This window comes from Capricornis sumatraensis, chromosome 9 (assembly GCF_032405125.1).
Source record: "Capricornis sumatraensis isolate serow.1 chromosome 9, serow.2, whole genome shotgun sequence".
Lineage (NCBI taxonomy): Eukaryota > Metazoa > Chordata > Mammalia > Artiodactyla > Bovidae > Capricornis > Capricornis sumatraensis.
The window spans coordinates 19560001-19681896 of record NC_091077.1 but is presented as its reverse complement, the minus strand read 5'-3'; the positions used below and the strand labels follow the sequence as shown (position 1 = coordinate 19681896).

Here is a 121896-nt window from a genome sequence, read left to right as displayed (position 1 = left end):
TGAATCCCATTTTATAGGTGGGGAGACGGAGACAACTGAGATTAGGTAACTCGTCCAGGCAGTGCTCAATACAATTTTCTCGACTGAATTAATATGTATTTTGGGTGTATTGTGGCTGCAACATGGTGCTCAACAAAGTTGTCGCGAGTGAAGAAATAATGCTTTCTGCAGTTTTTGGCTGGTTATCCTCAAATCTCCACATGGCCCGCCCCTACACCTAAGCCCCGCCCCCCAGAAGGCAACGGCGCATCCCTGTTTTGAGTTAAACCTTGTCTCTTACAACATCCAATGGCAGACAACCGCTTAAGCCGTTCCTCCTGTGATAGCCAATGCGCGCTCTTTACCTTGAGCCGCTTTTCTTGTGGTACCCAATGGCCTTTAACTCCATATTCTGCCCCTCCTCAGAGGCGCGGAGGCTAACAATGACGCGCCCCCTACAGTGATTGGGCCTTCTTTCTTTTACTATCCAATGGCATGCTTCCTACTTAAGGCTCCGCCTCCCATGGCGGTCTATGGCCCGCCTCTCTGCCCTGGCTGCCCGCCTCTTCACTCTTTGAGCGCCTGTGTTTCCCTCCACCCACCTTTCCTCTTTCACCTCCCATAACCTCCTTCCCCACCCATTAGGCTTCTTGGTCACGCCCACTTGGATCTACCCGTTATCCAATCCCGTTAACTTGCTCTGCTCCAACCCCTCTTCTCATTGGTCTCCTTGTGCCTCTATCCCCGCACGTGGTTCTGAGCGACGTCGTCGCCCGCCCGTGACGGCTGGAAGGCGGGACTTCCTGCGGGGTGCTGGCCAATAAACACGCTTCGACTCGCTACCCCGGCCACCGCCCCCGCCCCCTCGACGCCCTGCTCCCGCCCCCGGCTTTGCCTCCCGCTGCCGCCGCCTCAGCCGAAGCCGCTACCGCTGCCGCTGCTGCCGCTTTCCGCGGCCTGGGCCTCCCGCCGCCAGTATGCCGCACGCCTTCAAGCCCGGGGACTTGGTGTTCGCCAAGATGAAGGGCTACCCGCACTGGCCTGCCCGGGTGAGGCCGCGAGGGCTATGGGCCAGGCGACGGAGAGTCGGGGGTGGGGGGTGGGGCAGTAGGGGCCACTGCCTGAAAGACTTGGACACTGGAGGTCTGGGGGGCTCTGGGCCTGAGGAACCCGCGCTCCCGGAGTTTGGGGGGACCTGGGCCTGGGGGATCCGCTTGCCTCGAAGTGTGGGGGTCCCCAGCCTGTAGGACCCTCGCGCAGTGGTTGTGGGAGAACCTGAGCTCGGAGGTGTGAGCCTCCTAGACTTGAAGAATTCGCCCGCTTGGGCTGTGGGGGGAACTTGGGCCTGAGGAACCCTAGCTCCGGGGATGTGGGGTGTCCTGAGCCTGGGATCCCAGAGCCTAGGGACATGGTTGTTGAGGGACCTGGGGCTTGACGGCCCAGGGTTCAAGTTTGAAGGTTGGGAACGGAGTTGAGGAATTTGGGATTTGAGGAGAGAGCCCAAACTAAGGGAAGGAGGTGCCCCAGAGAGAAGGATATCTTTGAGGGGACAAGAGGAAGCCAAGTTCTGAGGGGGGTCCTGGAGAAACATGTGAAGGGGTCTAGGGATAAGGGTTCCAGTAAGGGAGAAGAGTTGAAGGTCAAGGTTGAGACATGCTCAGGAGGGCTGTTGCTTGGAAATAGGGCTGGGGGCTGTGTTTACAAGGTCGCTGAAGCTGTGGGGGACTTGATTTGAAAATATTAGGCATCAGAGACCAGAGATTGAAGTAAGACTTGTTTGGGGGACCCTTGGCACTTGTGCCCTGGAAGGACACCCCTGCCAGACCCTGGTGGAGGAGTCTGGTTGGGGCATGGAGTTGGGGGTAGGGGGTGGGAAGGAGGGCTTGGGATGGAGAGAGGCCTGAATCAGAGAGCAGCCACTGGTACTCAGGCTGGAAAGAGAGTGCTAGAGGAGGGGGTTGGGTCAAGAGGACTCTGGGGATCCCCTTTGGAGGAAGCTGGGATCCAGAGATGATGCGAAGGGTCCAGGTCTGACGGAGTCTTGAGCAGGAGTCCCAGATTTCCAGAGTGAAGTTTCAGGCACTGTTTGTGGGGCAGGCTGGTGTGGAGGAGGGGCCCCGAGGTTATTGTCATCCCTGAGTCAAAGTCACCCCAGGACCAGGGTTAGTGGAATATGCACTGTAGGACTGAAGGAGTTTGGAGGGGGAAGCAGGTGAAGGATGAAGGTGAAGGTTCATCAGGAACAAAAGTGGCCTGGGAGGTACTCTGGGATGCCTGCCCTGCCTGCCTCTGGGTGGAAGTAAGCAGAAAGGCATTGCCCAGGGCTGGGTGTTTGGTTGCAGAGAGGCCACCATAAGATGCCAAGAGTGGGCTCAAGGACCACTAACCAGGCAGTGCTGAGAGTGGTCCACAGCTGGTGGTGCTGCCGCCAAGATGTCTAGGCTTCAGGCTCAGAGGCAGGTCCTGGGTTAGGTCAGAGCAGAAGCAGGCCTGGAAGGCCTGGCCAGCTGGTCTTCAGGGTGATGCAGTTTGGTGATGCTTGCGATGGACATCTGGGCCCCAAGGACTTTGAAGAGTAGCCCAGAGAACTGAGGAAGGATGTTTGGGGTAGAGGACAGGGAAGGTTCCAACTGCCCCCAGGCTGTGAAGAGGACAGGAAGGAATTCATGGGGACCAGAGAACCCATTCTAACCTGATTTGCTCGGGCTTACTTTCTTGGGGGCACCGGAGTGATGAAACTTTACCGACACTTCCTTTCCTCCCAAAGTACCAGTTTCTTCCTCTCCTCCGCCCCCCGCCCCCCACCCCCCCCTCACCCCCCACTGCCTCAGTTGGCTCTCAAAGCCCAGAGAGCTTCCAAGCACCTGATTGGAAGGGAAGGGGCTGCTAGCCTTCTGTGGGGAGATGACTGACAACTGCTGGAGCCCATGGGCCTGCAGGGAGAGGGTGGGACTTCCTGGATGCTCGGGGCCTGTCTCCTGCAGCCCACCCCCTACCCTCTGCCTCCTTGGAGCTGCCAGCTGCAGCCTCTGGGAGCCGGATCACCGATCGCCTCTTTGGGGGAGGGCGTCCTGTGCGAGGGCCCTGAGAGTTCACAGAAGCTGGTCTTGGACCCACCCCCTGGCTGCTTAGAGCTTTTGGCTTTGCCCAGGTGAAACACCTACCTTGGGGGAAGAGAGAGCGGGGGAGGGTGGGGGGGGGTGGACGACGACACAGGTATGCAGTGTTTCTGGGGGGGAGCACTGCTCAGAAGAAGGCAGAGGCCTAATTAGAAGGTGATGCGTCTTCCTCCCTGAAAGGGCCCCTCCCCTCAGCATGCTTCTCTCCAAGTAACAGCCGATTTCTTACGGGTTTCCTGGGTCACTGGGTGAAGCTGCTCCCCACCCCCTAGCTGGCCCCTCACTGGCCTCTTCCTACAGATTGATGACATTGCCGACGGTGCCGTGAAGCCCCCGCCCAACAAGTACCCCATCTTCTTCTTTGGTACACACGAAACGTAAGTGTCCCCCACTGGGGGGTGGCTTCTTGCTACCTGGTGCCTCCAAGGTGGCCTGGCTCACAGGGCCTGGCCCTGCGTTTCCTTTCTCCAGAGCCTTCCTGGGACCCAAGGACCTGTTCCCCTACGACAAGTGTAAAGACAAGTACGGGAAGCCTAACAAGAGGAAAGGCTTCAATGAGGGCCTGTGGGAGATCCAGAACAACCCCCACGCCAGCTACAGCGCGCCTCTAGTGAGTCCTTGCCTGGGGAGGTGGCGGGCACGCAGGTGCACCCGGAACCAGAGGTGGTCTTAGCGTGCCTCTTGTGAGTCGGGGCGGGGGAGGCGGTGGGCACTCGTGCACCAGGGAGGAGAGGTGATCTTAGCATGCCTCTGGTAAGTCCGTGCAGGAGAGGGCAGCGGGCACTCATGCACCAGGGACCGGAGGTCGTCTTAGCTTATCCCATCAAAAAGGAGCAGCCTCTGGGCCAGGGCTCCTCCCACTGGGCACCGCTGATATTTAGGGGCCCAGTCGCTTTCTGTAGGGGGCTGTCCTGGGTACCATTGGGGAGGGGGAAGCATCCACAGCCCCTCATCCCCTTGATGCCATTAGCTTCTCCTTTACCCAGTTGTGCCAAGCAAACATATCTGCATGAATTGCCAACTGTCCCCTGAGTCAGGTGGAGGCCTGCAGGGTCCCACCCTGCTTCCCCCAGACCCACAGCTCTAGAATTAACCTGAATGTATAGCAGTGTTGTGAGAGCTCCTAAGAAACCTTTTGTTTTCTAAGGAAAAAAATATTTTTCTTTGAATAACACCGTTTCCTTCCCCCCTTACTGCCAGGTTTCCAGACACGGGAAAATGGTGTAATGAGAACTCTTGCTGAGGTGGGAAAGAAACCCTAAGAGTCACAGAGACAACATCTGAGTGCCAGATTACCATCTGAACATTCAGGGGAAAAAGGGAATTTAGAGAAGCTGAAGTTAAATTTGTTTTTAAAAAAAAAGTCATGGGAAGCTGAGGGCGAAATGGGGGATGGGTGCCTCGCTCAGGGTGTTTGGGGGAGTGATGCAGAGGGGGTGGCGGGGTGGCCTGGCCTCAGGAGTTGTGGGCTCTAGGTTGGCCGAGAGACTAAGCAAATTGACTGCAGGGCTCAGAGCTCAGCTGTTAGGGAAGAAATGGACATCCGGCGTGGTCTGTGGGCAGGGAAACGGGAGTCAGAGGATCTGTCTGGTTTCTGTGAATGAAGGTCTGTGTAGCTCTGCAGCATCTGGTCCTGCTTGAGAACACAGGGTCTCGAGATGGTCTTCATGTGCCTCTCCTGTAGCTCTGTCCACCCACCGACCTGGCCCACCCTCCTGTATAGACACACCCCTGGGGCGTGAGGGCCGCGAACCAGGCTGGGGATCAGGAATCCCAGGTGAAACCGACGCACCTCCTGTCTTCTGGGAGCTCACTGTCCAGAACTCAGGAGTCCATTCAGCGGATCTCTCCTGCTGAAGGTTTGGCAGGCCCACCCTTCCTGCATGTGTGTGCTGTTACTTGCACCTCCTGTGAAGAGTCTGGGAGATGGATGTTGCCCTTGTGTTGGTGCCAGCCTTTCTCCCGGCTTTGCATGTTCCCAACTTGGGTAAAGGGATTGGACATCCTTTAAGGTAGTTGACGAGATCCTTTTCTGGCCCCAACCCAAGTTCTAGTTAGTCTTGTCTTAAGCTTCTCACCTCCTGGTGAATCATCGCACCATTTAGTATTTATTACACACCCTCAGCCTGTAAAGTACAGAATAGATAGATGCCTGCCCTCGAGGAAATGAAACTTGAAAAGAGTGTGGCCCTGATACTCAGTCATCTCCGCACAGACTCCCCAAGTTGAGAAGTTGCTGTAACGTGTTACTGCTGTCTGGTTCTCGGACCTGTCAGTGCTTCCAAAGCGAACACTGGTTTCAAAACGTGGATCCCAGGGCCCCACCCTGGGAGGTTTAGGTGTGGTGGTTTAGGGCTGAGGCCTGGGCACCTCGAGGCTTTTCTCCCTCATTGTCACTTCTCCCAGGGCCCATCCACAGCAGTCGTCTGAAAGTGCTGCTTTTTGAGGGTGCCCCAGCAATCTGTCTTTTCATCCTATACGTTTTTAGTTTATTTTTACATTTCAGGTGGGAGTACAGACTCCTGTACAAGACTGAAAAGTACAAAAGAGCAGCCACTCTGTCTCCCTTTCTTCGTAAGGTAGCCCCAGCCTCCAGTTCCTTGTGTTTCCTTCCAAAATTGTGTGTTCACATAGCACTCTGCATAGCTGCCTTTTTGGAAATGCACTTGGCCTTATTCCGCACAACTGGTCCCCTTTGTCATGCAGAGAACAGCTTCATTTTTTTCGACAGCCTTCACTTGGTGTGCTCCCACTAGGAGCGTGCGGCCGGACCTGTTCCCACGTCCCCCCGCCAAGCCAGGAAGTAGGAAACAGTGTCTCAGAGTGGTTCTGTGTCCCAGCTGAGATGGGCTGTGGAGGTGGGAGGTTGGCAGCCTCTTCCCCACTTTACAGCTGAGCACACTGAAGCCCAGAGCATTCACTGGATTGCCCAGAGGGACCTAGCTAGAATGTGAGACCTGGACCAAGGGCTGTTACACTTTTGCAGCTGGTCACTCTGTGGGGCGTCATGGGCACTGTGGGCTATGGAGCAGCATCTCTGGTCCCACCCACTTGATGCCAGGACCCCTCTCCCCCACCATCTTGATAATCCGAATGTTTTTAGACATTGCTAGATACCCCCTGGGGGACACAATCACCCCTGGCTGAGAACCACTTACCTAGGATCCCAGTTGATACCTCTTTGTGACCTGGCAGAAGAGGAGATGAAGGGACCCGTCCCACTATCCGGTTTGTGCTGCGCTGGGACTCAAACCCAGGCCTCACATCTCCTAGGCTGAAATGGTTTTCTGGCCATTGCAAGGCAGGTGGGGTCCTGGCAAGGCAGGCAGGCCCGGAGACTGACCAGCCTCTGTCCAGCCCTGACCTGGGCCCTCCACCCTCCTCTGGCCACCCGGCTGCTCACCCTCACTGCTTCTGGCTCCCAATTCCTAGCTTCTATGGTGTTTCCCATCACCCTGGAGGCCCCGCCACGCACACACACCCTCATACTCTTTCATTCCTTGCTTTTTTCTCGACTAGCGTGACCCTTCACTGTAATCACAGCAAGGAAATGTGGCCTTTTTTAGTTTTTTCCCCCAATTTTTTTTTTTTTTTTTTTAATATTTATTTGGCTGCATTGGGTCTTAGTTGCCACACATGGGATCTTCAATCTGTATTTTGGCATGTGGGATCTTTAGTTGTTGGATATGGGGTCTAGTTCCCTGACCAGGGATTGAGCCTGGGCCCCCTGCATTGGGAGCTCGGAGTGTTAGCCACTGGACCACCAGGGAAGTGCCCTCTCCTGCCACTTTCTTCTCTTCCCTGCACCCCAGGCACACCCACCTCTTTGGTTCCTAAGGAGAGCTTCATTCATGCCTCTGCTATACAGTAGGACCTTATTGTTGTTGGTATGCTGTTTTGTTTGTTATTTGAGGCATGTGGGATCTTAGATCCCGGACCAGGGATTGAACCCATGACCCCTGCAGGGAGGGGAAGCATGGAGTCCTAACCACTGGATCACCAGGGAAGTCCAGTGAAAGTGAAGTCGCTCAGTCGTGTCCGACTATTTGCAACCCCATGGGCTGTAGCCTATCAGGCTCCTCCATCCATGGGATTTTCCAGGCAAGAGTGCTGGAGTGGAATGCCATTTGCTTCTCCAGGGGATCTTCCCAACCCAGGAATCGAACCCTGGTCTCCTGCATTGCAGGCAGACGCTGTACCGTCTGAGCCACCAGGGAAGCCATATATAGTAGTTTGCATCTGCTAATCCCAGCCTCCCAATCCTCTCTCATCCCCCACCCCTGGACAAACACAAGCCTGTTCTCTATGTCTGTGAGTCTGTTTCATTGGTATGTTCATTTGTGTCATACTTCATAATTTTAAAAAAGTTTTTATTGGAGTATATTTGACTCACGATGTTGTGTTAGCTTCAGGAGGAGTACAGAAAAGTGAATTGGTTATGCATATACATGTATCTACTCTTTCAGATTCTTTTCCCATTAAGTCATTATAGCGTGTTGTGTGGAGTCCCCTGTGCTGTGCAGTAGGTCTTCATTAGTTGCCTCTTTTCTATATAGCAGTGTGTACATGTCAGTCACAATCTTCCAATTTATCCCTCCTCTTCCCCTTCCCCCATGATTAGCATAAGTTCATTTTTAACATCTGTGATTATATTTCTCTTTTATAAATAAGTTCCTTCGCACCATTTTATAGATTTCACATATAAGCAATATCATATAGTACTTGTCTTTTCCTGACTTGCTTCACTTAGTATGGTCATCTCTAGGCTTATCCATGTTGCTGCAAATAGCATTATTTCATTCTTTTTTATGGCTAAGTAGTATTCCTTTGTGTGTATGTGTGTATATATATATATATACACACCACATCGTTATCCACTCACCCATCAGTGGACAGGTTGTTTTTCACATCTTGGTTATTATTGTAAACAGTGCTGCAGTGAACACTGGGGCACATGTATATTTTCGAATTATAATTTCCTCTTGATATGAATCCAGGAGTGGGATTGCTAGATCCTATGGCAACTCTGTTTTTAGTTTTTTTGAGGATCCTTCATACTGATTCCAATAGTGGGCTGCACCAGTTTACATTCCCACCAGCAGTGTTGAAAGGGTCTCTTGAAATGGCCGTGGCTGGTCCCCCACTAGATTGTAAGCTCCCCGAGGGCAGGGCCCACACCATGTTCTCCTCTGGGTGGTGCCATCCTCCCAGCACAGTGCCTGGCACCTGACCTCTGCTCACAGACGAGCCCAGCACTCGGTGAGCATGGGGTAGTGCTGTCTGTGTTTGCTGTCTCCTTGGCTGTTACTGCCTGAACTGATGCTTTGCGTAAAACAGAAGTGCCTTGAAGTTCACCTCAGAGGTCCTGTCCTAGGTCGGTCTCCTCCTCATCAGTACTTGGAATACTTTTTACAAAAGTCAAACCTCCACGGACCTCCTACCAGTCTGGGCACTGGCCTGAGTACGCCACTTTGTCTCACCCGACCACAGCCCTGTGAGACCAAAGCAGTCCTGTCCCAACGGCTCAGATGTGGGAACGGAGGCCCAGAGGCTTACGTCACTGGCCCAGGGTTTGCCCTCAGATCCCGCAGTGCCCAGCACTCACGGGTCCATTTCGCCCTCTGCCTCAGCCCTTGGAGCTCCCTGGGCCTCAGTTCCCCTGTTTGGAGAGCAAGCAGACGGGATCCTGACGCTCGAGACCTGGCCAGTGGATGCGGTCCGTGCGACAAGCTCTGTGGTGACCTGCTGTCTCTGTCCCCCATCCCCCAGCCGGTGAGCTCCTCTGACAGCGAGGCCGCTGAAGCGGACCGGGCAGGTGGCAGTGAGGATGATGAGGACCGGGGAGTCGTGGCCGTCACAGCCGTGACCGCTGCAGCCACCAGTGACAGGATGGAGAGCGACTCTGACTCTGACAAGAGCAGCGACAACAGCGGCCTCAAGCGGAAGGCTGTGGCCTTGAAGGTAGGGACAGGGCGGGCATGCCTGCCTGTGGGGGCTGGGGCCCTTCCTCTTCCTCAGAGGCCCCATCTGGCCGCCTTTTCTCCCTCCTCGGCCTTTCCTTGTGGTTTTTAGTACATTCACAAAGTTGTGCCAGCGTCACCTCTGTCAGTTCCAGAACTTCCCATCACCCCCAAAAGAAACCCCATCCTCTTTGGCAGTCCCCCGTGTCCCTACCCACAGCCCCTAGTAACCACGACCCCACTCTGTCTGTCTGTGGATCTGCCCGTTCTGGACGTTTCCAGCAGTGGAGTCCCACCCTGCGTGTCCTGCGTCTGCTGCTCTCCCTGAGTACCATGTTCTAAGAGTCCATCCACGTGATAACGAATGTCAGGGCTTCTCTCCTTTGCGTGGCTGAGAGACGCTCCCAGGTGTGGAGGGACCACATTTGTTTATCCATCATCTGTTTCTGGCCATTTGGGATTTTTCCACTGGGGGACCATCACAGATAACACAGCTGTGAACATTCATTGATGTACAAGAGTTTGCGTGGACGTGAGTTTTAAATTCTTTTGGATGTATTCTGTTTCCTGCTTCCTCCCATCCCCTTCCTCTGCCTTGTGACTGCTTCTGAATATTCGGGTGCAGAGTGAAAGGGTTAGGATCTAACAGCAAATTCTTTTGATGGAGGGAGGCATTCTTTTATTTATTGCCCTTGCCACACAGCATGCGGGATCTTAGTCCCCCAACCAGGGATTGAACCCGCGCCCCCTTCAGTGGAAGTGCAGAGTCTTAACCACTGGACCGCCAGGGAAGGCCCTTTTTAATGATTTTTTAAAATAATACTTGGTTCCAATTATAACAATAAGCCATCATCATTGTAGATTTAAAAGATACGAAAAGCATAAAGCAGTGAGTGAAAAACGCCCAAATTCTCTGAGGGGGCTTTTGTGCCAAAGGACTGGAAGCATTCTGCTGTTTCTGTGTGCTCTTGAGTGTGATCAAGTGTGTGTGTGTGTGTAAAGCACAGACTGGCAATCATGCACACAGTATGTGTCTTGCTGGTTTTCCACCTAATAGACAAGCATTTTCTATTACTTGAAGGTTCAATGTTCAGTGGTTGAGAAGTAATCTCTGATATGGATGAATTCTGACCAGCATTGTTAAGAGTATTGGACCTTTGGCTTCTCCACTTGGCATTGTTTCTTTGAAAGTCTCAGTTGTTTCTGTTTACAGTTGTTGGAGGAGTTAACAGAAATATGTCAAATGTCTTCCTCTCATCCTGCCCCTTAGAGAGAAACCAGAATTTGTAGGTTAATATGTATCCAGGTTTTACTTTTTGCTTTCATCGTTGCATTAAATGAATGTCATTATTACAGTTCCTTTTCCCCCATACTAGGGAGACACTTAGACAACCTCTTTCATTGTTCACCCAGCACCCCAGCTCATTTTTGGTGTTCTTTCCCCATGGTTGGCAGGGGCAGGGAAGGGGGATGGTCTGTGTCTTTTTGCCAGGTCTCTATGTGTTTGAGTCCTTTAGGAATTTCTCATGAGTGTATTTGGGTCGTATTTGTCCTCTGTGACTGGCTTCTCTCACTGAGCATCATGTCTAGGTTCAGTATACCTGGTTTTTATCAGATTCTCAAAGGGGTTCCTCCCCCTCCGAAAGCTTCCTAGGCTATGGGTGCTCCATCAAGCACAAGGCCTTTCTCAGTTGCTGATCCATTTGGGCTGCTCCCCTTTTAGATGTCGGTCTCAAAACGAACTCGAAAGGCCTCCAGCGACCTGGATCAAGCCAGCATGTCTCCATCTGAGGAGGAGAACTCAGAAAGCTCCTCTGAGTCAGAGAAGACCAGTGACCAGGTGAGCAGCTGGCCAGAGCAAGAGCACAGGGGAGGGATGCTCGGGCAGGGCCGCACGTGGGCCTGCTGCCTGTGGGCCCCATGTCCGGCTCCCTCCTCTCCACCCAGGACTTCACCCCTGAGAAGAAAGCTGTTGTCCGGGCCCCGCGGCGGGGCCCCCTTCCAGGACGGAAGAAAAAGGTACAGAGGTTTGGTTTTGTTTCCTTCCCACATGGTGGCCTGGGAAAATTCCTTGCGCATCTCTCCATGGTCAGCCAGGGCCCTCTGTTAGGGGTGGTCTGTTTTTGGAGGAAAGGAGGCCATAGCCCCAGAGTGACCCCAGAGCCCACTGACATCTGCCTCACCTTCACTCCTGGCTTTGGTCTGTGGTTTCCAAGCACAGTGTGCACAGAGCACCTCCCTGGAGGAGGCTACCCTGCTCCCTGGAGAGGGACTTAGAAGCCCGGGTCGAAGGGGCCAGGGTACTATTAGGGGCCCTGAGAGAGAGAGAGAGAGAGAGAGAGAGTGTGTGTGCGCGCCTGAATATGTGTATATGGGTATGGTGTGTGTGCATGAGTGTGTATGTAGCAGTTTGTGTTCTCACATGTGCAAGGGCCTGTGTGTGTATAAGCATGTATATACAAGCACGGTGTCTGGTGTGCACATGTACCAGTGTGTGTGTACGAGTGTGGACATGATATAGTGTGTACATGTATGTTGGAGTGTGTTGTTTTATGTGTATAATAGAATTTGCATAGGTGTGTGAAAGCATGTGTCCTGTCTGCATGTGTACAAGTGTGGTGTGTGTCTGTACAAGTGTGTGTGTCTGTGTGAGCGTGGGCTGCACGTACCTGTGTGTGTCAGTATGTCTCAATTAGTGTGTCTCCTGCAGTGGAGGGGGTGGTCCAGGTGGGTGCCGACACCCTGACCGGGTGAATCGCTGCTGCCTGGGCTTCCTGGTTCCGGGCCAGAAGGAAAGGTCTCCATTTGGGGGAGGGGTGCCCGCCCCCCCCTCACCCTGCCCGGCCTCCTCCAGAAGGTGCCGTCTGCATCAGACTCGGATTCCAAAGCGGAATCGGACGCGGCCAAGGCCGAGCCGGTGCCCCCAGTGAGGTCACCGTCGTCGTCCTCTGCCTCCTCCTCCTCTTCCTCCTCGGACTCGGAAGTGTCAGTCAAGAAGCCTCCGAGGGGCCGGAAACCAGGTAGGTTGGCTGGGGCTGCTGCGTGGGGCCTGGGGCTGGGTGGGGCTGGGGGAGGCCCTCCAAGAGATGACCCCCCCCCCCCCCACCAGATGCTGGCGAGCTTACTCCTTTTCTTCTGCAGCCGAGAAACCTCCGCCCAAGCCCCGTGGGCGGAAACCTAAGCCTGAGCGGCCGCCCACCAGCTCCAGCAGCGAGAGGTGGGTGCAGGGACTTGGGAGGGGCGCAGGCGGCGGGTGGGTGCGGGGCCCTGGATGGGGAGCACTAGGTGGGTGCAGGGCCCTGGGGGGGCGCAGGCGGCGGGTGGGTGTGGCTCGAGGCCCCATGATGGCGTGCTAACCAGCCCGCGCGCGCCCTCAGCGACAGCGACGAGGTGGACCGCATCAGCGAGTGGAAGCGCCGGGACGAGGAGCGGCGGCGCGAGCTAGAGGCGCGTCGGCGCCGGGAACAGGAGGAGGAGCTGCGGCGGCTGAGAGAGCAGGAGAAGGAGGAGAAGGAGCGGCGGCGCGAGCGTGAGCGCGGGGAGGCGGCGCCTGGGGGCAGCGCGGGCAGCAGCGGTGACGAGCTCAAGGACGACGACGAGCCGGTCAAGAAGCGTGGCCGCAAGGGCCGGGGTCGGGGCCCGCAGTCGTCCTCCGATTCGGAGCCTGAGGCTGAGCTGGACAGAGAGGTACGTCTGTGTAGCACCGGCTGAGTGCCGGGACCAGAGATGGGGCAGCAAAGGCAGCCTGGAAATGCAGGAACCCCCTGCTGATGAGCTGACACTGGAGGGGTCAGTGCCTTGGGGGCGGGCAGGGTGACAACTGGGACGACAGGGCTTCTATCTCAAATAGGATGGACCTCATGGGCTGCAGGTGGGCAGCTGACATTAAGGAGTGAAGTGAGAGATTTGGGAAGATACTTGGGGGAGGGGCTTTCAGGCAGAGGCACAGCACATGCAAAGGCCCTGGGGCAGGACTGCACCTGGTGTGCTGGAGGAACAGTGAGGAGACCCGTGTGTCTGGAGCAGAGTGAGCCAGGGAGAGGGAGCAGGGAGGGCAGCCAGGGCATGGGGCAGCTCATGCAGGACCTGGTAGCCTTCTGGAGGACTTGGTTGTTTATGTGGGAGCCCTGGAAGACTGAGCAGAGATGGGGTGGGTGCTCATGGGTGCTCTCTGGCTGCCGAGTTGGGGGATGGCTTGTGGGTGAGTGAGGGAGCAGTGAGGCCTCTTGTGACTGTCAGCTCCTCGCCTCATGGCTCTCACAGGCCAGCCTGAGCCCAGGAATTAGAGCTCCCGGGCCTACTGCCTTTTGGTGTGAGCCTAGGAGCCCACTCTAGGGACGGTGGAGGGGAACAATGCCCTGTTCTCTCCCCAGCACTCTTTTTGTCACAAAGTAGGGAGGCCAAGTGCCCTGGCATAGGAAGTGTCCTGCTCAGCCAGAGGAATGCAGTGGGGCCCCCCACTGCTGGGTAGTCCTTTCAGGGCTGAGAAGCTTCTGCATGGGGATGGGCTGGACATGAGGTCCATCCCACCTGGTCTCGCAGCTCCCATCCAGGTGGAGGTGGTGGCAGGGTGTGTTGAGCTGTATCTTTGCCCGCTGCTCCAGGCCCTTTTGTTCCCTGGTTGCTGCAGGTGAAGAAATCAGCTAAGAAGCTGCAGCCACAGGGCACAGAGCCTGCGAGGAGACCCAGCCAGAAGGAGAAGAGGGGGCGTTCTGAGGAAAAGCCACGAGCCAGGTCTGATCCCATGCTGCCCCCCCCACGGCGCCCCTGGTCCCCACAACTCAGGGGAGGGCCCTGGGGTCCAAAGTCAGTTTTGGAGACTGCAGCAGTTGAAGTATCTGGTTCTCAGGACCCCATCAGGGTGTGCAGGAGCCTTCCCCTGGGCGACCCTATCCCCGGGGCACCAAGCTGTATCTGGGGCACCTGTGATTGTCACACAGGGGGCTCCTGGCACCTGATGGGTGGGGGCCAGAGAGGCTGCTCCTACCCCACGACGCCGAGATCAGCCAGCAGAGGATGACCCAGCCCAGACTGCTGAGCAGGACGTGGAATTGGAGCTGTAGTAACATGTCTGCCACCATTTCCTAGCGTCAGATCAGAGCCTCTAGTAACTCGTGCACTGGGGTTTATGTAACTAGCCACTGACCGTTAGTCACCTGTTTAAAAAAAAAAAAAATTGTTATCTGCTTCCTGGAGGAAGGACTGATCTCTCTGGTCCCCTCGGGCACTGCCCTCAACTGGATCAAGTGGGCCCTGGTCCCTGGTGGGGACATGGATCAGGGGCCCGCTAAGGGCTTGGCTGACTTTGGCTGACTCTCCACAGGCCCGTGAAGGTGGAGCGGACCCGGAAGCGGTCAGAAGGGTTCCCGCCAGACCGGAAGGTTGAGAAGAAGAAAGGTGAGGGGCTGCACAGCACTGGCTGCACCCTGGGGTCTTCTGGAGGGACGAGGGGCGGTCCTGGAAGAGCAAGTGGCTCCTGTCGGCGGGGACTCCGCTCAGGCCCGGCGCTGCCTGCTCTCCTACCTGCAGAGCCCTCCGTGGAGGAGAAGCTACAGAAGCTGCACAGCGAGATCAAGTTCGCCCTGAAGGTTGACAATCCGGTGAGCCCTTCCTTGGGGTACAGAGGCCATGGCTAGGTCCCCCATTCTCTGACTGCTGGAGCTTCCTGCGAGGTCTCAGAACCCTGAGGCAAAACCAGGCTACCCAGGGTGGGTGCCCCTCCATGAGGGCCAGCCTGGCCTCTTGGGCGTAGTTCTCTGCACCTCCACCAGGTGGTGCCACGTGAGTCCTGGTCCTTCCCCTGTCCTGGGCTCCAGGCTTCCTGTAACTTGGCCCTCCCCCAAAGGGGGAGCCCCAGGGTCTCCCTCCCCACCCTCTTGGGCCCCAAGAGCCCCCTCAACTAGATGCTGATGCTGCTGACTTCTCTCCCCACTTGTAGGATGTGAAGAGGTGTCTGAATGCCTTGGAGGAACTAGGGACCCTGCAGGTGACCTCACAGATCCTTCAGAAGAACACGGATGTTGTGGCCACGTTGAAAAAGGTATGGCAGGGCCAAGGGATCGAAGGGGCTGGGAGCATGGGCCTGCTCTGGGAGCTGGGCTGCCTGTGGTCAGCGAGGAGGAAGCCCTGCTCATGGGAGGCACCGCCAGGGGTGGTTGGTGATGAGGGAGGGTGTCGGGACCAGGGTGAGGCAGCTGCACCTCCTGAGCCGGGCCTCTTGGTGAGCCAGATCCGCCGCTACAAGGCTAACAAGGAAGTGATGGAGAAGGCGGCGGAGGTCTACACCCGGCTCAAGTCTCGGGTCCTGGGACCAAAGATCGAGGCCATCCAGAAGGCGACCAAAACCGGGTCAGAGAAGGAGAGGGCCGAGGCGGAGAAGGCTGAGGAAGTGCTGGCCGGAGAGGAGGCCCCCACAGAGATGGCGGAGGATGAGGCGAGCACTGGTGAGGAGCTCAAGGGAGGGACCAGGGTGGCTGGCAGGGCTCTGAGCATAGGCCGGTGCTCCCCCCAGACTGCCTGGGGGCATGATCCATTGGCACTGGCCGTGCAGGCTGGCTGTGTCCACAAGGTGGCTGGCGCTTGGGCCACACACCCCTGTGCCGCTCACAGGCACTGCCCTCAGAGTCAGGTAGTCTGAGAGGCCATGTGTGTGCTGCCCGGTGTGCGAGTGTTGCTGGAGCAGGCAGTCATGGAGGTCTGGGAGGAGGGAGGGCCACGGGTGAGCAGAGAGGAGCAAGGGCCGAGGCTGCTGGGCCAGGAGGGCGTGCCTTCTGGGAGCGGAGGGGTTAGGTGGGCCTGGTGAGATGCTTGGAGCAGCCTGGCAGGTGGGCATTGGCAGGGAGTCGGCAGAGCCAAGGCTGCCCAGGAACACTGAGGCCGTGTTTTTCCTGTGTCTTCTGGATCTGGCCGTGGCAGGGTTTTCCCTGGTGTTGCTGGCTGTTAGTTGACCAGCCCCTCCCCATCTTTAGGCTGCATGGTTGGGGCCGGCTAGAGAAGGACCCACACGCAGCCTGCTGTCCCCGTGTGTCTGTTGGCTCAGGGGTGGAGCGGTGAAAGCAGAGACAAACAGGTTGAGGGCCCTTGAGGTTTGCATGTGGCTCACGTCAGTCAGGGTTGCAGAGTCCCCGATGGTAGCCCCCTGCCGTGACCCATGAGCCTCTCTCCCACAGACCTCTCAGCTCCCGTGAACGGCGAGGCCGCGTCCCAGAAAGGGGAGAGCGCCGAGGACAAGGAGCCAGAGCAAGTACAGAACTCGGAGGAGGGGCTGGGGGGTGGCTCCTCCGAAGACCTGCTACACAATGAGTAAGTGTCACCCCAGCTGCAGGGCCCATATCCAGAGAAGGCACCCCAGTGTCTGAGCCACTCTCAGTGGGGTCTGGGCCAAAGGGACTTCTGTGCCGCACGCTGATCCCCCAGCCCCATGGAGGGAGCTCTGAACTCAGAGCTGCTCTGAGCCTGGGCTTGGCGTGGGGGGTGGGCTGGCTTCCTCCTGACCCCCGCCGTGGGGAACAACGGTGCCTGCCTATGTGTGGCGGGGTTACAAGGGGAGCGAGTTGGGCTCTGTAGGAGGGGGCAGACAGACAGGTGGCCTGCTTACTCTGCCCCTACCATTCTCCCCCAGCGCCGTGAGGGAGGGCCCCGACCTGGATGGGCCTGGGAAGGAGTGGCTGGACCGAGAGCGGCTGCGGATGGACTCGGAGTCCCTGGACGAGGAGGAGAGCTGAGCCGGGCAGCCTGCGGCCAGGCCCTGCCGTCCTGAGCAGCTGCCCAGTGGCCAGCCTGGCTCCTTCCTGGTGCCCAGAAAGCAGAGAACTGTTGGGGAGACGCTGTGCTGTTCGTTTGTATTTGTCCCCCTGGGGTTTTTTTTGCCTAATTTCTGTGGTTTCCAACCCACATGAAATGACTATAAAGGGTTTTTATAATGAAAAAAACAGTCACTTTTATTGGCTTGGCTTTCTAAGCAGTGGTCAAGGGCCAGTCCGGGGACAGAGGGTTTTAAAGCACAAGGTCACTGTTAGTCGCGGATGTGAACTTGGTTCTGATGGTGCCCATGGCCCTGCAGGGCTGACGAGGGGCAGGGAGATGGGGTGAGCGAGGTCTTTCCCGAAATACCAGGAGGGGTGCTGCGGGCTGTTGTCCTTGACATTCGGAGGGCAAAGGCCTGGGGAGCAGGCCTCTCTGTGGATGTGGGCCGAGTGGCATCTCCATTCTGAGCTTCTCTAGACCAGGGAAGGGGGTAGTGGGTGGTGTGTGTGTGTGCGTGTCTCTAGACCAGGGAAGGGTGTGTGTGTGTGTGTGTCTGTCTGTCTGTCTCTAGACCAGGGAAGGGGGTAGTGGGTGGTGTGTGTGTGTGCGTGTCTCTAGACCAGGGAAGGAAGGGTGTGTGTGTGTGTGTGTGTGTGTGTCTGTCTGTCTGTCTGTCTGTCTGTCTCTAGACCAGGGAAGGGGGTAGTGGGTGGTGTGTGTGTGTATGTGTGTGTGTGTGTTTCTCTAGACCAGGGGAGGGGGTAATGGGTGGTGGGTTGTGTGTGTGCATGCTTCTCTAGACCAGGGAAGGGGATAGTGGTTGGTCTGTGTGTGTGGTGTGTCTGTGTATGTGTGGCCCACCCAAGCACGTACACAGGGCAGTTGTCTATAAACAGTCGCCTCTGTTGTGTGTCCTGCTGGTGGCCCAGCCTCTCTGTCCTGGTGGGTTAGCGCCCAGGGCATGGCTCTGCTCTCTGGGCCTGGCACCCCCACTGTGGTTTGACTGGACTTGAGACTGTTGCTGAACTCAGATTCTGTGAACCACCGTTTCCAGCATCACCCCCTCTGATGGCCATATGGGATGGGCAAAAAGGCAAGAAAGGCTTGGGGAAGGTCCCAGACTGGTCCCAGTGTCCTGCCTCAGCCAGCTCCCCAAGACGTGGTGATCCTCTGGGGACAGCTGGCGCATTCGTCCGGGGCTGAGAGCACTCGATCATTTCTGAGAAGAGGGGCCATCTCGAGCCCTCTGTCAGGGAGGTGGCCAGCTGGGGGGATGCAGGTGTGATGGGCTCTGCAAAGCGGGCGCTTGACGAGGCTTAGGCTACTGGCAGTCAGCAGCTCTCCCAGCATCTCCTGGGCCCCGGGGAGCAGGATCGGGGGGACTGGACCTCCATGGCCCCACCTTCCCGTGTGCAGCCCACCTCCTAGGGTGCCTTGAGGACTCAAGGAAAGCATGGCTGGAAAGGAAGCCTGTCCAGTGGCTACCAACCCAGCCCCTGGCCTCCAGCCTGGAGCATGTGACCAGGACCTTAACACACGTCAAACATGTTTTTGTTCTGTGGGTGAGGGGTTGGCCACACCACGTAGCTTGTGGGGTCTTAGTTCCCTGTCCAGGGGTCGAACCCATACCATCAGCAGTGAAAGCCTGGAGACCTAAACTGTGGGACCTCAAGGGAAGTCCCTCGAGCACTTTCTGTCATGTGCTCCCTGGGGTCCCTCCCTTTGTTCCTTCATCGGCAGCTTCTGGGCCCAGGGCCTCAGACCATCAGCTCTGGACCCCTGTGATCAGCCGTGACCCGGGGTGCTGTTGGCGGGTAGGCTGCATCAGGAGGGGACATGTACTCTCTCCCTGCCACCACCTGCACCATCTGGCCCTCAGTTGCAGCAGTTGCTTCAGCTTTGCCTTCACAAAGCCCCTTGACCTCCCCCAAAGGTCAGCGGAGGCGGCAGGGTCAGCAGAGACAGTGGGAGCCCACCTGCCCCGGGCCAACGGCATTCTGGTATATTTGGGGGTGTGCGCTGTTAGCTGCTGGATGTGTGCTTTCAGAACAAGGACGGAGCTGCTTGGAACCCAGGACAGAGGAGCAGGGCTGCCTGCTAACTGGTGGCTAGAGGACCCTGGCTGGGGTGGAAGGCCCCCAGAGTTTATAAAAGATAAAATGGCCCTGGTCGGGATGCAGAGTGGAGAACTTTCTGGGCAGGCACCATACCCTTTCTTGAGCGCTTGCTTGAGATCTTCAGGCTAACCCCCACCACCAGGGGTCTTAGCTGCCTGGGGTTCCTCAGCCATAAGGACCAGCCGAGCTCGTGCTCAGGGAGGCAGGTGGGCGGTACAGACAGGCCTGGCGCCGGGTGCATGGTGTGGTGGAACTCCAGGACCCAGAGCGTTGGGGGCTTGGAGCTGGTTCTGGGCAGGGGAGGGGCTCCTACAGCAGCTGGCCGTCAGCGGGCAGGGTGAAGGGCCCCACCAGCCAGCCAAGCGGAGGGCCTTGCTGCACGTTCCGCAGCACCTGCTCCAGGCCCCGCCACGCCTGGCCCACACCCTGGCGGCTCTCAGCCAGCCGCTTGACTGGCAGCTCTGCCACTGTGGTGGCCGAGGAGACCATGCCATAGAGCTCACAGATGCTGTGCCGTGCCTGCTGGAGCTGCCACTGAAGCTCCGTGGGGAGGCCCTGGAGGCCAGAAGCCAGGCGGCTGTAGGCCACATGGAGCTGCTGGACAAGGTCGCAGGCCCTGGACAGAGCCCCAGTGGCCGGCACCTGTGCACAGAAGGAGTGAGGTGAGTGGGGCTGGAGGCAAGGGGCAGGCCCGCCAGCCCCTCACTGATAGGCACTCACCTCCCCAGCAGCGGCTTCCTCTGCTTGGCTGCTCACATCCCTGACTGGAGCCTGCTGGGCCTCCTCGATCTAGGAAAACAAGAGCCCAGCACAAACGTGATGGCTTCTCAGCGGGGACCCCCCTCTGACACACTCAGGGTGCCCTTTCCTGGCCCAGCATCTCATGTCCACCTTTCCCGTGGCGTGGGGGAACGCTTTGGAGCCAGAGGGTGGTGCGTCAAGAGGCAATAATCCTGGTGCCTTGTGAGGTTATCAGGCGCTCAGAGAGCAGGATGGCAGCGGCACCGTCACCCCAGCTCAGCGGCACCCCCTGACCACCCCCAACATCTCCCAGAGGCCTTGGAACCAAGCTTCTCACCATGGGTGCCTGGCTTGCTCCAGGCGCCTGTGACCTCCCCTCCTGCTAACCTCCCATGGTGCTCTGTTCCGGCCACACTGGCCCTTGTCCCTGAGCATGTCCAGCGTGCTGCTGCCCCAGGGCCTTTGCACATGCCACCCACTCAGCCTGGAATGTGTTTCCTCTGGCCCAGTGCGGGGGCCCCAGGTCCTCTCCATCAGATCTCTGTTTCCCTCCTCAGAGGCTATCACTGTCCAGTTAGGAAATTTCTGTGTTGATTTCCCCTCTTGGTCTGGAGCTCTGTCATGACTGTTTCCTCCTTGTATTTTGGGTCCTGGGTACATAGGAACCCCCCACCCCCATTGACTAATCTTTCTTGTCATCCTGAGACGTCAGCAAGTGGAGCAAATATGCACTTCAACTTTCCCTCCCCCTCCCAGCCCTCGCCCCAGCAGTTGACTCCATCAGGGGGCTCCTGCTCATCTGCAGGTTACCCTGTCAAAGACTAGGCCATAATGTCCATCACCCACCTACCCAGAGCAATTCCAAGTGTCTCCTGCTGAAAGTCTCCAAGGCCTTAAAGGGTCTTGGTTCTCTCACTTCCTGTGTCTAACCTGGATGTTCTGCTCTGAAAATACATCTAGAACCCAGCTCCTCAAACCTCTCTCATCTCTCATCTCCATTCCTGGACCCCTGTGGCCAGTCCTCCCCACAGGAGCCAGAGCGATCCACCTCAATAAAGCCTCTGTTGGATCAGGCCATCTTCACTTTGCAGTCCTGGGCATTGTGGGGTATGGAGCAGCCTCCCTCGCCTCCACCCACTCAATGCCAAGACTCCTGCTAAGTGACCACCACTGACGTTCCCAGGCTTGGTCCAGTGTTCCCTGGGGATGGGACTGCCCCGTTGAGACCCTCTGGGCTGGAGCAGTGGTCCTTAGATGTGGTTTACCAGACCCCTGGGTGCCGATTGAAAACAGGCGCCTCATAGGGATCCTGACTCAAACAGCTGGGCTGGGTTCCTTGCTACCTGAGTAGGTGGGGCTGCTCAACATTCAAGACCCATGAGCTTGGGAACCTGGAGGTCCTCAGAGCTGGGGCTCCATCACCGTCTGCATCAACCATGGACTGGATGCCACTTAACTTCTACCACAGCAGGTCAGCTCCACCGCCCATGAGGAGTTGGCGTGAGTGTTGGCAGTGATGTGGGGGAGAAAGCCTGGGCTGGGGAGTGAGTGGAGCCGGTGAGGGAGCACGACCCTGCTGGCTGGTGCCTGTCTCCACAGGGGCATTCATGTCACCTTCAAGGAACTTCACTGGTAGTCCAGTGGTTAAGAATCTGCCTGCCAATGCAGGGGACACAGGTTCAATCCCTGACCCTGGAAGATGCCACACGCCTTGGAGCAACTAAGCCTGCGTGCTACAACTAATGAGACCAGGCTCTGGAGCCCGCAGGCCGCAACTACTGAGCCTGCGCTCTGCAACGAGAGAAGCCGCCACAGTGAGGAGCCTGAACACCGCAACTAGAGAAAGGCTGCTGGCAGCCAACAATGCCAAATTTAAAACAAAGTCACCCTTGATTGGGCCCCCTTTCTTGCATCACTGAACTCCACCCAGATTGCATGGGCCTTCTACCCTGTCCCTCCCTGCCTTCACTTTACCCTCCCTACCCCAGGCACCCTTCTGCTCCTCAGAACACACCTAGCTTGTTCTCAGGCCACTGTCTGTCCTTGTCATCCCAACTTTGCACAGGATGTGACCCAAACGGACATGCCCCAGCCCTGCTGCGCATTTCTGCATGCCTGTCATGTCTCCTCTGCAGCCTCGTTGGCTGCAAGTGTTGGGTCACATGCCCATCTCCCCCACCCCTCCCGAGAGGCAAGCTCCTTGAGAGTAGGCCCATGACCAAGTGGGTGATGGGCACGTACTGGGTGCTCAGTCTGTGTCCGTCCACTCCCCAGCCCAAAGCTGAGGACCATGCCTGGGAAGAGGCAAGGCGCTTACCTCCCTGAAGACATCCTCAAGCTGGGCCAGCGCATCCCGTGCCTGGAACTCGCTGTTCTGCAGGTGGCTGAGGGCATGCTCGAAAGCCCGCTGGCGGAAGCCGGGGGCCACGTCACCCAGACGCACGAAGTAGCTGCCTTGGTCGGCCGTGATCTCCCTCCGCCTGGGCTGGGTAGCAGCCAGCTGAGCTGAAAGGGGAGACGGGGTTGCTCAGTCCTCACGAGAGGCCCCTCAGGTATCAGGGGCCTGGGGGTGTACAGACAACGGTGGCCCTGGGAGCTGGGACCGGGCTGTCCTTACCTTGTTCCTCGGCGCTCATGGGCTGGAAGATCTCTCCCAGCTCCTCCAGCTCGTCCCGGAGTGCTCCAAAGCCCTGGGCTCCTTCCTGGCCATGAGCGGTGGCCCCGGGAGCAGCATCCACCTTGCCCAGGGTGGCCTCTTGGCTGAACATGGCCTCAGTTGACAGAGGTCCATGGTCGCTGTGCTGAGCCTGAGTGGGGCTTGGGATGGTTTGTTCTCCTTCATCTGGGGCCCTGGAACTGGCAAGTCCAACTGAGGTGGCAGCCTTGGAATCAGGTAACAGGTTTGGGGTGATCCCCACCCCAGTGTGCATACCTTCTTGGGCCACATGCCCTACGCTGCTGAGCCCAGAGGACATGGCACCTTTGGTGCCAGTCAAGATGGTCATGGTAGTGTCCATGCCAGTCTGGATGGCCTCCTTGCCCACATCCATTGCTCCAGTGATTGAAGTAGACAGAACATCTTTGGTGCCAGTCAAGACGGACTTGGTGGTGTCCATGCCAACCTGAACAGCCTCCTTGGCCACACCCATTGCTCCAGTGATTGAAGTAGACAGAACATCTTTGGTGCCAGTCAAGACTGACTTGGTGGTGTCCATGCCAACCTGAACAGCCCCCTTGGCCACACCCATTGCCCCAGTTATAGAAGTAGACAGAACATCTTTGGTGCCAGTCAAGATGGACTTGGTGGTGTCCATGCCAACCTGAACAGCCCCCTTGGCCACTCCCATTGCCCCAGTAATTGAAGTAGACAGAACATCTTTGGTGCCAATCAGGACAGTCTTGGTGGTGTCCATGCCAGTCTGAACAGCCCCCTTGGCCACACCCGTGGCCCCAGTGAGCCCAGTGGACACGGTGTCTTTGGTGCCAGTCAGGACAGTCTTGGTGGTGTCCATGCCAGTCTGGACAGCCCCCTTGGCCACATTCATGGCCCCAGTGAGCCCAGTGGACACAGTGTCTTTGGTGCCAGTCAGGACAGTCTTGGTGGTGTCCATGCCAGTCTGAACAGCCCCCTTGGCCACACCCATGGCCCCAGTGAGCCCAGTGGACATGGTGTCTTTGGTGCCAGTCAGGACAGTCTTGGTGGTATCCATGCCAGTCTGGACTGTGCCCTTGGCCATCTTCACTGCAGCAGTGAGCCCAGGGGACACGGTGTCTTTGGTGCCAGTCAGGACAGTCTTGGTGGTGTCCATGCCAGTCTGGACAGCCCCCTTGGCCACATTCATGGCCCCAGTGAGCCCAGTGGACACGGTGTCTTTGGTGCCAGTCAGGACAGTCTTGGTGGTGTCCATGCCAGTCTGAACAGCCCCCTTGGCCACACCCATGGCCCCAGTGAGCCCAGTGGACATGGTGTCTTTGGTGCCAGTCAGGACAGTCTTGGTGGTATCCATGCCAGTCTGGACTGTGCCCTTGGCCATCTTCACTGCAGCAGTGAGCCCAGTGGACACGGTGTCTTTGGTGCCAGTCAGGACAGTCTTGGTGGTGTCCATGCCAGTCTGGACTGTGCCCTTGGCCATGTTCACTGCAGCAGTGAGCCCAGTGGACACGGTGTCTTTGGTGCCAGTCAGGACAGTCTTGGTGGTGTCCATGCCAGTCTGGACAGCCCCCTTGGCCACACCCATGGCCCCAGTGAGCCCAGTGGACACGGTGTCTTTGGTGCCAGTCAGGACGGTCTTGGTGGTGTCCATGCCAGTCTGGACAACCCCCTTCACCACACCCATGGCCCCAGTGAGCCCAGTGGACACGGTGTCTTTGGTGCCAGTCAGGACAGTCTTGGTGGTGTCCATGCCAGTCTGGACAGCCCCCTTGGCCACACCCATGGCCCCAGTGAGCCCAGTGGACACGGTGTCTTTGGTGCCAGTCAGGACAGTCTTGGTGGTGTCCATGCCAGTCTGGACTGTGCCCTTGGCCATGTTCACTGCAGCAGTGAGCCCAGTGGACACGGTGTCTTTGGTGCCAGTCAGGACAGTCTTGGTGGTGTCCATGCCAGTCTGGACAGCCCCCTTGGCCACACCCATGGCCCCAGTGAGCCCAGTGGACACGGTGTCTTTGGTGCCAGTCAGGACAGTCTTGGTGGTGTCCATGCCAGTCTGGACAGCCCCCTTGGCCACACCCATGGCCCCAGTGAGCCCAGTGGACATGGTGTCTTTGGTGCCAGTCAGGACGGTCTTGGTGGTGTCCATGCCAGTGTGGACAACCCCCTTGGCCACACCCATGGCCCCAGTGAGCCCAGTGGACACGGTGTCTTTGGTGCCAGTCAGGACAGTCTTGGTGGTGTCCATGCCAGTCTGGACTGTGCCCTTGGCCATGTTCACTGCAGCAGTGAGCCCAGTGGACACAGTGTCTTTGGTGCCAGTCAGGACAGTCTTGGTGGTGTCCATGCCAGCCTGGACAGCCCCCTTGGCCACACCCATGGCCCCAGTGAGCCCAGTGGACACGGTGTCTTTGGTGCCAGTCAGGACAGTCTTGGTGGTGTCCATGCCAGTCCGGACAGCCCCCTTGGCCACACCCATGGCCCCAGTGAGCCCAGTGGACACGGTGTCTTTGGTGCCAGTCAGGACAGTCTTGGTGGTGTCCATGCCAGCCTGGACAGCCCCCTTGGCCACACCCATGGCCCCAGTGAGCCCAGTGGACACGGTGTCTTTGGTGCCAGTCAGGACAGTCTTGGTGGTGTCCATGCCAGCCTGGACAGCCCCCTTGGCCACACCCATGGCCCCAGTGAGCCCAGTGGACACGGTGTCTTTGGTGCCAGTCAGGACGGTCTTGGTGGTGTCCATGCCAGTCTGGACAGCCCCCTTGGCCACACCCATGGCCCCAGTGAGCCCAGTGGACACGGTGTCTTTGGTGCCAGTCAGGACAGTCTTGGTGGTGTCCATACCAGTCTGGACTGTGCCCTTGGCCATGTTCACTGCAGCAGTGAGCCCAGTGGACATGGTGTCTTTGGTGCCAGTCAGGATGGTCTTGGTGGTGTCCATGCCAGTCTGGACAGCCCCCTTGGCCACACCCATGGCCCCAGTGAGCCCAGTGGACACGGTGTCTTTGGTGCCAGTCAGGACGGTCTTGGTGGTGTCCATGCCAGTGTGGACAACCCCCTTGGCCACATCCATGGCCCCAGTGAGCCCAGTGGACATGGTGTCTTTGGTGCCAGTCAGGACAGTCTTGGTGGTGTCCATGCCAGTCTGGACAGCCCCCTTGGCCACACCCATGGCCCCAGTGAGCCCAGTGGACACGGTGTCTTTGGTGCCAGTCAGGACGGTCTTGGTGGTGTCCATGCCAGTCTGGACAACCCCTTTGGCCACATCCATGGCCCCAGTGAGCCCAGTGGACACGGTGTCTTTGGTGCCAGTCAGGACAGTCTTGGTGGTGTCCATGCCAGTCTGAATAGCCCCCTTGGCTATACCCATGGCTCCAGTGAGCCCAGAGGAGACAACATCTGTGGTGCCAGTCAAGACAGTCTTGGTGGTATCCATGCCAGTCTGGACTGTGCCCTTGGCCATGCTCACTGCTCCAGTGAGCCCAGTGGACACGGTGTCTTTGGTGCCAGTCAGGACAGTTTTGGTGGTGTCCATGCCAGTCTGGACTGTGCCCTTGGCCATGTTCACTGCTCCAGTGAGCCCAGTGGACACTACATCTTTGGTGCCTGTTACTACTGTCTTGGCGGTGTCTATACCAGTCTGTAGGGCCCCTTTGGCCACATCCACTGCCCCAGTTGCCCCACTGGCCACAGCATCCTTGGTGACTGTCAGCGTGGATTGGGTCATCCCTAGGCCTCCCTGGACCACACCTTTAGCCGTGTCCACGATACTAGCCATCCCTGTGGAGAGAGCATCCTTGGTCCTGGCCATCTGGGAGGACATCAGGTCCTTTGCCCCGGAGATCGTCTGATGAGGCGAGAGACTCGTGATGAAGCAGAGAGTTGAAAGACATCTCTCCCCCCCACCCCAGATCTCCTCCTCCCCCCAGTTCTTGACATGCCCTGGGGAGTGGGACCTGCTCCCTGGAGACCCGGCCAGCTCACCTCTCACCCTGACATACCACCTACCCTGGCTCCCAAGACACAGTCCATCAGGCTCCATCGCAGAGCCACGTGGTGCCCAGATGTGGCAGACCCCGACTGTTGACAGCTACGCCCCAGCACCCTCTGTGCCCAGTATCTGTTAGCCTGGGCTCAGCAAGTCTTAGAATTACATGTTTTGTTCATCTTGCCTAATCTTGGTTTACATCAAATTTTGAGCCTGGTGTCTCCATCACAGGGAGAAATTTGAGGTGACCAAATGCTTGTTAACATGAATATATTCAAGTAAAAGAAGGGGATCCACGTTTAGAAAAGTGATAACTGGGGATTTCCCTTGTGGTCCAGTGGCTAAGACTCCGCACTCCCAATGCAGATGGCCCAGGTTGGACCCTTGATCAGGGAACTAGATCCCCCATGCTATAACAAAGATCAAAGATCCCTTGTGCAGCAACTAAGACCTGGTGCAGCCAAATAAATATTATTTTTCAAAGTAATAACCAGAAAAGTACAGGGCCAAGTATTGGATCTGAGCCATAGGAACCAAGTTGATAACTTGGTATGTCATTTTTTAAAAATTTATTTGTTTTTGGCTGTGCTGGGTCTTTGTCGCTGAGTGGGTTTTTCTCTAGTTGTGGCAAGTGGAGGCTACATTCTAGTTGTGGTGTGGGCTTCTCCTTGCGGTGGCTTCTCTTGTTGCGGAGCATGGGCTTTAGAGCACAGGCTCAGTAATTGTGGAGTACGGGCTCAGTTGCTCCAAGCCATGTGGGATCTTCCCAAATCAGGGATCAAACCCTAGTCTCCTGCATTGGCAGGGAAGATTCTTTGCCACTGAGCCACCAGGGAAACCCAGTAGCACAGGGCAGTTTCTGCTAGTTCTTCCAAACTGCTGAAGGGTTGTGATGGCCTCAAGATGGCTACCACTCAGCTTCAACCAGGAGTGTGCTGTTTCCAATTCAGGTGTTCCTAGACCTGAGTGATCCTGCCCCAGTGATCCTAACACTGGGCAGTGTCTTGGGACATCTGTGGTAGTCATGACTTCAGAGAGAGCATGCTCCTAGCATAGAGTGGGTGGGTGTCAGGAATGCTGCTAAACACCCCACAATGCCCAGGACAGCCCCCAACAGAGGATGATCTGACTCTGAATTGGCCATGATAGAGAAGTTGAGAAGCCCTGAAATAGTCTCACCACCTGCCCTTCTGCCCAACATCATCTCAAGTGGGTACTGTGCCCACAGAGACCTGGGTTCAAATCCCAGCTCTCTCCTATACTTGCTGTGTGACCTCTGGCAAGCCACACCCCCTGCTCTGAGCCTCTTCTCGGAAATGGTGATTAAGACAGCGCCTCCTTCAAAGACTGGTTAAAAAAAAAGGAGTCAAGGTCCCTGACCAACTTTGCAGGTAGCAGACGCTCCATTAATGGAAGTGAAGAGGGATGGAGGGGGAGGAGTGAAACAATGGGTAGAGGGGCCCTAAGCTGCCAGAGTCTGCTGTAATTTGGGCCAGAGGACAAACCAAGCAGTACTTTGCCCTCCGAGGAGCTCAGATGTGGCCAAGCCGAGGGCAGAGGGGAGTAAAAGAAGACTCTAGAGTGGGGTATGTGCTGAGCGCAAGGGTTGGATTGGAGCTCTCCACCCTGCTGTGGTCCTCAGTGGTCTTACATCAGCCACTCTGCTTGCCCTGACCTTGGGGACAAGGTTACCTGGGCGGTTCCCATTCATCCAGGACCGAGGGTGGATGCAGCGTTGGCCATTGTTCAGCTTCTGACTCCCCAAGGTTCACATCCCAAGCTACCTTTTCTTCCTGTGTGACTTTTGACAAATGGCTTGGCTTCTCTGTGCTTCAGCTTTTATGTGGGGTACTATTGCTCCCTCCCTGTTGCAGTGGGGAGGATTAACTATTAAACAGCACGTGTAAAGCACTTAGGCCAGAGCCTGACATGTGGTGAGTACATTGCCCCTGTTTTGGTCATATTGTGCTAGGTGCAGCACCAGGGTGGGAGTTGGCGGGGAGTGGGGCGTCTGTAGACCGGATGGTGCCAGGGAGTACTGCACCCATTTCTCAGATGCAGAAATAGAGGCTCCAAGGAGAAGACTGGCCTGTCACCCCACAGTGGTACACACAGGGGCGTCTGCTTTTTCCTTGGCCTGTGACAACCCTCCAGATGGCAGGAACCAAAACATCCAGGGAAGAGGTACCCCAGAGGGAGGCAAGGCCATCAGACCAGGCTCTGCTAGCCCCTCTCACCTTGTCTGAAGGCAGCAGCGTCTTCTCTAACCCCCTGGCCGTCTGCTCCGGGTCAGCGGGCGCTGGGGGGACAAGAGCCAGTGAGGCAACCCAGGGAGGGACACGGGCTAGCATCAGCCACCCTGGAGCCCATTGCACAATCAGCGGGCACAGCCTGAAAGGTCAGGAATGTCCCAGCTGCCCTGCCGGGGACAACAGAAGGTGACATCCATGACCATGGGCCTAGCTCAGTCACTGGTCTCACTGGGGGCTCCCTCAACCCCCAGGACTGGCTTCCTGGCACAGGGGTTCCCTAGAGTTCTCTCTGATGGGGTCCTGGGTGCTGAACGCCCATCAAGGAGGGGGGTCGGCCGCAGGGAAAGGAGTTGGGGCCCTGCCTTGCCACGCCTGACTAAAGCTGGCAGCTGCCTGCCCAGCCTGGATATACAGAGCAGAAGTCAGCTGCTTGGGGCTCTGGGCCCAGAGCTGCCACCTCAGCCTGCACTCCCCTGCTCCAGCCCCTCTTCGGGCCCTGGGGCTAGGGCTGCCCCGAGCATTCTGGCTGAGCAACTGGAGGCTGTGTGACCCCAGGGAAGCTGCTGTCCCTCTCTGGAACCAGGATCAAAATCTCAGATAAGCTTAGACCCGTGGAACGTCCACACTACATCAGAAATGGGGTGATGGAAGGCGGAGGGGGTGTTGAGAATATGGGAGCACGGCTGTGTCTATGCCCCTATTCTGGCTGACTTATGCCCCCTCAGGTCACTCATACTGGTGCCCTGAGTCCCCACTTGGCACTAAATGAGCATGCCAGCCTCACAGGGTCTATCAAGGCATCACAGGCACATAAGAAGCGCCCCCAAGTTCAGCAGAAGTCTCTTCTGGGGTCCACCTCCTGAGCCCCCGCCTCACCCATGGAGCTGTCCACTCACCCTGAGCCTGGGGCTGGGCGGCCTCCTCGGCTGGAGCGCCTGCAGGCTCGGCAGCTGGCCGGGCTTCTCTTGCTGAGCTGTGGGCGTTGGCCACCAGGTTCCGGGCAGCACTGAAGCCAGGCAGGGACCCAAAGAAGCTCCCCAGGGTCTACATGGGGTGGGGTGTGTGTGAGCAGAGCCAGGTGTGGTTGGGTGGGGCAAGGGGCACATCAGACAGCCCTGGGTTCCCAGACCACCCCGGACCTTTGCTCCTGGGTGACCTCAGGAAAGTGTCCCAGCCACTCTGAGCCTCAGTTTCCTCACCTGAGCAATGGGCAGGTTCAGTCTATCTCCCAGGGACAGAGGAAATAATCCTTCGGGTCTCTAAAGACATTTTCCTTTCAGGGCTCACATCTCACAGATGGGGAAACTGAGGCTCAGAGAGGGGCCGATGCTGGCCCAGGGTCACATAGCAGGGGAAGAACTGAGGTTTGAGTGCATCCTTCCACCCCTCACCCTCCAGCTGGGGACCAGGTGGAAGACTGGCCTGGTGGCTCTCAGAGCCCTCCCAACCTACCTGGGAAGCCCCTTCAGACCCCAGGACTATGGAGGTCACTTCCCTAAGGTTCTGGGGGCTTCTCAGGGCCCAGCGGGGGTAGTTCCCTCCCATACCTGCCCTCACCTTGCCCTTGGGTTTGGGGGGATCCTGGCCTCCATCTCGAGCAGACATGGTAACCCTCTAGGCAGCTGGAAGGAGATAGAGATGGGGGAGGGGCATGAATGGGGGCTCCCCCCTCCTGCCCAACACCCATAACCCCGAGGAGTTCCCCAGTTCCTGCCCAGAGGCCTGCCTCACCCCTGGCATTGCTCACCTGGACTGTGTGGGGGTCCCTTGGAGTGACAGGCGGTGCAGCCGGCAGCTGGGCTCTCAGCTCCAGGCCTTATAGGGTCTGGGGTGGTGCGGGCCAGGCTGGCTGAGGCAGGCAGCCAGTGGGCTGGGGGAGGGCTCTGGGTGGTCACGTGACTGCCCGCCTGCCCAACCGGCCCAGCGTGGGCCCAGCGCCCAGTACCTTTCCCCCGCTCCCAGCGCCCGGCAGCCTCTGCCCACGGCGCTTGCCCCCACCAGGCTGAGTGATTCACGAGTTGTCCCATACCCTCGAGGCACAGCCTGCTTACCCTCTCGGCCTCTGGTGTCCACCTGGGTGATGGGTGTGTTCCAGTTGCTTTGTGGGGCCACCTTGCCTTGGCCAATTACCATCTGTGTGCTTCAGCTACCCCTCCAGACACCTCACCATGGCCCACAAGGTCTTGCTTCCTCCCTCTTTCCCCCTCCCTCATCACACTTCAACCGCACAGGCCTCCTCTCTTTTCCTCCAGATTGCCAGGCCTGGTCCTGCTCCAGGACCTTTGCGCCTGCTATTATTATTCCTTCTGCCTGGAGCATCTTCCCCAGACACCCCCATGGCTTCCTCCCTCACATCCATCAGGCCTGTCTTTTGTTCCCTGCAACAGGATGGCACCCAGCACACAGTTGGCACTTATGAAATGTTTAGCTAAATGGGCCAACTCAGAGGTTGGTTGTGAGCATGAAATGAGGTCATGCATGTAACCTGTTGATCCCAGAGTCTGGTATGTAGCAGGTGTTCAACCGACATCAGCTTAGCATTGTCCAGGGAGAAAGAGAAGAGCAGGATCTGTCTGGGGCAGGGAGGGAGTGTGTCACTCTCCAGAAAGGACTTCCCTTGAGAAAGGGCCTAAATACAGACCCAGACAGGTCACCAACTGAACTGAGGGGTACCCCAAGAGTGAGATCTGGGCTTGGTGGGCTTGGGTCAACCCAGGGTGGCTTCCTGAAAAAGGCATCCTGTGCCTGAGGCTGTAGAGCTGGGAAATGACAGAGACAAGATTTGAACCTAGACCTGCAGGTTGTCTGTGAAGCAGGTGGATGGGTAGGCAAGCAGACAGCCAAGCCCCCTTTGAATGCCTGTGTCTGTCCCTGGGATAGGGATCCCAGCTGTGTGCTGGTGGGGGTGGGGGTACAGACCCAGTTGGTGGCTCTGGGCACTAAGCTGGGAGGAGGGAGGGTCTAGCCACTGGGCCTGATGACCCCTGGGTTGTTTCCTTGGAGCCATCACTGTGTTTGCCAAACAGCTGGGGAGCAAAACAAGGGCATCTCCCAAACTCTCCCCAGCCAATGGCTCCCAAAGGTGGCAGGAAAGCGTGGGTGAGAAACCCAGAGTGAGCCCCTCCCCCTCCCCACAGGGCTGCTGCAGTGCAGCAAACAGGGAGCAACCCAGCAAAAATAACATAAATGATCATAAACACCGGGTCAGGTCCCGTCCCTCCTCTGCCCACAGCCCTCCTCCCCACCTCCCTGGGGGTAAAAACCCAAGTCTACCCCACCACCCACAAGACTCTGCACAACTCCTGCCCCATCCCCTCCCTGTCCTCCTCTCCTCCCTCTCTCTCCCCCTCCTCACTCTGCTCCACACAGGCCTCCTCACTGCTCCTCCGGGACACAAGGCACTGTCCTGCCCCAGGGCCTTTGCACAGGCATGAGCACTGCTGCCTTACTCCTATTTTCATACCCATTTCACAGAGGAGAAAACTGAGGTTCAGAGAGGCTCACTTGTTGATCCATCCATTTGTAGGCAAGGCGAGGACTCAGCCCAAGGGCCTTCACTACTGTGCTCTTCCCCCAGATTCCACGACTTACCTCAGGCTCTTTCCCTCCCCTCAGTTCTAGTCAAACTGATGCCCCACAGCCAAGCCTCAGCCACACGCCCTTTCCATGTGTTATTCTGCTCATTCTCACTTAGCTTGGCCCTCCAGGAGCCCCCAGCCTCTCAGGGATAGAGAAGCCAAGGCTGCCTGTGGTTTATATCCAGATAGAAAGGACTTGGAGCTCCAAGAAGGTGGGCTATGGAGGGTTGGAGATATCCCACAGGAGTAGAGTCAGGGAAGGCTTCCTGAAGGAGGTGGCACTGGGGCTGGGCTTGAGGATGGATGAGATGCAGCCAAGAGAAAGATGGGCGGGTGGGAAGGTGTTCCAGGCACAGCCTGAACAAAGGCCCTGAGGTGGGGAGATGTGCACAGCTCCTTGGGACCACAGCAGGGTCTGAGTTGTCCCAAGGATGAAACCGAAAGTCCTCAAATGCCAGGGTGAGGAGTAAGGATAGTTGGTCTGAGGGCAACAGGAATGTTCCTGAGGAGTGGCAAGGAGGTGAATCTAGCTGGCGCAAAGTGGCTGGGACTCCCACAGTCACCCCTGGGCCAGATCCCGGGGAAGCCAGGGGTCACCCTGACCTTACCACATCAGACTGTGGTTTCCCAACACCCTGAGCGGCCTCAGGGGGGCCTCAGGGCCAGCCAAGAATGCGGTCAGAGGACAGGAGAGCCCCCACGAGACTAGTCTGTGGCCCTTGCCCTGCCTCCGTCTCCCCCATTCTGACCGGTGCAGCCAGAGAAGCCACAGGGAGATGGTCATAGGAGCCACTGCTCCCTCTGCTCCCTCCTCCTCTTGATCCTGCTCCTTGCAGTTTCCCAAACATTCATTTATACTAAAGTGTGAATGACTTCCATTCCAGGAAGAGACATCTGAATGCTTCACCCAGGTGGGTGGGGCACTCACAGTGGAACTCCAGACAGGAGGTCAAGCTCATCAGGGTGGCATAATTCAAGTCTTGAACCCCAGCTCGTGCCATATGGTCGCACACCTCTGAAGCCCCCAGCACCCCACCACTGAGACCCACCTCGGCTGGGACAGAGGGCACTGGTCTCTGGACAACACCAAGCAGACAACACTGGCCTCTAGACAACACCAATATTCTTTATTCTGGAGAGTAAATGCCAAATGGTTAAGCATGTGGGGGTGGCGGGTCCAGCTGAGGACCCCTCAGTCTGAGATGGAAAAGCTGGGGGAGGAAAAGGACACTCACTCACTTTTCAAAGCTCCAGACAGAAGCATGTGCCTCTATGCTTCTATCACGTGGGCAAAACATGTGATCCTCTGGGGAGTTTTGATCAGCTTCGTAGGGTGGAGTAATGGGAACCACAGCCAGTGAAACCAGCTTGGGGCTAGTCAGCCTGAGTTACGTTCAAGTCCTCATATGGGAAAGACTGGGGGCGATCTGACATCAATGACCTCAGTCTAGGATTCAGAGTTGGGTCCCCAACTCCAGGCACGAGCCAAGACCAATGCTTCGGCTAGTAGTGCTGACGCATGGCCGCTAGGGGGCAGCAGGGATCTCGGGCTGCAGGACGGCCTCCATCGGGTCAAAAGTCCAGCTCAGGCATCAGAGTGTGCTTAGGGCGGCTGGGGGGCTCAGGTTCCTCCTCGGGAATGTTCCCCGAGAGGACCGTTCCCTCCCCGTGCTGGGCCTGCCAGGCTTTCTGCTGGGCCGGCCAGTCCAGGTGCGCCCAGCGTGGGTCAGGGCCGCCAACGACCTCGTCCACCAGGGCCTCCAGGTCAGGCGGGGGTTCGGGCCTCTCCACGAGGATGGGTGCGAAGGGCCCCACCAGCCAGGGCAGGGGCATGGCCTGCACCACCAGCTCCAGCAGCTCGTCCACGCACGCGTGGGCCCGGGCCATGCTACCCCGGCCCTCTGCCAACACGGCCGCCGGCAAGTCTCCGAAGCGGCGGGCGTCGGCAAAGGCGGCCTGCAGGGCGTCCACGCTGCGCCTCACCTCGGCCACCTTCTCCTGGGCACTGGGGGGCAGGCCCCGCACGCTGGTCTCCAGTGCATCCACGGTACTCTGCAGCTCCCGCATCAGATTGCGGGACAGCACCAGGGTCTCCAGCTCCGCCTGCCGGGGGCGTGGGTGGGGATGGGTGGGAGCGGAGGGGCGGGGCCTCGGTGTCACAGATGGACCCCTGCCGGTACCCCCATCTGCCTCAGTTTCTCCGCAGACACTCCAACCAGCTGTCAGCTGACCTCAGCACTTGGTTGGAGCCTGGCAGCCCTGGACCTATCCGGAGCCCACTCGCTTCCCTCCCCTCCTCCTCCCATCCCCCACCCATCCCCCACGCCATCCTACCTGGCTGTGACGCCTCCGGCCGTTCTCTAGGGGGCGCTGGCTCCAGTCCTCCCACAGCTCGTGCACCTTCCCGGGGCGGGCCGGGGTGATGGGGGTCACTCCGCACTGCATACGGTGGATCTGTGGAACCAGGGCCATGATAGTCAGAGCTGGAGGGGCTGGAGAGTTGGAGGAACCAGGGCCCCAGTCTGGATCTGGCCTCAGAAAGCACTGGATGCAAACCTTCATGGCCTGCTGATACAGCTTGGCTGACCCATCTATTCTCTTCCCTGACCTTAGCCAAAACCTGTGACCTGAGGTACCCCTGAAGCTCAGACTCACTGCCGGCCCTCTGCCCAGGTGGTGTCTAGGGCACACTCTCCCCGCCACCCACCTCCCCGCCAGGTTCACTCCGCTTCATTGTAAATGTCGCCTCCTCCAAGAAGCCTTCCCGCCCCCCAAGCCTGGGTGTGAGACCCCTCCTCTGGGTCTCACAGCAGCCAGCATGCTCTCCCGTTATGACCCTTGTCCCCCTACTGGACTGTGAATGTCCTGGTTGGAGGACGGGGGGCACTTTGCCTTTAGTTCACAGGACAGGGCAGGTATGAGATGATTAATAGAAATAAACTGTGGTCCATCCATACAACAGAACACAGTCCACCCCCCATATTCGTGGGTCCTGCAGCTGTGGATTGAACCATGATTCGGGGTTGCTTGAACCCACAGATGCAGAACCGGGGGATACAGAGGGCAAACCGTACTAGGCCATTTTACAGAAGTGGTTTGAGCATCTGTGGATTTTGGTATCCGTGGGGGGTGGTCCTGGAACAATCTCTCACAGATTCCAAGGGATGAATGTATTATGTCACCTTAAAGAGGAAGCGCTGACAGGCTAAAACAGGGCTGAACCTTGAGGACATTCAGTCAGTCAATTACTCAGTCATGTCCGACTCTTTGCGACCCCATGGACTGCAGCATGCCAGGCTTCCCTGTCTATGACCAACTCCTGGAGCTTGCTCAAACCCATGGCCATCAAGTCAGTGATGCCATCTAACCATCTCATCTTCTGTCATTCCCTTCTCCGCCCGCCTTCAATCTTTCCCAGCTGCTGCTGCTGCTAAGTCACTTCAGTAGTGTCCGACTCTGTGCGACCCCCTAGACAGCAGCCCACCAGTCTCCCTCGTTCCTGGGATTCTCCAGGCAATAACACTGGAGTGGGTTGCCATTTCCTTCTCCAATGCACGAAAGTGAAAAGTCAAAGTGAAGTTGCTCAGTCATTTCCAACCCTCAGCGACCCCATGGACTGCAGCCTACCAGGCTTCTCCATCCATGGGATTTTCCAGGCAACAGTACTGGAGTGGAGTGCCATTGCCTTCTCTGATCTTTCCCAGCATCAGGGTCTTTTCCAATGAGTCAGTTCTTCACATCAGGTGGCCCAAGTATTGGAGCTTCAGCTTCAGCATCAGACTTTCCAATGAATATTCAGGACTGATTTCCTTTAGGATTAACTGGTTTGATCTCCTTGCTGTCCAGGGACTCTCCAAGAGTCTTCTCCAATACCACAGTTCAAAAACATCAATTCTTTGGTGCTCAGCATTGTTTATGGCCCAGGTCTCATATATATACATGACTATTGGAAAAACCATAGCTTTAACTATATGGACCTTTGTTAGCAAAGTAATGTCTTTGCTTTTTAATATGCTGTCTAGGTTGGTCATAGCTTTTCTTCCATGGAGCAAGCATATTTTAATTTCATGGCTGCAGTGACCATCTGCCATGATTTTGGAACCCAAGAAAATTAAGTCTGTCACTGTGTCCATTGTTTCCCCATCTATTTGCCATGAAGTGATGGGACTGGCTGCCATGATCTTGGTTTTTTGAATACTGAGTTTTAAGCCAGCTTTTTCACTCCTCTCTTTCACTTTCATCAAGAGGCTCTGTAGTTCCTCTTCATTTTCTGCCATAAGGGTGGTGTCACCGGCATATCTGAGATTACTGATATTTCTCCCAGCAATCTTGATTCCAGCTTGTGCTTCATCCAGCCCACATTTCGCATGATGTACTCTGTTACTAGGGGCTTCCCTAATAGCTCAGTTGGGAAAGAATTGACTTGCAGTGCAGGAGACCCCAGTTTGATTCCTGGGTCGGGAAGGTCCCCTGGAGAAGAGATAGGCTACCCACTCTAGTATTCTTGGCCTTCCCCAATGGCTCATCTGGTAAAGAATCTGCCTGCAAAATGGGAGACCTGGGTTCAATCCCTGGGTTGGGAAGATCCCCTGAAGAAAGGAACAGCTACCTACTCCGGTATACTGGCCTGGAGAATTCCATGGACTGTATAGTCCACGGGGTCACAAAGAGATGGACACGACTGAGTGACTTTCATTTTCACTTCACTCTGCCTGTAAGTTAAGCAGGGTGACAATATACAGCCTTGACGTACTCCTTTCCCAATTTTGAATGAGTCCGTTATTCCATGTCCGGTTCTAATGGTTGCTTCTTGACCTGCATACAGATTTCTCAGGGAGGCAGGTAAGGTAGTCTGGTATTCCCATCTCTTTCAGAATTTTCCAGTTTGTTGTGATCCACACAGTCAAAGGCTTTAGCGTAGTCAATAAAGCAGATGTTTTTCTGGAATTCTCTTGCTTTTTCTATGATCCAATAGATGTTGGCAATTTGATCTCTGGTTCCTCTGACTTTTCTAAATCCAGCTTGACCGTCTGGAAGTTCTCCGTTCACGTACTGTTGAAACTTAGCTTGAAGAATTTTCAGCATTCCTTTGTTAGCATGTGAGATGAGTGCAACTGTGCAGTAGTTTGAACATTCTTTGGCATTGACTTTCTTTGGGATTGGAATGAAAACTGACCTTTTCCAGTCCTGTGGCCACTGCTGAGTTTTCCAAATTTGCAAAAAAGTTGGCTTAAAGCTCAACATTCAGAAAATGAAGATCATGGCATCCGGTCCCATCACTTCATAGGAAATAGATGGGGAAACAGTGGAAACAATGTCAGACTTTCTTTTTTTGGGCTCCAAAATCACTGCAGATGGTGACTGCAGCCATGAAATTAAAAGACGCTTACTCCTTGGAAGAAAAGTTATGACCAACCTAGATAGCATATTCAAAAGCAGAGACATTACTTTGCCAACTAAGGTCCGTCCAGTCAAGGCTATGGTTTTTCCAGTAGTCATGTATGGATGTGAGAGTTGGACTGTGAAGAAGGCTGAGCGCCGAAGAATTGATGCTTTTGAACTGTGATGTTGGAGAAGACTCTTGAGAGTCCCTTGGACTGCAAGGAGATCCAACCAGTCCATTCTGAAGGCGATCAACCCTGGGATTTCTTTGGAAGGAATGATGCTAAAGCTGAAACTCCAGTACTTTGGCCATCTCATGAGAAGAGTTGACTCATTGGAAAAGACTCTGATGCTGGGAAGGATTGGGGGCAGGAGGAGAAGGGGATGACAGAGGATGAGATGGCTGGATGGCATCACCGACTCAATGCACATGAGTTTGGGTGAACTCCGGGGGTTGGTGATGGACAGGGAGGCCTGCATGCTGCGATTCATGGGGTCACAAAGAGTTGGACACGACTGAGTGACTGAACTGAACTGAACTGAGTGCAGCACTTTCATAGCATCATCTTTTAGGATGTGAAATAGCTCAGCTGGAATTCCATCACCTCCACTAGCTTTGTTTGTAGTGATGCTTCCTAAGATCCACTTGACTTCACGTTCCAGGGTGTCTGGCTCTGGGTGAGTGATCACATCATGGTGGTTATCTGCCTCATGAAGACCTTTTTGTACAGTTCTTTTGTGTATTCTTGCCACCTCTTCTTAATACCTTCTGATTGTTAGGTCCATACCATTTCTTTCCTTTATTGTGTCCATCTTTGCATGAAATGTTCGCTTGGTATCTCTAATTTTCTTGAAGAGATTTCTCGTCTTTCCCAGTCTATTGTTGAGGACATTATGTGCAAGGAAACTGGCCGACTCCAGCAGAGCTGTGCGCTCTGCTCACAGCTGCCCTCTGGTGGCTACTTTAGGAAGGACAGACTGTGGGATCCAGGATGGGAAACCCGGGACCAGGTGAGTCATCCCCTAGGCTGCACCCAGGTGGAGGAAGAGGAGGATGTGCGCGGGTTTAGGGTAGACTTTAAAGGTAGAGTTAACAAGTACTGGCTGATGTGTCGGATGTGGGAGAGGCAGTGGAGAAGAGGGGGAGCTGAGGGTGATTCCCAGGTTTTGGTTTGAGCCCTTGTTAGGGTAGGGTTGCCATCAACTGAAATGAGGAGAAGGACACAGGAGAAGCAGGTTGGGGGCATCTGAACCTATCAAGCCCAGGGAACATATTCCTCTGGAGAGGGAAGGATGAACAATGAGGGCAGAAGCTGGGTTATGAACTCGACCTAAATTCTGGGGAAGATTGGGGTTGGTGATGAGAGAGCCTGACGTACCTTCATCACTTTTTTCATCTACCCTGAAAGGTAAAAATGAAAGTCACCGAGTCGTATCTGACTCTTCGCATCGCCGAGGACTGTAGCCCGCCAGGCTCCTCTGTACTCTGTCCACGGAATTCTCCAGGCAAGAAAACTAGAGTGGGTAGCCATTCCCTTCACCAGGGGAATCTTCCCAACCCAGGGATCAAACTAAAATCTCTTACATATCCTGCATTGGCAGGTAGGTTCTTTATTACCAGCAGAGCCTGGGAAGCCCTCCGCCTACCTTACCCACCTGTGAATTCCAGCTCCTACTTCCCCTCCTCCACAAAGCCCCTCCAAGCCTCTCCAGGCTGAGCCTTGAGCCCCACCGAGTGCCTCCAGCCCCGGGTCTCTCCTCTGCCCCAGCCCTGCACATACACGCTTCCGCCTCCACTTTCAGACTAGCACAAGACCAGGTACTTGGCTGGCACTCAGTTCACGCGTGCTGGCCTGCATCACAGGGTAGGGAAGGCGAGCCGAGAGCTCTCACCAGCTCCAAGGTCTCCTGCAGCTGGGCCAGCGTGTCCTGGGCATGGTGTTTCTTCTGCCTCAGCTTCCCTAGAGAGTGCTCATACGCCAGGTGGCGGAGCCGCGTGGACAGGGAACCCAGGCGCACGAAGTAACCCTGATGTTTCCGCTGCTCTTCCACCGAGCCCACTTCCGGGCCCTCAGCCTCCGCCGCCAGCGCCGCTGGAGGACAGAAGAGGGAAGGGAGTCACGGTGGCCACGCCCTCTGCTCCTGGGTGGATTAGCAGGCCAGGACAGGGGGGTGGGGATGGGGACTCCCAAAGTAATAGTTCCCTTCTACAATAGCAACTCACTCGACCATCCTCAAACCCTACGATGTAGACATGATTATTAGTTCTATTTACAGACGAGGAAAACCAAGGGACAGAGAGGTGAAGTCCCACAGGGTACAAGAGGCTGACCTGGGATTCAAACCGAGGCAACCAAACTAGTCTACTCGAATACTAGGTCTCTTTACCTCGGTTTTCCTCATCTGTAAATGGGGCTGATAACATTAAAGAACTGATTATGAGTGCGTGGCACACAGTAGGCGCTTCTAAAATGCCTCACAGGGATTTGCTTGGTGGTTCAGTGGTTCAGATCCCATGCTTCCATTGCTGCTGCTGCTGCCATTGCAGGGGCGTTCAGTCCCTAGTGGGGGAACTGGGATCCCGTATGCTGTGCCCCATGGCCAAAAAATAAAGGAAATTTTAAAAATAACGCCAGCCTTTCTGCCAAGGAGGGAGCACGCCCCATGTACCTCTAGCGCTATGAAGCAGGCCTGAGAAGTCAGATTGTGTCCAGGGCCTGAAGACAAGATGTAGAACCTTGGAGAATGGTGGGGGTCTAAGGAAACCATGTAAAGGGGAGGACGCTATTCAACCCAAGGTTTTTTTTTCCCTAAGGCATACCAGAAATCAGGTTTTGTAGGGCAAAAATCTGACTTTTTTTTTTTTGTCATAGCATACAGCTTGTGGGATCTCACCTCCCTGACCAGGGATCAAATCTGAGCTGGAAGGCAGAGTGTTAACCACTGGACCACTGGGGAAATCCCCAAAATATGACTTTAATTTTTATGTATATTTATTTATTTGGCTGCCTTGGGTCTTAGTTGCATCATGCGGGCTCAGTTGCCCTGAGGCATGTGGGATCTTAGTCCCTGACCAGGGATCAAACCTGTGTCCCCTGCACTTCAAGGCGGATTCTTAACCACTTGACCACCAGGGGAAGTCCCCAGAAATCTGTTTTTTAGATGAATGTGATGAATTCAACCATTTTAAAGGCACTGCACAGGCCAAATACTGCAATATGGAGCGGCACGGTCTGGAGGGCCACCAGTTTGAGACTGTGGCCCTGCAGTCTGTAAGTCCAGTACACCCTTGAGGGTCTGGGCGGTCAGATCTCTTCTAGGATGTGGGCCAGGAGCCATGGAAGTGGACTGGAACCCTGTGTTCCCTGCTGACCTGCTGTGTGGCCTTGGGTGAGTCTGGGACCCTCCGATCTGTAGTCTCTAGAGGTGGGCCCTGGGCAGGAGGATTCAGGGGCAAATGGGGAGCCTGCTGGCCTTACCGAGCTCCTCCTCAGTCATGGGCAGGAAGTGGTCCACCAGCTCCTCTGACTTTTCCAGCACGACATCCATGGCATGGCTCACGGATCGCTTCAGCTCCACACTCCAGCGGCGGCCCTGCCGGGCCAGGCCCACCATGCCTGTCACGCTGCTGGCCACCACACCCTTGGCTGAGGTCACCACCTGGCAGGAGGGGCCGAGCTCCAGGTGCTATCAGCCTTGGTCTCCCTTCCGTTGCCCCCAGCTCCGGCGGGCTGTGAGGCAAGGACCCTTGGCCCTTGCCTGGCTCTGGGCCACTATTTCCCCCCTCTTTAAGATTTTTTTTTAATGTGGACCATTTTAAAAGTCTTTATTGAATGTGTTATAGTATTGCTTCTGTTTATGGTTTGGTTTTTTGGTCAGGAGGCATGTGGGATCTCAGCTCCCCAACCCAGGATCAAACCCACACCCCCTGCATTGGAAGGAGAAGTCTTAACCACTAGGCCACCGGGGAAGTCCCACCCCTTTTATAAAATGGGGGAAAATCAGGTCTGTCCCTCATGGGGTTGTTGAAGGGAGGCTTAGCACCAGCTGGCACATATTAAATGCTCAGAAAACATGGGTCTCTAATTGACACCTAATTTTCATCTGGCTGGTGTTGTCTCAAATTGACTGAAGTCTGACTGGGTCCTGGCCCAGGTGCTGAGGTCGGGTCTGGGAGGAGCCTGCATTTCTCACTCCCACCTCCACCGCCCCCACATAGGTTCCCACACGATCTAGCGGTGCTGGGGGGTTACCGTCTCTGAAGGTTGCTGGAGAAAGGGCAGTTTCTCTTCCAGCTTGTCCAGGCCCCTGCAGGCAAGATCATTCACTGTGGCCACTGGAGCAGAGAGGCAAGGAGTGAGAATTGGGAAGATGTCAAGGGAACTAGGGACACACAGAGAGTCACGGAGGGAGGGGATGCTGGAGGGAGAGGCAGAAAAAAGAGAGACACACACAGGGGGAAAGAAATAGGGAGAGGGGCCCCTGGCTGGTCCACTGCAAGAGGCTGGGGGCCTTGAGGCTGTGGGTGGGCCACCAGGCGGGACCCCGCTCTCGCCCTTCCCACCTCTGCCCTGCCATCAGTGCCGCCAGCACCAAAGCGACTCCTCACCCACGTCCGGCTCAGACACCTCAGCAAGCAGGTTCAAGATCACACAAGCCAGCTGAGAAGAAGGGAGGCTGAGACCCCGGGCTGGGACCCTCAGGTGATCCCCTTCCTCAGTCAGATGTAAGACCAGGGGTCTCTCTGCCCCCCACCACACCCCTGGGTTGGCCCCCTGAGCTGGTTACAGGCTCAGGATGGGTGGGGGCCGGGACCGATGGGCAGACAGGGGAGGGGGATTGGACAGGCAGAGGGGCCCAAGGCACATCAGGCTAGTCAAAGGGAGGAGGACAGAGAGACAGACAAATGGGAACCGAAGGGTCAGACACAGAAACAGCTAAGGGCAGGTGGCCAGGTGATCAAACCACAGAGGGACAAATAAGAGGGGACCAGGAGGGAAGATGGGAAACGAACAGGGGAAGATGGCACAGGCAGAACGACCCAGAGAGGGTGACACAGGCGGGTGGGGACAGACAGGCAGACAGACGAAAGGCACACAATTTAGGCAAGACTGTGCAGCAGGACTTCCCTGGGGAAGTGCAGTGGTTAAGACTCTATCCCTCCATTGCAGGGGGTGCAAGTTTGATCCCTGGTCAGGGAACTAAGACCTCACAAGATGAGGGGTATAGCCAAAAAGAAAAAAGAACTGCGGAGGCACATTCAACTCAGGGGGTTCCTTGTTGTGGAGCGTGAGAGAGCAGGGCAGTGGGAAAAGCACAGGACTCAGGACACCAGCCAGGGGAACTCACGCTGGGGCTGCAGGTGGCTGAGCAGTGGCTGGGCATGGTCCAGGGCTCGGGTGGTCAGGTCACACACGCAGTGCTCAGCCAGGCGGCAGGCGGAGCCCAGCAGTGGGTGTCTGTCCTTGGCGGCGCTGTAAGCCTCGGAGACTGCGGTGCACGTGGCCCTGATCAGGGGAAGGGCAGCCACGCGCTGCACCGCGCTCTGCAGGAAGGGGTGGCATCAGAGGGGTTCCAGGTGGAGGTGGGGGGCTCAGCCACCAGCTGGAGAGCCTGCTCACCCTCTCTGGGCCAGGATGAGGGGGAGAGGAAGTGTATTGAGCGCAGCTGCCTGCAGGCAATGGAGACCCTCATGCAGGTGTTTAGGGCTCTAGTTCTCAACAGCAGACACACAGCAGGACTAGTTCTGAAGGAATTGGTCTGCTCCAGAAGCCTGGCAGGCTACAGTCCATGGTGTCACAAAAAGTTGGACACAACTGAACACACATGCGTGTGTGTGTGCACACACAGACACAGACACACACACACACACACACAAAGGGCATAGCCTCTGGACCATCTGAGTTCAGTTCTGGTTCTGATGCTTTCAAGCTGTATGAACTTGGGCAACTATGTGAACTGCTCTGTGCCTCCGTCTCCTTATCTGTGAAATGGGCTTCTAGGGCTGTGAAGGGGATTCAAGGAGTCATTGTATATGAAGCGCTTGGACCAGTGAATGATGCAGACTGCATGCTGTGATTGATACTGTTATTGTTGTTGTTATTGTTTTGTTGAGAGTGCCATGATGGTGGACACAGAAACGGAGAGATACAGGCAGAGAGAGGGAGAGGGTTGAGCAGAGGCCAGGTAAACTGGCTGGGAGTGTCTGGAAAGACTCTCCTCCCTGGGCTTCACTTTGCCCCTCTCGGAAATGGGTAGAATGGGCCTCCCTCAGCTATGGTCCAAAATGCCCTCAGAGTAAGGTGCTCAAAGCAAGGAGGGTGACTCAGTCTGAAACTGTCCCCTGAGGGGCTGTCCCCCTACCCTCTCCTGAGCTGAGCTCCGTGGGAGACACAACCCCTCACCTGCTGATCCTGCTCCGACAAGCTGGGTCCGGGGGCCTGAGCCCCCTCGTCTTCTGACATGCCTACTGCAAACAGGTTCACCCTGGGAGGCAGGACAGAGTGACAGGCCCTTGCACGCCAGCCCTCCCAGCTCCCACCCAGACCCTGGGTTCTGTCCAGCTGGGCTTGGTGACCCAGGCAAGTCTCGTCTCCTCTTGAGGTCTCAGTTTCCTCATCTACAACGTGCGAAAATGATGATACCTACCTCAGAGCATCCTGGGCAGGGACAATGCATGCACGGGGCACTGCACACAGTAGGTGTGTACTTCCCAGGTGACTCAGATGGTAGAGAATCTGCCCACAATTCGGGAGACCTGCTGGGTCGGGAAGATCCCCTGGAGAAGGGAATGGCTACCCACTCCAGCATTCTTGCCTGGAGAATTCCATGGACAGAGGAGGCTGGCGGGCTATAGTCCATGGGATTGCAAAGAGTCAGACACGACTGAGTGACTAACACTTTCACTTCAGAAAGCCTCTGGCAGGATGGGGGCATGTTAGTGATTCAAAGCATGGGCTCTGTGGGGAGAGACACCTAAGATCGAGTCCTTCCTGCCATTACCTGCTGTGTGACTTTGGGCAAGTGCCTTCACCTGTGTGGGCTGCTTTCTCCTCTGCAAAGTGAAGGAGATCCCTGTTACCCCCAGCCCAGGGATGGAATCGTGCAAGCAGCCCCCAGCAGGGATGCAGGTGGAGTGGGAGCCACAGAATACCAGAAAACTCACAGTCCAGTCTGACACTCAGGGAAACTGAGGCACACAAAAGGTCCATGCTGGGCCCAAGGTCACTCAGCTAAGTAGGCTCAGAGAGAGAGTTCGACCTCAGACTCCCCGCCTGCAGTTCTTCCCCTGTCCCCACCCCTGCACCCTCAGAGCCCTAGTCCTCGCCCAACAGGGTCCTGAGCTTTTGCCAACTGGGACAAGGGTCTCAGCCACCTGCTGCGGCCTATCACACCCCACCGCTTAGCAAGCCGCTGGACTCTAGCCCGTCCACCCACTCACTGGGGGCCCCGCGGATCTGCTGGGCAGTCCTGGATGCCGCCTGAGCGGCACTCACCTGGGCGCGTTCAGCTTCAGCCCCCAGGTTCAGCCACAGACCCTAGACTCGGACTCCAGTCTCCGCCCCCAGTCTGCCCCGCCCGCCTTATAGCGACTTGGGGGCGGGGCCGCGGGGGACTGACCAATGGAGAGAGGCCATGCCGGGGCGTGCCCGGGGCGGGGCTCCCGGCCCCCAGCTCTATCCAGGGGCTCCCAGAGCGCCCCGCAGTTGTCATAGCAACTTGGGGACGCTGGCTACACAAGAATTGAGCTACTTTCCTTGGCCCTCACTGCTGTTGCTCCAGAGACGGTGGAGGGCCAGCACAGCCCCCCAACCTCTTCACCCAGTGACCTTGGGCAAGTCCTCAAGGTCTTTCTTTTTGCTTTTAAAAATCTGCCACTTAAACTAAGCCAGGAGAGAGGTCGGCTCATTCCTTTCGATGCCCATCTTACAGATGAGCAAAGTGAGGATCAGAATGCTTAAATCAGGAAATTCCCTAGCAGTCCAGTGGTTAGGACTCCGCACTTTCCCTGCAGAGTGCCCGAGTTCAATCCCTGGTAAGGGAGCAAACATCCCAAAGCCGCGCAGCGCTGCCAAAAAATAAAAATGTTTAAACCACTTGCCTTGGCTCACCTAGCGATTGAGGGATCTGATTCAATCCCAGCTCTGCCAGCCTCCAGAACCCTGGCGTTCGTTGCCACAGTTGGAATGACCACCCACACCTGGAAGGACCACCCAGGTGGGCATGACCCTCCTCCCAAGGAGATGCAAAACAAGAGCATGCCCCAAACATCCCAGGGACCCCCCAGTCTGATCTCGAGCCCCACCATACACAACATTGTGTTGGCATGCGGCCCTGAGGTTCCAGAGCTGTGAAAACACAGTCCCCGGGCCCCTGCCCATTTGTTCAGCCCCATCCAGCCTTCCCATGCTTGCCTTGGGCAGCTACCCCTCTCCGGTTATCACAGGCCAGTGTGAAAAATTGTTTGGAGCCCTGAAGCAATCAGGTTTAATTTAAACCTTCCCCAGGACACAAGCTTTGGCAGGAATCCACTGGTAAAATGACACCCTGGGCAATGGTCAAGGTTTTATTTCCAGTTAAGTCCAGGGATGGGGAGGGGAGGAGGAGGTCAAATCCCAATGGTTATCCATTTGGGATTTCATGGCATACCTCTCCTTTCCTCCTTCTGCATCCTGGAGACCTAGGAATTTTACTTGAGAGATGCAAGGAGCACAGTGAAACCATCCACTTCTGTTCAACAATTATTTATTAGTTAAACTCCATCTGATGCAAAGAGCCAACTCTTTGGAAAAGACCCTGATACTAGGAAAGATTGAGGGCAAGAGAAGAAGGGGGAAGCAGAGGATGATCTGGTTATTAGATAGCATCACTGACTCAATAGACATGAATTTGAGCAAACTCCAGGAGATTGTGGAGGACAGAGAAGCCTGGTGTGCTACAGCCCATGGGTCATAGAGTCAGATAGGGCTTAACAACAATACAGTCTGACTCCAAGCTGAGTGATGCTGGGTAAAAGGAAATCCAGTCCAAGGTCCTGCACTCAGAAAACCACACACAAAGTGGGGAGACAGAGCCATATTGAGACAACTTCAGTGTGGGGCCAGGGCAGGCTGGAGGAGCCAGAGACCAAGAGGTCTGAGAGATAGGGGGAAAGAAATTTCTGGAAAAGGATACAGCGTGAGCAAAGGCAATAAGGAAGGAAAGAAGTTTCAAGGCATGTTTCCGGAAGCCTGGACAAAACAGATTCCAAAAACTATGGGAAGCCCAGTCTCATCCTTAGAAAGGGGGATTATTTGCTAAGTGGGGTGCACTGGCCTATGAAGACTTGTCTCCCCAGCCCAGCCCCAGTCCCTGCCCTGGGCTTCAATGGGACTCAGCCACAGCCAGGAGCCTCTGGCCCTGCAAGGCCTCAGGGCCGGAACAGCGTGTATGGTTCCGGAAGAACATCTTATCTTCATTGGCTACCAGCCAACGATAGAGATCAGCCAGGTTCTGGTCACAGATCCAGGGGTTACTAGAAATGTCAAAGCCGTCCTTCAGGTTCTTGGCAGCCTTCCCCAGGGAGGTCCAGAGGCCCGTGGGCACTGTGGTCAGCAAGTTGTTGGAGAGATCCAGCATGTCCAATTTCTGCAGACCTCGGAAGGCGCCGGCTGCCACCGAGGCCAGCCTGTTGTCATTCAGGAAGAGGTAGCGCAGTTTTGGCTGGGGTGCCAGAAGGCCCTCTCCGAGCACCCGCAGTCTATTGCCCTCCAGATGCAGCCGTTCCAAGTTCAAGGGGCCCTTCAGAAGGTCAGGGGGCAATGTCTGCAGGTAGTTATTGCTAAGGTCAAGGGTGAGCAGGTCGGGGAAATTCTCCAGGAGCCCAGGGGGCAGGGAGTGGAGATTGTTCTCAGACAGGTCTAGATGACGTAGGGCTTTCAGGCCGTGCAGCCATGAAGCTTCCAGAAACTTCAGCTGGTTTCCCTTCAGCACCAGGGTGCAGAGGGCAGCTGAGATCCGGAAGAGGCCAGGGGGCAGCCGGGTCAGGGAATTGCGGGTCAGGTCGAGCACCTTTAGTTGGGGCACGGGCAGCAGGAACTTGGGGGAGAGGTCCTCCAGTCCATTGCTGGAAAGGTGGAGTTCCTGGAGGTTAGGGACCCCCTGGAGGAAGTCGGCAGGCAGCTGAGTCAGGTTGAAGAACTCCACGGCCAGAAAGATGGTGTCAGCTGGGAGGCTGTGGGGGATTTGGGCAGGTGGCTGGCAGGAGATGGAGCTGCCATTGACCGAGGAGGACACCAGACAGGCTTCAGGATTTGGGGTGACCCCCTGGGCTGAGACTACAAATAGCAGCAACAGGAAGAGTCTAGAAAGATGGGAGTCCCAGCCCACCAGGCTGCAGGCAATGACAAAAAAGAGCTTAATAAGTCAAAATTAAGATATTAGATACCCAGCAAGATAAAAATACACCCAGAATCTGCCTGCTTCTTACCATCTCTACTCTCACCAACCCAGACCCTGCCACTGCTTTGCTGGGCTGGAATAATGGAGTCACTTCCTCTTTTAGCTTCCACCCTTGCTCCTCCTGCCCCCCTGGAGCTGCCAGAAGTAACTCTTGTTCCAGGAAGAATTATAATTCTACAAAAGCCTGAGTTTCTTAGTCTGATCCTTAAATACTACCCTTTCCTATTGCCAGTCCAACCTCAATGCGCTATTAATTATTTGCAGTTTAACTTGCTCATTTCTTCTGCTCTCGTTTTCTGGGTCATTTCTTATCTCCCTGCCTCCGTGTTTCGAAGGCAGAGCCCACAAACTTTTATTCTCCCTGCAAAGTGCCAGCTCCGATGCCCCCTCCTTTCCACAAAGCTTTCTTGACTCTCCCAAGCAGAAAACTGTTTCCTCTTGGGAACCAGCTGGGGTTTCTGCTCCTCATGGTCCCTCCAGCAGTGCTGCCCCAAGCCCAGCAGCACCAGAGACCACCTGAACACCCTTGGTTGCTACAACCCATGGACCACTTGGGGTTCCTGGGCTGTGTGTATGAGTCAGCTACAAACTGACAGCTACCATCTACCTCTACAAGGATTAAATAATGTGCTGCTGATTTTCAACACCCCCTGAAAGGAGGTCAGGGTGGAGAGCAGAAATGAGGCACTCTGTGCTTGGGGGTGAAGTGTGAGGTGGCAATGGGCGGGGGCAACTGGCAGGACAAGTCTTCAGGTACCTATTTTCAGGAGCTAGTTTTATGAGCCCAGTCCTTATATCTCCTTATATCTAGAAAAGCACTAAAATCCTTCATAGTGATGAGTGCTCCCTGTGACTAGCAGAAAGCTTCTACCAAAAAATAAACAAACAAAATATATATATATGTATATATGCTTGATTGCATGTGTTCCCCCTTCCCAAAATCACATCCATACTGACCTCCCCACCCCTGCCTCTGTGGAGCAGTCGCTCAGAGCTATCTGAGGTGCTGTTTCCCAGGTTGCAGTCCTCATTTTGTCCCAAAGAAAACTGAACTTGCAACTCTCGCGTTATGCATTTTCTACATCGACATACGGGAGTGAGTCTGTCCTTTGGAGCAGCCTGGGTGTCAGTCTGCTCCAGCCTGTGGGCCAGTGTCTGGACCTGGAACTTCAGTGGATCAGACAGACTGTCCGTATATCTCCGCAGTGTTCATGTCAGTTCTGCCCAGGACGGGTCGGGTGGGGACCTACCTCTGTTTTCGCTCTGGCTTCCGAGAGGACATGGTGGCCTCTCTCTTTTCCGTCCAGGTTCCCTTGGTCTAGCAAGGTGGCCTTATACCAGCCTAAGCTAGGGGCAGCAACTGGAGGGAAGTCTCCACCCACAACCTGTTCCCGATAGGGGCTGACCTGAGCCAGGCCGGGGCGGGGTAAGGGAGGGGTCAGGATTGCAAAATTGCTTCCTGGAAAGGGAAGGACAGGCAGGGGGCTGCCCACCCCTTTCTTGACCCTGTTTCTACCTAGTTTTTCTTTCCCCGAGTCCTGCTTTTGGAGAGTGGGTTCCCAAGGGTCTCTGAGGCTGAGTTCCCACATCTCTTAACCTAAGAATCAAGGGTCAGGTTTGCAAGGTGCCAGTCTGTCCTGGGGGATGGGGACATCTCTTTGAGCAAGAGGTACTATTTACAATAAATTTGAGCAAACTGGAAGCTCAGTGGAGAGAATAACAACAGCAAAAAAAAACAAAACACTTGTTTTAAATTCATGACACATTCTTTTATTTTTTAAAATAAAATTATTTTAAAAAATGGAATTCAAAAGCAAGTGATGCCAAAAGTCCCCACAGTCTTTGAACGTCGGCCTGTGCTGTGTGCTAAGTTGCTTCAGTCATATCTGACTCTTTTCGACCCCATGGACTGTATCCCACCAGGCTCCTCTGTCCATGGGATTTCTCGGGCAATAATACTGGAGTTGAAGGAGGAAAGGAACAGGCCAAACTGACTCCATCTTGAAAAAGAAGGAAAGTCCATCTTACATTCCTGGTGAAATCTGGATTATGTGCTTGGTAGCCATGGAGATCACATACCTATGGGCGAATAGGCCTTCCGGACTGATAGACACCAGATTCTATACCGATATTTCCCTTCGCCAGAAAGAATGTAATAATCCCGTATGTAGTCAATCACCTTTGTAATCTTTATGGGCCCATTGGTGTAGGTTACAATGAATAACCAGCTGACCCTTCTGATTATGAACCATGGCTGTAACCTGATTGTATCTCTCTTGAACATTTTCCAGGCTAGGTTTAAGGAATTTGGGGATGTGGGCTTGAGCATGTACACTTAAGGTACATAAGGTTTTCACAAAAGTCAGTCAGTGTCCCTGGCTAAGGAGGAAACCCTGACTAGGACCCGTGTTGTAAACTGCATTCCACAATCCACGCTGTCCTTCTGAGTGAGTTTGTTTCCCGGAGCGTTTGGCTATAACATTTAGTGAGTTGGTGGTATAGTGGTGAGCATAGCTGCCCTCCAAGCAGTTGACCTGGGGAGCTCCTCACTTTGAGGAGACAAGTCCCATTTGGGGCTACTCCAAGGCCTCACGGCTCAAATCTTCTAGAGGGGAGAAAGTGCCTTGCCCTTCTGGAAAGATTCTGTTCCTTGAAGCCTGGATCTTTCATATTAGTGGATAGTGGATGGCAGCAGGGGAGTTGAGCACTCAGGTAAGGAGGTTCCCACTCAGCAGGGTAGAAGAGGGGAGCCTGATCAAACCCCCTGCGAGGGAATGGGAAACACAGTGACCGTGAATGTTACAAAGGAGATGATGTCTGCGTCGTCTTGAGGTAAATTATTAACAGGCGGTTGCGAGAGGGATTTGGGGGGAAGAAACTTGGTCTTTGTGTGCTCATATTCTCCCCTCCCTGAGGAAGTGTCCCATCTGCTGTGAAATTCCTGACCCCCTCAGAATTGTCAGGCTAGAAGGAGGGGGATACATAAGTGAGTACGAATTGGCTTTTCCGGAGACAGCCTGGGATGTGGGATATTTAACCCTTCTGTGTTTTCATCTGCACCCAGTGAAGCTCACCAAGGCAGAATGGACTTTAAAAGTTAACGGAGAAACAGTCCTGGACCACGTGGTGTTCTGGTTTGGCCGCACTGACCGGCAGGTGAAGATCTCCCTCTGGGATCTGGCAGGTAAGGCTCTTCTCATCCCAATCAGGAAGGAGGCGGAATGGTGATTTAAATGTTTCATTGGGTGGAAATAACAGAAGTACTTAGGGTACCGAGAACTTTGTAGACAGAATGAAAAGGAAGAGTAGAAGGAGGTCCGAGAAGGTAAGCAAGGTGGGGGGAAGTGAATCTAAGGCAACTGCATCGGAATGCAGGATTAAAAATTTAAAGAAGGGATTAGGAGGAGACTATGGGGTGAAGATGAAGCCTAACCGCCTCCACATGCTCTGTGAGGTCGAATGGCCCCCTGTGGGAGTAGGATGGCCACCAGAGGACACCAAGAACTTACAAATAGTGGAAGCAGTCTATGCAGTAGTCACAGGAGAGCCGGGACACCCGGATCAATATCCATATATTGACTCATGGCTAGGGTTAGCTCAAGACCCTCCTCCTTGGATGATGTTCTGTATCCAGAAGGGAAAAGGAAAAATATTAATAACACAAAAATTAACTGGTGATAAAAAAGAAATTCTATAGGATTTGGATGGGGAGGACCTGCCCCACCCGCCGCCGAGTGCTCCACCAGGACCGGACGCCGCCTTAATGCCCTACCCAGGGCCAGGTGAAGTTCCTGGAGCAGCCGCTGCTCCTCCACCAGCTTCCCTGGAGATTGTGGCGCCCCCATTCCGGCAGGCTCCCGTCCCCGGTGGTAGGAGCCTCTGGTCAACGCCCCCAGGATTCCACCTCGGCAGGACCTCCCAGGCTGTACCCACCCCTCCCGGTGAGTACAGACGAAAAGGGGGAAGGAAACAGGAATTAGACAGAGGCTGCGTTCCGCTCAGGAACACGGGGTAAAAACCCCCACTGCAGCTGCCCCTCAGAGAGGTACAACAGCCCCCGGTCCAGGACGCAGACGGACACTACCACCAGCTTCCTGTAGCCTATTGTTACCAACCATTTTCCTCTACGGATATATTAAACTGGCAGAGACACACTCCACCGTACTCAGGGGAGCCACAAGGTATGATTAGACTGATGGAGACTATTTTTTTCAAACCTACCGCCCTACATGGGATGACATAATCCAACTACTAGTCTCCCGTCTCAGCACTGAAGAAAGACACAGGATCCTAACTGAGGCCAGAAAATGGCTAGGAGAAATGGCACCTGAGGGTACTGTAAACCCACAGTGGTGGGCAGAACAGGCTGCCCTTGATGAGAGGCCCAACTGGGACTCTAACACAGAGGAAGGGAGGGGCCCCCTGGAGAGATATGGGGTAGCTATTTTACAAGGCCTCAAGCGGGGGGCCTGAAAACCTATGAATATGGCAAAACCCTCCAAAGTGATTCAAAGGGAAACCAAATCACCCTCTGAGTTCTACGAAAGACTGTGCAAGGCATATAGACTTTATACACCAATAGATCCAGAGGCCACTGGGTCTCAGATGGTAATAAATGCAGGCTCTGTGTCTCAAGCCTATCCCGAAAATGTCAGGTGAGGGGACACCAAGTGACTTATGAATTTGTATCATCCCTGAATGCTTAGTACCTTTGTTGGGAAGAGACTTACTGTCTAAACTGGGGGCACAAGTGGCCTTTTCCCCCCACGAAAGACCCACACTTTGAGTGGGCTCAACCACCTATTTACTCTCCCTCTTGGTAACCCAAGATGAATGGAGGTTGCACCATCTCCTGGAAGGGAAAACAGATGGGCTAAACAGTCGAGAGAGAGAGAGAGAGAGAGAGAGAGAGAGAGAGAGAGAGAGAGAGAGAGAGAGTTAACTTGACAATTCCCTGAGGTCTAGGCAGAAGACAACCCCCTCCCCCACCCCCCACTCCCCCGCCCCAACCGGGGCTTGCAAAACAACAAGCCCCAGTGGTAATAGAACTCAAACCCGGTACAATTACATCAGCACCAGCCTTGGGCATGCCAGACCTTGCTAAGCTGTTTACGTGACTGAAAAGGACAAGGTGGCTATGGGAGTGTTGACCCAGACCATGGGTGCATGGGACAGACCCATGGCTTATTTCTCAAAACGGCTGGACAACATTGCTACCGGGTGGCCGGGATGCTGACGGGCAGTTGCTGCGGTTGCCTTACTGGTCCGGGAGGCAACCAAGTTGATTTTGGGCCAAGATTTGATCGTAAAAGCCCCCCATGAGGTCAACACTCTCCTGCTAGGGGACCCCCATAAATGGCTGTCAACATCCCAGATTACTCAATGCCAGGAACTGTTACGTGAGAAACCCCATGTTACTATTGAGCCTTGTCAGGCCCTAAATCCAGCCACTCTCCTTCCTGTGGGAGAAGGTGGGCCCTCATATGATTGCAAGGAAATCCTAGAAGAAGTTTATGCCAGCAGACCCGACTTGAGAGACCAGTCAATCCAAGACCCAGACTGAGTCCTGTACACCAACGGCACCAGCCTGGTGAAACAGGGGCAATGACTGTCGGGATAGGCAGTAGTCACGGAAGGAACCGTCGCTGAGGCTCGCTCTCTGCCGTCACACTGGTTGTTCAATGGGCTGAACTGTATGCTCTAATTCGGGCCCTCCAGCTGTCAAAAGGGAAGAAGACAAACATTTACACAGACTCCAGGTATGCTTTTGCTACTTTACATGTACGTGGGGCTTTATAGAAAGAGAGAGTTCTGACAGCCAACGGAAAGGACATTACAAACAAAGAAGAAATCTTGACTCTATTAGATACTGTATGGGAACCTGAAAAGGTAGCAGTGATGCATTGTTGGGGTCACCAAAAGGAAGATACCCAACAAGCACGGGGAAACCGACCAGCAGAGAAAGCCGCAAAATGTGCGGCTGAGAAATTTGGGGCAGCTAGTGTGGTATCCATGGGAACCTTTGTACTCTCAAAAGTGCCTGAGTTAACCTTGACTCTCCCACAGTATACCCTGGCCCAAGACCAGCTGGCTGAAGCAAAAAGGGCCACCAAAAATGAAAAACGTTGGTGGGAACTATCGGATGGCAGGGTTACTGGTACCCAAGGTATTAGCCCCCACACTGGTAACTCAGGTTCACCAGGCAGCTCACTTGGGACATGACAAAATGGAAGAATTAATTGGAAAATATTTCTTAATTCCACGACTCTCCTCCTGATATAGAATGGAATCCTGGAACTGTTCTGCTTGCTAACAGGTCAATGCTGCCCCTGGACATAAACAAAAAAACCTCTAGAAATACAGTTAAAAGGCACTCTACCCTTTGAACATTTAGAAGTGGACTTTAGTGAGATGAAACCCTGCCGATACTATCGTTATTTACTGGTCATGGTATATACCTTCTCAGGATGGGTGGAGGCCTTCGCCACCTGAACTGAAAAAGCAAATGAAGTGGCTCGCTGTCTGCTTTGAGAAATAATCCCCAGGTTCGGGTTCCCAACCAGTATAGGATCAGACAACGGCCCTGCTTTGTAGCCGACTTAATTCAACAGATATGTAAAGCTCTAAATATCAAGTGGAAATTACATAGGGCATATAGGCCCCAGAGTTCCAGAATGGTGGAAAGAACCAACCGAACTCTTAAAGAGTCACTTTCAAAATGGATCATAGAGACTGACTGTTCATGGATGGATTTGCTTCTGGCGGCCTTACTCAAATTAAGAGTAACCCTGCGTTCCCATGGTTATTCTCCTTATGAAATTATCTACTCTGTGTATCTATAGTGAGACAGGTGTCAACAAACTTGCCACAGATAAGGGGAGGTGAGATTTCACACAGATGGAACAACTGGGTAAGGTAATAAATCAGGTAACTAAGTTTGTACAAGAAAGGGTGCCATTCCCGCTTGGGGAACAGATTCACGAGTTCGTGCCTGGTGATCAGGTGTGGGTCAAGGACTGGAAACACGACTCCTTGGCCCCACATGGGAAAGGTCCATATACTGTTGTTCTAACCACACCTACGGCAGTTAAAGGTACAGGTATCACTCCCTGGATCCACCATAAGAGGGTGAAGACACCATACCACACAGGCCTGGAGGACGCCGAGTGGACTATGCAAAAGGACCCCACTGATCCCCGTGAAGCCAAGATCATCTTGAAGAAGAGGTGAAGCTCTACAATCACCTGCTGCTACAAGGACTTGCCGGTATCATCTTGAGACTAACCATCGTTTCAGCACAAGGAGGGACCTGTGCTATAGTTAAAGTTGAATGCTGTGTATAAATTTCTGATTTATCTGGCAATATATCAGCCACCCTAGATGACATGAAAGGTCAGGTAAAAGCTATGACTGATGATAATCTTCCTTTGGGGACTTCTGTTCCATCATGGGTAAAGGGTGATTGGTGGCAAACTATATTAACCGTTGCTGTAGTTGTTCTGCTGATTCTGTTATGTGGACTTTGTATTCTCCAATGTGTTGTTAACTTTGTATCACAGAGGCTGACTTCATTTACCCAAATATATACCAGGAAATCTAAAATGCAGTACATTCCGATCAGTGACACACACACTGGAAGTTGAGAGCATCAAGAGCGGGTGATGAAGGAGGAAAGGAAGAGGCCGAGCTGACTCCATCTTGAAAAAGAAGTAAAGTGCATCTTACATTCACAGTGAACTTTGGACTATGTGCCTGGTAGCCATGGAGATCACATACCTACGGCCGAACAGGCCTCCCAGACTGGTAGACCCCAGATTCTATACCAAGATTTCCCTTCGCCAGATAGAATGTAATAATTCCCTATGTAGTCAATCACCTTTGTAATCTTTATGGGCCCATTGGTGTAGGCTACAATGAATAACAAACTGACCCTTCTGATTATGAATCATGGCTGTAACCTGATTGTATCTCCCTTGAACATTTTCCAGGCTAGGTTTAAGGAATTTGGGGATGTGGGCTTGAGCATGTTCACTTAAAGTATATAAGGTTTTCACAAAAGTCAGTCAGTGTCCCTGGCTAAAGAGGAAACTCTGCCTAGGACCCACCGGTATAATAAACTGCATTCCACAATCCACGCTGTCCTTCTGAGTGAATTTGTTTCCCAGAGCGTTTGGGTATAACAGAGTGGGTTGCCATGTCCTCCTCCAGGGGATCTTCCCAACCCAGGGATTGAACCCAGATCTCCTGCATTAGTAGGCAAATTCTTTACCACTGAGCAACCGGGGAAGCACAATGGTCTGGGAGCGACTAAACCTGGTTCTGAATTCTGGCTCCACTGTAACCACTTTGTGCTGTGAACTTGGGCAAGTGGCTTAAATTTCCTTGGCCATAGTTTCCCCACCTGTGAAGAGGAACTCAGTCTCTGAGGGCCCCTCCTCTTCTTTATTTCTTCAGCTAATGCTGATGTGACATTTGTTTTGACTTTTTCTCCTTTCCTAATAAATGCATCTGGAGGCTACGAATTTCCCTTTAAGAACTGTCTTAGCTGCATCTCACAGGTTTGGCTATTCAGTGTGTTAATTTCCATTAAGTTCTAAGCACTCAGGTGTGACGTAGGACCTATTTTTAAAAAGAACTTTATTGGATTCGTTACAGCATTGCTTCTGTATTATGTCTTGTTTTTTTGGCCCCAAGGCATATGGGATCCTAGCTCCCCAACCAGGCATCGAACCCACACTCTCTACATTGGGAGGTCAAGTCTTAACCACTGGAATGCAGGGAAGGCTGGTGATGTATTATCTTTATCTGTATGCCTGACCATGGCCTCTCTTCCCCAGCCCCGTCTTTAGTCCCTGTTTGGTTGTGAGGATGATAAAGTGGACACAGAGGCAGAGAGAGAAACAGGCAGGGTGGCATAGACAGGCACCGATGAAGAAGGACAGATCACCACCTACATAAATACACAGATACAGACAGTGACAAAGTGACAGGGAAAGCACATAGAACCAGAACCATGGACAGAACAAGACACAGAGCCGAGAACCACAGATATGCAGAGATGGACGCACAACAACAGGCAAAGGACCTGAATAGATGTCTTTCCAAAGAAGATACACAAATGGCCAACAGGCACACGAAAAGGTACTCAACACCACTAATGATCAGGAGAATTCAAATCAAAACTAAAATGAGGGGCTTCCCTGGTGGCTCAGTGCATACAGGAAACACAGATTCAATCCCTGATCCAGGAAGATCCCACAGGCCATGGAGAAACTAACCCTGTGTGCCACAACTATTGAGCCTGTGCTCTAAAGCCCGGAAGCTGAAAATACTGAGCCCACATACCTCAGCTACTAAAGCCTGCCCGCCCTAGAGCCCGTGCTCTGCAACAAAGAGGAGCTTCTGCGAGGGGAAGTCCACGATGCACTCCAAGTAGAGAGTAGCCCCCACTTGGCACAACTAGAGAAAAGCCAGCACAGTCCGAAATATATAAATTTAAACCTACTAATAATTTTTAAAAAACCCACGCGATGTCACCCACACCTGTTAGAATGACTTCATAAAAAAGAGATAACAAGTGTTGGTGAGGATGCAGATAAAGGGGAACCCTCGTATGCTGCTGGTGGGAATGTAAATTGGTGTAGCCACTAGGGAACATAGAGGTTCCTCCAAAGAATTAAAAATAGAACTGCCATATGATCTGGCAATCTCACTTCTGGGTATGTGTCCAAAGGAAATGAAATCAGTATCTTGGAACAGATATCTGACCTCCCATATTCATTACGGGGTTAGTCACAATAGCCAAGACGGGGAGACAACCTGAGGGCCCATCTGCAGATGCGAGGATAAAGATGTGGTGCGTATAGATGATGGAATATACTCAGTCATAACACGCAGGCCAGTCCTGCCAATTGGGACAATCTGGATGAAACTTGAGGGCATTATGCTCAGTAAAGTAAAAGTGAAAGTGTTAGTCGCTCAGTCGTGTCCAACTCTTTGTGGCCCCATGCACTGTAGCCCACCAGGTTCCTTCGTCCATGGGATTTTCCAGGCAAGAATACTGGAGTGGGTAGCCATTCACTTCTCCAGGGGATCTTCCTGATTCAGGGATCAAACTCAGGTCTCCCGCATTGCAGGCAGATTCTTTTCCATCTCAGGCAGAAAAAGACAAATGCTGAATGATCTCAGTTATGTAAAATAACCACATTCATAGAACCCCAAGAGTAGAATGGTGGTTGCCAGAGGCTGATGGGGAGGTGAAGGAAAGGGAGAGATGTTAGTCGAAGGGTAGAGAGTTCCAGCTATAAGATGCATAAGTTCTGGGAATGTAAGGTACACCATGGTGATTAGTTAACAAGACTGTACTGTTACACTTGAGTTTTTATCCCCCCATTTAGTCTTTTTTTATAAAGTCTTTTTTGAATTTGTTACAATATTGCTTTTGTTATTTATATTTTGTTTTTTTGGCTGAGAGGCATGTGGGATCTTAGCTGCCCACCAGGGATGGAACTTGCTCCCACTGCATTGGAAGGCAAAGTCTTAACCACTGGACCACCAGGGATGTCCCTGTACTGTATACTTGAAAGATGCTAAGCATATATCTTAAATGTTGTTACTACACACACACACACACACACACACACACACACACAAAGTTACTATGTGAGGTAATGGATGTGTCAACCTTATTGTGATAATCATCTTAAAGCATATAAAATATATCAAATCATCAAGATACTCACTGGAAACCTACACAATGTTATATGTCAAATATATTTCAATCAAGCTGAAAAAAACAGACACACAGGTTCATAAGGAGCTGCTAAGATACTGCAGATGGTGATTGCAGCCATGAAATTAAAAGATGCTTGCTCCTTGGAAGGAAAGTTATGACCAATCTAGATAGCATATTCAAAAGCAGAGACATTACATTGCCAACAAAGGTCCGTCTAGTCAAGGCTATGGTTTTTCCTGTGGTCATGTATGGATGTGAGAGTTGGACTGTGAAGAAGGCTGAGCACCAAAGAATTGATGCTTTTGAACTGCGGTGCTGGAGAAGACTCTTGAGAGTCCCTTGGACTGCAAGAAGATCCAACCAGTCCATTCTAAAGGAGATCAGTCCTGGATGTTCTTTGGAAGGAATGATACTAAAGCTGAAACTCCAGTACTTTGGCCACCTCATGCGAAGAGTTGACTCATTGGAAAAGACTCTGATGCTGGGAGGGATTGGGAGCAGGAGGAGACGCGGACGACAGAGGATGAGATGGCTGGATGGCATCACTGACTCGATGGATGTGAGTCTTAGTGAACTCCGGGAGTTGGTGATGGACAGGGAGGCCTGGTGTGCTGCAGTTCATGGGGTTGCAAAGAGTTGGACACGACTGAGCAATTGAACTGAACTGAAGATACTGTCTTGGTGTTGTGTGTGTCTTTGTTTAAATCAGTCTTCCCATGAAAAGGGAGGATGGTGGGGGTCAGGGTATGTCTGTCCTGTTTATGACTCTATCCCCAGAGTCCAGCATACAATAGGTGCTTAATTGACTCAGGCTGGAAGGAAGAGCTGTGAACTGTAGCAGTGTAATGCTAAAGCAATTTCTTAAAATGAAATCAGATCATGTCCCCTGTTTAAAAGTCTCTGATGGCTTCCTGTCCCACTTAAAATTCAGAAGGCTGGAGGGAGGGGGGAGTGGGGAGGGAGGGTTTAATGGGGACAGAGTTTCAATTTGGGAAGATGGATAAATCCTGGAGATGGATGGTTGACTGAACAATGTGAACGTGCTTAATGCCGCTGAACAGAACACTTAAAAATGGCTCAAGTGGCAAATGTGATTGTATATGTTATTTACCACAGTTTAAAAAAATTTAGGGACTTCCTTGGTGGTCCAGTGGCTAAGACCCCTTCTTCCAATGCAGGTGCATGGATTCAATCCCTGGTTAGGGAACTAAGATCCCACATGCTTCCTGTGCAGCCAAATAATAATAATAAAATTTTTAAAAGAGAGCTAACATTAAAAAATAATTGCACTCTTCACTAGCAAGGCCCTGCCTGCCTGAGGCCCTGTGCGCCTCACCCTTCTCACCTGCAGCTGCTCCCCTTTTATCCAGGCTGCTGCACCCACACGAATTGCCTCCACCCTCTTCCAAGCTTGTTCCTACCACAGGGCCTTAGTACTGGCTGTTGCCTCTGCCAGGAACACTCTCTCTGCACATCTCATAGGTGCTCCTTCTAGCCCATCACATCTCAGATCCTCCAGAAGCCCCGCCCCCCAGCACATTATCTGATTTTTCCTTTATTACCTGCAACCGTGGTCAGTGGCTCAGTCATATCTGACTCTTTGTGACCCCATGGTCTGTCACCTGCCAGGCTCCTCTGTCCATGGGATTCTCCAGGCAAGAATATTAGAGTGGGCTGTCATGCCCTCCTCCAGGGGATCTTCCCCACCCAGGGACTGAACCCACGACTCTTGCATTACAGATGGATTCTTTACCCATTGGGAAGCCCCTTCCTTCATTATACCTATCACTAATTTAAATCAAGCCCTAATTCGTGTGTGTGTGTGGTGTGTGTGGTGTGTGTGTGGTGTGTGTGGTGTGTGTGTGTGGTGTGTGTGTGTGTTCGATCTCCCCCACTAGGTTGTGAACTCCATGAGGACAGGGGTCTTGGTTTCCACAGTGTCCAGCACACAGTTCAGTTCAGTTCAGTTCAGTCGCTCAGTCGTGTCCAACTCTTTGAGACCCCATGAATTGCAGCACGCCAGGCCTCCCTGTCCATCACCAACTCCCGGAGTTCACTCAGACTCACATCCATCGAGTCAGTGATGCCATCCAGCCATCTCATCCTCAGTCGTCCTCTTCTCCTCCTGCCCCCAATCCCTCCCAGCATTAAAGTCTTTTCCAATGAGTCAACTCTTCACATGAGGTGGCCAAAGTACTGGAGCTTCAGCTTTAGCATCATTCCTTCCAAAGAAATCTCACGGTTGATCTCCTTCAGAATGGACTGTTTGGATCTCCTTGCAGTCCAAGGGACTCTCAAGAGTCTTCTCCAACATCACAGTTCAAAAGCATCAATTCTTCAGCACTCAGCATTCTTCACAGTCCAACTCTCACATCCATACATGACTACTGGAAAAACCATAGCCTTGACTAGACGGACCTTAGTCGGCAAGGTAATATCTCTGCTTTTGAATATGCTATCTAGGTTGGTCATAACTTTTCTTCCAAGGAGTAAGCGTCTTTTAATTTCATGGCTGCTATCACCATCTGCAATGATTTTGGAGCCCAAAAAAAGAAAGTCTGACACTGTTTCCACTGTTTCTCCATCTATTTCCCATGGAGTGATGGGACCGGATGCCATGATCTTCGTTTTCTGAATGTTGAGCTTTACAGTAGGTGCATAATAAATATTTGCTGAAGGATTAGTCAGAAACTGGCGCCTGTACAGATGGAGACGGGGAACCCGCAAAGTCTCTACATTCCCATACCCACCTCACCAGAATTCTGTCTGTGGCTGTGACCCAGCCATGAGTCTCGGGATGCTCCCATCTGGTCCCCGCCCCCCCCCCCCCACCAGAAGACAGAGCAGACCCAGAGCCTTGAGGGCCGGTGGTTGTAAACAGTTTTATTGATGGGGGGCAGGTGGGGGAGGCAAACTCCAGAGAGGGTCCAGGACTCAGCTGGCCACTCAGCTGGCATGCATGGTCAGCTGGAGGTCAAGGGGGAGGTCACAGAGGACGGGTGGCATGGGACCCTCTGACCACCCTGGGGCTGTATTTACAGGGGGGCCCGCCCGCCTTAGCCGTCCCCCAGACCGCCCGAGCCCTTAGACAGCTGCCACTGTGACATCTGGACAGGTCTCCCGAGCCCCCGCCTAAAACCCCTGCCGCATCTCCCCTCAAACTCCTAACCGGCACCTCGGAGGCCCCCGGCCCTCTGGAAGCCCCGGCGTTGGCTCAGCCAACGCCCAGGCCGCTGGGACCTCCGCGCTCACACACAGACACGCACACTGCGCGTGGCCGTCGCCACACACACGCAGCAGCAGCCTGCAGGCACACACACACGCCTCCCTCCCCTGCCTGGCCCCTTGCACACAGACACGGCATGCACACACACACACACACCCACACACGCCAGGGGCCGGGTGGAGCAGGGCGGCTTTGGGTGGTTGGGTGGGGCAGGGGGAGCTTGGGTCTGCAGGTGCGCTCCCCGCCCCATTCCCACCGCCTCCAAGCGCCACCCCCCGCCCCTCGGCCGCCACCCCGAGAACGGAGTTGTGCAATTGGTTTAGAAAACTGCAAAAGAAACGCAAATTGGAAAACAAACCAAAATCCACGCGCAGAAGGTCAACCTCAAATCCATAGCACATTCCGCCCGCCCCGTCTGCCCGCCGCAGACCGCCTCAGTGTCCTGCGGCTCTGGGGGCGCGTTGGGGTAGAGGGGGAGGCCGAGCCCCTTGTGCTTCCCTGCGGCGGAGGGGAGCCCCCGTCCCCCCGCGCGGCCGGGCTGGGTGTCTGAGCACCCACTTGGGAGCTGGCCCCGGGCTCTCGCTCCTGGTTCCCGTGGCTGGCACCGCCGAGGCGCGGGGCCGCGGCCTAGGGCACGGGGGGCGCAGTCCTGTCGGGGCCCCCGTAGGAGAGCAGGTGGGCCAAGTCCGTGACCGGCCGGGCGTGGCGGCCGCGGGGCCGGGCCTCGCCGCTGTTGATCGTGTGCGTGCGGCGCAGCGCAGCGGCCGGCGGGGCGTGCGCGCCTGGTCTCCGGAGACTGCCTGTGGGCGGCGGGCTCCAGGGCCGCGGGAAGCCGTCGGTGGACGAGCTGGGGTCCGAGGGTCCCGTGGGCGCCGACACCACCCGCCGGCGGTCCGGGCTGGCGTGGGGAGTAAGCGGGAAGTCGCCGTGGGAGGCGCGGCCCGGGCGCGCGGTGAAAAGACGGGCGTCTGGGGCCGCCGGCTCGCCCGGCGCGGGGGGCGGCTCAGGGGCGCGGCCAGGGGCCAGCAGCAGGAGCGAGGACGAGGCGGAGGCCGTGAGCAGCGCGGGACCGTGTTCCCAGGCGCGGGGGCCCAGGGTGTGCGGGTGCGGGGTGGGCAAGCGCTTCTGTGGCAGCGGCGTCTGCTCGGGCGTGGGCAGCAGCCCGGAGTCCAGGTCGTGGGGGCCGCCCTGCAGCAGCGTGGCCTTGGTCCAGCCGTTCTGCATCAGGGGCGCCAGCAGAGCCTCCGGGGGACCCCCGGGCCCGCCGCCGCCGCCCCCAGCCCGGCCTCCGGGGCCGCCCGCCCGGCGCTCGCCCAGGCGGCTGACGCTCAGCACGGCCTCGCCGCCCCCGTGTGCCAGGATGGCCTCCTTGTCCTTGCGGCGGGCCAGTTCGCGCCGCTCGCGGAGCCCCACGTACCAGCCCACGCTGAAGCCGGACACCACAGCGCCCACCACGAAGGCCGCCACCGATGACGTCACCAGCAGGTTCACCGACACCAGCCCAGCTCGCTCCTCCGAGAGGCTGGCGCGCAGGAGTCCTGGCGGGGAGCGCGGCGTGAGAAGGGCTGGCCGGACCGTCCCCTGCATACCTCCCGCGACCTCCAGCCGGTCTGTCCACCTCTCTGCTCAGGGGCGTCTCTCTGACCCTTTCAAAGCCCATTTGCCCATTCGTCTGTCCCCTGGCATCTGTGTTCCTAAAATCTGTCTGTCCATCTGCCTGTCTCTTGGCCTCTCTCTGCCCTCCCTCTCGTCCCCGTCTGTCTGTCCTTTTCCCACTACCCTATCTGGAACCGGGGCCCCTTCCCAAGCCCTGAGGGACGTCAGTGTATCCCACCCATTCGGGTGTGAGAACCCTGGAGGATCAGGACTTAAGAGTCCCCAGGCCTCCTCCCCTCTCCCCTCTTACCTGTACAGTCCCCTAAGCCTGCAGTGCTGGCCCCAGACACGTCCTGCTCAAAGGTGGCTCTGATGGGCAGGGGTGGGGGGGGGCAGAGAGGCACGGTCAGTGGAAACCCCTGGCACAGAGCTGTGGTTGGTGGGGGTGGGGGACTCCCGATCATCAGGTGACTCAGTCACCCTCCCCCCACCTCCCACTTCCCCAGTACCTGGTGCCGGGGCTCAGGAAGACACAGGAGCCATCGGGGGCCCACCCGCAGTAGGGGTCCTGACTACCAACGCAGTTCCTAGGGCAGACAAGGGAACCGGCAGGCAGATCAACCAGGGTTTCTGCAGAGGCACCTCTTACTGTCAGCTCTGGGAGTTCCCAAGACACATCTGAGCAGTAGGAGCTATTCCTTCTCCATTTTACAGACGAGAGAAGTGAGGCTCAGGAACGTTTACTTTTGTCCAAGGGACAGAGCCAGGATTGGAGCCCAGGTTTTGGATCTGTGCTATGGCATCACTACTACCATGATGGTGGGCACAGGGCCACGGTGCTCCATGCGGAGGGCTCACTCTGAGTCCATGAGTGTGCCAGTATTTTGCAAACATCTGTTCCCTGGTCCCCAGCTTCTGCTTCTCTAAGAAATGTCTGTCAGATCCCATCCTGCTCTGCTCACAGATCTCTGGGGCTCCCACCTCACTCTGGGGGTGGGGGAAGGAACCCAAGTTCTCCTGAGGCTCACAGACCCTGCCCAACCTGCCCCGTCTTCTCCCTCCCCTTCACTCACTCTGCTCCAGCCACAGAGGCTTTCTCACTGTTCCACCAACACACCAAGCATTCCTGCCCCAAGACCTTTGCACATGCTCTGCCCTCTGTCCATCGTTCAGAGTCAGAATGCTGTTAGAGCCTGCACTTGAACTTGACTCTCCCCTTCTTTCCATGCCCACCTCCCTTCACTTCCCTTGCCCACAGCTGGCCGGGGGCAGGGGGCACTCACTTCATGCATCCTGAGTATTGCTGGCAGCGCGCCACGGGCACTCTGACCACACAGCGGGGGAAGGCTGCCAGCAGGCCGCCCGAGGCCACATCCAGCTCCAGGCTGAGCAGCCGGTGCCCTGTCTCGCCACCTCCAGACCGTCCACACCTGGGGGTGAGCAGACTAGTAAGACTCAAGGGGAACACCCTGTCTCCCTGCCCGCTGGCCCTGCCTCTTGACCTCTGCCAGCCTCACCTGTCAGGCCGATAGGTCTCAAATTCCTCCAGGAAGACACTGGGCCCCGTGGTACCTGAGGCACTGGCATTGGGCCAGACAAGGAACTTGAGGACTGTGCCTGCCTCAGACCCCAGGAAGACAACGGTCTGGTTGCCCCAGGGGCCGGCGCCCACGTCCACAGCCACTCGGGTCAGCTGGTGCCTGGGGCCAGGGTGGAGCAGAAGTCAGGCTGCCGCCCACCCCTCATGGCCCCTTGGGTGCACTCGGAGACATCACCCACGCTGTGCAAGGTGGGCATGGGCGTGGCTCCAAGGGTGCACATCACAGAGGGAAACAGATGCCCAAAGCCAGCTTCCTCCCTGGGCTCTCCTGCCTTCATCTCCCCATCTGCCTCCCTCTCTGTGTCTCCCTCCATCTCTGTCTTCCCCTCGTGTCATGTCGGAAGTGGCCCCTATGCTCCCTTCTCGCCCACCACCCTGGCCTGGGCTCTTGTCCCCACCCAGGCCTGGCCACCAGGACCCCAGCCAAGTGTAGGAACTGACCGCATCAGAGTCCGAACAATCCAGGGTGCGTGGCCCAGGGAGGGCACGGCCTCGTCCATCAGAGGGTGAGTCTTGACAAAGTTGAGGATCTCGTCCGGGAAGGCGCTCGAGGCATTGTACTGCATGCCAGGAGCTGCGCAGCACCCGGGCCTGGGTGGGGGTGAGGGGGTGGTCAGGGCAGACCTAGAGGCCCCCCCACTCACAGGGGCTCTGATTCACTAGGGTGCCCCTGCTCGAAGGGCCTCAGTTTTCTCCACCTGCATAACGGCTACAGCTGACCTCTGTGCTGTGCTGTGCTTAGTTGCTCACTCGTGTCCAAATCTTTGTGACCCCATAGACTTTAGCCCACCAAGATCCTGTCCATGGGGATTCTCCAGGAAGGAATACTGGAGTGGGTTACCATGCCCTCCTCCAGGAGATCTTCCCATCCGGGGATCAAACCCAGGTCTCCTGCATTGCAGCTGGATTCTTTACCATCTGAGCCACCAGGGAAGCCCAAGAATACTGGAGTGGGTAGCCTATCCTATCTCCAGGGGATCTTCCCGACCCAGGAATTGAACCAGGGTCTCCTGCACTGCAGGCAGATTCTTTACCAGCCTAGCTACCAGGGAAGCCCACAGCTGACCTCAGCAACAGCTAAACAACAGCCTGGGAGTCCCAGCCCTCAGTTCAGGGTCAGGATCCTAGCCGGGTACCCACTGCAGGATGGAGGGGCCTCTCACCGGGGCCGTGGCACCTGATCCTCTGGCACGGGTGTCCAGATGGACTCAGGGGACTTCTGCTCACGGAAGCGGCCCTCAAACACGGCAGCCACCTGTGTCATGTCAAAGGCGCAGACAGCCGAGCCGGGGATGCTGTAGGTGCAGGCAGATGAAAGGAAGTGGTGGGCCTGGCGGGGTGGGGAACTGCCCCGGGCAAGCGTGTGGAGGAGTGTTTGTCCTCTGGAGCAGTCAGACCTTCACTTCCCTGGGCCAGAGTTGCTGCCCACCCGTCCAATCCAGTCATTCCACCATCTGAGCAGTTCTCAGACTGGATCACAGCTCAGTTCCTCCATGGCCACCCATGTCCAGGTGCCTCTGTCACTTGCCTGGATGTCCAGTTTCCCAGATGCCACTCTTGCTCCCTTTCAACCCATTCCCGAGAGAGTTTTCCAGAAATGCAAGTCTGACTTGTTCCTCTTCTGCTCCTTACTTTCCCATGGCCCCCTAGTGCCCTCAGGATAAAATTCAGGCTCCTCCCTACAGCCTGCCACCTCCCTGCTTCATATCCTCCACTTTCCTTCTTGCTCCCACGGCTCTAGCCTCCTCCCTATGGTTTAAACATTTCAAGCTCATTGGAGCCTCAGGGCCTTTGCACATGCTGTTCCTTGGCATGCTCTTCCCTTTCTCTCCATCTCATACCCGTTGATGCCTCTTCTAGGACATCCAGCCTGACCCTTCCTCCAAAGGCAGAAAATAAAGACGTGCCTGCATCTGCCAAGTTTTGGCCAGAGGGCCTTGGAGGGTCAGTGTCTGGCTTGGTCCCCCTCCTGGCCTGGGACAGAGGCCTCCTGGGAGCCCTGTTTTACCCAGCACAGGACCCCTGGGAATATGTGATGAGTGAGTGTGAGAACTCTCCACCTGCACCCACTGACCTGTTGCTGGGCGTGGAGAAAACAGCAAGGACCACGGGCCGGCCCCCCAGGCTGACCACGCCCGTGACAGCCTGCAGCACGTTGAAGTAGAAGTGAGAGTCCCCCGGCACAGAGCAGTTGAGCCGCGCCTTCAGGAAGGATGTCCACTGCTTCTCCAGCACGCGAGGAGAGCCGCCCATGTCATTCTTGCAGACCCGGGCCACACGCGACACCACCACCTGGCACATCAGCGGAAAGACAGGGGCCCCATGTTCTGCCAGGCCCACCTGCAGGTTGCAATGCCCACCACCCAGGATGGGATGGAGGAGGCTAGTCCTGGCTGGCTGTGAGTCCCTGGCCAGTCACCCTAGCCCCCTGGGCACCAGATTCCCCGGCGGAAATGTGGGGATGGTGATGATCACAGCCACCAAGGCAACTGTAATCATCATTGCCTCCACTGATGGATCCCTCACTAGGTGCCAGGCACTTGATCCTCATCATGTCTCACGCTCCTCCCGAAGCTCTACAGAGGAGGGCCTATGATCCCTGTGGTACAGAGGGGAAACTGAGGCACAGAGAAAGGGAAGTAACTGAAGCCCAAGGCCACACTAGTAGTAAGTGGCAGTCTCTGCACTTAACTGTCTGCATGGATTGAGAGATGGGATGGATGGATAGGTGGTGCAATGGAGGTGAATGGATGGATGGATGAATGGATGGATAGATGGGTGAATCTGAAGGGGACAGTGATGGATAAAGAAGATAATGAAGAAGGAGATAATTGGTGGATGAATGGGTGTGTGGGTGGATAGATGGATGGATAGATGGGTGGACAGATGAATGAGTATGTGGATGGATGGACAGGCAGATGAAGGAGATAATGATAGATCATTACCATGGTATATCCATGGGTGGATAGAAGGTTGAGTGGAATGGATGAGCAGGTTATGAGGAGAAGCTGGAGGCTAGATAACTGGATATATAGAGGGGTGGGCAGGTAAATGGAGAGATGGATGGCAGATGGATGAGTTGATCAGTAGGAGGACAGATCAACGGATGGTTGGTATATGAATGAATGGACAGGTAGATGGATGAATGGATGAAGAAGCCAATGAGTGGGAGGTGGATGGATGGATTTACAGGTGCACAGAAGGTGAGGGATGGATGGATGGATGGATGGAGAATGGTTGAGGCAGGGGTGGGCAGATGGATAGATGGATAAATGGTTTGATGGAAGTGTGGGTGGGCTGAAGTTGGGTAAATGAGAGGGTGGCTGAGTGGGCAGACATATGGGCTGTGGTTGAAGAGTGGATAAATGGATGGTAGACGGGTGGATGGACAGACAAACAATAACAGGACTGGGACTGGAACCATGGGTGTATCAGACTTCAGACCTGGGACCCTCACCCAGGGCTACTCCAGAAATGTCTTCAAGTCTCAGGGGCCTGGTCCTGGCTAGAGTGGAGGGCCCTGAGGGCCAGAGGGCTGCTCTCACCCTGGGTGGAGTTTCATGGACCCAACCTCTGCTCTCTACTTCCGATGATTGGAGCCTGTCAGCTATATGCCCTACTGCATGGGCCTCTCTAGGAGGGGAAATAGGACCTTACCTTCTCCAGGTAGTTAAACTCCATTGCGATCTCCCGGAAAAAGAAATAGATGTGGCTGCCCCACTCCACCGCGTGGACAAAGTATGGCTCTGTAGGAGAGAGGGGTCAAAACCCATTTCGTGATGGGAGAAAGGGAGTTTCTGGAGCTGGGAACACAGTAGCCTGGGTAACTGCTTTTACAGTGAAGGGGTGGGGGAGAACATCAGCTGATTACCCAGGCAAAATAAAAGATATACAAAGTCTGGGATTTGTGTGTGGGGGGGCGGGGGGGGGAGAGTGGGTGTCAAAATCCTAAAATCATCGTGTCTACTTTCCACAAACAGCAACGTCTACTATTTTGTCATCCTCCTGTGTTGAGCTGAGCTCCTGCTGAACCCCTAGTACTGTTCCATTTCAGGCTGCTAAGCCACTCATTTCCAGCAAGTTCTACCTTATACCCAAGTTAAATCTCTCCTCTGACTAGATCGTCAAAGAGGCCAGTAGGTTCTAAAGAGGAGATGGGAGTTCCCTGCCTGTCTCCTCTGGGACTTTATTTTGGTGGGGAATTTGACAAATGTGAGCCCTGCCAGGCCTGTCCCTATCGCCCCACCTTTGAACCACTTGGAGTCATGTTTCACCGTGCGCAGAGTGGGCCGGTCCCCGAGACTGCGGTAGATGACGGCATCGATGGCGAGGAAGTCAGTAACGGTGGCTGTGAAGAGCATCCCTTCTGGGTGGGTGTGAATCAGGGGGAGGCAGGTAAGAGATTAGACTGTAGACCTCAGGGGTTGGGGGGGTCAAAACCTGATCTTCAAGAGTGAGCCCTGGCACTTCCCTGGTGGTCCAGTGGCTAAGACTCCATGCTCTCAAAGCAGGGGAGCCAGGTTCAATCCTGAACAAGGAACTAGACCCCACACGCAATAACTAAGAGTTCGCAGGCTGCAACTAAGACCAATGCAGCCAAATAAATAAATAAAATATCTAAGAAAAAAAGAGACTGAGCCCGGAGCTTAAGTGAGCTTAAGTCCTAGGCTGAGCCCCAACCCTGCTGGGACCCTGGCTTCAGCTGATCCTCAATTCCCCAGCTGATCCCCGACCTCGGCTGAGTCCTTCCTGCCTTGAGAGTCTGTCTGTTTCATGGCTGGAGAGATGGTCTCCCAGCCACCTTCTAAATGACTAAACTCCAAGAATGGAAAATTCCACGCCTTGCTCAGGGCTGAGGCCCCTTCAAATGGTCAGGGTTGGGGGCACTCACCGGAGAAGAGGGCAACGTTGGCGTGTTTGGGGTCGTATGGGCAGCGGGCCATGCCGCTGATGTTGTCCCCAAGGGGCTGCAGTGTGTCCATCTGCGGGGGTGGGGGTGGGGAAATAGGGTCTGAGTGACAGCTCCTGGCTGTACCTAGCAGCCCCTGGCTCCCCCAGTGACCCCCTCCAAGGGGAATCCTGGTGCCACCTTGGATGCTGTGTGACTTTGTCACTTAACCTTTCTGGGGCTCACGTTTGCTGTTGTTTAGTGCCTTAGTCGTGTCCGACTCTTTTGTGACCTCACCAAGCTCCTGGGTCCATGAGATTTCCCAGGCAAGAATACTGGAGTGGGTTGCCATTTCCTTCTCCAGGGGATCTTCCAGGGATGGAACCCACACCTCCTGCGTTGGCAGGTGGATTTTTAACCGCTGAACCAGCAGGGAAATCCAGGGCTCAATTTACTGATCAGAAATTGGGTCTAGGAGTCGATCCTAGTCAATCCAATAACTGGCCTGTAGCTTAAAAAGCCTCAGCCTGTAGAGGCCGCCTTTGGAAGCCTCTTACGGAATTCTGGGTGATGAGAGGGGAGGACAGTTCACCCAGTAAGGCTTCCTGTAGGAGGTGATGTGGCCTGGGGATACGGCACGACCAGCAGAGGGCCCATGAGCAAAGGGTCGCCGATGTTAAACCTGGGCGGGCAGGGCTTCGAAGGGGGGTGACTCACGCTGTAGTTGGCACACACGGGGTTGAAGGCATTGGAACCACACACGAAGAGAGTGGATTCGTCCCGAAGTAGAAGCACCTTTACAAAATTTCGACACTCGCCCTGGGATGGGGCGGGAAGAGAAAAGCCGAGGTGGGCGTGATCACTGGTGTGGGCGGGGCCAGGACTGTAGGGCGCGATGGGGTGTGGCGAAGGGCGGGGCCAGGGTAGAGGCGGGGCCGACAGGGAGGGGTCAGGTTGTGGGCGTGACCAAAGCAGGGGGCTAAAGTAGGAGAAGACTGGGGGCGTGGCCATGGCTAAGGGTTGGGCACCGAAGAAAATAGGGCACTTGAAGGCGTGAGCTATGGCAAGGCCACTAGTGGAGTGGCCACGACTGAGGACCACCTTGAGGGCATGGCTAGGCTCTGGGAGTACCCATGACAACAGGGGCCTGGCTTGGAATGAAAGCAGAGAAGGATTTGCCCTGTGGGATGGCCAGGACGGATTGGGGCGTTACCACGGCTGATGCGGGCATGGCCAGGGCTCACGTACCTCCTGCTTGCCCTTCATCCGACACACGTTGATGTCGCTGGGGTTGGAGGGCCAGGTCAGCTTCTGCGGACACAGGGGGCTGGTGAGGGGAGCGGGCTCCGTGACGGACCCAGGAACCCTGCTAGGCAGATCTGAATCCACCGTGCTCCCCAGCGCAGTGTCCGGGCTCCCTAGTGGGAGCGCCAATAGCTGCCCCCTCCCCTCCCGCCTGCGCCCCTTCCTCACCCGCTGGTACCGCATTTCAGTTGATGTGGGGGGCTCCAGCTCCACCCGGTATAGGTTGTCCCTAGAGAAGAGGTGTAGTTGGTGAGATCGGGGGCCTCCCCTACACATTCTATCCTCCCGGCAGCAGACGTGGTGTCCAACACGTACCACACAGGGGCGTGCCAACACCTCTGCCACGCGCAGCTCCAACACTGAGCGTGCCTTCAGGCGCCTGAGCATGCCCTTACACGCCTCCTTGTGCCCTAAAATGAACCACGGGTTCTAGCACACCCCACATGCCTTACGATGCCACCTAACACAACCCATAGCCTAGGGACCTACAGCTAACACGATGCACTGTCCAATGACTTTACATCCGATGTCCCCCCACCCAGCACCCCTCGGTCTCACCCCCCAGGCTCTCACTTCTCCTCCACATACAGCAGAGACTGCCCTGATCAAGGTCACTGGCCATTGTCAAGTCCAGCGGTCACTTCTCTGCTCTCTTCTCCCTTTCCACAGTGTCTCTCCCCACCAGTCCATTCTCCTCCTGGGAACGCCACCCTCATTGCGAGCCTGGACCTGGCACTCACCTGCCTTCCCTCTGACCTCTCTGGGCCCTCCTCTTCCCCTGGTGGGCCCACGCCTGGGTCCTCTGGCCTCTCCCTTCTCCTAGCCATACCCCTCTGGGCGGCCTTGTCCACTCTGAGGGTGGAACCGTGTCTCTGTGCAGATGACACTCACAGTCCTGTCTCCAGCCAGGGCCTCCCCTGAGTTCCAGCTTTGGGGCCCGGCTAGCCCTCAAGGCCTCCACGAGGGAGGGCTCACAGGTTTCTCACGCTCGACATGGCCTCGCTGAGCGCGACCATCCCCCAAGCCTGCCCCCACCCTGACCACCCTCTCGGGTCAGGTGCTGTCTCGGCTGAGACAACAGTGTGGGAGGGACCCACATCTCCCCGCTTCGCCTTCCCTCCCAATACCTTCACCTCTGCCTTCAATATGTACGGAGCGTTCATCCACTTCTCACACCCTCTACGGCCACCACTCTCGTTCAGCCCCCCACTCTCGTTCAGCCCCCGTTACTGGATTGCCCAGGTGTAGGGGCTCCCGCCCTCACCGACACAGCCTGTCTTCCCCGCAGCAGCCACCGGAGAGTCGGGTCCACATTCTCCCCCACAGTCGGCTCTCCTCACAGCAGCCACTAGAGGGCACCTGTGAGCACCTGAGTCAGGCCCCGCCCCTCCTCTGCACAGCCCTCTTGGGTCCCATCTCCCTTGGGGTAAAAGCCTGAATCCTCCCTGCAGCCCACAAGACCCTGCACGACCTGCCCTGTCCTCTCCCTGCCCTCCCCTCCTCTCTCTCTCCCCCTGCTCCAGACACTTGCGCCTCTTCACCGTCCCTTCACCATACGAGACACAGTCCTGCCCCAGGACCTTTGCATGGGCTCCATCCTCTGTTCTGACATCTCTTTCTCCCTCAGATTTCCTCACAGCTGGCTCCTCATCCTTCAGGTCTCAACTCAAATGTCACCTTCTCAGAGAAGCCCTTGGTGCCACTTCAGCACACCCTCTAGCACCCAGTGAATTCTGACCAGACAGCTGTGCCCACTTGGTAACACACTATAAGCAGGGTCTGGTCTTCAACCACACCCAGAGTTCAGCACTTGAAATTCCCACCCCAGGGACACGTATTCACATTCCAGCTGAACTACAGGCCCTATCCCACAGACCTCCCTAAAATGCTACCACCTGCTCCCCACACCTCACCCACCGCATTCTCTGCCGGGCAGTTTCTCCTACCTGCCCCCGATGAACAGCGTTCTATTGACCCGTAGAACTCGCTGGATGTTGAGGTCATCAGCATCTTCTGAGGGGCTCAGGCGTCCTGGCCCACTGCCCACGAACACGGGATAGTGATTCAGGTCTGGGGGAGGGTAGAGGAAGGGTGTGATCCAGGGCCAGGGTGAGTCTAGCCTGGTGAGACCCCGGGGGAGGGGGACTCCCTCCCCCATCGCAAGACTCCCCACTCACAGTCCCTCGGGGCCACGCTGAGCGGCGGCGGCTCCTCGGGGAAGAGGCCGTGGGCGCCTCCCAGGAGCAGCAGCAGGAGCAGTAGGGCCGGACGGGAAGGGGGCCCTCGCGGGGTCCGCATGGCGAGGTCAGGGCGACAGGAGGTAACACCTGCGAGCGAGGGGCGGGGCGGTGAGCCGTGTGGCTTGCAGTCCCGATTGCTGCCAGCAGAGGGAGCGCGAGTGTCACGGCGTCCGGGACCTTCAAGTCCCGGGAAACTTTCCCATTGGGGTAATAATTTAAAAATAACAACAATCATGGCATTAGCAATAATAATATCAGCACTTACTAATTACCAGAACAACTTTCTGACCATATTTGAAAGGGAAAGTTCAGGAAACGGTTCCTAACAAAAAATTAATCATGAGACTAATTTAAAAATTAAATGATTTTAAGTTAAAAATAAATACCACATTTCAAAACATATATGTATTTAAAATTTCAATTTCAAAACATATGTTTAAAGTATTCTTAAAACACAAAAATTTTAAAAGAAAACGCTCAAAAAAAAAAAAGAATAGAAAGAAAAAGAAATTCAAAGGCCCTAGGAATTTTATAAACCACAATCTGGGAACTGCAGAACTTTGGAACTGCAGAATACTCAGTTGGCTGGGGACCTCAGAGGCCGTGGTGAGCCCGACTCCCTCCAAGTCCAGCCTTTCGGTCCTCTGCTAACATACTTCTGTGACAGGGGCCTCACCACCTTTAGGAGGGGTTGTGGGAGAGGCTGCTTCCTGCTCTAGGTGTATGGAAACCCCTCCCCCACCCGAGTGATGCTCTGGTTGATGGTGTAAACAGAACTCACCCTCTGGAACCCAGCCCTCCACTCCTCTTTCAGAAGGGGCGCCGTCCGGAGCCCCAGGAAGACATCCGAAGCCTTGTCCTCTTGTGAAGTCCCGGGCTAGCTCTGAGCCTCAGTTTCCCCACCTAAGCAGCAGGTACATCTCCCACCCCTGCCCAGGCCCTGGGGGTATGGGGATTCCGAATCCGTGGAGGTGGACATGAGCCACGAACTTTGGCCCTGGAGCGCCTGCCTCCGAGGATTCAGGGCCAAAAAACAGGAAGGCCTTGCGTGAGCCGGCAGTGTTTCCTCTCCGACCCTGAGCTTCCAGGATTTGTGACTCAGCCGACGCCAGGATCCCATGTGTGTGTGGACCTGGCTCTGCTTCCTTCAGTTTCCTGCCCAGGCTCCTCCCCTGCTCCACAACCGCCGAAGTCTCCCAGCGACCCCAGAGTCAGGCCACCAACACTGCCATTCAAGGCCCCCAACTCCACGGCCAGACCTCAACTCTCCACTCCACCCGGGAAATCTCCTCCCCACACCTGCGAGGACACCTCAGCCTCTGCGGTGTTCTGTCTGCTCGTGCCTTCTTTTTTTTCCCTTTTTTTTTTTTTAACATTTTAATATTGTGGTCCAGTGTACACAGGGGCTTCCCTGGTGGCTCAGTGGTAAAGAACCTGCCTGCCAGTGCAGGAGAGGGACAGTTCGATCCCAGGGTCGGGAAGATCCCCTGGAGGAGGTGGCAACCCACTCCAGTATCCTTGCCTGGGGAAGTCCATGGACAGAGGAGCCTGGCGGGCTATAGTCCGTGGGTTCACAAAGAGTCAAATACGACTTAGTGAGCAAACAACAACACCAAAATATATATAACATAAAATTTGCCATCTTAACGATATTTAAGTGGCATTAAATACATTCACATTGTTGTGCAACCATCCTACGACCCACCTCCAGAATTTTCTCATCTTCCCAAACTGAAACTCTGTCCCCATGAAACAGGCTCACTGTCCCCTCCCCTAGCCCTGGCCCCACCATCTCCTTCCTGTCTCTGTGGATCTGACTCTAGGGACCTCCTGTGAATGGAACCAGACAGTATTTGTCCTTCTGTGTCTGGTTTCCCTCATTGAGCATCACATCCTCAGGATACATCCTTGTCGTATCAAGTGTCAGACTATCCTTCCTTTTTAAGGCTGAGTGATATTCCATGGTGTGGATGGACCACATTTTATTTACGCATTTACCTGTCGATGGGCAATGGGGCTGCTTCCACCTTTGGACTGTTGTGAACATCTATGAACACAAGTGTGCAAACATTTCTTTGAAACCCTGCTTTCATTTCTTTTGGGTGTCTATGTAGGAGTGGAATTGCTGGATCATATGGTGACTCTATGTTTAACTTCTGGAGCAATCGCCAAGCTCTTCTCCACCGTGTCTGCACCATATTCCCACCAGCATCACCCATGTGTTCCAATTTCTCTTGCCAACACTACTTTCTGCTTTTTGATAGTAGCCATCGCAAGAGGTGTAAAGGCAGTGCTCTGGGCCTTTTATCCCATGTTTTATTGGAATTGTATTTAACTTCAGAAACTTTAAGACAACAGCTTCCACTCACGGGCCATGCAGCACTGTGATGAGTGGCGAAGCTCCAAGGTCATAAGGGTTCAAATCCCAGCTCTGCTCTGCCCTGTACATGCTGTGTGACTTGGACACGGCACTCCACCTCTCCCGGCCTGTTTCCTCATCTGTGAAATGGGCATGGTAATAGCACTGACCTCACAGGCCTGTAGTGGGTGTTAGCACAGAGCCTAGAAATGCTGCAGTTGCTCAGAAAATGCTAATTCTTATTATGATTGTTGTTGCCATTGGTATATTAAACGTATCAGAGGCCAAGCTGAGTGGTTTCCAGGAATTGCTTCATGGTAACCGCAAGGGCTCTAGCAGGGTTGGTATAACATTCAATCCATTTTTGCAGATGGGGGAACTGAGGGGCTGATTTGGTGGTCATGACCCACCAGTGAGGACTGATCACAGGGCTCTCTCTGGCTCCAGGATTTTGCTCCTAGGAGTTGAGCATTTGAACAGTCATGACAAGATTAATAGTCACCCATTCCCTCACCCTTCAACCAGGTGAAGCCAGGAGTAACTTTTTTTTAATTTTTTTGGTTGCATTGCACAGCATGTGGGATCTTAGTTCCCTGACCAGGGATCAAACCCTTGTCCCCTGCAGTGGAAGAGCAGAGTCTTAACTGCTGGATATCTGGAGGAGTCCCAGAGGCCAACAGTTATTTAACACCCAGTTCACAGACAGGCAGGTTGAGGTCAGGATGGGACCTCACGGTTCATTTTTTCTCCTGGTTTTCGTAACTTTGTCATGCAGCCACTTGGGGCTAGAAGGATGTTCCTGTCATCCCTCCGTCCACAGCTGCCCCAGCCACTCAGAACCACCCTGGGACCCCTGCACCCCAAACTGGGCTTTTCTTGCCTCAAACCTGCTTCTTTTACCAGATCCCTGACTTACGAATGGCTCCATTGTCCTTGACCCAAAGACCAGGGTGTTGGCCTCCCAGTCCCTTCCTCCACCCTGATCGCCCCAAGGCCCAGCTCCCACCCCCTACCTTGTCCCCTGGCTTCCAGTCCCAACCCTTCAGTATCTTCCTTAAGGTAGCAAAGGAATCTTTCTAGAACCCAAATCTCATTTGTTTCTCTCCTGCTCTAAACCAGGGTCTCTCCCCTTCAGCACCGCTGACATTTGGGACTGGATCATTCTCTGGTGGGGGCCATCCTGGGCACTGTGCCAGAAGCATCCCTGGCTCTAACCCACTCAATGCCAGGAGCATCCCTCAATGGTGACAACCAAAAACATCCCCAGACATCATGCAGTCTCCCCTGGGGGGGAAACCCACCCCCAGCTGAGAACTTCTGCTCTAAAGCTTTCTATGGCTCCCCAGTGCCCTTGAAATGACATCTCCCCGCTTCTCTCTCCACCTCTGGGCATCTGCATGTGCTGTTCTCTCTGCCTGGAACAACCTGCCTCCTGCTCCTAGTAACCTGATGAACAGGTTCGTCACCTTAACACCTCCTCCAGGAAGACTTCCCAGATCAGCCCGGATTGACTTCCTCCAGCCTCCTGCCTGCCTGTGCATCCCCATCCTCTAAACGCCTGGCTGACTGTTCACCTTTCCCACTGGACTCTGAGGCCCACATGCACGGTGGGGCTGAGTCTGTCCTGGCCACCCCTGTGTCCCCACCCCCCAGCACAAGACCTGGCATACAGTACAAGCTCAATAAACAGTAAAAATAGCAAACACCAAGCACTTTCTATGGGCCAGGAACCGTTCTAAGGACTTCAATGAACTCATGTGATCCACACAACACATCCCATAGGTGGGTGCTGTTAATATGCCCCTTACATAGATGGGGAAACTGAGGTACAGAGAGGCGAAGTCACGACCAAATGGAAATGGTGGAGCCAAGACCGAAATCCACTCAGTTTTCTTTTCTTTTCTTTTTTTTTGGCTGCACAGCGTGTGGAATCTTACCTCCCTAATTAGAGATCGAACCGGTGTCCCCTGCATTGGAAAATGGACTCTTAACCATGGGGCCACCAGCGAAGTCCCTGAAACCCACTTAACTGACGTGTTAGTTTGATGATGGTGCAGAACTGAACCCCACATGCTGTTTTGCAGGAGTCTGGGTCACTTCAGGTTCAACCCACTGCACCTGGCCTCAGTTTACCCCCTGACCTCCTGGGGTTATCGGAGGCCTCAGCATCTCCCTCACCACCCCCAAGACCATCTGCTTCTCTCCATGAAACTTGAGGCGTCTCTGCCAGCAGCCACTTGGCGACTGCCTGCCCAGAAGTGGCCCCACCACCTGCCCCGGCACCTGGCCACCAGGAGCAGAACCTCCTCCAGGACCAGGTGGGAGGAGTCACGTGGCTGGCATGTGCAACCCATGATGTGCAGACTACCTACGCACCTATGTCTGCCTGCCTGCAGCCCTGAGAATGTGCATTTATGCCCATGGGGATGGGAGGGATGGTTAAAGAGACAGAGATCCCTCCCCAGGAGGGCTTGTGGGTACTGTGACACCACCTCTCTGCCCAACCTCCATCACTCCAAGTCTTGGCACAGTCCCATTGTACAGATGAGGAAACTGAGGCAGGTATGGAAATCCCCTCCAGGCTACCTGCTTCACCCTGCCATCTACTTTTTCAGGTGCCATATGGCCTTAGCTTGTATATCTTCATCATAGATTTGAATTTCCTTCTGAAACATTTTTCCCACCTGGCCAGGGTGTCTGGGCTACTCTCTCCCTGCCCCACCCCCAGCAGTTCAGCATAAATTTCAGGATCAGCTGGCAAGTTCCAAAACAAACAACATAAAACCTGTTAGGATTTTCACTGGAACATAGAATTAACTGATTTATTGACTGACAGGTTCCCTGTCTTCACTGATGGCTCAGGCCACACCTGGGAGTCACTCCCAACTCTCTCCAACACCACCCACCACCCCATTCTCTCACGCTCACATCCAATGCCAGCAAGTACTGTGGGGTCTGCCGAATTCATCCTGAATTTTCACGCCTCGCTAGTCTGTTCTCTGGTCAGCTCCCAACATCTCCTGCCTGGACCCCACAGTTTCCTCCAGCTGGACCCCAGCTCCCACACTTAATCCCTACAGTCTGTCCTCCACCGAAGCAACCCCTAAAGGTCACCCGTTAGCACTTGAATCAGGCTCCATCCCTCCTCTGTCTACACCCCTGGGGCTTCCCACTTCCCTCCCAGTAAAAATCCAAGTTTTTCTTGGTGGCCCACAAGACTTCACACGACCTGCCTCGTCTTCTCCCTGTTCTTCCCTCTTCCTTTTTTCTACCCTCCCCGCCGTACTCCAACCACACAGGCCTCCCCCTGCCCCAGGGCCTTTGTACTGGCTGTTCCTCACTCGAGAAAGCCTCTTCTCTCAGATACACACGTCAGTTCAGTTTAGTTCAGTTGCTCAGTCATGTCCGACTCTTTGCAGCCTTACGGACTGCAGCATGCCAGGCTACCCTGTTCATCACCAACTCCCAGAGCTCGCTCAAACTCATGTCCATCAAGTCAGTGACGCCATCCAACCATCTCATTCTCTGTTGTCCCCTTCTCCTCCTACCCTCAATCTTTCTCAGCATCAGGGTCTTTTTGAATAAGTCAGTTCTTCATATCAAGTGGCCAAAGTATTGGAGTTTCAGCTTCAGCATCAGTCCTTCCAGTGACTGTTCAAGACTGATCTCCTTTAGGAGGGGCTCCCTCCTCATCTCACGTCTCTACCCTCATCCGCTGGACTCCAGCAGCCTCTCCCCTCCCCACGCACCCGCCCTCACAGTATGACACTCTCAAAGGCTCCTTTAGACAGTCCGTTACTCCAGATATGGCCCTTGCACCAGCAGAGGGAGCAGCCTCACTTGGGGTGGTTAGAAATGCTGAGTTTCGTGTTTGTCCTAGACCTGCCCAAGGAGACCCTGCATTTTAGATCCTTTTTCTATATTATTGGTTAGTTGCAGCATGTGGGATCTTTAGTTATGGCATGAGAACTCTCGGTTGTGACATGTGGGATGTAGTTCCCTAACCAGGAATAGAGCCCAGGCCTCCTGCAGTGGGAGTGCAGAGTCTTAGCCACGGGACCACCCAGGAAGTCCCAGAGTGTGCAGTTTTGGGCAGAAGAATCCTGAGCAGCTGAGCTTATGCACAGATCCCACCAACTGAAATAATCACCTACGGAACAGCCTGTTCAGAGCCCAACTGTTTTCCTGAACTAGGAGCCCCATGAGGGCAGGCCCAGGTGCATCTTGGCCAATGACAAGTACCTACAGCGTCTGGTACACAGCTGGTGCTCAATAATGGCTTGTTATAAGGAATGAACTGTCAGCATTCAAAGCTGAACCCAGATCTGAACCCCTCTCTGGCTCACCTTTGCCCATCACCCCCACACCACACATGTGAGTCCACAGATGAGTGGATCCCCCTATGAATATCCACAGGTCCCAATGTCTGCGTGTTCACACATATCCACAGATGCAACCACCGCACATGTGTGTGCCCCAGCAGGGGCGGACTGTCTGCCCCCCGTGTACACATGTCTATAAGCGTGTCAGAGTCTGTAAACTGGGCACCCCTGCATGAACCTGCTGCCTGCAACCCCCTATTGCTGGCTTTCTGGCTATGAAATTTTTCCAAGGACCCCAATTAACTGTGGAGAACAGGCTGGCCAAGCCTGTGTCTATCTACCCTTCCCACCTGCTCTGTCCAATTCTGTTGGAGGGTTGGGGAAACGGAGGCTGGGGATGAGGAAGGATGGACAGGCAATGCTGCCAGCCAAAGAGCCCTGGAGTGGTCGCTTAGTCTCTAGAATCTTGTGGCCCAGACTTAAAATTTGCTCTCTGCCTCTTACCAGCCTCCAGACCTCCAGGGGTCATTCCCCCTGTCTCAGCCTTGGGGTCCTCATCTACAAACCACCAGGGGCTATAAATCTGACCCTAAAACACTGCTACGAGGATGCAGAGACACCTAGAACAGACCGTCCTACAGAAAACCACGTGCGTGTACGTGCGGTTTTGAATTTCCTGGTGGCCACATTCAAAGGGTGCAATTTATTTTAATAATATGTTTCATTTAACCCAACAGATCCCAAGTCTTGTTATTTCCACCTGTAATTGACGTACGGATGGTTAATGAGACATTCTAAATTCTGCTTCTGGTACTTAATCTTTGGAATCCAGGGTGTGTTGTATATTTATGGCACATCTGGACTGGGACTGGCCACACGTGGCTCCGAGTCATATGTGGCCAGTGGCCATTTTGACAGCCCAGCTGGAGATAAAGGGCTGAGCTAGGGACTGGGACTTAGTAAGCTCAGAGTGGGCATCAGTTATTATTATCATCATGTTATAGCTATTATACAAAAATATCCAGGGAATTCCCTGGCGGCCCAGTGGTTAAGACTCAGAGATATCATGGCAGGGGGCATGGGTTCGATCCCTGGTCGGGAAAATAAGATCTTGCAAGCCACCTGACATGGCCAAAAATAAAATAAAGCTTCTAAGAAAAAAATTTTTTTTTAATATCCAACTACATTCTGTGTTCCAATTCCATGCTGGAGCATCTAGCTACGAAGTCCACTGGAATAAGCCAGCGCATAGGGAGGAGCACCCTAAGCTCTCTGCCTTAGCAAGGAAGTTCTACTTTCAACCTTACCCTTGGCTTCACCCAACCCCACCAACTTGGGAGCGTCTGTGGCCAGCTCTGGCTTTCTGCACCCCAAATTGCAAGGTGTTCATTCACTCATTGGACGAGCAATTACTGAGTGCCACTTGTGTGCCAGACGCAGAGAATGATAGGAGAGTCTTGGCAAAGGGGCTGCTTAGCCTGTGGTCAGGGGAAACCAAAGACAAAAACCTGGAGGCTGGAACCCTTAAAGGCACAGCAAGAAGATACTGGCAGGTGGGGAGGTGGCCATATCTTAAGAGAGGACACCTGGACAAGACCTGGAGCCTGAATTTTCTCGTCTGTAAAATAAGGCACTTGGCACTCATGTTTGCTCTCTGTGAAATGACCTTGCTGGGTGACCTTGGGCCAGCAACTCACCCTCTCTGGCCCTCTCTATACCACAGCAGATGACTCAGTGACCCCCGGGCCAGGCTCAGAGCCCCTGTTTCTCCATCTGCTGCGGCAAGGATGGGGGCAGGATGCTCGTCTCCAGTTCCATAGAAGGAGCTCCTGTCCGCCCAGCAGCCCCAGGATTCCAGCTCCGGGGCCCAGCGTCCCCGGGGGGATCGAGTAACCCGGCTAGGCAGCCGGGCCCCTGCGCCATCCAGGTCTAGTTACCGGCTCCACTTACAGCTGCCTCCTCCAGCTGCCTCTGTCGTCCCCCGGCACAGCCCAGACGGGCTCTGGGGCTGTCTAGGAACTTGGTGAAGCGGCCAGAGGGAGTCCCCTGGGGCCTGGGCCACGGGGGCGCTGAGGAGAGAGGACCCCTTACACCCCCAGTGCTCACTCCACACCCGGTAACTCACCTCTCCCCAGCCCAGGAGGTGGCAGTGCAGCCCCTCCATCCTCAGCCCTCCTCCCTGCGTTCTGGTCTCCTGGAGTCTCAGTTTCTCCATCAGAGAACAGAGCATGACAGCGAGCCCCAACGGGTTATCATGATGGGGGAATAAGCCACATGGAATAGGTGCTCCGGACTGCTGTGCAGCGAGGGTCACATCTTCCCCTCTCTGGTTTTGCTTCTGCCTCTGTAAATCAGGGATGACAACGTAAGACTCCCCGGGGGACAAGGGGGTCTAGCGCACAGTAGGTGCTCAGCAAACACTGGCTGAATGAATGTCCCACAGACAGTCCCTATTTATGAAAGAGCTACACAGATCTGTTGATTCCAGACTTCCTGAGCACTTACTGTGTGCCAGCATAGCCGGGGATTCAACCCTGACCAGGACCATGCACAGAATCAGGCATGCAGTAGGTGTCCAATTAATGCTGAACATCTCCTTAAAGAAGATGTGTTTCGAGTACCTGAGCTATCTCCCTGCTGCACAATACAGCAGCCCAGCAGAGTAGGGATTTAAGCTAAGATTTTAAATTTAAAAAAGTTTTTCATTAAAAAATTATTATTATATCTTTGGCCATGCCTTGTGGCAGGGGGCATCTTAGTTTCCTGACCAGGGGTCGAACCTGAGGTCCTGGCATTGGCAGTTCTTAGCCTTAACCAATGGGTTGCCAGGGAGTCTCTTAAAGTAAGATTTGATGAAGCCCCTACTGTGTGCCAGCTGCTGGGCCAAGCCCTTCGAAGGTCTGAACACAACTCCTACCCAAGCCAACTCTATGAAGCAGCATCATTATACCATTTTACAGAGGAAAAAAACAAAGCTCAGAGAGGTTAAGACACTTGGCCAAGGTCACACAGCACAGAAGGGTAGAGTTGGGATTTGAACCCAGGCCACGTGGCTCTACCGCCTCTTGCTGACATTTCCTGAGCGCCCACGATGTACCATCTGTCAACAAGCCTGCACAGTCTAACTGCACATTTTGCAGATAAGTGAGCAGAGACCCAGAGAGAGGCTGCCCTTGTCCCAAGCCACTCAGGGAGCCGGGGGCAGGGGAGACCGGGTGGCAGAGGCGGGACCTCTCGAGGGGGACACAGATAGGTCCTCAGGGCTCCAGGCCCAGACAGGGGCGGGGGTGCTCCTGGGTAATTAATTTTAATCACTGTTTGGAAATTGGGCCGCCAGGAGGCAAATCGGAAGCAGCAACTTGTAATTAGAAATGGGGAAGGGGAGGGCTGCTTTCTCGGGGAGGTGGCGACCATTCTGAGGAGATTAAAATGTCATTTATACCCAGCGGGTAATTAGGGGGCCTGGGAGGGGGCCACTCGAGGAGGCTGGAGCTCCTAGGGAATTCAAGCTGGGCTGTGGATTTGGGATCAGGAACCCACAGATGGGGGCTCAGAGCCAGCCTGGGGGCAAACAGACCCTGGTGTCAATCCCAGTTTGGATGAAACAGAAAAGTCAGGTCCTGCTCTTGGGGTCCAATTTTAGGGGAGAGAGGGGAGTAAGAGTCACTCTAAGGGGCTCCACTTAGGGAGAACAAACAGATCTGGTTGGTCGCTGCCCTGGGGCCCTCAATCCGGAAGAGAAGATAGTGAGCCTGGCCCCCCTCACTTGGGGTTCTGGGATCCCTCTTCTCCCCCAGGCTGATCCTCCCAACCCGGAAGTCCTCCAGCCACTGCCCTTCCCTAGAGGCCCTGTCTGGGAGGCCCCAGGGATCCCCTACTGAGATGGGACCGGATGGGCAGGTCTGGAGGGGGGACACTGCTGAGTGATGGTGGGCAAGAGATAGATGGGACCATGCCAAGTGCTGCTGGGAATGGAAGACCTGGCGAATGAAACTGAAGAAGACAAAGGTGGGAAATAGGTCCTGGGCGGAAGGCCTGGGGGTCACAGTGGACCATAAGTGCTGGTGAGTCAGGGCTCAGGAATGGTGGAGATGCTGGCAGAGTGACGTGGGTTCTGGGGGGGTGGGGTTTGAGAACTGTGCATCAATAGAGCAAGACAGAGAGGGGCAGGGGCCCCCGTTTTGCTAGGTGACCTCGGGGAATTTGCCAGCCTAATCTGAGCCTCATTTCTTCCACACCCTGGGGCTTAGAAGGGGAGCAATAGCAAACATTTCTGGAGCACCTATTGTGTCCCAAGCTCTGTGCAACAGGCTTTGCAGAAAGTACTGACGGGGTAGGTAGGAGGGGTTTCCTCACCCAGAGCAGGCAGGTAATATGCCCAGGGGCGCACAGCTACGAAATGGCCAGAGTGGGTTTTGAACCTAGCCCATGTGGTCCCAATATCACACTCTTAACCACAGCGCTGTATTTAGTTGCTCAGTCGGGTCCGACTTGTTGTGACCCCATGGACTGCAGCCCGCCAGGCTCCTCTGTCCATGAGGATTCTCCAGGCAAGAACACTGGAGTGGGTTGCCATGCCCTCCTCCAAGGGATCTTCCCAATCCAGGGATTGAACTCAGGTCTCCCATATTGTGGGCAGATTCTTTACCACAGGAGCTACCAGGGAAGCCCACAGTGCTATGTGCCCCTAGAGAAAGGGGCTCTCAGCCCCTCTGCACATCTAGAAAGTCCACCATCCACTCTGACCCACCCACTTTTCCTCTCTACTGCCGCACCCTGGCTGTTCCCCATCCTTGGTCCCCTGGACCAGCGGAGTCCCTTCCACCTGGTCCCCCAGCTTTGGCTCCCCACAGTCTGCACTCTCTGCAGTGACCAAATAGCATCCGTGAGCACCGAGGCAGGTCCCGCCCCCTCCTCTGCCCACAGCCCTTGGGGCACCCACCTCCAAAAGTTCAAGTACTCCCTACAGCCCACGAGGCCCTGCACAAAAATGTGCAGGGGGATCTTGTCCCCTCCCTGCCCTTCCCTCCTCCCTCTCTCCCCCTTGCTCACTCTGCTCCGGCCACACAGGCCTTCTTGCTGTTCCTCCAACAACACCAGGCATGGTCCTGCCCCAGGGCCTTTGCACGGGCTGTGCCCTCATCCTGGAATGCTCTTCCTCCAGTTCTCTGCAGACTGGCTCCTTTTCATTTTCCAGGTCTCAGCTCAAATGTCACCTCCTCAGAGACACTCTCCCTGACACCATCAGCTGAAACAGCCCCTCCCCTCTCAGCGACACCATCCAGTGTCACTGTCCTCAGGGCACTTGTTATATTTGATTTACTTTCTTTCCCAAGTTAGTGGCCATGTTCCCATTGGGTATGAGCTCAGCAGGGCAGAGCCTGCTTGGCCCTGCTCATTGTTGGGTACACAGCACCTGGCACATAGTAGGCACACATAATAGGAGCTCATCTGTCAGCTCATGGAATGAAAGCCAAGACCCCACACCTCCAATGAGATCAGGACCAGAGGCCACAAGCTCTTGCTTTTAAGTAATTTCTTTTTCTAGAGTAACAAAAGAACAGGACCAGGCCTGGCATTGTGTGTCCTCCTGTTTAAATGTTTAACCGTCAGGGAGAGAGAATAGCATCTGTGTCTCACAGATGGGGAAACCAAGGCTCAGAGAGGGGGCATGAGTGAGTGAGTGAGTGAAGTGATGGATGTTGTGGCAATCTTCAAGGGCAAAAACTCAGATGGGCTATCTCAGCTGCCCCAGGGGACACTGACTCAGCCTTCAGGAAAGGGAGAAGGTTCTGAAACTATCAGAAGACGTGTGGCCTGGTGAACTCCTACATATCCGTCATAGTCCTAGCTGCAACGTCCCTCCTCAGTACATCTTCTCTGATCCCCACTACACAGAGACAATTTTCCCTAGCCCCATTTTGCCCCAACTCTGATCCCACATAGCAAAGAGAGCCAGTGTCTGCCTATTTCCCCTCCTTGAGCCTGGACAACCCTTGAGGGCCAATCAGACACTAGAGTTAAGCTTTTTCCTCTGAGATCTCAGCATCACCTGCCCAGAGCATGGCACAAGGAGCTCCTGGGAGCATCTGTTTAGTCACTTGTCTCCCCAGCTGCTTTAGACCAGGTCTCTCCCAGGGCCCTCCTGAGAACTGGCGAACCCACAATCCCCCCTGGGATCCTGCAGTTGGGAAGTTCTCTCCTAGGTCTGCCCTTGGAAGGCAGGCTCAGCCTGGGACAAGATGCATCCTGGGAAATGTAGTCCTCACTAGACTGGGCTTCCCTCCTAGCAGGCCCTGGGACTACCACCTTTGGACCCTGGGGCCAGTGAAGGAGCTTCAAGGGTGGCTGGGCGGGGGAGGGGTGGTGGTGTGCCCTGTATCACTGCCTAAAGAGATGGAAGAGGCGTCTTCGGCCTCCCAAGTCACCTCCTCAGCACATTCTAATGACTGCCACTTCGTTTGGCCATCCCTCAAGGGCAGGTGATGAACGACTGTGATAATAAGAGAGAATTATGTGGCTCAGGCCCAGACCTCTCAGGCCACACATCAAACCCGGGCTCTGGAAGCCAAACCTGCACTGATCACAATGGCGGGGGTGTCTAGCGCGGGGATCTGAAGCTGACGCCTAGATATTAATAATTTGACCACAGGATGTGGGGCAGGTGGCAAGGCTGTCTTGAGCCTCAATGTCCCTGCTTCTGCTAAATGAGGTCCCACCCACGGTCAATCCCAATCACCACTGAGTCTTGGATAAGTCAGTCTGAGAATCCACAGTCCCTGAAATGGGTTAGAATTTTGGAATCACTATATCCTAAACATTTCCCCAGCATTCTGGAAAAATGGCTACCTAACCCCACTTGCTTGCCTCCCTGCACGGGTGACTCTCCACCCCTCTGAGAAGCCCACTAGGTTTGCAGGAAACTCTCTCCTGGTAGCTACCCTTCCTCATATCTGCTCAGGGTCTGAAACTCTGCCCATTCCTCTCTCTGCTCTACAACCTTCCATGGCTCCCTACTGCCCTTAGGATAAAGCTGCTCCTCGACTTGGCGTCCACGGGCCCTGCCACCTCTCCGGACACATTGCTCATTGTAGCCCACACTTAAAATAGTGCAGCCACTCAAGAGTCCCCCAACACACCCCTCTGTGGCTTTCCCTGCCACTCTCTCCACCTGGAATCAGTGTACCCCTCTCCTTCTGGCAACATCCTTCAAGCCCAGTGCCAGTATCCCCTCCTCCAGGCAGCCCTCCCTGCTTTCATCTGTCCTGACCCTGGCTGAGTCCTTTCTGGGTCCCCATCATCACCTGGCAAAGGGCCAGGCACACAGGACAGGGCCAGCCACAACCTGGGGTCAGCTAGGGACACTCTCCTTCCCAGGACATGGGCAGTGACCGGCACGTCCTTCAGCCCCTGGGGACCCAGCTTACCTGTCCCACCAGCTGACGTCAGGGTCACCTTTGCAAAGACAGTTTGATTTCTATCTTCTTGGTCCAGCCCCAGCTCACCCCAGCAACTCCCCGCTCAAGCCCTAGGCAGCCAGTACAGATGACAAAGTCTCCTACAGCCCAAGTATCCAGCACCTTCTTTCCCCAGTGGACAGAGGTGAATAGTCCCTCCCTAGTGACTCAATACCTCCACTGGGAAACACCTTCTCACCTCCAAGCAGAGAAGGTGATAGGACCATGAGGCCCATGGGTACTTAGCCCTGACAGAAGGCAGGTGGGGACCAGAGGGAGAGGTTACATACCCAGGGTATTCCGTGGTACATCTCTGCCTCATCTCCTTCCACTCAGGTCCTAGAACCAAGAGCACTTTCTGGGGCGATTGCAGCCCAGAGACGGCTAGTGACCTGTTTGAGGCCACACAGCAGTACTCCTCTTCTCACGCCCTGGTCTTCTCTATGATGCTTTTTTTTTTTTTTTGAGAGTGGTGGGGCGTTGGATCCTCCAGGTCTAATGTCTGCCCTGCTCAGGTCAGTGGGGTGGGGGTAGGGGACTGGGGTTTCCAAGGAAACCTTTGGGCTGGTGTTTTGGGTTTCAGCTGATATGGGGGTTCCTCTCCCCCTTGACCTCATCTAGCAGCCCCAACAGCAGAGGGGACTGGCTTCCCTCTTCACCCATCCTGCCACCTCCCTGGGCCTCAGTTTCCCTGTCTGTTCAGGGAAACAGGTCAGCTCAGCAAGTACATGCTACAGTTTAATGAGCCTCCTGCCAGGCTGCCACCTGTGGGATATCCAAGGGGGTCTCCTCTGAGCCACAGGGATCCACACCTACCTTCCCAAAGAGCTCAGGACCTCCTCCCAGGAGAATCCTGACCCCACCCACGGCCCCCAGCCGCTTTCCCATACCCCATACTCTGTCTATACAGAGTTTCAGCCATCCCTCAATTACATCCCAAAATTTCATCCTGAAAGACACCATATCTACACGGATGTGGGAAAGGGGCTAGCCAGCGTCTGCAGGGAAGGGGACGCTGCACGGGTACTGAACTTTGACTCTGAAGAGCACACTGTACCCCTTGAGAAACTGAATGAACCCAGAAACATATAAAGCATTGCAATTTTGCAAACTGGGGGCCCTTCTGAAACCAAAGCCATTAGTCCCTTCTTCCTCCTTAAACCCCAAAAGAGACCCCCAAAACTTGTGGGCCCAATCCCCTAACCGCCAGCCCCAGTTCCCCTCCAGTCCCAGAGTCAAAGATAACAGCCTCAGGGGGAGGATGTCAAAGACCTCAGCTAGTGGCTGAGGGTCTGGGAGTCACCCCCAACCCCAGGACTCTTGCAAATACACCTAGCTTCAGCGTCTACAAGACAGGGCAGGGGCAGAGCAGGGGGGGTCCTATGGCAGCGCCCCACCTAGGAGGGGCCCCAAACCCGGACGGCACCCTGAGGCGGGACAGGGGTTGCGAGACCCCCTCCCTGGAGACCAATCAGCGCCCACAGGAGGGGGCCACATTCGGCGCCCCCCACCCCTCCCAGCGCACTGCGAGAGAAAGACGCTTTCTTTGTCCCTTTGTCAGCTCTTGGGGGGGCCCCGAAACATGGGCCCCCACTGCAGCGGCGGGGTGGGGGTGATCCAGACCCGTTGACTTTCTCCCCCCGCACCACGGCCCCTCCCCCACGGCCCCAGCCCTGGACTGCTTCTGGGCCGGGCGTGAGGCTGAAGAGGGCTCAGGGGCGCCCAAGGTGCCACGGATGGACCGTGGAGTGGGGCGGAGGGGCCTCGCTTCGCCAGGACCACCGCACCGGCCCCTCGACTTAGCGCTCAGGGCTCCGCCCCCCAACGCATCCCCCATCCCCAGCCAGCAGGCCCCCTGCCTGCCCTGAACACCCCCACCTGGGCCCCAATCCAGCTCTCCAGCGGCGCAGCCGCGAGCCCCCGTTATTGTGCTTTCTACGGCGCCCCCCACGGACAAAACCTCCACCCTCTGTGGTACCGACAGAACCCCCATTATAGCTCCACATATAGGCCCCCCGTCAACAATCCAGGCCGCCCCCAGCTGCCGTGCCATTAGACACCCCCGTTACGGAGTCTCATTCAGAGACCCAGGCCCAAATCCAGACCCTTCAAAGCGTTCTGACTGGTCCCCCATTCTATCGCTCCATACTGCGACCCCCCGAAAATCCAGCCTCCTCCCCAGTTGCGTTGCCGACAGAACCTCCCGTTATAGCGCTCCACAGGACCCCTCCCCGGCCCAATCCATCCCCCTCCCAGCGGCCGGGTCCTCAGGCCCCCCCATCATAACGCCTGACCCGGCCACCTCAGCCAACAATTAAGGCCCCCAGTTGCGTGCCGACAGACACCCCCAGGATAGCGCCTCCCCAGCCCCCCTTCTTGCAGACGCCCCGGGGCGCTTACCTCGGAGCCGCGGCCGCCGCGAGTGCGCGGGAGGGAGCGCGAGGGCGGGAGGGCGCGGGTGGTGGTGGTGCGGGGGGGGGGGGTCGGTGCGCGCACCTGTCCCGGCCCGGCCGGCTCAGCCAGGCATCCCGGGGTGGGGAGGGGGGCTGGGGGCGCGCGCTCTCCCCGCCCCCGGGCCCGCGGCGCTGCGCTGGGGGAGGGGGCTCAGCCCCGGCCCCCGGCGCGCTGGCGTCGGCTCCGGGGGGGGCGCTGCGCGGCGGCCGGACCGGGGGCGCGCTGCGGCCGCATCTCCTCTGCCCGCCGCGGCCGCCGCTGCGACTCGCGACTCCGCCACCTCCGCCCCCCCCTCGGTAACCCCCCCTTACCGAGCCGGGCCGGAGCCGTGCAAAACCTGGCCAGGAGCTTGGGCGGCGCGGAACGGAGGGCGGAGCCGGGTGGGCGGCCGAAGGCGCTGGGGGCAGGGCCGGGGGTGCGGGTGGAGGAGCGACCCAACAGAGATCACTCTGCTTTGGTCCGGGTGGAAGGTCTAATTGCCGGCCCCTCCCCCAATTTACTGCCCAGGTCCACTCTGGCCGACCTGCATCCTCAGGATCCACCCTCTGTGAGATGCTGGAGATGACCGGGAGACTGCGGTGTCGGGAACCCAGAGGGGCTACGTGGCCCTCTTCATTTATGAGGTCATTTATTCAGTCCACAAATTATACTTAACAACACTCAATAGTCACGTAAGGAAACTGAGGCATGGGAGGCGTCTTGTCCAAGGTCACCCAGTTAGAAAGTGGCTGAACTGGGGTTGAACAGAGCAAGCTGGCTGCAGAGACCATGGTACACAGCCCTGGAGGCTGTCTTTGATCCCAGTGCCCAAAGGAACCTGACCAAGAAAGAGATTGTGGCCGGGGGCGGGGGGGGGGGGGGCGGGGGGGGGCAGTGGCTGCAGAGTCCCCATAGCCAGTGGAGAGCACTCCTGTTCCCTGCCTTTGGGACTCCAATACAAACGGGTCTTCCTGTTTCAGAGACTGCCCAGGGGACCTCCGTGCCTCCCTGTGACCTCAGAACAGCAGGAGCCTTTGAGCACCTCAGTGTACCTCTCTGTCCAAGAGGTGCTCAATATAAGTTTGACCACTCTGCGCGGTTCAGATAATAAAGAATTCACTTGTAATTCAGGAGACCAGGGTTCAATCCTTAGGATGGGAAGATCCCCTGGAGAAAGGAATGGCTACCCACTCAGATATTCTTGCCTGGAGAATTCCATGGACAGAAGAGCTTGGCAGGCTACACAGTCTGTTGTGTATTTATCTAGTGACATCTCTTGCACACCTGCTGAGTGCTTATGTTAGATGCATAAATGGCATTGTTCAGTCTTCAAGGCAGTCACACGAGGCTCCCATAGACTGGGCACAGAGAGGTCCACCAGCTGGCACACGTCTGCTTGCTCTGGTCCTAGACACCTTTGGTGTATGTGTCCCACCCAGGGCACCCAGAAGTCCGGGGCCTCAGGCAAGCTGTGTGGCTTCCAAGTGGCGCACACACTGGGACACTAGGTCCTGGGCCACCTGCAGCCTCCCTGACATCCATGGAGACAACCCCAGCCTTCCAGGCCCCAGGCATCTGCCCAGGGGCCATCCTGGCGACCACAAACCTCCGCCAGCAGCCAGGCCTTCCTGCCAGTGGTTTTGCTCTGACCAGCTTTCCGGCTGAGGCAGAGTCCCAGGCAAATCAGCCTGCACCTGCCTGCAGCCATTCAGACTTGATCCCCTTGCGTGCTGGGGAGACTGAGGCCTGCCTTGCAAAGGGGATGGGGGACGGGCACCCCAGCGTCGCTTCCAGGCTCTGCATTTTCCTCTCACTTCTGAACCATTCTTGGCCCAACTGGGATCCTCTGCAAAACCATTCCTTCAACGAACATTGATTGAGTACAGTGTGTCAAGAGGAAAAGGGGATACAGAGGATGAGATGGTTGTATGGCATCACCCACTCGATGGACATGAGTTTGAGCAAGCTCTGGGAGTTGGTGAAGGACAGGGAAGCCTGGTGTGCTGCAGTCCATGGAGCCGCAAACAGTCAGGTACAACTGAGTGACTGAACAACAATTTTGTCCCGTACTGAGCTGAGCAGTCAGTAAGGCAAACTAGCTCGTGCCTACAGTCTAGGAGGGGAGACAAAAGAATCTGCTGGAGAGTTCAAGGTATAGGTAGATGAGGGCGTTGAGTGGCCCAGGAGGACTAGGAGGTGACCTAGGGGCCATAGAAGGACCCTGGACAGATTTAACAGAGCACACGGGGTGCAGGGGGTGGTGGGAAGTCAGCGTGTACTACGCAGAGGGGCCCGCCAGCACAAAAGACCCTGAGGGAGGCCCCATCCCCGCGGCCCGGCTCAGCTGCCACCCAGGCTTCAGCACTCATGAATGAGTCTTTCATGCCCTGGACGGGGGCAAGGTCAGACTTGGCTGCTCCCTCCCCCGCCCTGGGCTCCTGACTGTCTGAGCCTTGACCTGGAACAGGGTGGCAGGAAGTTCACAGCTTGCCCGCCGGGTGAGCCAGGGAGGCCCAGGGAGGGGGCAGAACCAGCAGCGTCCTCACAATTGTGTGACACTAAGCAAAGCCCCGCCCCTCCGGGCCTCAGTTTCTCAGGCCAGGTGGGTCAGCGCGGCGCTCCAGTCCAGCTCCGACCCAGGAGGAATCCAGCGCGGGTTTTGCGGATGCCCGGCGGCCAAAAACACCTTCCTCCCTGGGTGTCCCGGCCTCGGCCCCTGGTCCGAGGGGTCCCGGGGAGACCTGGAGTAGGTCAAGCGGCCTTTGGGTCCCCCGGGATGGGCTGAGGCTTATCCCGGCCTTAGTGCCTAGCGCCTGGGCGTGCTGGGAAACCCCGCCCTGCTGCGTGCGCGCCCCCAATCAGCGCTCTCCATCTAGCCGCCCAGCTGTGTGACTCCGGCCGTCCCTGCCCCTCTCTGGGCCTCGCAGGAGCCTAGCGGCTGGACTGAGGCTCTCAGGGGGGTCAACTGGGTCCCGCCCCCTTCCTGGAGCGTCCCAGCCTTGGTTTCCCCCAGTCAGGTCTGGGCCCTCTTTTAAGCCCAGGTCGCGGGTCGTAGGTGCTGGGTCGCGGCCCCAGCCCCGGGTAAGGCCTGGGAATCCCCCGGGGGCTCGGAAAGGGCAGCTCCGATTGGCTGAGGCTGCCTGTGACGTCAGGGCCACCCCGACGCCCCCTCCCCCCAAGGCACGTGGGGGTGGCCCCCGCAGGGGAGGGGCTCGGGGTCCGGGCGGATTCGGGGTGTTCCCCTAGTCTGAGCTGGCAGCTGGGCAGCGCAGACGCGATTCTCCTCGGACAGATTTTTCACTCGTCCCAAATCCCCCTCCAGCCCCCCCCAGAACGGCAGCTGTTCCGGCGGCAGATGCGCTGGCTAAATCCGCCCAGCTGGTCCTTCCGCAGACCTAACCAACCTAGAGCCCGTGAGGGGGTAGGGGTGTGCGCGCGCGCGCACGCGTGTGTGTGTGTGTGTGTGTGTGTGTGTGTGTCTGTATGTAGCATGGCCTTGACCTATCCCCTGCCCCTTGCCCTTTGACCCCTACCCGCTGCAGGCATTTTGGGGGACTCCTGTCCTCAGGTTCAAAAGCACTCCTGGGGCCCTGGGGTACCTGGTGCCCAGAGAGTGTGGTTCTTTCCCGAAATCACACAGCCACCCCTAGGCCTGCTGCCTGAAAATGACCCAGATGATGCGTATAGTAATTATAATGAAGAGTTAAGACTTACTGAGCACTTACTATAAAAAGTCCCATGATTCTAGAGCGTGACAACATTTTTTAATCCCATTTTCAGGTGTGGAAACAGACCCAGAGAGAAACGACTTGGCCACTCACATAGCTGGGAAATAAAGCTGGAATTTGAACCCCATGCTTTAAAAAAAAATTTAATTAAATTAATTTCTTTATTTATGGCCATGCTGGGTTTTCCTTAGAGCACAGGAGCTTTTCTCTAGTTGCCTCCAGTGGGGGCTACTCTCTCATTGAGGTGCTCATGCTTCCCTTTGCCTTGGCTTCTCCTGTGGAACACAGGCTCTAGGGCATGCGGGCTTCAGTAGTTATGGCTCACAGGCTTAGCTGCCCTGTGGCATGCGGAATCTTAGTTCCTGGATCAGGGATCGAACCCATGTCCCCTGCATTGGCAGGCGGATTCTTAACCACTGGGCCACCAGGAAGGTCCTGAACCCCATGCTTTTAATCATTTACAAGGACTCAGGGACCTCCTAGCTTGGAAGGTTCTTAAGGCAAGTGACTTAGGGTCCCTCACTTGAGGTGATCCCAAGGAGGGTCTTGATGACTTCCTCTTCACCCTCTGCCTGCGCATGCTGAGCCTGACTTTGTTGCACCGTGCAGCATGTGGGATCTTAGTTCCCCAACCAGGGATTGAACCCATGCCTCCCTCACTGGGAGCATTGTGAACGTGAAGTTTTAACCACTGGACTGCCCAGGAACTCCCATGGGTGCCTCTGTCATCTAGAAACACTGAGGATCCTGGGGGGCGCCACCTGGAAGAGGAAACTCCACTCTGAAATGCTGGGGCATAACTGTTAAGGGCTTGATGGTATCTCTGAATGGGTTTCCCTGGTGGCTCAGATGATAAAGAATCTGCCTCCAATGCGAGAGACGTTGGTTTGATCCCTGGGTTGGGAAGATCCCCTGGAGAAGAGAATAGAAATGCACTCCAGTGTCCTTGCTGGGAAATCCCACAGACAGAAGAACTGAGTCAGACACGACTGAGGGACTACACTTTCACTGAAAGTAGTTTTTGTACTGAGCTTGACCTGCCCCAGGGCCTTTGCACTTTCTTTTCTTTACCTGGAATGGTTTCCCCTCTCCCACAGATCCATGTGGCCCCTCTGCTCTTCCAAGTCTCAGATCTCAAATGTTACCTCCAAAGCAAGGCCACCCTGACCTTGCACCTATGGCAACACGTTGTCCCTTTCTATCTTCTTACCCTGCTCTGGTTTTCTTCATCCTATTTTTCACAACCAAACATTGTTTATCATCTCCCCCACAGCATTGTTTTATGCCCTTATGAATCCCCATTGACTAGAACAACACCTAGCACTCAGTTGTTCGGTCCCTAAGTGGTGTCCCGACTCATTGCGACCCCACAGACTGCAGCACGCCAGGCTTCCCCATACTTCACTATCTCCCAGAGTTTGCTCAAACCCATGTCCACTGAGCCGATGATGCCATCCAACCATCTCAGCCTCTGTTGTCGCCTTCTGCTCCTGCCCTCAATCTTTTCCAGCATCAGGTTCTTTTCCACTGAGTTGGCTCTTCGCATCAGGTGGCCAAAGTATTGGAGCTTCAGCTTCAGGATCAGTCCTTCCAATGAATATTCAGGGTTTATTTCCTTTAGGATTGACTAGTTTGATCTCCCTGCAGTACAAGGGACTCTCAAGAGTTTTCTCCACCACCAGAGTTCAAAGGCATCAATTCTTCAGTGCTTAGCCTTCTTTATGGTCCCACTCTCAGGGTACTTAATAATTGCTTGTTATACAGAAATCTTAGGGACGTAGATGTGAATGGGGGCTGGAGGGCAGAAGGCAGCCCTCAGGAAGGCCCATACAGTAGTTCTTTCTTTCTTTTCTTTTTTTTTTAGTATTTATTTATTTGTGGCACACAGGATCTTTTAGTTGTGGTGTGTGAACTCTTAGTCGTGGCCTGTGGGATCTAGTTCCCTGACCAAGGATTGAACCCAGGCCCCCTCCACTGAGAGCACGGAGTCTTAGCCACTGGACCACCAGGGAAGTCCCTGGTAGTTCTGGCTTGCTGTGTGTCTAGGAGCCTCAGTCATGACCCTGTCTTGTGCCCCTTTCATCCAGTCCTCCCCAGGACCCCCTCCATCACTCTGCTTCAGCCGCACTGAATTCTTATTCCTCACTGTTCCTCCAACTTGTCAGTCAAGCCTCAGGGCCTTTGCACTGGCTGTCCCTGCCCCCAGGAGAGTCATTTTCCCCTCAGATATCTGAACGGCTCCAGGTCTCAGCTCAATGTTCCCCTAACACACCCCCTGTCTAAACAATCACTCCCTTTTCTCTGTTTGGATTGCTTTGCTGTACAATTTTTAAATTTAATCTTTAATTATTATTTTTTCAGCCACATGGTATAGCACATGACATTCGTTCCCCAACCAGGGATTGAACCCATGCTCCCTACAGCGGGAGCACAGTCTTAACCCCTGGACCGCCGGGGAAGTCCCTGCTCTGCTGTACTCTTTTACCAAGAGTATTTCTTTTATCTATTACTTGTTTCTCTTCCCATTTCCCCCTCCCCACACAGCTGCACCCACTCAGCTCTACCAGGGCAGGGCCAGAGTTTCCCCTGGTCATGGCTGTGTCCCTGAGGTCTAGGGTCTGGCACACAGTGAGCATTCAACAAATGTGTTGAACAAATGAGTGAATGAATGAATGGGAGCCTGAAAGCTCTACCTTCATTGTTTGGATGAGAAAACTGAGGCCCAGCTGGGCAGGAGCCCTGGGTCACTCAGTTCCCTGGGCAGCAAAATGGGGCCATGAGGCCAACTCTTCAGGCTCGGGGAGGGGCATCCAGTGAAACAATAACTTCAGGAGCACTTATTAAGTGTGTGCACTGCACAGCTCCAGGTACAATACACATTTTGAGCCAGAGCAAGGATTTCAACCCAGCACGCCTGCCCCCAGAGTTTGCCCAAGTCCCCCTCCACTGCACGGGAGAGGGTATGTGTTAGTCAAGCCAGCCTGTATGCATAGCAGGCCTTCAGCCAGGCAGCCAGCCGGGATGGCTGGGGGTTGCCCAGCCTGAGACCCTCTCTCCAGCCCCTTGGACTCAAGGCTGTGGCTTGAAGTGACTGTGTGTCTGGCTGGAGCTCCAAGTACCACACACACCTACCCCTGGGAAACAGTAGAGAGAAAGTGGCAGGAGCCACTGCCTGATTTGTGAGTAAAACTTCAAGCAATTACAGTGCTTTCTTCCTGCCAGAATCAGCAAGCAACATCCCCGGAAAGGCCTGGGTGTGTCCAGGGTCCTCCCAGAAGCCCATGCTCCAAGGTCTCATCTGCATATGCAGATGAGGCAAGGGGTATCCTGGTCCCTGGAGGAGGAAGTAACATGGGGCCTAGGGACCACTGAGCTCCCTGGGGTCTGTCCTGGGGGTGGATAGGAAACTGAGGCACAGAGGGGGGAGTGTCACTTGGGGGAGGGGGAAAAGGTGTCACATTCTCCCTGTTCAAAATCCACCCTCCACTGGGCTTCCCTTCCCAGCTGAGATGACACATGGAGCTCAGCCTCACACCAGCGCCTTTGCACTTGCTCTTCCCGCTTCTTGGGAAATCCTCATGTGTTTGGTCAACGTCCTACTCTCTGAGAGGCCTTTTGTTAATTCAGTTTTTTAATCCACGATGGAGTGGTGCGCTGCCCTTCATCAGGAGCAAGCAAACTGGAGGTAGAATTAGCGTGGACTCTGCAGGAAATCTGACAACGCCTGCAACCTGGATGAACCTTGAGGAGTGATGCTCAGGGGGAGAAGCCAGACACAGAAGGGCACACATTGTCTGATTCTACTCACAGGAGCTCCCTGGAGGAGTCAGAGCCACAGAGGTCGTGTGGTCAGGGGGTGGGGGAGGGGATGGGGAATCAGTGTTTCACCGGGACAGAGTTTCCATCTGGGAAGATGGAAACGTTCTGGGCCAAGGTAGTGGTGATGGCTGAACAACAGTGAGGAGGTATTTCATGTAACTGAATTGAACTCTTACAAATGGTTAAAATAATGTATTGTTAGGTATATTATCCCACAACTAAAAAAAAAGAAAATCAGAACTGTTATGGAGGGAAAAAAAAAAAAGCCAGCGACAGCAAGGGTGTGTGTGAATGACCTCAGCTGGTAGCGGCTTCGTCATTGCCACCAAGGCTCTCGACTCAAGTGATGCTGACGTCAGTGTGGAGGTGCAATTTGTGGGCTCTGAGCTCACCCTCCACACCCAGGCTCCTTCGGCCCCACCTGGCACAAGCTCAGCTCCAGCTACAAACCCTCCAATGCCTTCAGGAGGCAAAGCCGAGTCCTGAGGTCTTGACCTTTGTCGGTCTGTTTATTCCACTGACTTTATTGAGCACCTACTGTGTGCCAGGTTCTGCTGGGTGGTGCTGGCGGCACAGTGGTGACCCAGACAGAGCCAGGTCCTGTCCTGGCCTGCTCACAGCTGGGCAGCAGTAGATAGACTTATTTAACCAGTATTGATTATCTGTTGGATGCCTGGCTGGTTCTAGTCACTGGGGACACAGCAGCGAACAGAAGAGAGAAGTCTCTGGCCTTGTGGAGCTGACGTCCCGATGGGATTGGCAAACAAGAAGCAACATAAATGAGTGAGATCTCTTCTGGGCCAGAGGGTAAGGTGAAAAAACTGAGCAAGGAAAGAAGAAGAGGGCACTTCCCTGGTGGTCTAGTGGTTATGACTCCAGCTTCCAGTGCAGGGGTGTGGGTTCAGTCCCTAATCAGGGAACGAAGGTCCCACATGCTGCGGTATGTGGCAAAACACGCTTTTTTTAATTAAAAAAAGTAGAAGATGGCGGGTGTGCCTAAGGTGGGGGAGATATTTAGCAGGTGGTAGTCAGTGAAGGCCTCATGGAGGAGGTGACATCTGAACAGAGACCTGAAGGAGATAATGGAGAAAATCATGCAGGTATGTGGGGAAAGTCAGCTTCGGATCTAGGGAACAGCCAGTGCAAAGGCCCTGGGGCAGGACCATTCCTGATCTGTTAGGGGAGGCCTCTGTGGCAGGAGCAGCCTGATCCAGGAGGAGAGAGGGAGGAGGTGGAGGTGAGAAAGTGACGAGATGGTGGGGGCAGACCATGCAGGGCCTTATGGGCCGAGGAGGCCACTTTGGAATTTACCTGGCTTCTGAAATGCCTCCAGCTTTCATAGACAAGGCGCTTGGTCTTGGTCCCAACACTGCCCAGCACAGGCCTGGAACACAGTAGGCACTCAATAAAAACAATGGAGTATTGGCTAAGGTCCAAGTGAGCATCAAGGAAGTTTCCTGGCCCCCAGGGTCCCATGGAGGGATGGGCCAGTCCTCATCCCAGACCTGCTCTGGAATAGCCAGTGAGGCCAGTGGTTCCCCTTGTCCTGCCTCAGTTTCCCCTTCCAAAAGATTCCAGTAGGTGATGATCAGAGTGAAGGCAGGAGGTAATGCTACTGATCCAAACGTGTAGTGGGGATCCGGTATGTCCCCAGCATGCCCTGAGGTGGCAAGACCCCTACCCAGCCCTCCAACCTCATCCCTCCCAGTCTCCCTCTGTCTCCTCTCCTCTCTGTGTTTCTCCATCTCCCCACCCTCTTCATCTCCCCATCTTGCTCTTTTACTGTCTTGGTCTCAGTTTTCCCCCAGGTCTCCAGATTTATATTTCTCACCCCTATTCCTGCCCTTTTCCTACCTGCTCCCAAGACTGCTCCCCTACCCTTAAAGATCCCCAAGGGATGGGGGCTGAGACAGCTACCCACCCTCAGCTTCTGGGTCCCTTAGGCCCATAGGGAATTTGTGTGGGGCGGGGAAGGAGAAGGAGAAATAAATACTCGTGTTATTTACATAAATCTGCATCAATTAGCATATCGATTACGAGCTGTTTGTAAGGGAAACAGTGACTTTAATAGCAAATACAGCAGACAGCTTGCCCAAGGGAGTGGCTTGTCACAAGTCCACCTATTTTACAGACAGGGGAAGCCCATGGAGGTGAGGTCACTGGCAGGATCTCTGTCCTCTTGGGACACCCATGGACAGACCACAAAGAAATGAGTGAATGATTAAAAAATAATTTCAGATCATTATGAAGGCCAGGAAGAAATGAAGGTCAAGAGCAGCAGCTGACTGGAGGCATCAGGGAGGGCTTCTCTGAGGAAGTGACTTTTGAGCTGAAACCTGAAGAACTAGGAGCCAGTCTGAGAAAAAAGAAATAGGGGAAGGGTGGAGAGAACAACACGTGCAAAGACCCTGGGACAAGATCATGTTGGAAAAGTGAATAGGTCCCTGTGGCTGGAGCAGAGTGAGGGAGGGGGGAAGAGGGAGGAGGGGGAGGGCACAGCAGTGGGTGTTGGGGACATGGGGAAAAGTCTGGACTTTATTTCAAGGGCACTAGGAAGCCATGGGAGAGTTTATAGTGAGCAACTGAGATGATCTGATTTGACTTTTTAAAAGGTCCCTCTAGTTTGACTTTCTAAAAGCCTGCCTGGCAGAGAACGATGTACCCAGGACAGGAATGGGCCCCAGGGGAGGAGGGACTAGTCTAGGGGAGCAACATGGGGACCTAGACCAGGGTAGGGAGTGAGGAGGTAAAGAGAAATAGGCAGGTTTCAGAGGCGTTTTAGATGTAAAGACACAGGACTTGGGGAACCAGGAAGTGGGAATAATCCAGGAACACTCTGAATTCCTTTCTATGTAACCTCCTCCTCTGTCTCACTCTTCTCTCCCCATCTCTCCCATCTTCCATTGGGCTCAGCTCATGTCACCTTCTCCAGGAAACCCTCCCAACTGCCTTGGCCAAGTCAAAACTATGTACCAGAAATTGGTCCTGCAGTTTCCCAGCACCCAATACAGCACAGAAACCTTACATGTTCCCTGAGAAAGAGAGAAGATTCTAGGGTCCTGGAATTTGAAGATTTCTACAAACCAGTAACATTCATCTCTGGGTTTAGCATCTCATGTGGACCTCCCAGGGGCAGACCCAGTGATGTCCCTTTTTTCTTAGTCCCCTGGCAGGGGAAAGGGAGAGCAGAAGAGGTTTGATTTCACTGGGGGAAACTGAAGCATTGCCAGCTTCTTCCCTCACTGTTTTCCTGTAGGGGTCCCTGTGGCTGGGGGCTTCAGCTCTGCTACTGCAATATGAATGAGCCTAGCTGGGAAGGAGCTGGAGTGGGAGAGAGGAAAGGCCGGGAGGGGCTAGAAAAATGTCTATTTTTCCTCCTGCAGCTGTATTTATAGATTCCCTTTGATGTCCCAGCGGTTGGTTGACCTGGTTCTCTGCCACTGCAGGAAGACAGGTTCTCGAAGCTGCTTCTGGGAGCTGTGTGGGGGGTGCCTGAATGTGGAGAGCCAGGTGTATGATAACTGGGCCCCTGGGCTCGGGATGGGGGAGGCAGGGAGCTGGCCTCAGTTTCCCTTTTTTCAAAATGGGGCTGTCATGGTACTGTTCTCAGAAAGTTGAAAATGTGACTCATTTCAATGTAAATTCTGGTCAATGATTAATTGACTCATTATTCAGGGAACCAATTAAATGGTCAAGTTGGTTCTGAGAGCATTTAAGGGACTGAGTATTTGTCAGGATCTTTCTTCCTTCCTTTTTTTTTTTTTGATGCACCAGGCAGCATACAGGATCTTAGTTCCCCGACCAAGGGTTGAACTGGTGCCTCTTGCACCGGAAGCATGGAGTCTTAACCACTGGACCACCAGGGCAGTCCCCAGGATATTTCTTTCTTAAGAAAGTTAGAATAAGATTAGGCTGGATACAAACTAGTGAATGGCCTACATGCAACAAAACCATAATTGGAAGTTTCTTTTTCCTACCAGACAGAAATCTACAAGTTAACTGTAACTTACCAGGGACTGGGCTCCTAACAGACAACAGAGAGCAAAGTCAAATAGAAGCATTTGCTCATAGAGCAATGCTCATCAATAGAACTTTCTCTGATGATGTGTGTTCAAAGTTATACAGCTCTGTGGGTTTGGGTTTATTTTCTTTGGGCCTCAGTTTCTACATCTGTAAAAAGGGACTTCTATTAGTGGTTCCCATGACCTCATTTGGTTTTGGGGAGAATTAAATGAGCTAATCCATATAAAGCAGGCACCCAGTGAGCACTCAATATATGCTATTGTATTGTTGTTCAGTTGCTAGGTCATGTCCAGCTCTTTGCGATGACCCCAGGGATTACAACATGCCAGGCTTTCCTGTCCTTCACCATCTCCCAGAGTTTGCTCAGATTCATGTCCATCGAGTCGGTGATGCCATCCAACCATCTCATCCTCTGTCACCTACTTCTCCTGCCCTCAATCTTTCCCAGGATCAGTCTTTTTCAGTGAGTCAGCTCTTCATATCAGGTGGCCAGAGAACTGGAGCTTCAGCTTCAGCATCAGTCCTTCCAATGAATATTCAGGGTTGATTTCTTTTAGGACTGATTTGATTTCCTTGCTGTTCAAGTGACTCTCAAGAGTCTTCTCCAGCACCAGTGTTATTGTATTGGGTTAGCCGAAAAGTTCTCTCTGGTTTTTCTCTTAAGATTGTGCAGAAAAACCCAAACAAAATTTTGGGCCAACCCAACCGTGATTACTTATTGGATCATTTCACCCTGCAAGTCATATAACCTTACTCTGTGCCTCAGTTTTCAATCTTTAAAATAGGGTCAACAATACTTGGGAACTCAGAATCCTGCTAGAAGACAGAGTTCATTCACAGAAAAGCTCTAAACATGGCCTCAGGCACATCATATGCACTGAAGATGTGTGCAGTAACCAGAGAGGTTGACTAACATTCCCAAAGCTACATGGCTGAGCAATGTTAGAGCTAGAAGTTGAAGTGGGGTCTTTCTAGCTAAGATTGGGAGCGGTGCCAGAGATTTCTACGGAGTCAAGAGGGTTGATGTTGGGCCTCTGAAGACCCGGCGCCCAGGCTCCAGGGTTAAGCCCCCATGGCAGCTGAACTTCCGTGCATCTACCCCTCTGAAATCCCTGGGAAGCAAGGCATCAGGTGTTCCGGAACAGGCGCCTGCTCTTGACAGGCAGGCGCACACATGGAGGGACAGCTGGTGGAGGACGGGTGGGCCTGGGGGATGGGCCCAGGGGACAGGGGCACCTTGGCCAGAAAAAGAGGTCACAAGCTGCCCCAACCTACCCACCCCCAGGCAGGGGCCATGAAGGCTTCTCTTTCATGACAACCCTCTAGAACCGAAGTTCCTTCATCAACATTCAGCAAATATTTCTCTTGTGTACCAGGTGCCCAGATGAGCCCTTCCGTTGAGCGCTGGTAACAATGAGAAAGAAACAGTCACTTGTCCAGGTCACACAGCAAATAAACAGCAAAGCTGGGACTGAAAGCCAGGGGCTCTTGCTCCTGCCACAGGGCCTTTGCACTTGTGTTTCTCTGCTGCTGCTGCTACTGCTAAGTCACTTCAGTCGTGTCCAACTCTGTGCGACCCCATAGACGGCAGCCCACCAGGCTCCCCCATCCCTGGGATTCTCTAGGCAAGAACACTGGAGTGGGTTGCCATTTCCTTCTCCAATGCATGAAAGTGAAAAGTGAAAGTGAAGTCGCTCAGTCATGTCCGACTCTTAGCGACTCCATGGACTGTAGCCTACCAGGCTCCTCCGTCCATAGGATTTTCCAGGCAAGAGTACTGGAGTGGGGTGCCATTGACTTCTCCGGTTTCTCTGCTAGGTATACCCTTTCTTGGGCCCTAATATCTTTAGCCTTCAGTTTAGATGACACCTCCTGTGGGAAGCCTTCCCTCTGGGATCCATCACCTCCCTGACCCCTATTGCCCCCCCATTACAGCCCTCTGACCTCCATCACCCCACTGACTATCTTCCCCACTGATCAATGAGCTGTATCCCCAACCTCCAGCACAGGCTTGCAGGCAGTAGGTGCTCATTCAATGTTTGTTGAAGAATATGAATGAATGAAGTTAGGATTTCTACCCATCCCCCATTTCAAAAATTCGCTCCTGGGTCTGGGAAGCAGGGAGTGAGAGGTCTAAGGCAGGGACTTGAAGGGGGTGTGCCTGCATGAAGGTCTTTCTGGCAGTTTCTGATAAGGAGCCTAGCCCCGGACTGGGTGTTGGAGGTAGCAGATAATCAATCGGGCATGAGGGGCGGTCGGGGAGGGCGGAACCCCTAAAGCTCCGGCTGTTCTAGTCACAGAATATGAGGGTGATACTGCAGATGAGGAGGAGCCAAGGGTAGCCTCTGCCAGCCAAGTTGTCAAGTTTCTACCTGGAACAGCCGGAAGGGGCTGTCCCAGGACACCTCTCCCCACAAGGAGCTGAAAGGTGGCAGGGGGTGCTTAGAAAGGGGGAGCTGAGAGAGGAGGGGCTGAGACAGAGAGGAGACTCACCAAGGGGAGGGGGCTAAAGATGAGGAGAGGGCGACGGAAGGGGAGGGGCTGAGAGTGAAGTGGGCTCAGACCCCGAGGCGGCTCGGCGAGGGGGCGGAGCTGGGCGAGGGGCGGGGCTCATAAAGGTTATGGACACGCCCAGTTCTGCCCTCCCCTGGGCCCCCAGGACGCCAGGGTCCGGAATGCAGCACGTCACCGGGCTTCGCATCCTCCCAGAAGCTTGGCCGCGTCCCCAAGCTCAGGGTCGCCCTCCATCCCGCACCCTACGCCCCACTTCTCGGGTCCTTCAGGTCCCCTCCCCCTAGTCAGCTGTGACCGTATTTATAGCGGTGCGGGGCCCCGATGCCGCTTTACTTCCGAAAGGGATGGTGCCCCTTCGACCTACCTTCAGAACCCCCGACACCTGTTCCCCGCACGAGCCCAGTGGCTGGGGGGAGTGGGCGGCCCCTCCTCCCGGAGCCGCAGTTGGGGATGGGGCTAAGCTCCTCGGCCTCCTCGAGCTCCCTCCTGGTTGGGTGCGCCTCACTCCCCGCCACCCGCCCCGAGCTCCCACTCCTCCGGGAGCCTCTGTCTGATCGCAGGACCCCCCTCCCTGCACACCGACCCCGAGCCGCTCGGTTCCCAGGCCCCCCGAGGCCCCAGCCCCGCCTGTCTCCCTTCCTCCCCCCGGCCTGCCTATTGTTCTGGATCCGGGGTCCTGGGGCCTGGGCGGGCAGCGTTCTGCGTGCCGGGGGCGAGGGCCCGCCGACAGCCCACCCGTCTCTGGGCAACGCTGAGAAACCTGGAGAGACGCTGGCCCCGCGCCGGACACAGAGGCGGCGCTGTTCATGCGAGAGGCCGGAGGGCACCTAAGTGACCGCCAGGGAAGAGGATCTCAGGCCGAGGGGGTGAGGGGTGGGAGCGGAGGGCGGGGGAGGGTGGCAGATTTAACTGTCCCAGGTTGGAGAGAAGTTGATTGACGGGGGCCATGGGAAAAATTTTCCCAGCCTCCGTCCCTATTGTGTCCTCAACTCACCCAAATCAGACCCTCCTGTTTGGCCAGACCCCACAAGGGGCCCTTTATAAGCCTGCTGGCACGTGGTCCTCATAACCTGGATTCTGCAATGAACCCCACCTTAAGGATGCTGAAATAGAGGCCGGGAGAACCTTTGGTGACTGGAGTGGTTAAGAGACCAGGTTCTGGGTACCTGGCTTGGGACTGGAGCCCCAGTCATGCTGTCTCCTTCCTAGCAACCCGTCTGAGCCTCAGTTTCCTCATCTGCACCACTAGTAGATAATAGAACCTACCTGGTGGGTGGCTCTGTGGATCCCACTGTCCCTGCGGGGGAAATAAGATATTTAGCACAGGCAGGCCTCTCAACTCAAAGAGTGCCTGCATGCCAAGTCACTCAGTCGTGTCTGACTCTTTGTGACCCCATGAACTGTAGCCCACCAGACCCCTCTGTTCATGGGGATTCTCTAGGCAAGAATACTGGAGTGGGTTGCTACACCCTCCTCCAGGAAATCTTCCCCACCCAGGAATTGAACCCCTGTCTCTTATGTCTCCTGCATTGGCAGGCAGGTTTTCTTTTCTTTTCCTTTTTTTTTTTTTTTTTTTTTTACCACTAGTGCCACCTGGGAAGCCCCAACTCAGAGAGAGAAGGGTTCAAACTCGGTTGCCACTTACCAGCTGTGTGGCTAGCCAGGCGACGGAGTCTCTCTTTGCCTTCGTTTCCCCAATTGCTCTTACAATTGAAGCAGTTATGATACAAACTCACTAGTATGGAATACACCTTTCGTAAGTGTTAGCTGGCTCTCTAATTTTCCCTCTTATCCTGTGTTCTTCATGAGAGAGGCTGGGTGTGCCTGTGTGTGTGTGGCGGGGGGGAGGGGGGGTGGAGGGGGGGAAGGGTGTGGTCATATGCCCAGGGCTTCCCAGGCCCCAGACTTGGAGTCAGGGGTTGAGGTAGGTGAGTCTGAGACTGGTCCTGCTTCCTGGCAAGTGACCCCCTATCCCAGAGCACTCCAGGGCAGCACCCCCACCAGCCCTCTTCTTCTGGGGCAGTTTCTGTTTCCTCCTGCCAGGCAGTCACCAAGGTGGGTGCCCCTGGCCAGGGGCATCTTTTCCAGAATGCAGATTCCTGGTGTGGGGGCCCTTAGTGGGGAGGAGATCCTGAAGGGGATGGGAGGAAGATGACTGTAGATAGCGGACTCTCAGAAACTGGGTGGTCAATGGAGAGGAATGTGCGACCAAGAAAAGGGTTTTAGGACTTCCCTGGCAGTCCAGTGGCTAAGACACCATGCTCCCAATGGAAGGGGTTCGACCCCTGGTTGGGGAATGAGATCCCACATGCTGCAACTAAGAGGTCTCGTGTCACAGTGAAGATGCAGCTAAGATTCGGCACAGCCAGATAAATAAATATTTAAAAAAGAAGAAGAAAGGGTTTCAGGGACTTCCCTGGCAGTCCAGGGGTTAGGACTCTGCACCTACGCAGCAAGGGGGTATAGGATTGATCCCTGGTCAGGGAACTAAGATCCTGCAAGCAAGGTGCAGTCAATAAAAAAAAAAATTTTTTTAAGTGGATGGAAAAAAAAAGTGGGTAAAAAAAGAGAAGGGTTTTTTAAAGTGCCTTGAAGGGATTCCCTGGTCGAGAGGTTAGGACTCTGGACTTTCCCTGCCAAGGGTGCAGGTTCGATCCCTGGTATGGCTGAAAAAAGAAAGTGCCCCAAACCATGTAAACGCTCACAAAAGGGATGCTGCTAAATATACTTTTATTAGATAATAATTAAAATCATTATCCTAATGACAGTGATTACCAGTTCCCGAGGCTCTGAGCTCCAAAGTCTGTCATCCCCTTCAGCTCACAAAGGAGAGGCTAGAAGCTACAGCAGGCGGCCAGAGGCCTGCAGCCCAAGGTTTAGGCCCCAGGTTGTCCACGTGGCGGCATCGATTTCTATTTTAATGTATTGCTTTGAAAGCCCAGGAGGCTGCATATTCCTGTCTCTTGGGCTGGGAGTGGTAATGAGGCCTCTCCAGGGAGGATGAAAAGCTAGGAACAGGTTCTAGAAGCGTGGTGGTGGCTGAGGAGGGGACTGCCCAGATCAAAGCTGGGAGGTGGGAGGGAGGCCCCCAGCTTGAACGCCCCCAGCTGCCAGTTTGCAAGTTCTCAGGAGCTGGGCTGAGCCCCAGGGCCAGTGTGCATTCATAGAGCACCCACTGTGTGCTGGGCTCTGGGAACTCAGAGGCAGCTATGACAGATATTAATGAAAGAAGCTCCCTAGTCAAACGCAGCCACAGCTGAATGAGTTTCAAGGAGTCAGGGGAGAGAGGGACTCCAAAGGCTACCGTGAGGAAGTGACACTTGAGCTGAGGACAGAAGAATGAGGAACTGGAGGGGTGCCTGGAAGTGGGACAACAGGGCAAAGGCCCTGGGGCCATGTGAAGTGTTGACTGTTTCAGAAACTGCATGGCCCCCACTTAAACCCATTTTCCTTCTGTCTCTGAGCCTCATTTACTCCCTCTGTGAAATGGAAAGAATCACAGAAACTCAGAGTGTCTCTCCAGGTCCTCCCAGCACACTCCAACAATTACTCTTTTATTAGACTCACTCTCCCCTTCCCCAGTCAGATTCCATGCTCCCCAGGACAGCGTGTGTACATGTCAAGTCCAGTTCTCTGTGACCCCCATGGACTGTAGCCTGCCAGATTCCTCTGTCCATGGGACTTCGTAGGCAAAAATACTGGAGTGGGTTTCCATTTCCTACTCCACGGGGTCTTCCCAACCCTGGGATTGAGCCTGCATCTCTTGTATCTCCTACACTGGGAGGATTTTTTTTTTTTTTTTTTACCACTGGCACCACCTGGGAAGGAACTTATGTGAATCTTGTTCACCGCTGTAATTGCTAGGCCTGGCATGCATTAAGTGCTCCATCAATCCCTGTCAAACGCATACATAATAAGCCCTATAGAACCACGTCTTGGGTTAAGCATTTTCTAACTATTAACCCATTTGTTTCTCCCAGAAGCCCCATGAATGTGTGTGTGTCAGGGTTGTGGGGGAGGGGGACCATTATAAATCCATTTTACAGGTGGAAAGGCTGAGTCACAGACAGGTTATGTTCCCACATGTCTCACCACCATGTTACACCACCTCTCAGTCTGGATCTGTGGGTTGTGGGTTTGCGTGTGTTTGCATGTCTCTGTACATCTAGGTGTGTTCTCAGTGTTACCAAGTATCTGAAGATCAAACTTACCAAGGGCTTGCACAAGCTGGGAGGGCACCCCGAGCCTGAGGACAGTGGGTGCCACAGTGTTGGAGGCCAGAGAGGGAGGGCAAGGGGGCAGCAGGTCACCTCCAGTGAGATCGAAGGCCCAGCCTTCAGGCCCTGTTTCCCATCCTGGAGCCGGGCTCCTTCCCACCTGCCGTGGTCTGGCCCTGGCCCAACTGCCGACCTCGGGAACTTGAGTCCCCCCAGGGATGCAGGCAGTCAATTAGAACTGGCAGCGCCTGCCTAAGTAAAAGGCCTGCTTTAATGAGGAGGCCGGGAGGGGTGCTTGGAGCAGCAGGTTCCAGGCTCAGCCAGGCCTGGCCAGGAATATGGGGTCCTGCAGCCACCAATGCCCACCCGCCTGCCAAACCTGTGAGTCCCCATGTATGCTCGTATTTGATTTATCCTCACCAGGCTGCAGCTATTTACAGACCTGAGTGGAGCAGCCTCCAACTCATGCAGGCTACACATTTATTGGGTGTCGACTGTATGCTAAGTCCTATGCTAGATGTGAGGACACAGCAGGGACAAGAGACACCTCCTAATGATCTTGTGGGAGTGACAGACATCACTAGGTAACCCACAGAGCGGTAAGAGCTGTGATGATGACACAGGTGGCATTGGGGACCAAAGGAAGCATCAAGGTAGGCTTCCTGGAGGAGGTGATCCATAAACTGTAATCTGAGGCATAAATAGAAGCAAGTCCCAAAGGAAGGCAGGGAAGAGGAATGCCTGGGCATGGTTAGGAATAATCTCCATGTGTCCTGGGAGATTAAAGCTACATAACCATTTGTGTTAGGCAAAATGATGCTCCCCAAAGAAGGCTGAGCACCGAAGAATGGATGCTTTCAAATTGTGGTGCTGAAGACTCTTGAGAATCCCCTGGACAGCAGGGAGATCAAACCAGTCAATCCTAAAGGAAATCAACCCTGAATATTCATTGGAAGGACTGATGCTGAAGCTGAAGCTCCAATACTTCGGCCACCTGATGCGAAGAACCGACTCATTGGAGAAGACTATGAAGATGGAAAGATTGAGGGCAGGAAGAGAAGGGGGAGGCAGAGGATGAGATGGTTGGATGGCATCACCGACTCAATGGACATGAATCTTAGCAAACTCCAGGAGATAGTGAAGGACAGGGAAGCCTGGCATGGTGTAGTCCATGGGGTCACAGAGTCGGACATGACTTAATGACTGAACAACAACAAAGATGTCCTCATCTGAATCCCTGGAATCTGTGAATATTAAATCTGGAATGACAAAGGGGAATTAAAGTTGCAAATGGAATTAAAGTTGCTAAATCAGTTGACAGTTAAATTAAAGAGATTATCTTGGATTATCCCAGTGAGCGAGGAAGTAATAGCTATGACGAACCTAGACAGCACATTAAAAAGGAGAGACATCACTTTGCTGACAAAGGTCCGTCTAGGCAAAGCTATGATTTTTCCAGTAGTCATGTATGGATGTGAGAACTGGACCGTTAAAGAAAGCTGAATGCCGAGGAATTGATGCTGTTGAACTGTGGTATTGGAGAAGACTCTCGACAGTCCCCCGGGCTGCATGAAGATCAAATCAGTCAATCCTAAGGGAAATCAACCCTGAATATTCATTGGAAGGACTGATGCTGAAGTTGAAGCTCCAGTACTTTAGCCACCTGATGCAAAGAGCTGATTCATTGGAAAATATCCTCATGCTGGGACAGATTGGAGGGAAAAGGAGAAGTGAGTGGCAGAGGATGAGATGATTAGAAAGCGTCACCGACTCAGTGGACGTGAATTTGAGCAAACTCCAGAAGATAGTAAAAGATAGGGGAGCCTGGCATGCTGCAATCCATGGGGTGGCAAAGAGTCCCACACAACTTAGCAACGTACAACAACAACCAGTGTAACCACAGGGACCCTCATCAGAGGGATGTAATGGGAGGAAGGCTGCACCAGCTGTGAAGATGAAGGACGGACTCCCCTCCCTTGCCCCTCCCTCTAACTGTTACTTGAACCGAGGAATGCAGAAGGCCTCAAGAAGTTGAAAAAGGCTAGGAAATAATTCTCTCTGGAACTGCCCTGCCCACATCAGGATTTTAGCTCCAGAAATTTAAAATAATAAATTCAGGCTATTTCAAGCCAGTACTTTTGAGGCAGCCTTGGTATTCTTTGGCTGGTAGCCACATCACCCCAGTCTCTGCCTCCATCATTTTTCATGACTCTCTTCCCTGTGTGTCCAGATCAGCCTCTCCTTTCTCATAAACACACTGATCAGTGAATTTATGTGCTTAGTTGCTCAGTCATATCTGACTGCAGCCTCATGGACTGTAGCCGGCCAGGCTCTTCTGTCCATGGGGATTCTCTAGGCAAGAATACTGGAGTGGGTTGACATCCCCTCCTCTAGGGGATCTTCCTAAGCCAGGGATCAAACCCAGGTCTCCTGCATCCGTAGGTGGATTCTTTACTGTCTGAGCCATCAGGGAAGCACAGTGGATTTAGGCCCCACCCTAAGTCTGGATCGGAGAAGGCAATGGCACCCCACTCCAGTACCCTTGCCTGGGAAATCCCATGGACAGAGGAGCCTGGTAGGCTGCAGTCCATGGGGTCGCTAAGAGTCAGACATGACTGAGTGACTTCACTTTCCCTTTTCACTTTCATGCACTGGAGAAGGAAATGGCAACCCACTCCAGTGTTCTTTCCTGGAGAATCCCAAGGATGGGGGAGCCTGGTGGGCTACCGTCTATGGGGTCACACAGAGTCAGACATGACTGACTCGACTTAGCAGCAGCAGCAGCTAAGTCTGGATGATTTCATCTCGAGATCCTTAATTACATTTGCAAGGACCCCAGTGGCAAATAAAATCCCATTCTGAGGTTCCAAGTGGTCATGAATTTGTCCAGGGGCAGTGGGGGTGACAGGGCAGACAGGCACTATTCAATCAGTACCGTGTGTGTGTGTTTAAACAGCATCAAAAAAATATATTTATTTGGCTGTTGTTGGGTCTTAGTTGCAGCAGGCAGATTCTTTGTTGCTCCATGCGGGATTTTTTGGCCTGACACAAGCACTGTATAGTTGTTGCAGGATCAGTAGCTCTGGCACATGGGAATCTTAGTTCTCGGACTAGGGATTGAACCTGTACCCCTGAACTGGAAGGTGGATTCTTAATTGCTGGACCACCAGGGAAGTCCCTACAGTGTGTGCCTGATTTTGGTTTTCTGCTTTGTCAACTCCTGGAGGGCAAGAATTCTGATCATCTTGGAGAGGACACTGAGTCCTAAAGATGGAGAGTTGTTGAGGGGTACAGATTCATTTGGGCTTCCCTGTTAGCTCAGGTGGTAAAGAATCACCACCCGTGCAGAGGTGAGCCTGGTTTATTATTCTAGGGGCTCTTTTGGGAGTTCATATTTCCCTAGTAAATTCTTTTCTATTCTTTAATTTTTAAGCTTATTTGCATCATTCTTTTTTTTATATAAAACACTTTATGATGGGAACTTTTAAACATATAAAAGTAGAGATTAATGCAATGAAACCTATGTAAACATTGTCAATGTCAAAACATTAATTCATGACTGATCTTGTTTTATCTTTATTAGTATTATTTTGAAGAGAATTCTGGAATCATATAATGTAGACATACACAGATCAGTTTGTATCTCTAAAAGATAAGGACTCATAGTTAAAATATTAATATTTCCATAATATCATCAGCCTTTAAACTTCCAGTTGCATAAAAAATCATATTTTTTTTTTTTTGGCCGTGCTGTTTCGTGCATTGGAGAAGGAAATGGCAACCCACTCCAGTGTTCTTGCCTGGAGAATCCCAAGGACGGGGGAGCCCGGTGGGCTGCCGTCTATGGTGTCACACAGAGTCGGACACGACTGAAGTGACTTAGCAGCAGCAGCAGTGTGACATGTGGGATCTTAGTTCCCCAAGCAGGGATCAAATGCATGCCCCCTGCATTGGAAACGCTGAGTCTTAACCAGTAGACCACCAAGGAAGTCTAAAAAAAGTAAAAAAAAAAAAAATCTTACACTTTGAAGTGGATCCAAACAAGACCCACACACACAGTTGTTTGATTTCTCCTTACATCTCTTAATGTCTTTTTTTCCTTGTAATTTATTTGCTGATGATCAGCATTCTGTTTTAGGTGTGTGTCCTCAAAAGAACATAGTGATGGATTTTGTTTCTTCGTTGCTGTTTTTATGTGTCTAATTTGAGAGTCTATGTCTTTCGAGTAGTAAGTTTAATCCATTTATATTTGTTGAGTTTAATCCATTTATATTTGTTGAATTTACAGATGTATTTGGATACATTTCCATCACTTTCTTCTATAGTGTTTTATGGTCAACACTTTTTTCCCATTACTTCCTTTTCACCTTCTCTTCAGCCTCCTGCTGAACTTGTGGGATTTTCTCTATTTCCTTTTATTATTCCCTCTAGTGGCTTGAAAATTATTCACTCTATTTCTGTCCTCTAAGTAGTCATTCTTATCATACTTAAAAGAAAATCAGGCATACTTAGCTTACCACAGCAGAAAGTTAATCAGGGTCTCTTTGTCTCTCTCAATAAGATGAGATCTTAGGATTCATGAACACTACAGACTCCCCTACCCACCACCCGACACACACACACACACACACACACACACACACACACGCTCTGAATGTCACCCCTGCTGGTATTTGAGTCCTGCCTTGGTACACCCAAGGATGGAAGTGAGCTGGGAGATGCCCATGTGGGTTGTCAGTGTCTGCAGCCGTGGTTGAAGAGGTGTAGATGGATTCCAGAGGCCCTAACTTTCTGTCTGACAGGTCCTATTTTGGGCCTCAATTTCCCCATCTGTAGGAAAGTGTAGAGTCCCTCCTATGCTAACATCTGAAGATTCTGCCCTCACCTCCACATCTTTATTCCCACCACTCAAAAGACCATGCAGGAAATGAATACAGGACTGAAGCGGGGGACGGGGGCTCCAGGAACTCCCAGGAGATGCTAATGGCATTATTTACTTCACTGAGCTAAATAATCTTGGGAATTGCTCATCAGGGCCTGATAATTCGATTGGATTCACGCACAATTAGGCCTTCAGAGCTGAGGAATTCGTCGTCAAGTTCAGGGAAGAAGCTAGGCTCCCTGCCAGAAAGACTGGGTGAGTGGGCAGGGACATGGGTGCCGAGCCCCAGGAAATGGCCAACTGTGCCAGAGGGAGGCCCTGGATGCCCCGGCGAGTGGCTCCAGCTGCGGCTGGAGGACAAGACCCACCTATCAAATTCAACTTGTCGTTGTTCGTGTATTATTAATAGTTGATTTATATTGGGGGACTTTTTTTTTTCTCTTTTTAAACGTAAAGTCCAAAGAATACTATTGCATAAGAACCAACCTCAATTAAGGAATGCAGTTAATGTTTTGCCACTTTTCTTTTTCGCCTATTATTTTGCTTTCATTGTTGTTCAGTCACTAATCCGTGTCTAACTCTTTGCAACCCCGTGGACTGTAGCATGCCAGGCTCCTCTGTCCTCCACCATCTCCTAGAGTCTGACCAAATTCTATGTTCACTGAGTCAGTGAGTATTTTGTTATTGGAGTATAACTGTTTCACAATGTTGTGTTAGCTTCTGCTGTGAAACATGGTGAGTCACCTATTACGCATGTGCACAGAGATCCTCTTCCTCTTGACCCGCCCTTCCCCTCTCCCCATTCTCCCCCTCTAGGTGTCACAGAGCGCTGAGCTGAGCTTCCTGAGCTACGCAGCAGGTCCCCACTATTTTACACATAGTAGAGTACATATGTCAGTATTACTCTCCCAATTTGTTACTTTTGCCTGAGATTTTTGTTTTTCTTCTGTGAAATAATTCAGGATGATCAATTTAAAATCTAAGTCAGATCCATCCTCCCTCTGCCCAGAGCCCTTCAGGGCTCCACCTCCCTTGAGATAAAAAACCCAAGTCTTCTCCAGGGCCCACAGGGCCCTGGATGACCTGCCCCATCTCCTCCCTCCCCTCTTCCCTCTCTCCTCTCTCTCACTTTGCTCCAGCCACACAGGCCTCCTCCCTGTTCCTCTAACACACCAGACAGGGTCCTGCCCCAGGGCCTTTGCACCTGCTGTGCTCTCTGCTAGGATGCCTTTCCCTCAAAATCTTTTCTTCCTAGTGATCGGTCACCAATTTATCTTTTAATGCCCCTGTTTCAAGTCCCTCTTTGGTGCAGCCTTAATTCTCCCACCTAAACCACTGCTTGGCTAGGAGTCGGGGTGGGGGACAAGAAAGGGAAAGAGACCTCCCAAGGTCACACAGTACCTTGTCTGGGATCCCCTGAAGCCTCAGATGTGAGTCCTACCGGTCCTTGCTTGCTGCGCCCCTTCTTTGACAGTTCAGCTCTCTCATCTGTATGGGGGAAGATGAGAGTGTCACCTCAGTGGGTGATGATTAAGCAAATCTGCACAGGGAAAGCGCTTAGAACACATGAAAGATGGAGTCAGAGGGATCACTATAGACTTGGATGATCCTGGGAAAGTGGAGAGAGATGAAGGGAGGGCTGGCTTGCATTGGGCCCCTCATTCAGAAGCCGATTTGGTTCAGAAAGGGTGGCCAGGGGTGTAGGGGCTAGTGGGGAGGAGGTGGGCTGGTGGGACAAGCTAGTCTGCTCTATTCCAAGAAAAGAATGTGGATTAAGGGGCTAGGGGTGGGGAAGTCAAAAGCATTGGGTTGCCTAGCAACAAAGATGAAGCTGACAGACAGGATCAAGACCAAATGATGTCCCAGAGTCTGAGGTTGGGGGGTGGAGGTGGCATATAAGAAAAGAGTTGACATTCAGGATTTTCATCAAGCAGAAGATATTAACCAAAGAATCTGTGGGGAGGGGGCATGTTTGTCTAAATTCATTTGTTCAATCCATTTTTATTGAGCACCCACTGTGTGCCAGGTGATGGGAACACAGCAGTGAACAGAACAGACAGAAGTCCCCGCTTCCGTGGAGCTGATATTCCAGCGGGAAGTGGAGAACTAACAAGATAAATACGTAAAGTCAAATGGTGAGCTGAGCTGTGGACTGAACAAAGTAGGGGGGATAGGGGATGGAATAGTGCTATTTTAGACCGAGGGTGATCAGGGAGGGCCTCTCCAAGTTTGAGCACAGATCTGAAAGAGATAAAGGAGGGAGCCACACGAAGATATGAAGGAGAGGGCATTCCAGGGAGAGGCCATAGCGCTTGCAAAGGCCCTGAGGCAGGACCATTACTAGATTATGAGGGATAGTAACAGGGTAATAGGAACAGGGCAATATTCCTTTTTCCTTCTTTTTACAGATTTTTCACTTCCCCTCTCTCCTCTCTAGTTTTATTCATTTTCGGTTGTGCCGGGCCTTCATGGCTGCGCTCAGGCTCTCTCTAGTTGCCGACAGCGAGGGCTACTTTCCACTGTGCTGCACAGGCTTCCCACTGCAGCGGCTTCTCTTGTTGCAGAGCATGGAATCCAGGTGCGTAGGCCTCAGTAGTTATGGCACCTGGGCTTAGCTGCCTGGCAGCACATGGGATCTTCCTGGACCAGGGATCGAACCTGTGTCCGCTGAGTTGGCAGGCAGATTCTTGTCCATTGTACCACTAGGAAAGTCCAACAGAATAACGTTCTAACTCAAAACTCCCCTACCACTTTCAACAGCTGTGTAGCATTCCACAGCATGAGCCTAAAGTGATACCCTTAATGAAGCCCCAGTTCTAGAATGGCCCTCCAAGGATCCCCACCTCCTCTCTGATCACACTTTGTTCAGTTCCCTCCAACGGGGTGTTAATGGGGTCTCTGACACTTCTTTTTTTATATTTAATGAATTAGTTAGGCTGTGCTGGGTCTTGATTGTAGCATGCAGGATCTCTTTTGGCTGCATGCAGACTCTTAGTTGTGGCATGTGGGATCTAGTTCCCTGATCAGGGATCAAACCTGGGCCCCCTCCATCGGGGGAGTGGGAATCTGAGCCACTGGACCACCAAAGAAGTCCCTCAGACTCACTTCTAAACAACAGAATATAGCAAAATATGATGGGATGGTACTTCTGAAGTTTATTAAATTGCATGAGATTGTAAATTCAGCTTTGCTATTTCTTTCTGTCTCCCCACAAGCCTGCCCTCCGATGGAGAAGGCCACCTGGCAGGACTCGGAGCGCTACTAACAGCATGCGGCCAGTCTGCAGGGCTGCGCCTGCCCCAGTTGTGCTGCGGATGAGATGGGGTCCTCAGGCGTCTCCTCGAACGAAGTCTCACCAGACCCTGAAGAAAGGCATCTGGCTAAGCCGAGCTGGGTTCCTGACCCACAGAAACTACGGGCAGTGGCGTGCGTTGCTTACAGTCTTTACATTTGGGGTCATTTTTTGGTCCCCAGCTTGTGTGGTTTCTCTAGGCTGGAAGACGGTTTTCCCAACCCCGGGCAGGAACACAGCGTGGGGCAAGAGAGGAGTCTCTGTCTTGCTGGCAGGGCGGTGGGGAACCAAGGGCGTTGGGGGCAGCATGGGATGGGATGGAGCTGGATTTTAACTTGGCCATTCTCATTATGTCTGTGCAGGGACAGAGCTGTCAGGGATCAGCACTGGAGAAGGTGGGGAACCGAGGATGGGACCGCAGAAGCCTTCTGTCCCAGCAGCTGTCCCGCGTAGCTGCTCTGGGAGCTTCACACCTTCCTCATCCTCCACCCCACCCCACCCCCATCTCTCCCTGCTCCTCTCCCTCTGCCGCTGCCCATGACGGAAAATGGAATTATATTTTTATAACTCCTTGCTTTTCCCCTGAACTGCGTTCCATGTGCACTGGGCTAAATTTAAAATCAGATGGATATAGGGTGATCGTGTTCACGCTCGCTCTCCTTTGGGGGAAAAAAAAATAAGCGCTTCTATTCAGGTGCTGTATCTCTCAAGGATGTGGGGAAGCGAGAGGGGGGCATTTTTGCTGTGGTGGGCTGAATTGCCACCCCTAGAGACCCCCAGCACGGCCCTGCTTACCCTGTGCTGCAAACCACCTGTTTATATGTTTGCTGCTTCCTCAGGGCCTCCACCCTTCCTGTTCCCTCTGCCTGGCACACGTTTCTCACACATCTCCAGGGCCAGCTCCCCCTTCAGGTCTCAGCTCAAGTGTCACCTCCTCCGAGAAGCTCTCCCTGACCAGCTGGCTCCAAAGGCTGCTCGGCTGCTTCCTATCGCATCATCTTCTTGCATTTTCTTTCTTTTGTCAAACAATTTAACAAGAACAATTTATTATTAAAAATGTTATCAACAGACACTGAAGAAGATATAATTAATTTCATTATTATCTGCATTTTCTTTACAGTACTTGTTATCACCTGGAATTCTCTTAGGCTGATGATGGCCTCTCCCAAGTCCAAATGACAGGCTGGCAGAGGCCTGTCCATCCCCCTCAGCTTCTCTATGATTCTCAGCAAACAGGTATTAAGTGGCTACTGCCCTAGACTGTGTATTCAGTGGTTCCCGACAACGTGCGCATGCTAGCATCACCTGGGACGTGTCAAACCCTGCCACTGTCCTCCACCCCGCCCCTGCTTGCTCTCAGATTCTGAGTTAATTGGTCTGAAATGGGGGCTGGGTACATGATCCACAGGTGCCACCAGGGTGTAGAAGGAGAGATTCTCGGTTTCCTCGTTTCCCCAAAACCCCAAGCTCGCCGCTGCCTTCACGTCTTCACCAGCTTCAGCTGGTGCCTCTGCCTGAAACTTCCTCCCCTCCCGTTGAAGTCCTCCACCACCAACTTTTTCTCTTCCTTATAATCATTTATTTTTCATTTTGAGAAAAGTGCAAAGATGAATATAGCAAACACCTGTGTATCTCCCACCCAGGGCTAACAATGAATGGTTAACGTCTGTCATATTTGCTTCAGGTTGTTTTTCATTTTTTAAGAAACAAACAAAATGTGGGAGTGCTTATATCTGTATGTTCTCTCAAGCACATTTATATCCAGGAACAGTGAAGAGGATTATTTTGTGCATTAAAAAAAATGCAGGGAATTCCCTGGTGGTCCAGTGGTTAGGATTCTGCATTTTTCACTGCCAAGGGCATGGGTTCAATCTTTGGCTGAAACTAAGATCCCACAAATTGTGCAGTGCTGCAAAAAAAAAAAAAAAAGACATTATTGTACTCGTGGCATAGATAATTGTGCAACTTATTATTATTTTACGAACGTATTTTTGACAGCCTGGGTTCGAATTCAAGCTCTGCCATGTGAAGACTCTGTGACTTTGGGAAAGTTCCTTAACCTCTCTGTGTCTCAGTTTCCTCGCCATCTATTGTAGAATAACGAAATATTCTGAAACATAACAACTTAAAACAATAAACACTTATTATTGTCTCATTTCTAAGGGTCAGAAATCTGAAAGTGGTTTAGCCAGATGGTTCTGGGTTGGGGTCCCTCATGAGGTTGCAGTCAAGACATTGACTGGGGCTGCATCATCTGAAGACTCAACTGGGCTGAAGGAGCCACTTCAAGGCAGTCCCTGCACACCGCTGTTGGCAGGAGGCCTCCGCTCCTCTCCTCCTCGACCTTGCTATAGTGCTGCTTGAGCATCCTCACAATATGGTGGCTGGCTCCTCCCTCCCTGCTCCCATCAACTGAGAGATCCAGGAGAGACACCAAGAAGGAAGCCAGACAGCCTTTTACATCCTAGTCACTCCTGCCTTATTTTATGCATTAAAAACCAGTTGCTAAGGCCATTCACCCTCAGAAAGAGGAGAATTGGGCTCCACCTGTTGAATAAACTGTCAAAGAATTCATGGACTTCTTTGCCACATTTGGAAAAATACAGATACTAATACTCTCTCCTTTTCAGTGGGTACTTTTTAGTAGTCGTTTTGGGATTGCTTTCTAAGAGTTGCTGTGTGTTATCACACAGAGTGCTTAGCACAGTACCTGGTACATAGTAGGTGCTCAATAAATGTTAGAAATCATTATTTTTTCAAAATTCTTTTTATTTATTTAATGAATTTATTTGGCTGTACCAGGTCTTTGTTGTGCCATATGGGATCTTAGTTTTCTGACCAGCAATTGAACCCAGGCCCGCTGCACTGGGAGCATGGAGTCTTAGCCACTGGACCACCAGGGAAGTCCCTAGAAATCATTATTGTATGGATTTAATTATGTCCTTTTTGACTATTCTACACTATTGCATTATTAGAATATGCCCTAATTTACACTATGGATTTTTTAGGTCAATTCCTGCTTTTCTGTTGTTTTAATTACATGAAGTTCCTTTATTATTATTATTATTATTAAACCTTTTATTTTTCTATTGGATTGATGGAGAAGGAAATGGCAACCCACTCCAGTATTCTTGCCTACAGAATCCCATGGACAGAGGAGCCTGGTGGGCTACAGTCCACAGAGTTGCAAAGAGTCAGGCACGACTGAAATGACTTAGCACACACACATCTCTCTATGTATTAGGCAAAGTGTTTCCCTGCGGACTATGATTAAACATGGAATCAGTGGGTCATTGGGTGGATGCACTCAGCAACATCAACTCTCCCCCATCATTTCCCAAATGCACGGCTCACCAGAGTTAATGCCTCAGGGCCTTTGCACATGTGTTGCCTCTGCCCAGATATCTACACAGCTTCCTCCTCACTTCCTTTAGGTCTCTGCTCAAATGTCATCTCCTCAGAGAAGCCTTCCATAATCACCCTGTCCCTCCAGCAATCGGCTTCATGTTTGATGAGGGAACTTGCCATTGTATTATGCATTTTGTTGGACTGTTGATTATATGTCTTCCCCACTGGAATGTCAGCCCTTTTAGGGCAGGGATTTTTATCTGTTTCCTCCACTGCTGCAGGCCCAGCATCCAGAACAATGCCTGGGAGTAAATACTGGTTGAGTGGACACCAGATCTGGGTGGAGCTCTCCCCGGTCCTGACTCCTCTTCTCTTTCCATTGGGTTCCATCCTGAGCTCCCCTGAGCTGAAATTAAGGATTTTACTCCTTCCGGAGGCTCTAGGAAAGAACCCACTTTCTGGCTTTCCCAACTTCTACAGACCGCCCGCATTCCCTGGTCCATGGCCTCTGTCTCCATCTTCCAAGCCAGCCAAGACCAATCATGTCTCTCTCAAACTATTGCTCTCTTTCTCACTTTGCCTTTGTTGCTTCTGTTATCACATCTCGTTCTCAGACTCTGGCATTTCTGCCTCCCTCCTGGGGTGACTCTGAGCTCACCCAGGTAATCCGGGATCACCTCCCCATCTCAAGATCCTTAACTTAATTGCATCTGCAAAAAGTCACTTTTGCCACATAAGTTGATATATGCAGAGGTTGTGGGGATTAAGATGGGGACTTCTTTTTTGAGGGGGAGTTATTATCCTGCCAACCACAAAGAGATGCAGATGTGGATACATTCATTACTTCCACCAACGTTATTGAGCACCTACTGTATGCCAAGCTGTCTTGGGTGCTGAAGACAGCAGGCAACAAGGCAGACAACCATTCTGGACTTCGTGAAACATACGCTCTACTGAGAGAGACAGAAAACACAGTCAAGGAAGCAGACAGAATATCTGGTGTTTGCTACCAGGATGAGTCTGCCTGAGGGAATGATATCTTGGCACCTGACCCTAGAATGGGGGGTCAGTGTTGCCCAGAGCTGCATGCCCCTTGTTCAAGAACAACATGACTTCAGAGGGTGCTCAGCAGAAATAACCTCAAACTCCAGTTGCAAAGAGACTCTTCTTAAACGTCATTTCCATCTTCCCCAAGTCTTAGTTGGGTCCTGGGGGAGGGGGTGTCTGTACCACGTTTTCTACCTACCTGCTAATCCCATCACAGGATCAGTGCTCCTGCAGGCATCAGTAACCAATGAGATTCAGATTAAACTGGATTTTCAGTTACCTCCTAGACATGATGAGAAATGCTGATTTTTCTTTTATGTTTGTGATTAAGAGAAAAGGACTTTGAAAAACTCATACAGGGAATTTCTTGGCAGTCCGGTGGTTAAGACTTTGCCTTCCAACGCAGGGAGTGCTGGTTCGATACTTGGTCAGGGAGCTAAGATCCCACATGCCTCCTAGCCAAAAACCCCAAACATAAAATAGAAGCAATACTGCAACAAATTCAACAAACACTTTTTAAAAAAAGGAAACCTTAAAAAAAATCCATACAGGTATCGACATTTTGATGTGAGCAGGTGTAAAGGAAAATATTAATCAAACACTTATGGGTGTAGGGAAAATTGGATATGTAAGAAGTCATTGGCACAGGTTTGCAAAATGTTACCTGTCCATTTTACAGATCACTATATTAGGGATTCCCTGACAGCTCAGACCGTAAAGAGTCTGCCTGCAGTGCTGGAGACCCAGGCCGATCCCTGGGTCGGGAAGATGCCCTGGAGAAGGAAATGGCAACCCACTCCAGTATTCTTGCCTGGAAAATCCCATGGATGGAGGAACCTGACAGGCTACTTTCCATGGGGTCGCAAAGAGTTGGACACGACTGAGCAACTTCACGTTGCTTTAACCCTATCAC

The 121896-nt window shown here is 54.0% G+C and overlaps 5 protein-coding genes and 1 long non-coding RNA gene across 7 annotated transcripts; 2 read left to right on the top strand and 4 right to left on the bottom strand.

Annotated features, from left to right (window-relative positions):
* The first annotated feature begins 907 nt into the window (after nt 1-907).
* Nucleotides 908-16954, top strand: HDGFL2 (HDGF like 2). Its single transcript, XM_068980309.1, has 16 exons — nt 908-1028; nt 3399-3475; nt 3570-3708; nt 8868-9059; nt 10782-10898; nt 11006-11077; nt 11913-12078; nt 12200-12275; nt 12436-12745; nt 13689-13792; nt 14382-14455; nt 14588-14658; nt 14997-15098; nt 15288-15501; nt 16228-16360; nt 16680-16954. Exons 1-16 carry the CDS (start codon nt 957-959, stop codon nt 16780-16782), a joined length of 2022 nt encoding a protein of 673 aa, XP_068836410.1. The 5' UTR covers nt 908-956; the 3' UTR covers nt 16783-16954.
* A 2276-nt stretch (nt 16955-19230) lies between these two features.
* Nucleotides 19231-30157, bottom strand: PLIN4 (perilipin 4). The gene is made up of 8 exons (XM_068981006.1): nt 30110-30157; nt 29449-29596; nt 28538-28599; nt 23499-26159; nt 22280-23399; nt 21980-22167; nt 19642-19710; nt 19231-19563 (listed from the first exon to the last, which is right to left on the bottom strand). Exons 1-8 carry the CDS (start codon nt 30155-30157, stop codon nt 19231-19233), a joined length of 4629 nt encoding a protein of 1542 aa, XP_068837107.1.
* Nucleotides 30158-33309: 3152 nt separating this feature from the next.
* On the bottom strand, nt 33310-45052 carry PLIN5 (perilipin 5). 2 transcript variants are annotated; one of them, XM_068980784.1, is made up of 9 exons: nt 45009-45047; nt 44515-44566; nt 43917-43998; nt 42862-43057; nt 41766-41848; nt 40992-41172; nt 39406-39605; nt 34465-34584; nt 33310-34233 (listed from the first exon to the last, which is right to left on the bottom strand). In XM_068980784.1, the coding sequence occupies exons 3-9, from the start codon at nt 43974-43976 to the stop codon at nt 33703-33705; spliced, it is 1371 nt and encodes a 456-aa protein (XP_068836885.1). In that variant the 5' UTR covers nt 43977-43998; nt 44515-44566; nt 45009-45047; the 3' UTR covers nt 33310-33702. The 2 variants fall into 2 exon arrangements, with proteins under 2 accessions (XP_068836885.1, XP_068836884.1); XM_068980783.1 differs by having other exon boundaries at nt 43917-44566; nt 45009-45052.
* A 1205-nt stretch (nt 45053-46257) lies between these two features.
* LRG1 (leucine rich alpha-2-glycoprotein 1) lies at nt 46258-49321 on the bottom strand. Its single transcript, XM_068979674.1, has 2 exons — nt 49203-49321; nt 46258-47884 (listed from the first exon to the last, which is right to left on the bottom strand). The coding sequence occupies exons 1-2, from the start codon at nt 49232-49234 to the stop codon at nt 46876-46878; spliced, it is 1041 nt and encodes a 346-aa protein (XP_068835775.1). The 5' UTR covers nt 49235-49321; the 3' UTR covers nt 46258-46875.
* A 1503-nt stretch (nt 49322-50824) lies between these two features.
* LOC138085754 (uncharacterized) lies at nt 50825-56070 on the top strand. The gene is made up of 3 exons (XR_011145382.1): nt 50825-50938; nt 51017-51136; nt 55512-56070. It is a non-coding gene; the product is annotated as an uncharacterized lncRNA (long non-coding RNA).
* Nucleotides 56071-62540: 6470 nt separating this feature from the next.
* Nucleotides 62541-74444, bottom strand: SEMA6B (semaphorin 6B). Its single transcript, XM_068980546.1, has 17 exons — nt 74324-74444; nt 73480-73629; nt 73249-73372; nt 71471-71531; nt 71246-71308; nt 70715-70816; nt 70001-70091; nt 69356-69475; nt 68767-68855; nt 67184-67401; nt 66273-66404; nt 65551-65700; nt 65027-65209; nt 64793-64939; nt 64019-64096; nt 63820-63878; nt 62541-63451 (listed from the first exon to the last, which is right to left on the bottom strand). Exons 2-17 carry the CDS (start codon nt 73598-73600, stop codon nt 62541-62543), a joined length of 2649 nt encoding a protein of 882 aa, XP_068836647.1. The 5' UTR covers nt 73601-73629; nt 74324-74444.
* Nucleotides 74445-121896: the final 47452 nt, after the last annotated feature.

Coding starts and splice junctions, on each gene's coding strand:
- PLIN5 (XM_068980783.1), bottom strand. CDS start 43,976: ATGTCAGAAGACGAGGGGGCTCAGGCCCCCGGACCCAGCTTGTCGGAG. Junction 41,849..42,861: donor CAGCCACCTGCAGCCCCAGC/GTGAGTTCCCCT, acceptor TCTCTGCTCCAG/TGGCCACAGTGAATGATCTT. Junction 34,585..39,405: donor TGCAGGAGACCTTGGAGCTG/GTGAGAGCTCTC, acceptor CTGGTTCCACAG/ATCCACCGTATGCAGTGCGG.
- LRG1 (XM_068979674.1), bottom strand. CDS start 49,234: ATGTCCTCTCGGAAGCCAGAGCGAAAACAGAG. Junction 47,885..49,202: donor AAGCCAGAGCGAAAACAGAG/GTAGGTCCCCAC, acceptor CATTGCCTGCAG/CCTGGTGGGCTGGGACTCCC.
- HDGFL2 (XM_068980309.1), top strand. CDS start 957: ATGCCGCACGCCTTCAAGCCCGGGGACTTGGTGTTCGCCAAGATGAAG. Junction 10,899..11,005: donor CAGAGAAGACCAGTGACCAG/GTGAGCAGCTGG, acceptor CTCTCCACCCAG/GACTTCACCCCTGAGAAGAA. Junction 15,099..15,287: donor TTGTGGCCACGTTGAAAAAG/GTATGGCAGGGC, acceptor TTGGTGAGCCAG/ATCCGCCGCTACAAGGCTAA.
- PLIN4 (XM_068981006.1), bottom strand. CDS start 30,157: ATGTCTGCTCGAGATGGAGGCCAGGATCCCCCCAAACCCAAGGGCAAG. Junction 28,600..29,448: donor CGCCCAGCCCCAGGCTCAGG/GTGAGTGGACAG, acceptor TTGTCCCCCCAG/CGCCCGCTGACCCGGAGCAG. Junction 19,711..21,979: donor TTGAGGATGTCTTCAGGGAG/GTAAGCGCCTTG, acceptor TTGTTTTCCTAG/ATCGAGGAGGCCCAGCAGGC.
- SEMA6B (XM_068980546.1), bottom strand. CDS start 73,600: ATGCGGACCCCGCGAGGGCCCCCTTCCCGTCCGGCCCTACTGCTCCTG. Junction 73,373..73,479: donor CAGCGTGGCCCCGAGGGACT/GTGAGTGGGGAG, acceptor ACCCTCCCCCAG/ACCTGAATCACTATCCCGTG. Junction 71,309..71,470: donor CTGAAATGCGGTACCAGCGG/GTGAGGAAGGGG, acceptor CTGTGTCCGCAG/AAGCTGACCTGGCCCTCCAA.